At 47.7% G+C, this 144,179-nt stretch overlaps 4 protein-coding genes across 5 annotated transcripts in view; 3 read left to right on the plus strand and 1 right to left on the minus strand.

Annotated features, from left to right (window-relative positions):
• The first annotated feature begins 2,668 nt into the window (after window positions 1–2,668).
• Window positions 2,669–4,545, plus strand: LOC146196020 (solute carrier family 22 member 7-like). Its single transcript, XM_084596908.1, has 2 exons — window positions 2,669–3,827; window positions 4,146–4,545. The coding sequence occupies exons 1-2, from the start codon at window positions 2,794–2,796 to the stop codon at window positions 4,543–4,545; spliced, it is 1,434 nt and encodes a 477-aa protein (XP_084453034.1). The 5' UTR covers window positions 2,669–2,793.
• Window positions 4,546–31,682: 27,137 nt separating this feature from the next.
• Window positions 31,683–87,769, plus strand: LOC146196021 (myeloid leukemia factor-like). The gene is made up of 6 exons (XM_084598018.1): window positions 31,683–31,887; window positions 58,566–58,710; window positions 59,032–59,160; window positions 62,713–62,872; window positions 68,146–68,287; window positions 86,435–87,769. The coding sequence occupies exons 1-6, from the start codon at window positions 31,835–31,837 to the stop codon at window positions 86,559–86,561; spliced, it is 756 nt and encodes a 251-aa protein (XP_084454144.1). The 5' UTR covers window positions 31,683–31,834; the 3' UTR covers window positions 86,562–87,769.
• A 7,047-nt stretch (window positions 87,770–94,816) lies between these two features.
• Window positions 94,817–101,515, minus strand: LOC146196022 (uncharacterized). 2 transcript variants are annotated; one of them, XM_084598019.1, is made up of 4 exons: window positions 101,324–101,515; window positions 97,090–97,201; window positions 96,526–96,619; window positions 94,817–96,056 (listed from the first exon to the last, which is right to left on the minus strand). In XM_084598019.1, exon 4 carries the CDS (start codon window positions 95,667–95,669, stop codon window positions 94,905–94,907), a length of 765 nt encoding a protein of 254 aa, XP_084454145.1. In that variant the 5' UTR covers window positions 95,670–96,056; window positions 96,526–96,619; window positions 97,090–97,201; window positions 101,324–101,515; the 3' UTR covers window positions 94,817–94,904. The 2 variants fall into 2 exon arrangements, with proteins under 2 accessions (XP_084454145.1, XP_084454146.1); XM_084598020.1 differs by lacking the exon at window positions 101,324–101,515 and adding an exon at window positions 100,355–100,930.
• Window positions 101,516–125,183: 23,668 nt separating this feature from the next.
• Window positions 125,184–144,179, plus strand: part of LOC146196023 (uncharacterized) — a 29,760-nt gene continuing 10,764 nt past the window's right edge. Inside the window, exons 1-2 of the mRNA XM_084598022.1 lie at window positions 125,184–125,357; window positions 140,778–140,953. Coding sequence (XP_084454148.1) covers window positions 140,888–140,953 — 66 coding nt within the window. The 5' untranslated portion in view covers window positions 125,184–125,357; window positions 140,778–140,887. The remainder of the gene's footprint in view (window positions 125,358–140,777; window positions 140,954–144,179) is intronic.

Raw genomic sequence — 144,179 nt, forward strand, 5'->3', positions numbered from 1 at the left:
CCGCGGTGGTTGGTGGCCTATGTCCACGTGGAAACCACGACTTGGGCGCCAGTTGTGGTTTCCTACGTGGACATAAGCCACCAACCACCGCGGGTTCGAGCGTCGCGCGAGCCGAAACCCCGATCAGCCGTTACCACGCGCACCCTGAAACACCGCAGCGCGCATTCAACCTCCACCGGGAGGAGAGCACTTCGCTGCAAGGACATTAACCTCCAAGTTCACGAAGGAGACGTTTATTGAAACGCCATCCTCCAGCGGCACATACACACACACACACGCACACACATACAAAATATACAAAACGCACAAGTGACACGGAGTGCGCCGCAAGCACGCAAGGGCGTGCTGTGATCTCTCTCTCGCAGTGACCAGAGGGTTCCTTTGAGAGAAAGTGGGCAACCACCGCAAGGTACGCCTGTCGCGGATCGTTGGATCACGATCGACAGGCCCGAGTTTCGCTCTCAGGTACGACCCGGAGCAGACGAACTCGAGTACACACTGGTCTGCGCGGACAAAGGCCGGCAGACAAGAACAGTAGCGTACGCATCTTACGATGTCTCGGAGGGGTCTCTCTCTGGGCTCCGCTCGGACAGTCGCGCGAGCGCGGCTGTCGAAGCGGTGCCGTGTTCCCGCCAAAAGGCGCCAATGAGAACAGCCACTGGGACGCCAGGGTTGCCCCGCCGGGGTGGTGCAGTGGTAAGACGCCCGACTACTGTGCCGGAGTTCCCGGGATCGAATCCCGGCCTCGGCGGCTGCGTTTCGATGGAGGCGAAACGAAGTGGCGTCCGTGTGCTGTGCGATGTCAGTGCACGTTAAAGATCCCCAGGTGGTCGAAATTACTCCGTAGCCCTCCACTACGGCCCCCTTTCTCTCTATCCACTTTCACTCCCACCTTCATCCCTTCCCTTACGGCGCGGTTCAGGTGTCCACAGAGCAAGTGTGACAGATACTGCGCCTTTCCCTTCCTATGAACCAACCAACCAACCAACCAACCAACGCCAGGGCGGAGCTGTGGCCCGAACGACAGTGAAAAGTCGTTCGAGCCCCTCTCCGCCGCCTCAGGCGGGAGAAAGGAAACGGGGAGAACAACTGGGAAGCGGGCGGCGGCCGCGCAAAGGGCAGCCGCAGCAAGCCCGAATCCCACAATACAAAGAATGGGAGAGGTTTGGGATCTGTGACAGTTTTAGAGCCATTGGGATGAGTGTGATGTTAAATAAAAAGAGGAAAGAGGGGTTCCCTATTACCAAATGTTAAGGGGGGGGGGGGGGGGATTTTAGGGGACCGAACTGAATTTCTGTTGTGCGATCCTGGCGAAATGCTGGAATGTAAGCGAGGGTTCGGTTTCTCACATCCACATTGGATAATGCATCCAATATAGCGGTGTGATAGTCATTGTCAAATGCCTTCTGCTAGTCTAGAGCCAGCAATGCTCTTGTGCGTTTGCAGCGTCGGGGATGTCTTCGCATATCTTTAGCATGACCTCTTGGGTGCATAAGTGGCGGAGGAAACCTAGTATTGTGTGTGTGGAAAAAGGCCGCGGGTTTGCATGTGTGTATGTAGCCGATTCAAGACAACGTGTTCAAAAAGTTTCCCAAGAAATGAAGTTAGCGAGATAGGCCTAAGCTTCGATAGAGTAAGCAGTTTGCCGCGTTCAGGAATAAAGGTAACTTGAGCGTGAGTTCACTCTGGGGGAAGCGTTCCCTCTTTCCAGTGTTTGTTGAATAGTTCAGTTATTTCTTGGATGGAGTTCTCATGAAGGTTTCTGAGTATTTTGCTCGTGATCTGATCAGCTCCTGGAGCAGACGTTATGCGGAGTCAAAGCATGGCTCCTCTGACTTCCCACTTTTTGATGTCTTCGTCTAGTTCAGGATTGTGGCCTCCTAGGTACTGCGATAGGGGTGTCTTTTATGTGGCTATGAGGTACGTATCTTTTAAGGGCCTGATAATTTTGTCGTTGTCCACGTCTAAGACGTGGATGAGACGAGTCACATTGCGCTGCTGTACATTTTGGCGTGATCAGGTTCAAGAAGGCATCGTAAAAATCGCCACAAGTCATAGATTTCCAGCAAGACGGTTGCATACTTGACCCCATGCTGGTGAGTGAGCTGTGCTGCGTGCGTCTCCATTTCTTTTATGAGAGCGGAGATGCGTAGCGTCAGGGTGCGGTTGTGTTTTTTTTTAAGTCATCGCTTCTGTAAACTTGAGTGGGCTTCCCACATGTGGAGTAAGCTGCTATCAATCACCTCCGAGTTTTGCATGCATGGCATTTGCATCTGTAGCATTTCCAGAGAAAACGTGCATGGAGGTTCCTCTATCCATGTTAGGCCTCCCCTTGTTTTTACCATTGCTACTATCGATGGCTGCGAGCACCAAAGGATTTGAATTCAGTTCAGTATGCGGGAATTTCTATAATTACATAATTTCAACTGATAGATTTAATTGATAACTACTTTAAATTTTTCCAAGCTCTTCTTTTTCCACGAAATATTCTGTTTGTTATTTTACTTTAAATGCTGTTTGGTCGTTTTTCATGAATACAGTTTTCAAAATTCCCGCTTGGCTCTATAATGTTTGTTGTAATCGTTGTAACGTGTTGTAATTTTTGTTGTAATTTTTTTTTCATGTTTTCCAGTAGATGCCACTACACTTTGGCCAATCCCTGATGTGGGTATGTCCCATGTTTCAAAAGGCGAAGAAGAAGAAGCAGAAAGAAGGAGAGCGAAGACATCTGCCGCGTCAGGAATGCAAAAGCAGTGAACTGCATCAACTTTCTAGCCACATTGCAACCAAGACATGAACCTTTTCATTTCCACCCGAGTAGAAAATCAGTACCATGTACTGGGCGAAGACTTCGACTGTTACGACGGCTTCGGACATGGCATCTTCCAGAGGCGCTGGCTATTTATCTTCACCCTTGCGATCTTTGTCAGGAGCTGTCATTCCTCCGTCTTCTTCTTTATGATGGATAATATCGATCACTGGTGCAAGAAACCACAGCACTGGAATGTCTCCACGCAGGAATGGAAGAACGTGGCGATTCCACTGGATGCAGACGGGCAATACAGCAGGTGTCGCCAGTACGCAAGCCCTTACAACGACAGTGATACCAGGACAGAACCGTGCAGCGCTTGGGAGTACGACGAAGAGCAGGCGGAGACTTCAGTGGTAAGCCAATGGGACATGGTGTGCGACCGGCGGTTCTTGCAGACTGCACTTGTTACACTTCATTCTGCTGGCTTAACTATTGCCGGTATCGTCGCTGGATCTGTCGCCGACGTCATAGGCCGTAGACCTGTACTTCTGGCAGCTACTGTAGGCTTGTTGGTGTCGACGCTTGGCCTTTGCGTTGGAAGTACCTATCCTGTGCACGCCGTAGCCAAATTCATCGCGTCCGGAAGCGTAGCTGCCCAGTTGAGCGCCGCCGGGCTAATCTTCTTCGAGGTCACGACGCACGAAAACCGGCCATTGCACATTGTGATGGCCGGTGCTACGGCAGTCGTCGTTTCTCACCTGTGGCTCGCAGTCCTGAGACTGCAGTGGTTCGTGCGAATGCGCTGGACGTTGAAGCAGGCAGTGATTTTGGCGCCAACTCTCCTGCTGGCAGCAAATATATTTGCAGCTGTGGAGTCTCCCCGCTGGCTGATTGCGAAGGCCCGATTCGCAGAGGCGGAAGATGTAATGCTCATTGCAGCCGAAACCAACTTGTTTCCGTTGTACAACACAGCATACCTCCTAGACAAGCTAAGGAGTAAAGCCGCAGCCAGCTCTCGTCCAGACCAGCGTAGCGCCGCCATAGATGCTCTACAAGGAGTGTCAATTCGCAAGCGGTTTGTGGCTTTGCTATTCACATATTTCTCTGTGCGTTTCGTTCTGCATATGGTGAAATTCTCTTCGATAGTTGTGCAGGATCTGGTGTTTCACTGGATCTCGCTTGCGCTTGCTGTATTAGGTTTTGCCGGGACATTGTTCGTTGTCACTAGAGTCACCTTATTGCGGTTTATAAGCGCGTGCCTCACATTACTTGGCGTCTTCCAGTGCATGACAAGCCTGACAATTAATTTAGATTCCCTGTTCTTGAAGCAGGTCCTCTCCGTCTCCAACATGACTTTGCTCCACATTGTACACATTGTCATCCTCTCATACAGTCTCGAGCTCTTCCCAACGACCGTTCGCGGCACTACTGGAGGGTGGATATACGGGTTCGGTGGTCTGGGATCCGTCGTGGCATCTTCCAGCAATCTTTTGGAAGACATTGGCCGCGAGGACGTGTCTTTCGCCATCGGAGGATCTCTAATATTTGCCTCTCTCCTCTTTCTGCGAACACTTCCGTGCAACACCACGGTCGAATGCGCCAAGATGGCTGTGAAGAGCCCATCCATATTCAAGGAAGAAAACTTCGATCGCATGAAGAGGACTCTGGAACGACAAGAATGCAGGGACGTCCAGGAGACCACCAATATAAGCAGACAATCTAAGTCCAGTGCCGATTCGCAGAGATCGGCGTCGAGGGCTCACATTCGACAGCGCAATCCGGATGTTAAGTAACCCTTCAGCTTTGCAACGAGTCTCTTCGGGTGGCCTGTGGTTTTGTAGAATGTGTGTCTGTGGACAGTGTCATTAGAGAGACGAATGCGCACGTTTTTTCTCACTTGATGCTGACTTTCGCGTAGTGTTGAGAACGACTGGTTCTTGAGATGATACGTTACGGGGTCTCAAACGTGACTGAGAGTTGGCTCCTATCGACGATGTGGATTACCGAAACGTGCATAGGACCTTTGAGCTCATTAAATGATGTGCATATAATCATGAAATTCTTACTACCACGGTACAACGCGTACAGCTCAATAGATTGCGAAGAACGTATTATCTTATTTGTGTTCATACCAAGAAGAAGCAAACCAATATAGCTATGTTACGTAATCCCTAAATCTTGCCTTTCCGTTATTCTTTAAGTGCCGCGCTACTGAAGTTCTTTTTGAGCTCTTGATTCCTATGCCGCGATACATTTCACTTCGAGTTAGAGTGCAATGTGGTGTATGTGTAAGTTCTGTCTGGATCTGTCAAATTCTTATATATTATTAACAGAATATAGAGGCGCAAGTAGCATATTACTACTCGAGGGTTGTGCAGTCAGTGTCACCATTGAGTAGTAGCTCGAGCAGAACCTATCGGGCTACAGAAGCCGAAATCAAACTACAGACCCCCTCCATCCATTTTTTTTTTTACTTTTTTTTGGCATGGTGATCGTGTTTATACAGTGTTTCAGTGTGTCTGTGGTGCTACTTCCGTTTCAGTGTTGCTTGTACAACCTATGAACTTTTGTCAGGTCAGGCTATGCTTGCAAGGCAGTGCATCTCTCAAGCGCTTTACGCAAGGGTGACGCCAACTGTACATCAGGCACAATATTGCCACAGGACAAGAAGACGAAGCAGGCAGTGGCGAAGGGCAGAGTGCTCTCAATATACCGGCGCCTAATAAACAATTCCATAGCCTCTGTCAATGTTGCATGTTCTTCGGCTTTCCTCCTCGTTACATTTTTGATGTGATTTTCATACAATGTTCGCTCATAGACCGTTTCGCGGTGAGGTGGGAAATAGCCTCGAACTCTAGCGTGCAGCGTCACTCCTGCCCTCTGGTATGTGGGGACGCGGTAATTGCAGCGGGGACGCCAGTGCATTGTACGAAGAAAACGCACGCGTTGTTGTTGTGGCTGTAGGAAGAAGGAAAAGAAAATGCACAGGCCTACTGGCTCTGTTGCTGAGCCACCTCCGTTGCCTCGTGCAGATAGAACAAAAAATAGAGAAGAAAGAAAAAGAAGAGGGGGAGTAAGACTCGCGCCACGACAACAGCCGTCGTCCACCACCAAAACGATGGCGGGTGCAATGACGGCCTACAACAGATAAAAGTTCTGTGGCAGGCTAGCCCCTGTCGCAAGCGGTGGTGACCTACCTGTCCCAGTCTCATCAGGTGAGATCAGGACGGTTTCGCACTCTTTTCCGTACAAAGCAGCTTGAACAGCCGGAAAGCTTCTGTGCTGCTCAGTTAACACGAGGGATGCTCTATGTTTACAATCGTTTATATTTTGTAAGCTTTTCAAAGCCTTAATAGCGTCAAGTCCCAGAAGTATAGACCCGCGCTCCGTGGCATAGAATTTCACCGTAGCCAATTTTTCTTGATACTTTACGGTGGCGGAGAAAAAGCCCAAGGTCTTCACCACTTGCTCCGAGCAATTCTGGATGATTAGGTGCGATTGAAGCAGGCGGATATGTGAAAAGTATGTCTGGTAGTCCCGAAGATTCATGAGAGAGACAACCACCCCGGTGTCGATCATCAAGGGGAGGGTAACGCTGTTAACCTGCATGGGAAGGCGCATAAGTGACAGGCTACTGCCACTATATTCGATGTTGAGCACAGTTAATGTATTTGTTTTAGTAGTATACCTTGTGGCGTTTCCGTCTCATTGACTATTCCCGCAGTCTCTTGTGATGATCGGCACAGCTGGTAGAAATGCCCCTTCTTTCCGCATGTCTGGCAGTATTTATGGCGATCGGGACAAGCTGGAAAATTCGCCCAGTGATCCGGCAAGCCTCAGATAAAACAGCCGCCCGGTGGACACAACGACGCGGAGACGCCCGGTTGCCTCCTTTCCTGCTGGGGAGCCTGGCCTCCGGTCTCTCGGCGTCCGCCATTGCTGCCTGATCGGGGAGAGAGAGAGAGAGAGAAAACATTTATTGCTCTAAAACGTTTCTGGCTTTAGCGGCGGGCCGATGTCTTCGTATCTTCGGCCTCTTCACAAGGTCGGCGCCCCTATTCCAGGGCACCGCTGAGTCTTGCTGCTTCGCAGGCGTGCCGCACCAGTGCCCTTTGGGCCGTGAGCTCGCTGCTGGTCAGCAGACCCTCCCATTGTTCCGCACTCGGGTTATTTAGTTTGTGGAAGGCTCTGTTTCGTTCGCATTCCCATGTGATGTGGTATAGTGGGGGGGTTGCCCCGCACCACGGACATGTGTTCCTGTATTGTGTAGGGAACATCTTGTGTAGTATGTATAGATTGTGGAAAGTCCCTGCTTGCAGTCTCCGCCAGCAGACCGCCTCGTGCTGTGTTAATGATGTGTGGGGTGGTGGGTATTTGAATCCCCTCCCTCTGTGGCAGTTTAGTATTTCTGTATACGTTGGTTCCACCGTTATGGGGTCCTCCAGGGCTTCTGACTGCACAGCTCGGTTCGTGATCTCGCGAACTAGGCTGTCTACCCTCGAGTTACCCTCTATCCCGGTGTGTGCCGGTATCCAAAAAGTCCTGTGTCTTAAGGTCTTATTTGGAAGCCTTGCTTCGAGGAGGATGCTCAGCGCTTCCTTGCTTATTTTGCCCCGTGTTTAGTTCCTGCATGCTGCTTTGGAGTCTGTTAGAATTATGAGAGACTTGTTCCTACGGTAACCTTCGGCCGCCGCTAGAGCTACGGCAGCCTCCTCCCCCTCCGTTACCGTACAGTTTCTTAACGTCGTACTACTGATTGGTTCCCCCATGTGGTCTACCACTGCTGCTGCGACTCTGAACTTTCTGGTCCTGCGGTCCCATGGGTATAGGACCGCGTCTGTGTATACTGTATTTTTCATTGTGGCTAGGTTCCGCTGCACATAGTCTGCCCTGGCCTGCCTTTTAGCGGCGTGGAGGTTGGGATCCATGTTTCTCGGCAGGGGGCTGACATCCAGTGTTTGACGGACCTCGTCTGCAATGGTGGCTGTTCTATCTACGATCCCTTCTACGTCGTGTCCTAATCTCTCTAGGAGCTTGCGGCCAGTGACTGTCTGTTGGAGCCTGACTATTTGCGCACTTAGCTGGGCGTCCGTTAGTTCTTCGAATGTGTTGTTTAGGCCCATTTGTAGCAGCTTTTCATTTGATGTGTTTTTTGGTAGGTGGAGTGCCGTCTTGTACGCTATTCTTAGCAGCGTCTCCGTCTGTTCTTTGTCTTTCTTGGTCATGCGGTGAGAACGCTGGTCCGTCGATCGCCATCTTGAAGGGAAGTTGAGTCTGGGAGGAAACCGCCATCTTGCAGCTGCCGACGCTGAGTAACGGCGTCTACTTGCAGAAAGCCTAGGTGCTGCATAACTTTATCGGTGCGTTCCTCCTCCGCTGCTATTTCGAGCGCCTTTTTGATGGTAAACTGCTCGCCCGGTTGGATGTACCCGGGCCGAATTTCGTAGGACTGCAAGCCGCAAAAGATCTGGTCTTGTACCAAGCTTGAAAAACAAGTCGCTATTTACGCCATGGTATACCGGTACGCCGGGGTACGCCAAGAAGGGTGGTGGAGGGATCGCAACGTTCATGTTGGAGACGCCGCTGAATCACCGAAAGTAGGTTGGCAGAAAAAAAAACTTGGACGCTTAAGCTTCGCCTTTAAGAGTGGAACGCGATAGCGTTATCGCGCCCCGTTCGCACCGTCTACTCATTTGCTTGTCGCGGTTTTGAGTGACACAAAGACGTAGTTCCCATGATAAAACACTCATTAACTTGTCCAAAGCATGACTGTTTGGAAATTACTTGTTCTGAAACGTGATTCTGACATTATACAATTTTGTATTGTGTTCTGCGTACTGCAGATTTTCTTGCTCCCCTGTTTGTTTAGTAGTAGAAACTTTTCGCTACAGTTCGCGCGCACAAGAGGTACCGTAGTGCGCCCGGCACTGGTAGACTCAACCGCTTTCATTACACGTCTCTCAAGAGCAAGCTCATGTTCCGACGATTGCTTCATGCCCTAGCGGTGACGTCATCGCTTCCCCTAGTGGCCTCTGCGAGAGAAACTTTCGGCTCCAGTTCGCGTCACAGCCGGTCTCGAGGGAGAGCGCGCGCTCCCTCGAGACCGGCCGTGTTCGCGCATACAAGCGTTCCTTCGCTTACAATGCGGCTGAGACGTGCACTGAGAAGGGAGGCTCTGTTTCGAATTCCTACATAGAGCAACTTGCTATACTCATTTTTATTTATTAATCCTTCCTGGACGTAGAAGCGCTGCCAGCCACCTTGCCGAAACGCGCGGGCCTCAATTCGCAGTCGTAGTTCGTCGGCCACATCGTTGCCGATCCGAGCACGCGCGATGAAATTCTCGGAGGCCATCCAAGATACTTTGTTGGGCGAGTTGGTGCTTATTCATTATTAATTTAAACAGCGCGAACACGAAGACATAGGACAAGATAAAAGAAAGCCACAGTACAAGCGGAGGCCATGCCCTGTCTATCTTATTCCGTGCGCTACACGCATGATGGCGCTACGTGCACGCCAAGCGAAGAGCAAGTACAGCGGAAAAGTAATTTGCCACTCGCTTAACTGCGTGTTCTGTAATTCTGTTATTTACATGCTCATATTAATATTATACGCCACTATACACTTCTTTAAGGGACATTTCTGAGACAACACCGCAATCAATAGACGCGCCTTTGTCCGTTAGTAGTTAGCGTGCTCTTCTCGCACCATGGAGGCCCACGTTCGATTCCTCAGGTCGGCAATTTTTCCTACTCGTTTTTATTCGTTAATGCTTCTGGGATTTTTTCGCTCACGGCCAACGCGGGACGGCGGCCGCCGACGACGGCCGCCGACGACGACACCGACGTTTCTGCGACACGGGGCCCTTAACGCTCTCGCGTTAAATACTGCTGGAATGCAGGGCGGCACAAGTAGTAGAAGAACGACAGTACTTGAGTGGAAGGTCGTCCCTCGCGCATAGGTCCGACTACTTCGGATTGTCGACTGCGCCGGCGTGGCTGCCATGGACGCCACGTGGCCCACCGAACGGCGGCGTGCAGGAAGAAACAGACAGCCGTACTTCGCGACAGCCAAACGCACTCAGACTAATTCATGAGAGAGGGGTGTAGGACGGGAGAAAGAGTTCTGTGGCGCCGCCACTGCGCAACCCTTGGTTTTTAAACCGAAACCAAGAGGACGATACCACACAAGCCTTCCACGGAATATTTATTGCAGAATCATAAAACCGTAAGATCTAGCTAACACAGTGGGGGCAAGCGTGGGCCGCTGAAAGAACACGGATGCAGGGTCTGCGCAATACTTCTCAAAACAGTCTTCTGTTTTTTACGCCATGTGATTTAACTAAACAAAATAGTAAAAGGTCTTTATTCTTCAACCATTATAAGTCGGCTCTACAGCGAAGTTGTGCAGGGGCAGCAGTGTCAAAGTTGCAAAAACCAATTTTGCAAAGTGGTCAAGTTAACGGCGACGAGATGTGGATGGATGTGTAAGAATCATCGGCCATGATATCCCGTTCACGTGTTGATGTGCATATAAATATTAATGGAAACTAATGACTGTTGGTTCCAGGTACTGCGAGAAATCGCCGTCAGGAGAATGAGGAATTCTGGGCGAAGAAGAGAACATTGTACTGAACCAGAGAAGAAGCTTCTTGCAACGCTTAGCATATGATTGGAACGTCCGGTCATGTAAAACAAAATGTGCGCGGTATTAACGACGTTGTTGCGGTGAAGAATTCCCAGCTTCAATTTATATCTGCAGATGTGCGAGGACCCTAAAAAAGATATGCAACTCATGCGAGGAATTTGAACCGATAGAGCATTTATTCCTCTCCTGCCGGAAGTTCGCATTTCATAGAGAGAGTTATATGGAGGTCCCTCTCTCCAGGTTAGGCCCTCCTCTTCTCTCTACCGGTATTGCTATCCTTCGGTGTGAGCGCCAAAGGATTTGCATTGGGTTCAAAATGCGGGATTTTCCATGATTACATAATTCCAGCTGATAGGTTGAATTGATAACTCCTTTAAATTTCTTCAAGGTATTCTTTTTCCACCAAATATTCAGTTGGTTATTTTACCTTAAATGCTTTCCTCTCATTTTTCCTCATTACAGTCTTCAAAATGCCCGCTTGGCGCTATTATTTTTGTTGTCATCCCCTATGGGGGGGGGGGGGGACATTTTTCTGTATATGCCACTACACCTTGGTCAATATCCGTCACGTGGGTGTGTGCAATCTTTCAAAAAGGCCAGTACGTAGAAGAAGAAGCAAAGGAAGAAGAGCGAAGCCATTTGCGACGCCAGGAATGCAACTTCAGTTGACTGCATGAATATTCTGGGGATTTCGCATCCCAAAAGGCATGCACCTTTTCATTTCCGCTGGAGTACAAAATCAGTACCTTCTACTGAGCGAAGAATTCGACTGTTACGACGGCTTCGGACATGGTACCTTCCAGAGGCACTGGCTATTTAGCTTCATCCTTGCAATCTTTATCAGGAACTGTCATTCCTCCGTCATCCCCTTTATTACGGGGGATATTGACCACTGGTGCAAGAAGCCGCAGCAATGGAACGTCTCCACAGAGGAATGGAAGAACATGGCCATACCGCTTGAAGCAGGCGGGCAATATAGCAGGTGTCGCCAGTACGCAAACCCTTACAATGGCAGTGACACCAGGACAGAACCGTGCACCGCTTGGGAATACGACGAACAGGTGACGAATTCAATGGTAAGCCAATGGGACATGGTGTGCGACCGGCGAATCCTGCAGACTGCACTTGTTAGTCTTCATGCTGCTGGCCTTACCATTGCCGGTATCGTCGCTGGATTTGTCGCTGACACCATAGGCCGTAGACCTGTCCTTCTGGCAGCCACAGTAAGCTTGCTGGTGTCGACACTTGGCCTCTGCCTTGGAAGTACCTATTTTGGCCACGCCGTAGCCAAAGTGATCGCGTCCGGAAGCGTGGCGGCCCAGTTGACCGCCGCCGGCCTAATCTTCTTCGAAGTCACGACGCACGAAAACCGGCCGTTGCACCTAGTGATGGCCGGCGCTACAGCAGCCGTCGTTTCTCACCTGTGGCTCGCAGTCCTGAGACTGCGGTGGTTGGTGGGAATGCACTGGACGTTTAAGCAGGCAGTCTTTGTGGCGCCAACCATCCTGCTGGCCGCAAATATATTTGCGGCTGTGGAGTCTCCCCGCTGGCTGGTTGCGAAGGCCCGATTCATGGAGGCGGAAGATGTAATGCTCGCCGCTGCCAAGACGAACCTGTTTCCGTTGTACAACACGGCATGCCTCCTAGACAAGCTCAGGAGTAAAGCCGCAGCTAGCGCTCGTCAATATCAGCACACCGCCGCAGCAGACATTCTCCAAGGAGCCTCAGTTCGAAAGCGGTTCATGGCCTTATTATTCACCTCTTTCTCTGTGCACTTCGTTCGACGGACGGTGATATACTCTTCGATAATTGTGCAGGATCTGACATTTCACTGGATCTCGCTTGCGCTTGCTGTATTCGGATTTGCCGGGACATTGTTCGTTGTTACGAGAGTCACCTTATTGCAGTTTATAAGCGCGTGCCTCACGTTACTTGGAGTTCTCCAGTGCATGTCGAGCCTGACCATCAACTTAGATTTACTATTCATGAAGCAGGTTCTCTTCGTCTCCACCATGGCTTTACTCAATGTTGTATACGTTGTCATCGCCTCATACAGCCTCGAACTCTTCCCAACGACCATTCGCGGCGCCACTAGAGGGTGGATAATCGGGTTCGGTGGCCTGGGATCCATCGTGGCATCTTTGAGCAAGCTGTTGGAAGTCGTTGGCCGCGACGACGTGTCTTTTGCCATCGGAGGATCACTGATATTTGTCTGTCTCCTCTTTCTGCGAACACTTCCGCGCAACACGACGGTCGAATGCGCCAAGATGGCTGTGAAGAGCCCATCCACATTCCAGGAAGAAAACTTCGATCGCATGAAGAGAACTCTGGAACGACGAGAATGCAGGGACGTCCAGGAGACCGGCAATATAAGCAGACAATCCAAGTCCAGCGCCGGTTCGCAGAGGTCGGCATCGAGCGCTCGCACTCGAGAGCGCAAGCTGGATGTTAACCCTTCGGCTGTGCAACGAGTGTTTTCTACGGGCTTGTAATTTGTTACTAGGTGTATGTTTGGAAAATCTGAATAGAGAGACGTATGCTCACGTTATTCTAACTTGATGCTCACTGGCGTGGTGTTGAGTACGATTGGTTCTTTAGGTGACACATTACTGGGCGTCAATGCAACTGTGAGTTGGCTCAAATCGGTGGTCGGAGTACCGAAACGTGAGCTCGGTAAATTATGTATATCTAATAACGACATTCTTACTCCCACGGTAGAAACAAGGTCAGCTCAATAGATCCCGAAGAGGTCATTAATGTACTAGTTTGTATACCAAGTAGAATCGAATTGCTATATAAGTATAAGTAAAGGGGACTCTAAGGACCTTAAAAATTACAGACCAATCAGCTTACTGTCTGTTACGTATAAGGTATTTACTAAGGTAATCGCTAATAGAATCAGGACAACCTTAGACTGCAATCAAGCAAAGAATCAAGCAGGTTTTCGGAAACGGTACTCTACTATCGATCATATCCATACCTGCATCAATCAGGTGATAGAAAAATGCTCGGATTATAACCAGCCTTTATATATAGTATTCATTGATTACGAAAAAGCATTAGGCTCAGTTGAAACCTCGGCGGTGATGCAGGCATTGCGAAATCAGGGGGTAGACGAGCCAAACGTGAAAGTGCTGGAAGATATATATAGGGATGCACAGTAACCATAGTTCTGCATAAGGAAAGCAACAAAATTCCCATAAAGAAAGGTGTTAGGCAAGGAGACACAATCTCCCCAGTACTATTCGCAGCTTTCTTAGAGGAAGTATTCAGAGACTTGGAATGGGTGCAGTTAGTGATAAGGGTAGACGGAGAATACCTCAGTAATCTGCGATTTGCTGATGACATTGCCGTGCTAAGCAACTCGGGGGATGAACTGCAAATAATGATTGATGACCTAGACAGGAAAAGTAGAAAGGTAGGCTTGAAAATCAATATGCAGAAGACTAAGCTAATGTTCAACAGCCTCAGGAAGGAACAGCAGTCTACATTAGGTAGCGAAGTACTGGAAGTAGTAGGCGAATATGTCTACTTAGGACAGGTAGTAACCGCAGATTCAGACCATGAAAAGGAAATAACAAGAAGAATAAGATTGGGATGGAGCGCATTTGACAAGCACTCGCAGATTATGACTAGCAGCTTACCGGTATCGCTCAAGAGGAAAGTGTACAACAGTTGCATCTTACCAGTACTCACCTAGGGGCTGAAACGTGGAGGCTAACCAAGAGGGTTCTACTTAAGTTGAGGACAACTCAGAGGGCTATGGAGCGAAAAATGGTAGGGGTAACATTAAGAGATAGGAAGCGTGCAGAGTGGGTCAGAGAGATAACTCAAGTTACTGCCATTCTAGTGGAAATCAAGAAGAAGAAATGGGAATGGGCAGGACATGTAGTGCGAAGAGAGGATAACCGATGGTCGCTTAGGGTAACAAACTGGATTCCAGGGAAGTAAAGCGTAGCAGGAAGCGGCAGAAAGTTAGGTGGGCGGATGAGGTTAAGAAGTTCGCAGGCGTCAAGTGGATACAGCTAGCACAGAACCGGGTTAAGTGGAGAAATATGGGAGAGGCCTTCGCCCTGCAGTGGGTATAGTCAGGCTGATGATGATGATGATGATGCGCAATCCCTTAAATTCTGCATTTCTGTTAGGCTTTATGTTCCAGTGTACTGAAGCTTCTTTTGAGCTCTTTATTCCTATGTTACGATACATTTCACTTCGAATGATATTGTATTGCGGTGTATGAAGGTTTTGTTTGATGCTGTCGAATTCTTATATATTATTCGTGCTTTGTCACAAGCTTAACAGACGATGGAGGTAAAAGTATATTATTACTGGAGGTGAGCAATCTCAGCGTTACACTTGCGGAGAGTGCCCGAGCAGGACATATCAGGCTCATCATCATCATCATCATCATCATCATCGTCAGCCTGAGTATACCCACTGCATATCAGGCTACTGAATCACTGCATATCAGGCTACCATACAGGCTGCTGAAGCCCAAATCAGACTCCAGCACCCCCCCCCCCCCCCTTTTGGCAAGGTGATCGTATCCATCTTGTTTCTGTGCCTCTGTGGCACTACTTCTGTTCAAGTGTTGCTTGTACAACATAATAGCTGCGGCGAGACCTGGCTTTGCTTGCAGGAAAGTGAATCCCTCAAGCGGTCTACGCAATGGTGACGCCGACTGTACGAAGGTAGAATATTGGCACAGAAGACGAAACCGGCAGTGGCGCGGAGCGGAGCTCTGACAATGTGCCCGGCGCCAATACACTCCTTTCCTTCAGTCGAGACTGCGTGTTCTTCGACTTTCCGCTCTATTACATTTTTTTAGGTAATTTGGATGCACTGTCGCCTACGTACACTGTTTTCTCTGCGGGGCTGAAAATTTCCTCGAATCGTAGCGCGCAGCATCGCTCCTGCTCTCTAGTATGAGGGGACGCAATGATAGCAGCGGGCCCGGGGCGTCACGGCAAATTCTATGCAAAAATTGTGCACGCGATATGGAGTCTTCTCCACACAAAGCGTCTTGAGGTTGGGAACAGGCGACACTTCCACCAAGTGTAATGAAGCGGTTCAGACGGTTTGCACAGCAATATATTTATCTTTTCGCAGCAGCTACGAAAGCCCGCGTACACGACGACAGCCCGAGCTTCGTCCGCTTTGTCGTCTTCACAACTTCATCGCGTTCGGCGCGCGGCGTCTCTGTCATCATCTTCTTTCTTCTTTGTCACAGGTCAGGCATCTCTCTTACATTTTATAGAAATTTTGTTACTTTCGTTATGCAGAACTATAGTTGCTGTGCAGCCACTATATATATATATATATATATATATATATATATATATATATATATATATATATATATATATCTTCCAGCACTTTCACGTACGGCTCGTCTACCCAACGATTTCGCAATGGCTGCATGGCCTCCGAGGTTTCTACTGAGTCAAATGCTTTTTCGTAATGAATGAATGCTATGTTTAAGGGCTGGTTATATTCTGAGCATTTTCCTATCACTTGGTTGATGCTATGGATATGATCGAAAATCTTTCCGAAAACCTGCTTGGTATTTTGCTTGGTTGCAGTCTGAAGTTGTCCTGACTACCTTGGTAAATACCTTATGCGTACCAGACAGTAAGCTGACTGGTCTGTAATAACACCAGGCAGTGCGTGTACGAAGTAGCCAGTTTTTCTAGCAAAATAATCCCCTCCCCCCCCCCCCCCCCTCATCGTCCTTCAACAAATTTATGGTTACCTGATTCTCTCCAGCTGATTTGCCCCTTTCATAGTTTCTAATGCTTTCTTAACTTCTTCCTTCGTCACTGGCGGAACGTCTGACTGCATTTCCCTACCGCCAATCTCATTATTATCCTGACTTCTTTGGCTACTGTAGAGATCAGTATAGAATTCCTCAGCTACTTTGACTATCTGGGCTATATTCGTGATGACGTTGCAAGCCTTGTCCCTTAGCGCATACATCTGATTTTTGCCTATGCCAAATTGCTTCTTCATCGCTTTCAGGCTTCCCCCGTTCTTTACAGTATGCTCAATTTTCTCTATCTTATACTTCCTTGTATCGGCCACTTTGCGCTTATTGATTAGCTTCGATATCTTTGCCAATTCTATCTGGTCTGTTAGACTGGAAGCTTTCATACTTTGGCGTTTTTTAAACAAATATTTCGTCTCCTTGGAAACGCAAAATGTCCCACTTCGTCGCAGCTGGCTGGGCACAGTTGCAAATCGCAGGTGTCGAACAAGATCAGCCGAAGACGCAGACTTTCGGTCGACCATGGTCAGGCACATACCGTTTGACGGAAGTCCATCGAGGTGAGCTGTCTGGGGAATATTCGTCGGAAGACCCAGCTTGAGGAGTAGAAAACTTGTAAAGTTCCCTGCCATCTCGCCGGCTCCACGCCCCGTTTGCCGTTTCCAACAAACAACGTGGATCTGCCTACACGTGCTGAAATTTTCATGCTTCAACACTCATACTCAGGACTGCTGTTACCTGCTGTTGTGGCACAGGCTACACAAAATGATCCACCCCTGAGTCATGTAGTTCTTCCCTAGTGACCTGCCAAATTACATAACATCTAACATACGGCCATTTACTGACGACTGTGTAATATGCCACCCCATAAATAATCAACTGACATTACTATCCTACAGAAGGATCTGCATGAAGTGCAAGAATGGTGCGATACCTGGCTCATGAAATTAAATGTTAATAAAACAGTTCATGTCTCTTTACACCGTCGACGTAACTACTTACCTTCTACCTACCATCTTCACGAATCCCCTATAGCTCAAACCGACACTATCAAATATCAAGGTATTTATATCTCCAGTGACCTATCCTGGTTTAGTCATATTTCTCATATAACCAACTCTGCCAATCGCGTTCTTGGCTACTTACGCCGTAACATTGCATTGGCTCCCCTTCCAGTCAAACTAATTGCTTACACATCGCTTGTTAGACCTAAACTAGAGTACACTCATTCTATATTCGATCCTCACCAAACTAATCTGATCAATTTGCTGGAATCTATTCAAAATCGAGCTTCATGTTTCATTGTTTCAGAATACTCTTATCGCACCAGTGTTACCCCCCTAAAATCCAAATTCGAACTTAACAATCTAGCCTTGCGCTGGAAACTAGCTCGTCTTTCTCTTTATCATAAGTTTTATCACAGCTTACCACCTGACAACGTGTTCATCCGTCCAGCCCATCGGTCATCTCGTCATACCCACTCCAATGCCATCTACCCGCAGCGCGCCCATAGAACAACAATCCAAAAATATTTTTTTTTCTCCGCACTGCTCTGGATTGGAACGACCTTCCCGACAACATCGCCTCACTAACCGACATTCATCATTTCAAGACTGCCATCGAAAGTAATTTTTTATTGTAGCTGCCGTACTAAAAGCCCACACCTCATGTAATACACCTCAAATGGGGCCTTTGAGGATTCAATAAATAAATCAAAATAGTGCATCAGGGTCGTTTCGAGCCCACATCTCACGGCTGTATTTTATTACAGAACCACACCAAATGAAGTCGCAGGCAGAGCACCATGTGAAATGCTAGCTCATGGAAGGATGTTCAAGACAAATTGGGTGTTTATCGCCCAAATCTGCATACTTCCGTGCTGCAGATACAGCTTAGGCAGAAGCTATAGGCCGATAAATGGTGCCGTTCTTATCCATTACCGAACGTAGGATATGACGTATTCGCAAAGAACTTTCGGCAGGGGCCACCGTGGGGTACCTGCACGTGTCATAAGCACCACAGGTCAGTCAACAGCTACAAGGCCGCCTTGGAGCCCGTAACTATTTCATGCTGAATCTGTTCTCGATTACGGGAGAGGCAGTAATGTTTTCAACCACTATCCATGTTGAAAGTCGGCAAATGAGATATATATATATATATATATATATATATATATATATATATATATATATATATATATATATATATATATATATATATATATATATATATATATATATATATATATATATATATATATATATTCATTAAATATGACTTTAAATAAAACTGGATGCTTTAAGCGTAATTTGGTAACTTCAAACGGGGACTATGTTCTGCTGCGTAGAGGGGCAGGGTTTCTTTCGGTTGTGTAGCTTCGCCACACTGTCAAGAAAAGATGTCCCACCATCTTTCGGGCTTCCTAAGGATTTTCTCTCAGAGTTATGTCGATTATATTTTCTTATCTGCATACACACTTTATTTAAGATAACAGCCTAAGGGCTTGTGAGTAACGAAATGCAACCTATATGGTTTCGTCGAGCGCAAGTTTATACTGGAGAGAGGCACTTCTCATCATCTTGCAGAGAATTGTTGCCTAGTGGCGCATTTTTCAGATAGTGCTCAAACTCCTGTAGCGTTATTAGCGAACTTTAATGTAGCACTTCGGAGCTGGCATTCTGATACAGCGTGTGCGGATGTGCCGGTGCTTTGAAACAAGCACAGGTAGCCGAGGTGCGATGTCATCTGCCTTCATGCAGGAAAGAATTTTTCAGGCGAAAGCCTTACTTGGTTCCTGCGTAGCGCGGCCACTAAATCGAGAGTTGAGCGGCCGAGTGCGTGGTGTGTGCAAAAAGATCGACCGACGAGTGACCAAAAAACAATATGCATCTTTGTATAAGACTTGGGCCTTAACTGTTCGTCGTGCAGCGCTTAGGGTGTGATATTAGTTCACTACAGAGATTCGAAATAACGTGTACCTCCAATTGTGAGTACCCGATGGGGTTGGGACAGGTAGGTCACCGCCGCTTGCGGCGGGGGCTAGCCTGCCACTGATTTTTATCTGTTGTAGGCCGTCATTGCACCCGCCACCGTTTCGGTGGTGGCGGACGACGACTGTTAATTTTTGCGGCGCGCGTCTTTCTCTCTTCTGTTTTCTTTATTGTCTATTTTCTCTTCTGTCCGCATGAGGCAGCGGAGATGGCTCAGCTACAGAGCCAGTAGCAGGCCCGTGCATTTTCTTTTCCTTCTTTCTACAGCCACAACAACAGCATCCACCAAGAAGAGAGACGCATATTGCGTCTTTCCAAATTTCCACGAAAGCGAAAGTAATTTAAGACATGTGCCAGTTTGCCAATCTCTGTGCCGGTCTTTAAATGCTAGACAACCACGTCAAACAATGCTTCCGAAAGTTTTAAGCGGAGCTAAACCCATGCTAGGTTTCTTTCGTTCGTTCGTTTGTTTGTTTGTTTGTTTGTTTGTTTGTTTGTTTGTTTGTTTGTTTGTTTGTTTGTTTGTTTGTTTGTTTGTTTGTTTTTAATATTTCCGCACACGCCTTTAAACACCGTTTCAACATGTGTGCCGTTGCCGTTGATTTGTTCGGAATAGCATGCTGGTGAGCAAGCTTCTTCGTATACGATGCTTTAATTTGACCGCGTGCTGGCGTTCGAGTGCATTTTCAAGGCGCTTCTAATCGCATTAAGTTATGTCTGCAGTCTACGTCGGACAATGGCATTCCTTTTTAACATACCAACGCAATTTTTAACATACCAACGCCGATGGCGGTAGTGAAAAACATTTATATAGTCATATACAGATGAGGCTGTTCAATGAGCCTCGCCATGGGTGCAGTACTGATTCTAGACTCCATGTGTTGAAGGCGCCAGCTTGGCCCTATTTACCAAGGTCTTTTAGGGCCTGAAGGTCCTAGCGACAAGACATGGCTGTAATTGTATAGTACGGTAATGAAATTACTGCAGGTTAATTACTTTTTGCTAGTTGGTAAAGTAATGAATTACCTTTCTAGTCTCGTAATTTAGTAATGTATTGCATTACTCTTAAGCAGTACTTTCGCAGCAAAAGTAATTAATTTCTTTCGAAATTGCTTTTACTAAAATTCATCTTCGCTCTTGCATGTAGGCAGAACAATGCCAGGTAGGGTGCCTCGAAAGAGAGAAAGAGGCGCAGCAGGCTTGGGCCAAGGTAAAGGAACATCGAGAGAGAGAGGGGGGGGGGGGGGGGGGTGGAATGAGCAGAACTGCGCATCTGAGACCGCCGAAGAGCTTGTGACAGAGTTTGAAGCTAGTCGGGAGCGCTCGGCGACACTGCCTAGGCTGTGTTGGCGAAGGGCAGAGTGATTCCTGGTTACACTTGCCCCACGAGACAAACAGGGGAGGAAAGAGGCAAAAGCGGGCATGGCGCGAACAATGCCGGGCGGATATATATATATATATATATATATATATATATATATATATATATATATATATATATATATATTGGTTTTGAAACTCCATTGTCGTACTATTGACCAGCTTTTGAATATACTCAATTTCGATAGACTTTCAACCCCAGTTCAGTATAGTCTTCACGGGGCCAACAAAATGTTTATTGTGTTCTACCTCACATAATTTCTCTCGCTTTTTCCCGTATGCTTTCCGTTGTCATTTTTCAACGTTCGCGAAGAAATAAGCGTATACTGTTCGTGCTGACCCATGTTTTGAAGTGGTATTAGGCGCCAATGATAAGAACATGTAGTGATTTCGTTATGATTCTTTGATCTCACTTTAACGATTGACCAGATTCTGCAACGTAATACAAGAGCAGCATGCAATTGCGTGCACGCCCGTGTTTTATAAAAGTACATGGACAGTTTTTAGCATTAACTGTGCACGCTTAGCTCATGCTTCGCAGCAATGCAGTGAAAATATGGCCCTGAAAACTTCATGATAGCAAAGGCTCTACTCTATATTAATGCAAACACATCGCCGAATGCTAATCAACCCTCGTAATACATCATCCTCTGTATGTCGCACGAGGTAAAAGTAATGCTAAGGACATATATATTTTATGTTATCACAAAACAAGTTTAGTGAGTTATACTAAAGAACATAATCAAATTTAACCTACTATGTAGGGTAAGGCAGAGCTTAATTAAACCAGTTGCAAAGTTCACTATATGCTTCAGTGTCTGACATTCTGCAGAAGCCTAGGTGTTTTTGCCCCTAGCCTATTGCCGCAAAATGAGGTGCAGTCTGAATTGGAATCCTCCACCCCTGTGTGCCTTTCGAAAGTTCTCTCTCTCGTTTTTTTTTTTTTTTTTTTTTCTTTCTTGAAGTGGCCACCACGCTAAAATTAAGTCGCTTTAAGTACTGGGGCGATTCGATAATCACGGTTTGATCACACCGAAACTTGAGTGAACAAGAGTAACAAAAACATTCGCTGTACTAAAAAAAAAAAAAAAGAAAAAAAAGAAAAAAAAAAGAAGAAAAAAGGTTACGCGCGTTTTCTTCCGGTGACTCTTTTTATCAAACACGCATTCGGTCGCCATGCTCTCGGACGGCGCCAATAACGGGGTCGCTTCCTGTTATTCAGAGGGGGGGGGGGGAGGGGGGGGGGGGGCTTCAACATGGCTGGATTCGCGCTGCGGCGGCGACTTCCCCTTTGCCCCGAACTGCGCCCCGTTTCTGCGTGTGTTTTCTTTGCACGGCAACGCGGGTATGCGTGAGTGCGGCGGTGGGTCAGTTGGCGCTTTCCCGCCACCGTGGTCGCATGTTGCATTATGAGCGAAGCACCGTGTTTAGGTTCTTTGATGGTGATTATCACGTAGTTGGTTTTGTTCAAATAGGAGCGCGAAGTGAAGTGAGACCCGTGCGCATTGAACTCTTATGAGGACTGCTTTGTTGGGATACAGCTTCTGCGCGAAGAGACCGTGTTTATAAGAAGTTGAACAGTAGCAGGGGTTTGGATTCGAGGCGAAAAGCGGCGCGGGCTGAGCGTCTGCATTTTGGTGAGTGCTTTGTTTTTCCTTTTCTTGTTTATGCCAATCTTTTACAGTATGTGCTACAAGATAATGAAGCGCATATGTGCACGTTTCTGGCAGGCAAGCCAGCCTCGTCGGGAAGAAAAAAAAAAGGGGGGGGGGGGGGAGATCTAGGCTTGTCGCCGCGAATGCTGTAAACGGTGGAACGTCAGTCGAGGGGACGACATTTTCTTTTAAACGGTGACCGTTCTTGACGGGCTGTTCGGCACAGTGTTTCACTCTTTCGATACGGTACTTGTGCTGAGACGGACACATAATCGAGATCATAATACGCCTTTGTCACACATCGCGGATTATTTGAATCTGCGCAGCTCCACCATGTTGCAGTACATTTTTGTGTCCACTGGTTTCAGTGCCTATAGTTGGTAATTTTGCTTGACGTTTTCTGAGCAGTAAGGCTTGTGACCTGCTTTGCCATTTGCATTCACAATTCGAACTTTGGCGGCAGCATACATTGTTTATCAGGGAGAAATGAACCGTGAGTAATGCTGCCAAGTTGTGGAGGCAGCGGCGATGCCATTTAAGCAGTGAAAGACACTGCCAACTCATTTTAGACAAAAAATTAAATTTATTGACCTATGGCGTGGGGCAGTGCACAGATGACTTTGCTTTATTTTTCGGTTGGTACATATCACCACTTAATTATGATTCCCATTGTTTATTTCAATACACACGCAAGGAGTTCCTGGATGTATAAGCCTTTTACACAAAGAACAGCCTGGCGTCATACCTTGCGCATGAATTGAAATAAAGCGAATAAACAACCCAGCAATGGGTTCAACAACAATGCAATCTTTATATCTTTTCTCATTAACGCGCATTTTAATTATGTATTCCCTTTCTACTGCGGAACAACAGAAAATGATGTATGATCAACGGTTAGCCAGGAGCAGACACATGCTAGTTTGCATTGATGCAAAAGTAGCACAGTAGATATCCTGGCTGCTGCGTTCAGTAAACACATTCTATGTCTTGATCGACCAATATCAACAATCTAACCCGCTCAGAATAGGTTAATAAGTAAGGACAATGAGGCTTAAAGGAAAAAGGTATCTTTTTGTTATTCTTTTAAGCCTCGCTATACTTATCATTAACCAGCACTGATCTGACAGGATTTTTGAATGTTCGGGCAGAACATAGAATGTGGTGACTTATCGCAGCTAGTACTACTTTTGCATTAATGCAAACCACCTCGCGTCTGCTCCTGGCAAACCGATGGTTGTGCACTATTTTTTGTTGCTCGGGAGTAGAAAGGTAACATAAAATCAAAATGGGTCACTTGCAGAGTTTCCGAAGCATTTGATCCTGAAATCAACAGAATTTCAGTGCTGCGGAATCGGTAGGCGCTCTTAAGAAACACAAGGGCCAATATTCCAAAAAAGCTCAACACTGCACCTACAAAGATGTCGGCGGTTATCGACAGAGTTTCAACAGCGTATGTTGACACATCTGGTCCGAATTTCTATAGAGATCCAACATGCATTTTTGTAAGAGGAAGCTGTTGAGATCGATTCCTGGAAGCAAGGAAATAATAAATAACCTGCCTTAGCGGCTTCAATCTGTGGATATAGCTCTCGCCAGCAAAGGCCTCGGTTCGCCGCTTGGTTCTGCCTTGAAGCGCAATTAAAGTGACCAGCGTTCGACCATAATTGCCACTGTGCTATCTTTCAAATGATGCATGTTATAGAAGAAAAAAAAGGAGGAAGAAATAGTTGCCTTGGACGGAATTTGGCAGGAAGACGAAAGAATGCGCTTTATGGCATCTAGAGTGTGTTGCAGTTTCGGTCACTCAGTTTTAAGACGAAAGCCTTACTCGGAAATTTTTCTGTGCGCATACTGCAGGCAATCAAGAACGACGATGGCAGCAGACAAGTGAGAATCAAGTGGTTCCCGGCGCACGCGGACGAGGCGTCAGACCGCAACGCCAACCACAACGAGACGGCACGCCGAGGCGCGCGCGCTAACGGACCGCGCCTCGGTCGACTGGCCGCTGTGGTTCAGCACCAAAGACCGAATGACCAACTACAACGAAATAACCAAGGTGTTCCGCCTAGCTCTCAGAACTCTTCCACCCCCTTGCTCGGGGCTCAGTCGAGAGCAAGCCGTTTTATTCAGACAGTTACAGACGGGCTCACTCCCCAGTCCGTCGCTGATGCATAGAATGTATCCCGAGACGCACCCGACGGACAAATGCAGAGTCTGCCGAACGGAGACGGCCGGCTTCGCACACATGCTGTGGAATTGTAGCAAGTACCAGGAAGAAGCTAAGTCTAGGAGGATCCCGCCGCGACTGGAAGCAGCCGCAGGGAGCAACAACTCTGGGCCGTCCAGCAGGTCATCAAGGCGCTGGCCCGGCAGGGAACCAGCGAGCCGCGGCCACGGCGAGCGGGGACCCAGGCCGCGCGGCCGGTGCCCAGAGGACGACGTAGGCCCCGTCCGGAGCGCGCGCGCGCGAGCGCGCGTTCTACTGCAGGCCCCGAATAAACGTTTTACCAATCCAATCCAATTGCGAATACGTGTTGCAAAACATGGAAGCAAAACGTAACGTGTGATATGCCGTCACATTCATTTGGGACTGGTAGTCATGAATGTGTATGTAATGACAAGTGGTATATAGATGTCATGTCCTGTTATGCGGATCATTATAGTTAGTCATGAGTAAGTCAGACCAGATATGCAATGTGCATGCCTATAGAGCCCATGACTTGTGCAAGCGTTAGCCATGACTACTGTCTAGTGTCTAGTCATTACTTTCAAAGGTGCTAAGTCATGACACTATAGGAGCTACTAAAGAGCAGCCATCGCACATCTGTTTGTTGTTGTTTTTTTTTTTACGCAAGCTTGCCATAAGGCATATTATAGAAACGCATGTAAATTATTTTCCGAAAGGAACCGGAGCAGGCTCCCGCTCTTATCGTTGTCGGTGAGCCATTTAGAGAAGTCCTCTTCCCTTGTGTTTAGTCCCACTTCCCGCAGAATCTGTGTCCTTGACCCCCTTGTCCCTGCACAAGTCCACAGCAGGTGGCGAACATCCCCTTCTTCAGCTGGTGTGGAACACTTAGGGCATGTGATGGGTCCGATGTCTGCTTGAGATCGCACATGCTTCCGCATTTCTCCAATGCAGATCTCAGCAGCGCTCTCAGTTTTATTTCCGTTTCGTTATGCATGAAAACTGGAACGTAATTTAAGAGTACAGTACTTTTCGTAGTAATTTTAATCTAATGCCATGATTTGAAGGTCGCTATTTGGCAATGTAATTTAGTTATAATTTTGCTAGATTTTTGAAGAGTGATGTAGTTCAATTCCTTTTCAAATGTAGTTTTGCCATGTATGCTAGCGACCAAGCAGGGCTCTCTGGTACAGGGTTGAAGTGAAGGGAGAGAGCTGAGTTGCGCTGACAAGCTTCCACCCTTTCATCTTTCTTGTGGCGTTTCTTTGCACGTTCTATATAGTCACTCTTCTTTATTTACAGCACCAGCTGTAAAGCTCTCGTTTGGCATGAAAGCATGGCATGGCCGCTTTGTCGCAAAGGCAACAATGCCACGGCATTGTGGAGATCGAGAAGCCCATGCACATCATGGCGACATTGCCGAAACCGGCAACACGCTCGGATGTCTGGAATGAAAATAACTGAAACGAGGTCATGTACTGTCTTTTCAAAATCGGTATATTCTTCAAATGACTTCACTCTATCAAGTAATTGGTTTTATCATTCATATATAATCCATATCATTCATACTGCGAAGTTTGTTCCAAGAGGAAATTGTACAGGTTGACGCAGGAAATTAAACGCCACGCACTCCTCGGCGCCCTCGCCGCACACCACAGTGCCTTGAAAATTGCCACCTTTTAAACGTCTTTCATTATAAGGTGCGCAATGGACTGATGTGCGTTGGCGGTGACTTGGCATCAGTGGTGAAAAGAAAGTAAAGCACATTCAGCGGTTAGATAGCGTCAGAACATTTGAGCTTTTCTCCAGCGGCTGCGTGTAATCATGAAGGACGACCCAAGAAGTCAATGTGGGCCATTGGAAGTGAGCTCCAAATCGCTGAGTTGGCTGTCAGGCTCGCTGTGCACGAATACTTGAGGTATCGTTCTTATGCAATGACAAGGGGACACCTCACATCCGTTAAAACTTGGAAGAATTGTCTGCTCCGGTCCAAGCGCTTGCGAAGCAAGCTGAGGTAGTCTGAAGAGCCCGAAATGTGTATTTTTTTCTTTTTTTTTTTCCCGTATGAAAAAAAAATTAACAAATGTTAACAATTAACGATAGGTTGCTTTGCACTGATGAGGGGCCTACAATGTTGCATACAAAATTTCCTTCATTGGAGATGATGTACAACATCTCCAATGAAGGAAATCATGACGTCACCCTCGTTGCCGGAGACGGACAACGTTGTCCGTCTCCGGCAACAAGGGTGACGTCATGATGCCACACTTTTTCGCAGGAATCCGCGTCAATACTGCCGCGTACGTAGAGTTACTTATCATGATTGTAAAGCAGTGGATAGAGACTATGTATCCAAAGGGTGATCTTATGTCATTCAGGTGATTCGGCTCCAGCCCACACCACCTGCGTCACCCGGGATTGGCTGGCTGACTACTTTGTGTAGGGCGTCGTTGCGAGAGAGGTCAACAAAAAGTCACGTGACAGGAAACACTCGCTAAAGACCACCATAGCTGACTCAATGGCCAACATCTCGATGTACCACCTAATTCGACCATGCAACCGTTTCCGAAGCCGAATTTAATTGATTGCTGCGAATGGCGGTTTTATTAAATAATTGTGGAAATAAACACTACGGGAAATAGTTGCCAAAGTTTGGCGAAAATATGTCTATTTTTGCTGGAGATATGCGTTTCTCCCTGAAGTCACCATTGTGTACTAAATACCTCGCGCACATGCATATATAGACCACGAAGGCGCGCTTGAATGGGTTCGATCAAGCGTGGATTGTATCGTAAATGGCAACATGGCTGTAGGGGTGGGAAGGGTAAGTTGTCATCGCACACAAATTTCGTTGTTGCTGCTCTCTCTCTCTCTCTTTTTTTTTTTTTTTTTTTTTTTTTTTACTGTGCGGATCTTTTAATGTTTGTGGGGTTCTCTTAGGAGAGGCAGTGAGACCAGTGGAAATGATGGAATGAAGGTTCGGCCCACGAGGCCCTAACGCCAACCCAAAGGGAATGCGGGAGCGCACACGCTTACAAGTCACATCTAAGTCCGTTTTTTTTTTTTTTGTTGTGTGTGTGTGTGTGTGTGTGTGTGTGTGTGTGTGTGTGTGTGTGTGTGTGTGTGTGTGTGTGTGTGTGTGTGTGTGTGTGTGTGTGTGTGTGTGTGTGTGTGTGTGTGTGTGTGTGTGTGTGTGTGTGTGTGTGTGTGTGTGTGTGTGTGTGTGTGTGTGTGTGTGTGTGTGTGTGTGTGTGTGTGTGTGTGTGTGTGTGTGTGTGTGTGTGTGTGTGTGTGTGTGTGTGTGTGTGTGTGTGTGTGTGTGTGTGTGTGTGTGTGTGTGTGTGTGTGCGTGCGTGCGCGCGCGCGTGTGTGTGTGTGTGACTAGGAAGAGCTGAAAAAAAAAATGAAGGGGTTCTCGCGGTCAAATGTAGTTTATCGAATGTATGCGTTGTTTTGCATACGTCGGCCGTGACTAGGCAATAGTAGAGAGTTTTAGTACTGCGTAATGAGCGCTACGTACGCACAGCCCACGTACTTTGCGGAGCGCTACGCCACGGTCGCGTACATGCCACAGAAAGACTTTTAGTAGGGCGGAAGCGCGTACGTACGCAGGGGTCTGAAAGCTAACGCGGCAAGCGCAGTGGCTTGTGCAGTGCCATTTCGCAGCCATTCAAAAACTGAATTTTCCAGCGCAGGAACTCCTGCTTCTTTGTTTTTCCGACAGGCGAGAGATGGAACCCATGCTGCAAAGGTGCTGATTTGGTTCGTCGTTGTTACAGAGGACGAGGATATAATTAATAACTTTAACCGAATCGGAGCACTACCCCCAGCAAACGTAGTAGAAAACGAAAATTAACTATAACCCCGTGCAAATTTTAAATCCGAAGGAGCAAACCGATTTTCCGAAAGAAACAATGTCATGTCAAAGCAGTTTTCCGAGTTCACAGTGCGCCTATGATGTCATCATTCAATGCAAAGTAACTATGAACCTCGGAGAATAAACTGCAAAACTATACGAAGTCTCATTACAGAGGCGGAGTATATTTAAAATGCCATGAAACGTATGCCGTAAAAGTCAGCACCATGGCCCATAGGCAAAGAAAACTTACCAAAATAATTTTCTGGTTTAGGCCAGCCCCAATGAACACGGCAGATGGTTAAAAGTTAGCGAATGTTTTGAAGAAAAAGTATGACAAAATATGCTACGGCTTTTTTGGAGCCAAACAATATTTAATGCGCCTCGAATAATCTGCGTTGTAAAAATCTACATACGCATGAAATCTAGCTGTCTGCTCTTCCGAAAGTTTCAGCGTTCCCTCTTAAAGGCGGCCGCTCATGTGATACGAGCTTTTAAGCTAAAAGTAGTCATCACTCGGCACGAAAAACGAACCGTGCACAACAGCAGACGACCAACAGTCCGTCTACTCACACGAATGTCATTCGCGGTCGCCGGCGTCGTCTGCGATCGAATAGAGCGTCGGCTGCGCCGCCGTCTGCTACGATGGACCGTTCCCTTCCGAAGTTTAAAAATGCCTTTTGAATGTACATTTGTCTATGGGCTGCCTACTTTGAATGAAAGGTATCAAGAAAAATTAGTACATACGGAAGCTGTATACGAGAAGCTTCCGCGATTGGGAGAAGCCCCCAGCACATAGCGAGCGTGTGTGCGGTATGTACGGCTTCACAACACATGTTTTAGCGGTGTTTATAAATAGATTACCCGTGGAATGACTTAGCATACTTTGTCACACATTCATTCAAAGCACTCGCCAACATTTAATGATAAGCAGTCTCCATTGATACTGTACTAAACAAGAAAGATACTGCGGTAAGTTGTGTTTACATGTTTTCTAAGGTCCCTACCAGCTCGTACCCCTAAAAGTCACGTAATGTTATATAGATACTCCGCCTTTGAAATGGCATTTCATATTTTCACAGTCTGTTCTAGGATGTTTGTAGTTGCTCTATACCAAAAACAAAATCATAGGTGCTCCGTGAAGACATAAAATGGCTTTGAAATCTTTCGCTTCCACATATTCTCGTGTTAAGCCTATACATTTCACCCCCAGTCTGCGGCGGGGTCGTGAGCGCTCCATTCGTTTGTAAACACGGCGTTTGTCCATAGGTGTAAAGCCCACGGGAAACTTGGTACTTACTGCTTCAAGTTTCAAAGATCCTGGCGACGAAATACACCAGCTAGAAGTTGGAGCGTTCGCGCAGCGCATTCATAGAAAACAATTTGTGCGTCGCATAAGGCAATCCGCGCCCTGTACTGCGGAGCAACAAATGGATTAGAAGTTTTTACTTCTTGCGAAACGCCAAATCACCTGCAATGAAAAGAAAAGAAACGAGCAAGCGCTGCGTGTTTGCTGCTTATCATGCGCGGCCATATAGCCAAACGTGTCTGTCGAGCTTTCTCATACGCGAGAGCAACACGCAGGCGGTTCAGCGAACGCACGCAGAGGTAGGGATTTCTGCGTACGCGAGCAACGTATACGCAGTACGCAAGGACCGTGCTGCGTATGACGCATGCGCAGTAAGCAGCACGCAGGCCGCCTACGTACGCAAGGGTTCTGCGTATGCCTACGTACGCAGTACTAAAACTCTCTAGTGTAACGACAATTAACGTGCTCGTCAGCTGTTATCGAACGATATATTGTACAATGTACTATTTTAATGCCACTTAACTGCAGTAATTAATGTCGCTAATTACTTAGTTAAACTATCAGATTATACTTGCTGTAGACAGTAGATATCCGGTGATAGCCTAAACTATACATGTTAGACTTGCTCATTTACTGAACAGGAGTAGACGGGTTGGAGCCCGGCCATCACTGCCCCGTTTCGATAGAGGCGAAACGCAAAGGCGTCTGAGTGCTTCGCGATGACACTGCACGTGAAAGGTCCCCATGTGGTCGAAATTATTCCGTAGCGCTCCAGTTTAAGTCCTTGCGCAAACGCTAAAGAAAATGGAAGCTGCAGCACACGCAGCAATCCCTGTCCTTGGCGTAAATGTTTGTATTCTGAGGGTGAAGAAGAGCAGCGCCTGCTCGTCCAACAGGCCATCGAATGTATTAGGCGCCTAAGTGTTGCGTTTCAATAAAGTCTTGTACTACTACTACAACTACTTTGGTCCAGGTACTTAACGAGCCTGTTATTGCTACAGCTGATCTCACGCCTAAATAACATAAGCAATTAGAAGCATGAGTGCCGAAGGAGCTATCCGACGCCCAACACAAGTCTCTCCTAAGTCTGAAGCCATGCTCGCAAAAAGCCCCACCGCGGTGACGCAGTGGTTAAGATGCCCGACTACTGTGTCGGAGTACCCGGGTTCGATCCCAACCGCCGGCGGCTGCGCTTCGATAGAGGCTAAACGAAGTGGTGTCCGTGTGCTGTGCGATTAAGTGCACGTAAAGATCTCCAGGTGGTCGACATCACTCCGTAGCCCGCCACTACGGCTCCTCTTTCTTTCTCCCTTTCCACTTTCACTCCCACCTTCCTCCCTACCCTTGGAGCGCGATTTAGGTGCCCACAGCACCTGAATCACGCAACTAATTAAACCAATTCAGGTTCCCACAAAACCTGAATCAAGCGACCAATTAAAAAAAAAAAAAGAAATCCTGGCAAAAGGTGTGCGCCGGAGAGCCTTGACAAGTTCCAAGGCTCGAGTTTGGCGGTGCGCTGAAGGCCAAGGCCGGAGGAATATCCGTGGTTGCATTCTGATGCCGCATTCGAGAGCGGGGACGAGCCGCTTTCCTACCACGGGTTCCCGGACTGGTACTGCACCGCAGCATCTCCCAATTGGTATGCGACAGCGCACGCCTTTGTCGCCCGGCTGCCTCACGAGGAGAGCTCCAGCTACAACGGGCGTCCAGCAGCGGGGCAAGTGAACCTTGCTTGACTGTTAATTACCGTTTCTTCCCTACTTGCTGCCGTTCTGAGTTAAGCAACTCCTCGGAGAACTGGAGCACGCTGCACAGCACAGTGCTTCTCTGACTGTACGCTGCGCCAGACGGCTTGTTGCAGCAGCCGTGGTCGTGATCAGAAAGTTGTGGCGCGCCGCTTTCACACCTGTCAGCAGAGCGGGACAGCCCGCACCTGGCCTGTTCGTTTGCAGGTTCCCACTGACCCACCAGACGGCGGCGAGAAGTAAGCAAGCGCTCACCCACCAGTGAAAAGAGAAAAAAAAGCGCAGCACGCGATCGAAAGAAGAGGAGAAGCGTGCCAGCTGTCGTCATCAGGCTGCTCCGGGCGCAGCCGCGAGAGAGAGAGGCGAAGCTTCCCCTCTTGGGATGTGGGTCAGCCGCAGCGGCAGCGTCGCCATCGCATCGTCACTTTTCCACTCGGCGGCTGCCGTGCGTCAGTCTGCGTTAGGCCTACGCGCTTGGTTCTTGGTTCGGTCGTCGTGCTTTGGATTACGGGGCGTCGTCGCTCGGTTCTTTGATCAAGCGAGCCCCAAGGATGGCCCTCTTCGGATCGCTCATGAGGGACCTGGACAGCGACCCATTCTTCGGGTAAGTGATGCGAGCTGCCGCCCTTTCGGCCACCTCCCACCCGCGAATCTCACGCATTGTTGTTGTCCGAGCGCAGCGCGCGCCGCAGTCGTCACGGTCGGCGTTATTTCGAGTCCGCCTTCGCTCACCGCGTGACGAGAGACGGTCGAAGCGACGCGGCGAGGTGTGAGCTCTCTGCCAGCGGCGAAGCTTCTCGAATCCCTCGGCGCCGCATCTGTTCGCGCTTCGCGTTCCCAACCTTGGCGTCATCTTGGCACGAGCGCACGGGCTTCGACCCTGAACGCCGGAGTTTCGTGATCGCGTCCTCGCAGGACCTGTGCCGGCTGTTCGCTTTGTTTACGTTGTGCAAGTGGGCTGCAGCAAATGACACTCGGTTCTTTTCACTTGCTGCCCGTGCGAACCTTTCCACTTTGTTTTCCTACTCTCTAGCTGGCATTTATGTGAGCGATGCCGAAGTCGATCGCCGGCGTCGAACTCTCGATGCGGGTGTATGTGCTTTCGGGAGTCGGTTGCATCCTGGAATGAGTCCGAACAGCAGCCTCTTCCTAAGCTCCGGGTTTGGGGTTAGACTCCATATGAGTAGGCGTCTTTGCGTGTCCCAGCTTAAATTGAGCGTGGTTTGACGCATCATCGGTACGAATTCATTGAATTTGGACCAACAATTCTACAAATATCGCGCGACTGCAACGCTTGCCAAAACACAGCCCGGTAGATCGTTTTTTCTTTTTTTTTTCTTTCTGTTCGTTTTCTAGCGTCATATGCGATGCGCAAGCTGCTGGCGCCACGTCTGCGTATCTCCCAGCTGAGCGATGTTCGTCGATCTCGACACTGGCTGCTGCTCCGCGCACGGTGACCCTTCGCTCCCCGTCGCGCAACCAGCTCTGGAGCTGCAGCATGTTTAACGGCGGATTAACGCCTGGCTACGGCACCGTTACCTTCACATCTTCGCAAGTGTGAAGCGAGTCGCTCGCTTCGACCGCCAACTGTTAGCGCACATTGTATCTGCAAGAAGTAGCGCGTCGCATGATTTAAGGCCCCGCCGGACGGTTATCTCTCAACTTTTATTTTTGTGCGTTCACTGAAGCTGCCTCGAGGCTGCGACGGCCTTTTCACTCCAGACTGCACGTCTCGGTTGCGCGGCCGTGATGCCCTGAGGCTGGTCTTGAACTTGGGCGACGGAGGTCTCGCGCGTGGTGAGAATCTGCAATCGGGACATCGCGTGTCGTGGATATTGCGCGCGCAGCAGACGGTAGGGGTCTCCCCTCAAGTAGCCCACGTTGGACAGGATACGATGTCGACACGGCTGTCCGTGCGTAACCTAAGGGCGCGCTTCTGTCGGCTCTTTGATCAGCACATGTCATCAGGGACAGCTTTCCCGGATGCTAGAAGTCCCGTTATGTGACTGCTGTAATGGTCCCGCGCACAACATGGCACGAAGTAACAAGTCACGCAGGCTGTCTTCCCCCTGAAGTCCAGTAGGCTATTTCTCAAACGGGACGGCTTTGACCTCAGAGAAACTGTCAGCTAGATTTGTTTGTGAGTACCTCATGCTGACTGTATGTATATAACCTTATGTTAGGTGGTCTATTACATGCTTTAACTTGGCTTCTTTGCAGTGCTATATTCTATATTAAAAAAAAAAATCTCATTCACAGGCTGCATTTGAAGGACAAACTGATGGCAGGTCATCTAGGTCTTAAGTACAAACTTTAGGACACAAGACGTAAGAATGGACTGCACAAGCACTGAATCGCAGCTAGTGCTTTGAAACTAGCTGATCTCGAGGCTTGCACCTTGACAGAGGTGAAGCGCCACTGCCCGTACGTATTCCACAGTGGCCGTGCTGTTAGGCCGCAGCTTCTCATCATTTCTTTTCTGCCAGAGCTGTCTTCTCCAGCAAGTAAATTTGGCCGCCGGTATGCCACTTTGGACTCCAACAAAGTCATTAACCTCTCTTTTTCTTTATTGTGAAATCGCTATGTTTATGAACAAAAGGTGGCTGACTTTCTTCCTCACACAAAAGGTGGCTGGTGCAAATGTCATTGTGTTTAAGCTTCATGGTTTCTTCTGCTATCTCATATTTGCGATATCCGCCGACCAGCACATTCCCCTATTTAGTATGCATTTTAGCACGTAAGAGTGTATCTGCAACCTTGAGATTTTGTCTTGAACTGCATGCAACCTTTGCAGTCATGCGCTTGATTTGGCAATACCGCACCAAACAAATCCTGCGGACATAAAAAGAGAAAGAGGGTTCAGGAGCTTCAACCAGTAGCTGGCTTGCTTTTTGTCGCACACTGCTGACACGTGCACAACAGCATGTCACAGTGGCAATCCGAAAGAAAAAGATGGGGGACACTCCGCCGTCAAGGGTCGAATGCGATAGCGTAGGCTACCACCCGACATATGAAGCCCCACATAAACCAGCTTGTATGAATGTGTCTGCGTGGCCAAGGGGTAATGTGGATGCAATGGTCCTGGCAGGCTGATTCTGATATCACCCTGCCATATAAAAGGAGAGGCCCTAGTTGGTTGCTTTTGCCAAACGTAACATCAGGCTGCCCTACGTTCACTCAATGTATGGCCGTGTCACCTGCCAGTGCCATGCTCGTGAATTTTCACTCACAATGCCAGACGCTGACCTCGGATTTTCAGTGCATGGGGCATTTAACGTTATTGTGTTAAAACTCGACAGCTTAGGCCATGTCTTTTTTATCTAGCTACTGTTTGTCTTCTTTCTGCATATATTGATGCATCCGAGTTTCAGAAAGTGATGTCATAGAGGAAATGGTGCTACTGTGAAAGTTGATATTCAAAGCTGGGCATGATTTAACCATCTATGCCTAAAGCACTATTCTTTATCATATGATGCAGAAAGACCTCCCACACACCAGTCCAGTCCTTGAACCTTGGTGTTTTGCCAATCTCACCTGCCTTGTAGTTCATCAGCAGTTGCTTACAAATGTGGTTTTCTTTTTGTAATGGATAGCATCAACCTGGACAGGAAAACCAGCAACAAAGAGACAACAAACTGGATGAATGCTTCCTTATAGTTGTGGTTTCCTAGCAGGGAGGTCAACCACAGTCGTGGTAGTGCACGTCGAGGCTTCTAAATGTGGGCACCTTTCAGCTGCTTAAGGGGAGATGCAGGACTAAAATCGCAATTTTCACCAAAAAAGTGTGTTTTAAATTTTTAAGTTTCATCATTTATTAAAGAAACGTCGCCAAATTTAGTTGCTATCTGTAGGGTAGAACGCAAATTTTTTTCTGTGTGAGATATTGAATGCATTCAATGCCAGAAGCACTTGTGATTGAACGCTTTGTTCAAGACACAGCTTCAGGCAGAGTGGGCAAGATACTGAATGCATAGGAAATACCCAAGTTAGATTGTTTGTTTTTCGCGTTTTCCAAAGACCTGCTGTTGAGAGAACAGCAGACAGAAGAAGAAAAGTCATATTTTAGGCTGTGGCGCCAGCGAATTGCCTGGTAAACCGAAACAGAAGCTGTGTTCGCACCACCAGGAGCCTGGTTTCTTTTGCGCTGTTTTAGAATGTATTTGCACAGTTGATTTCATTGCCACCTGTACTTGCATTTGTCTTGTAGGAATTGATGTTGAAATAAAATTTGTAATTCTTCTAAACTGATTCCTTTTGCTTTTGTGCCATAAAGATTAATATAACTGACTGACCACATCCTTCAACAGCGGTCTGGCAAAAGTGAGAAGTATACAAATGTTTTATTGATGCTAGCCAGTTTTACTCTGCACTCTTCCTTTGTGTGAGGAGCTTGTTTTGAAAGGTTCCTATTCCTTTTGGTTGAAAATAGGCCTAATAAATTATTTAGGCCACATGTTTTTCCAAGTTCGCTACTGAAGGTAGCTCCACTCGTGTTCTGTGTTTGGAAAGGTCATGACGCAGGGTGTGGTAGAAGACTCAGATGATTAATGAGCCTTTTGAACAAATACTGGCTCGAGTCTGCGCTTCCTGCCATATGCTCTGTTTTCCCACAGCTAGCATTGTTAAATGGCATTGTTAAGTATTTGCTCAGGCGAACAAAAATGGGAATGTGTCCCGATTGTTTCAGTTCAGGCGTTCAGTCGTATCCGACTCTTCGTGACCCTATGGACCATGTCACGCCACGCTTTCCGGTCTCTCACTATCTTCTTAACATCACATAGCTTCATCTGCAATGCCTCGAGAATGCCATCTAACCATCGCGTTCGCTGCCTACCCCTTCTCCGGCGACCCTCAACTTTTCCCAACATCAAATCTTTCTCCAGCGACTCCTCTCTTCTCGACTGATTTGATCTTCTGGCAGTCCAAGGAACTCTTAAGAGTCTTTGCCAGCACCACAATTCAAACGCGTCAATTCTTCGGCGGTCAGCCTTTTTCACAGTCCAACTCTCGCATCCATACATCACAACTGGAAAGACCATAGCACGGGTTATACGGATCTTGGTTGGCAGACTAATGTCTCTGCTCTTTACTAGGCGGTCAAGGCTACCTTCAAAACCACATCTCATAACAACCACATCAGATGCAGTGGCCACATCAAGTGACCAAACCATGGTCAGAATTAATGTCCTGCAGCATTCTCGATAATGTTCCAAGGCATTTAGATGATCTTGCTGTAAAATGTTGAGATATTACTCTATGAGATGGATCGTGGTTGAAAGTATTCGCTTGAAGTGCACAACAGCTCAGAAAAGAGGCCATAGGAAGCAAGTAATAGTAATAAACCATCAAGGCATAACTATAGTCCTGACTAGCTAGTGGCTGAAAAAAAATGTTGGTGAACATTGTTGTTTCTGCTGTGGAACTAAAGTAATTACCTGTTATATCCTCAATCTCAGAAAATACAGGATGTCATTTTGTAGTTTGACCCATTGTTGGACAATGCTGAAAAGTCCCGATTGTTGCCTACCTTCAAAACCACATCTCATAACAACCACATCAGATGCAGTGGCCACATCAAGTGACCAAACCATGGTCAGAATTAATGTCCTGCAGTATTCTCGATGATGTTCCAAGGCATTTAGATGATCTTGCTGTAAAATGTTGAGATATTACTATATGAGATGGATCGTGGTTGAAAGTATTCGCTTGAAGTGCACAACAGCTCAGAAAAGAGGCCATAGGAAGCAAGTAATAGTAATAAACCATCAAGGCATAACTATAGTCCTGACTAACTAGTGGCTGAAAAAAAATGTTAATGAACATTGTTTCTGCTGTGGAACTAAAGTAATTGCCTGTTTTATCCTCAATCTCAGAAAATACAGGATGTCATTTTGTAGTTTGACCCATTGTTGGACAATGCTGAAAAGTGGAAGGGCTATCTTTTCCATCTTTATCTTCATGAAGGTGCGACTAAAGTAGATATAATGGTGCACATCTACAAGTAGGCTTTCTTTTTTATTTAGTTTTTTGTCTCATGAAAATGGTGGAAAAGTATTGTTTCAGGTGAAAATTAAGTTGTATGCAAAATAATTTCATTCAGTTGAGAGAAGAGAGCACAAAACCCTGACTTAGGTGCAGTATGAAGGTACAGGGAAGCACAGGTCCTACCATCTGCCCTAAATGAACATGAGCTTGCTACAATAGTCTCTGGACATCCATGTGTAAACTGCAGTATCTGTGACCTTTTTCCTTTTGTGCTAGCAAGCCACGGTTACATGCAAGGGCTGTGAACCAGGTAGAAGTTAGGTTAAGCTACTCGCGACACACCGTTCAAAGCCTATGTGAATGCATTTCCTATTTGTGAAATGACATAAATTTGTCATTTAGGTGTTGGTGGTTGATCATCACTTCCAACAAGGCTGCTTATAGCTCAGTGGAGGCAAACTATGGTGTCCGGATGGGCAGATGTGGCATGGACTTTCTTTTTCAGGTGTTTTACTTTGCTGGCGTGTATGCACAGTCTGTGGCAGCGAAGTCGGTTGGCGGTCATGTTGTCGCGTTTTGCTCGCGCGTTTCATGGGTAGAACTCAGCGCGTTGCACCATCGCACACCGCAGTTGGCCGCCTTTGATATGCGCACTGAACAATGGCACTATGCAAAGAGATAACCAGGCATAGCGCCCGTTTGGCTGCCCTGAGAGAGATATTGCTAACCGTCATGCCTCCATTCACTTGTCTGCCTTTCGGAGAAAGCCCACATGCGCTGCCCAGATAGCTATCGGCGGACCTTCACGAGGGGGGCCTTCGCCCTAATGCCCGACCCCGTTAGCCGTGGGCGTTGATGGGCATCGGGACTGCGCTGTCATGGACGCTGTACTTTCTTTTTCTTAGTGCGTTGTTGCAGCCGCGAGGTCCAGGGAGTCGCGTCCTTTTTGCTTGCGTCGCCGAGTTGATGAACTGTTTACGCACAACTTTCACTGTGCGTGAGGTCGCTGGAGAGTGCCAGGCTGATTGTTCGCGTTCGTGCGCCCGCAGCAGTGTCCGACGCATGCGTTGAGCGCGGCGTATTGTGCAGAAACCTTTTTCATAAAGCGGATGTTTTCTCCGATGTACGCGTTGCGGTTGCGTTGACCCAAACTTCTCGGGGCTAAACGCGCGCTGCGCTCTTTCGGTCAGCGGGACATGCCTGCCTACAGGCGTATTTTTTTAAACGAGCAGTCATTGCAGTACAATTCGAGAGCCCTTTACTGATCTGCTCTGTAGCGGCTCAGTTCAGTATGCTCACTTTTTATTTTATTTTTTTAAGCATTGCTTCCCGCACGTTTCGTACATAAGTGTAACGTAAGTAGTAGTAGGGGCCTGTGTGTGCTTGAACGCACACATTTGCGTGCGGATTGCACTCGCCAGACTAATTATCGGCTCGATCATTTGTTCAAAAAAGCAAGTTAGTATGATAAAAAAAAATGAATGATTTGATAGTCCTTTTTAGGAATAAGTTCCTTGCAAAATTCCGCGACGAGTTCCAATATAATTGTTGCCATCGGACATTTGCTGGGCAGAAATAAAGAAGAAACGGTATGTCATGGGAAACGGCTGTTGTATCCTTAAGTCGAGAACTTGACTTTTCATCAAGTTGGGCCCCAGTCCTTGCTCCAACTTCACGCAGAATTTTTCCTGGTTTTGGAAAGTGATATGACGCGGAAGAAAAGAAAACGCTGGCGACCGCAGATGTGTAAGTTTTTTGTGTGTGTGTGTGAAGTAGGTTTCAGCGATTTCGCACTTTTCTCACGCCTCGTGGCTTTCTGATCTCCCGGATATCTAACCTCGGTTTTTCTGAACTGCTGGCGCTGCATAGTTCATCGCACGAATAATAGTGAACTCATACATAAAAAGACATCCACATCAGTCAAGCGCGCGCAAGTTTTTCTGAGCGCGTGGCCTCGGTGTAACCTAACCTTACGTTCGTTGCAATGGCTTTAACTATTAGCATTTTGCATATTTTTCATATTCTACAGTTCATGATTCCTCGCATTTTAGCGAATCGGTGCAACACAGTGTTTGCATATTTTGGCCTTTGCGCTATTTGAATATACTAATCGTCCCTTTGCATCTGTACTTGGGAGGAGAAAACGCGAGCTCCTGCTCTCACAGCTTCGGGAGCCCCTCTCGGATGATTCCCGCAGTGGTTACGGCGCTCGACTACTGTTCCCAAGGATGCGGGATCGAATCCCTGCCTCGGCGACCGCTTTTCCATGGAGGTGAAAAGCAAGGCGCCCGTGTGCTGTGCGATGTCAGTGCACGTTAAAGAACTCCAGGTGGACCAAACTTCCGGGGCCTCCTACTACGGCGTCTCATAGTTTAAGTCGCTTTGGGACATTAAACCCCCGCAAACCAAACTAACCATCTCGGATGATTCCAGCGCGTATTTATCTGTCGTACTGACTTTTCTTTTTTTTTTTTTTCCTCTCATGGTGCGCGTCCGCCCGCGACCGCTTCTGTTCTCGGAGGGGACTAAATACATGTAAACGGCGGCTACTTCATGTGCTGAAAACAGCTGATTTGCAATGCCGAGTCCGTTTTCTGTGTGCTCTGCCTCTCTCCAGCAATTGCAGGAGGCCCGTTTCGTTCGTGCTCGGGTATAACGGCAGCGTGTTTCACCGGAGGGGGGGGGGGGGGGGGGGGGGGTTACACGGCTGGCGAAGTCCTGCGTGGCGCAGCCCCGTGGTAGAGTGTTCGTGGTGTGTGTGCGAGGAAGACCTCTCGATGCAGAAACGTACGTCGCATGCGTCCCTAACGAGGGCGCCTTTCCACGGGCCGTGCAACTCCGGCGTCACGGCGAAGACGGCCCTCGCTACGGTGGTGGAGGACGCGAGCGCGCTTCTTTGTCGGTGGCTCTGTGCAGGAACACCTTGCACACTGCGTGGAGGGCGTGCGATAAGGAAATCTTGTGCCCTCCGGGCTTCGCGTTTTCGCGGTCGACTTATTTTTTTTGCGTCCTCTGCCACCGTATACACACGTCGTGGCTTTCGTTGTTCTCCTCCGCGGTTCGCATTTGCAGCGCAGGATTCGGCGCTTGCTCGCCAAAGTAGGCTGCGCCGTTCCTCGGGCCGCAGCGTCGACCAGTGCACAGGCTTGCGACTGTTTTTTTTTTTTTTTTTTTGGATACCGTTGGGGACCGTCACTTGCACGCATTGTATATCGCGCGCGCGCCAAGGAAGCAAGGACGGAGCAGACTGCTCTCCGCCGCTCGTCCTTTCTCGTGCATCGTCCTTGGCCCGTAATCGGCCGACACCAATTAGCTAGAAAACGCGTGTCCAGAACGCGGTCGAGCCGCTGCTTGCGGGGCCTCCTTCGGCCCGGAAACATCGTCGCCTCTCACCCGTCGGGCACCGATGGATGAACTGTGCGAGGGCACTGCTCTTGGCTCGTTCTGCAGTTTTGGGCGTTGTGCGTGGGCGTCCAACGTGGCCGCGCCCTGCATGGCGACCTCTCTCTCTCCCGTGACATTCGGCCCTACTCGTCCTGTTCCCAGGCCAGACCCCGCCAGTGTCGCGGGAGAACTGCTGTGTTTTTTGTGCGCTGCCGAGACATCTCGACTAGTACAGGAACACTAATCTCGACCGGCGTCCTTTCCGCTATGCGGGTCGTCGTGCGCGAGGAAGCCAGCGCGCATTGCATAATGGCGCCCTTATCTTGCTCCGTGGGCCATCCCAGCGGGCGTTGTCCCTCGAGTGTGCGAGAGTCTCCTGCTTCCCACTGCGCGGTCCAAGCTTGTGCAGAATCGCAGTCGTTGATACCTAGCAGGACGTTTCGTGCCTTGTATCGAATGGATTCGGGGCCGGCAATCTGTCATGCCGGTCTGTGTTCCGTTCCTGAAGCGGAACTCCCTGGACATGCGGTGCTGGCAAGAAGGGCATATCTGTTTGGCCATCGCGCAGGACCAGATTTATGGGCCATTCTTAGGGGGTCGTATCTTGAGGAGCTTTGTTTTAACCGAAAAACTGAAGGTCGGTATGCTTTCTCGATGTGGGGAAAGACGAGATGCCCATTATTTATGTTCCTTCCGTCGCGTCCAACGTGACTGCGCAGTGGGCGTGACACAAAGTGTCACCAAAGTGTCATCACTTAGGTGTTGACCCTCGTTATGTACAGGAGAAAAAAGGTTTCGGCGACTGACGCTTTAAACTCCTTTCCGGAATTCCAAAACGTATTGAAAGCTGCAGTTACCAAACCCGGGGCACGCGGTAGTCTACCTGCAACTGGCGCCACCGTTGGAGTGCTTGCGGATTCGAGTCTCCCGCGTCAGTCCCTCCGAGTAGCCAGGAACCTGCATGCCACTTAGGCTGAGGCCTGGAGGCCCACGGCACAGCTTCGGAACCTGGAATAATTGATGTCGTCAGTTGGCCTCTAGCTCCCCCGCTTGCCGATCGACTGTGTGTTCGTTCCATTTCACCATCGGCCACCAGTATACTGCTTGGGGAGTCGTGGTTTGCAGCCCGAGCCGCTCCTCTCTCTACCCGTGATGTTTCGTTGCGTAATTGCTCGAGACGGAGGTTGCCTACGGTGCCGCTTCGTCGAAGCAGCCACGAAGTGATTTCTCGTGTGTGGTTTTTCGTCGTGTGCAATGCTACCCGGGGAACGTCCGATTTTCGCGCGCAATTCCCTGGTTGCGGTGGCCCGATGGCTTAGTGGATGGGGCGCTCTGCTCCTGGTCTGAACCCAGGATTCGTTCATTCCCTGCTGCGGCGGCCGCGTTTCGCTCGAGAGCAAACTCAAAAGACACCCAATCGCTGCGCAATGTAAAGACACTTTGAAGCCCAGCTTCCTTATGCGACGTCCGTCTATGTGTGTCGCTTCGAAACGTTAAAAAAACCGGACATTGCACTTTTGTTCTTGTTTTTTACTTTTTCATTTGCCTGAACTTCGTTATTCCGTGTCCATTCCCGATCGGCTCTCTGTTCACTGATCCGTGTTCGACGTTTCCGGCGGTTGTCTTGTGCGGTGCACAAACAGCGGAGAAAACATGCGCGCGCGCAGGAATACTCCTCCAGGAATACTGACCTCGGGTATGTTCCGCGAGCGTGTTATTTTTATCCCCTTTGTGTATCTGCCGTGTGGCAATGGTGTAACCGCATCGGCTTCGCCCCAAGAACCCGTGATTGGTGCCGGCGGCCGATTTGTGGCGCCCCACGAATGCGCGCGCAATCCATTGTTCCGCCACCGAGCGGCGGGAGGGGTGAGGAAAAGGGGGGGGGGGGGGGGGGGACGTCCGAAGCTCGCGTGCCCTTGCCTCTCTTCCGTCTTTCGTATTTTCATTGTCCATCGTCGATCATTGAGGCTCCCGCGTGGCGCAGTTCTGTTGCCCAACGCCCGCCGGCGTACGCTGCTCTCGTGTCGGACGTCTTTGCATCGTGTCGGGGCCGCGATTGCCGTTCGCATTTTGAATGCGGCAGGAATTGGGCGCGCGTGTCTGCGTCGTTTATTATTATTTCTTTTCGTCGCCTCCGGCGCTGGACGTTGTCGAGGAGGAGGATTGGTCGTTTTCTCGTGATCGCTGACGCGGCTGAGACGCGCGCCGGTGGCGTCACACGTGTTGCGTTGGACGATTCAGGCCGCCCAACGGTGCCGAACACGGAGACGTGTTGTGTATTGCCGCACAAAACCAGGTTAGTGGCGTCGTCCGGCGCATTCTCCTCAAGCAAGCGCGCTACCCTACTGGGGGCTGGCGCTGACGCGGGGCCTTCGGCGAAATGTGCGCCGTCGGAAGCGTGACCCCCCTCCGACGAGAATGGTGGGCGAAATGTGTTCGTCTCGCAAGTGGTGGTGTTGCGCGAATTTTTCGTGGACCATCGGCACCAGAGGAGATGATGGACTTCCATTCGAGAACCGCTCCCCCCCCCCCCCCCAACACACACACACACACACAGTTCTTCGCGGTCTTCGTTTTTTTCCCCTTGCGACGTGGTAGGGTGGGGTGATTTTGGCGCTTAAATTGTGAAGGAAGAAGTTTCCTCGCATTGTTAACGGCTTCTGAGCTAATCGCTGCGGCCTCGTTGGAGGAGCTGGCAGTGTGGAGACTGTTGCGGAAAGTGTCGTTGCGGTGACGCGGTGTGCAGGCTGAACGTTGTCTCGGCCATGTCCCGCTTTTCTTGGGAGCTTGTAGTCACGCACGGATTACGTACGACCGCGCTAGAGGTACGAGAGGGACCTTCCGGTCGTCCCCTGGGAGCGCCCAAATGCTCTGGCCGGCTCCAACCGCGGCGCGCGTGCTCCGGCAGCCAGCGTCACCGTCTGCTTCGATCCGTATACGAAAGTCGTCGCAGCGACAGAAAGTGTCGTGGGGATAGTCTTTGCCACTGCACACCCACCCCTTTTGTTGTCTGACGCAACGGCACGGCCCGTCCGGTGTCAGTCGGTCTGATCTCCGAGGCCGCCGTGTCCGGCGTCCCCTGCAGGAGCGGCCTTGGGGACGTGCGGCCGAGCGTGGGCCTCCCCAAAGGTGCCCTGACTCACATTGCATTTGGCTCGCCAGTTGGGCAACCCGCGGCCCACCCAGCTGGCAGAGAGCCCTACCTGCCTGCCCCTCGGAATGTAGCCGTGGCACCGTGCTGCTGCCGGAACGGCGTGCGGTGCGAGCTGGCCACTTTCTCCGCGCCGCCGGTGCTGTACAAAATAGTAGTCTCTTCCTACTACCGCACGTGGGCGATCGGAGGATGCGCCCTTGCGACGGCTCGGCAGCTCTGTACGACTGTCTGGAATGCTATCGCAATTAAAAAAAAAAAAAATGATGGTCTTCACCGAGTTGGCGCATATGTGATTCATGTTGGCCCGCGTTGTCCTAGGAGCGAGCCGTTTTCTTGCGCGGGACTGTGTATAACGTACAGTGTCGGCCTCCTCTTCGGCTGCTCCGTCACGTGGCAGTAGCAGCGTAGGAGCATTTTCCGATATTAACGACGTGATATGCTGTGACAGACAACTGCGGTGTTCGCCTCTCGGCGTTGAAGAAGCAGCGGGCCCGGAGAGTGTGATAGTCGGCGAGAAAACTATTTTCTTTTTGTTTTCTTTTTTTCACGAAGGAAATTCAAGAAATGCATTGTTTACACGGGACCGCGCCATGCGCATATATGTACACCCCTGGCAACCAAATTATGACTTCATCCACGTTGTGCTATTGGCACCCCGGTATGTTTACAGTGTAGTGAAGCCGTCCGTTATTAATATATATGCTAATACAACGAAGAAAGCTGGTGTCCCGATTTAATTCGTAGCACGTGCATTTGTTTGTGTGCGATGAATGGTGAGCCAGTATAAGAAAGTCAATATATATATATGGTAGCGCCATCTTGCATCGTAATTCTCGCCGTATACATGTCATGATCGGATTAAACTGGTTCAGTGGGCAGCTAGCCGTTCCCTCGTTTTTCTTATAGGTCGCGATCGTTCTCATTCGAGTTACACAATGTATAGTTTTTAACGCACAACAAAAAATTCACCTCGAAGCCTTCTTGATCGCCAAAAGAAGTTCGAAACCCACCGTCAGACACCCAACTGTAAAAATGGGTACAAGCGTCCCTAGGCCTGGCGCTCGGCTTTCCTAGGGGTATTCGCTTGGGAGAAGCTCCGTAAACCCCGCTGCGCCCCTGGTGGGCCAAACCTAGTTTCGAACAACTTCGCAACCTGCAAAGGTGGTTCATGTTCGTCTTGGCTCTCCTCTGAGCCTTGGCGCAACCAACATACGACGGCGTTTGTTCACAGTCAATATCACTATCGTGACAGGAAATTGTGCATCTAGAAGGACATGTTGGGGTTTCACAGCCGCTTTGATTCTGCTATAAAGTGCTGGTTGTCACTATGTCGAGTGTTTTACGCGAAAGCGTCTTTCTTGCTTTGCGAAGAGGCTTTATAAGCCGCCTGTTTCGCACATATAGTTGAAAGTCCGCGTCTTGTTTGTGCCTGTGTCTTCCTTCGGTCCCGTCTTTTTACTCGTTCGCTGCGAATACTTTGTTCTGATGCGAAGACGGAGTGACAGAGCCTTCGCATCCACGTTTCTCTTTGTTCTTCGAGGAAGTCTTCAATGGCGAGTCGTATAGCGTGTCCCGTCCGCTCAATTCGTCCGTCGCCTTCCGCGCTCTTCAAGAGTATCGCGACGCTTCTGTCGTGGTGGTGGTGAAAGAGCATTTATTAGGTTGTACATGGGAACAGGAGGTATGCTTGGATCAGACCATAGAGGACCAGTCCTTACAAGTACTAGGTGGAAGTTCCTAGTTCGGGACCCCAGTGGCGATGGTATCCGCCCGGACACGCCCGACACTAAGGCTTGTTAAGTCGTGGCAGCCGAGCAGGGTCGCCTCCCAGTCCTGCCGGGTTGGAGAGGCAGGCCCACGCCATGTGATAGGTTTGCTTTGGTTTGGTTTGTGGCGTTTATCGTCCCAAAGCGACTAAGGCTATGAGAGACGCCGTAGTGGAGGACTCCGGAAATTTCGGCCACCTGGGGTTCTTTGACGTGCACTGACATCGCACAGCACACGGACGCCACTTCGTTTCGCCTCCATCGAAACGCAGCCGCCGAGATCGGGTTCGAACCCGGGTACTGCGGCACAGTAGTCGGACGTCTTACCACTGCACCACCCCGGCGGGGCCCATGTGATAGTTGTCCGAAGACGCCGCTCCACAGTGCGGGCAGCTGCCGCTGAAGAAAGGGTCAAAATGCCTTAGGGCTGCCGGGCACATCAGTGTATCGGTGAGAATGCGGAGAAGGAGCCGCTCATCCGCCTTCTTGAGGCCTTTACATGGGCGGGAATCTTGATAGCGTGTTGTGATATCTTTGAAGGTATAGATCGGATTAAAATCGAGTTCCCGATCGGGTGGGGAGGAGGGAACAGCCCGTTGAGAGAGAGCGCGTGCTGCTGCCTCGTTTCCTGCCAACCCCTGATGAGCAGGGACCCATGGACTTCAGTGATTGCGCAGCGGTATTAACGCGTAAGCATTGTATACGGCTATGTAGGCGGGTTTCGCGTGGGCATGTCATTGTCGGTGCTGTAAAAGAGAAGTGGTTGGTATATACCAACCCAGAACTGGTTGTTATATACCAGCCAGTTCTGGGGCAAAAATTCTACCGTAGGATAGAGCGTCAAGGAAAGGTGCTAAAGTGACAAAATGGTTGACGCGGTTTAATTAGGTAATTAGAGCCAATGACAATAATAATTGGTTCACAGAAAAGGATAGGCGCAATGTCTGTCACACTTGCTCTGTGGACACCTTAGCTGTTGTTGTTGTTGTGGCTGTAGGAGGAAGGAAAAGAAAATGCCTGGGCCTGCTACTCGCTCTGTAGCTGAGCCACCTCCGCTGTCTCGTGCAGACCTGCCCAAGCCCCTGATGGGGCTTGGGCAGGTAGGTCATCGCCGCTTGCGGCGGGGGCTAGTCTGCCACTTTTATCTGTAGTAGGCCGTCATTGCACCCGCCATCGCTTCGCTTCGGTGGTGGACGATGGCTGTGGTTGCGGCGCGTCTTTTTCTCCCTCTTCCCTTTCCTTCTTTTCTATTTTCTCTTCTGTCTGCACGAGGCAGCGGAGGTGGCTCAGCTACAGAGCCAGTAGCAGGCCCGTGCATTTTCTTTTCCTTCCTACAGCCACAACAACAACAGAAGAAAAATAAAAGAGAAGAAGAAAAAAAGAAGAGGGGAGAAAGACACGCGCCGCAACAGCCGTCGTCCACCTCCGAAGCGGTGGCGGATGTAATGACGGCCTACAACAGATAAAAAAATTTGGTGGTAGGCTAGCCCCCGCCGCAAGCGCCGTAAGGAAAGGAAGGTGGAAGTGAAAATGGTGCCGTAGTGGAGGGCTCCGGAGTAATTTCAACCAGCTGGGGTTTCTTTAACGTGCACTGACATCGCATAGCACACGGACGCCTCTCCATTTCGCTTGCATCGAAACTTTTACAGGAAAGGAAAGGCCAGTATCTGTAAACAGCGCTTACAGTGAAAAACGAATGTGCAAAGCACGATATATGTTAACAAAAGAAGCGGAAAAAATGGTGCCTTACATAATCTGCGCACCACAATTACCCGTTATTGTCCATGTTTATTTCACGTCTGCACTTTGAACTGAATCAACGGTAACGGTCTCTACTATGGAAAGGTCGCCGGAATGCAATTCTATCCGGTTTGGCTATCTCTTCCTCTTTTGCCCGGACACGATCGGACCTAGCCGCACTGCTCTCCTGCGGTGTAGCGCGCGTGATTCACGAGTGACAGGACACGGCACGCGCGCATGTTATATGTATAGTGTCGCTCGTGGCGCAACGTACGGAACCGAACGTGTCTCTCCTTGCTCTTACGGCGCTATGATCCGCGCGGTTATTGTTTTTATGCAGTTGTAAGGCTGTACAGTCAGATACTATCCTTGTCCTTTCTCGCTATCGTTTCTCTCTGCACTTTCCCTCCGTCTGTCTTCTCACTGCTTTTGACGCAGGCAGTAGCTGGGATTACCGCTGTCGAGAGCGTCGTTTTCCTTCCTTTATGTGTTATTAGACCACTATAAGTATATAGCGAGAACCCTTAATGAGAGCAACAAAGGAAAAGGACGGGTGCTGGTGTAAGGTGACTCTCAGGGGTCGCAAAAAGACCCGCGGACTGGCCAGTATCCCACTGTGAGTATGTGTCATATGCCCCGAGGAGAGAAGACCCGCGGAGAAGCGATCCAAAGTTGTAAAGCTGGTGATGCTTGTGCATCGAAGCTCTTTCGTTCGGGCCAATTTCATCGATCTGCCCGTTTAGCGTTGTGCTCTGAAAGCATCTCAGCGTGGACAAATGCGGATTGGCGTTATTGTTCCGAAATCCTTCCGCGTCGTTGCGTTGCTGCCAGTACTACTGAACAAAGATGACGGTCAGTAGTGACCGCGAAGGGGTGGCTTATTGCTCTGCGGTGTAAACGGGGCCCGAGTACGCACTGATCCGAAGTCCGTGGCCACGCAGTGATGGTGGCCAGGCGCCCTGTGACCGCGAGTGCCTCGCACGAGATGATGGCGTGAAATGGGGCGCGGCTCTGCTAGCACCGTCCGCCGTCAGGTTCGCCGTCCTCGCCTCGCCGCTAGCGTGGGAGAGCCAGGCACGTGTGCGCGCGAATGGGCGGAGGAGGCGGCGCGCGCCTTTGTTTCCACTTTCGATCGGGCGCTTGGCGAGCAGCGTGTGTGCAGTTGGTCGTCACGAACGACTTGCGCATCGGGGGCCAGCTCGGTTCACTTCAGGCCCATCGCCATCGATCGCCTCGGTCGTGAGAACTTCGGAAATGCCTCTCGAAGTAAATCCGTGGTGCCAGTGAGCGGCATCTGAAAGAGAGGGCGCATAGTGGTCGCCCGATTGAGCGCCGCCGCAATGTATAGACAATGCTGTGCGTCCAGGAAAATAACTTGCATTTCATTCCTGCTGGCTTTTGCTTACCGCCGACTTGAATATAATCGTTACTCAGGCACACCTCGTCTGAAAAAGTTAATTGCGCACATCCCTCGCCTGGCTCTGTTGCTGTTTAGGACGCGTTCCGGCTCTCCCCTGTCAATAGGGCGCCCACCCGCCATGCGCTAAAAACTGGAACATTGCCTGTACTGCTTCCCCGTTGAACTGCCATTCCCGACCGCCACTCTCCAATGACGGTCGTGTCGCCTACGCGCATGACCCTGCCGCGGTGGCTCATTGGTAAGGGTGCTTGACTACAGATCCCGGTGACGTGGGTTGATCCCTGGCTGCTTTTCGACGGAAGGGAAAAATCCTTCCGTGGTTCAACTCGGGTAAACAAAATCTCGAGCATCAGGTGCTTGGGCGCTGGTTTGAGCGACTGCTTCTGTAGCGTGCCTCTTCGTTTTTGTGTTCTTTCCTAGATAGCTGTGAATCGGGCTTGTGGAGTTTCTCTCTCTGTGTTTGTTGTTGGCTTGCTTTCGCTCTCTTTGATTCGCCATTCCGCCATTAGTTGGCGACGCTGACGTTTAGCAGCATAGCGATATCCGCCGTGTTCGTAGTGCCCGGCACTACATGAACATCGCCTTTTACGTTGAGTATAGAGCTATCGCTCTAAAAGCGTCCATGTGCTGCACGGCGTCAGGGCACGCTAAAGGACCCCTAGTGATGGAAATTACCGGATACCCTCAATGTCATCCCTCATAGCTTGTTTCACTTTAGGAAGTTAAACTTCATAAACCAAGCCAAAGGTACAGCCGCCCAAATCTTTAACTGGCGTGCGTGACGGCCGCATTTTCTGTGATCCTGAGCGTTACAGAGGAGCTAACCTGCGATAAGTTCCAGTATAAGCTAGGGCTGACTGAGCATTTCCTTAATCTTGACCTTCCGGCAAGTTGTATCCTCCGTAATGTGCAGGAGCAAAGGAAATGCGGTCATCCTGCACGCTAGTCGACGAATAACGAATTAATGATCGGCCCACGTCAGAGTTGGCAGTTCAAAACGGAGGAGCCAGCTTGGTGGCTAAGCCTTCTAGCGGAGTCGAAAGCCGAATGCTTTTTGTGGCGAAATTCTTACTTGCCTCATGAGTGGCGCGAGCAAAAGGGGGTACCAAAATACGCACATGATTTGATATCCAGATGCTGGCGCAATTGTTTTTTACGCAGCGATCTGGGTGACGTCATACAATTTCGCTTCCCATTTGGCTTCCATCTGCTAGTCAAGCTGGGGACTATTTTGCAATAGGATGTGACAGAGACCGACGGCAGGTTGGAGGACAAAACTCACGGTGAGACAGTGCATTCGCCTCTACAGCACAAGGAGGAGTACGCTCCGAAAGTTATTAGCGCGCGCGCTGTTCGAGCACCCCTGCCACCCGTCCAGGTGGGCGGCACCAGTCCCCTCGAAGGGGTCGTCCACGGGGGCATACTGCGATGTGACATCGCCCTTCCGGGAGGCATTCCCGGCGCGGGCGTTGCCCGGACACCCTTTGTCTCCTCCCGACGGCTCCGAAGTGGGGCACGCGCACCAGCGCGCAGCGAAACGCGGCCCCGTAATCTGCCCCGATGACAGGCCGCGCTCGGGCGACGCGCGGCGTTCGGTGACGCCGTCGCCGCTCCGCAATGTTGGCGCACGCGCTTGGCTTTTGCAGCTCGCCGGGAAAACTGAGTGCCTGTCGATGGGCGCGGAATTCGCCGCAGTCAGTGACAGTTACCGGTCAGCCCCCCCCCCCCCCCTTCCCCCCCCACAATGAGTGCGACCTTGGCGCCCGCCGGCTTTCCAGTTCGCGCATTGTCTTCGAGGCTGCGCCGGCCTTCGGAGTGCCTTGAAGTGCCGCCAGCGCCGAAAGCCGGGCACCGGAGGTTCCGCGGGAAGAGAACAAAAACCACGAGGCGGACGCGACGTCGTTACTGAATAGTGTAGGCGCGGGCCGCTGCTCTCAAGCAGTTTCTTCTGCTGATCAGATGTGACCTCCCGTGTTCGAATGTCAGTACTGTCGAGCGTGAGCATCAATTCGTTTTCCCGCGGCTTCATGACCGAAAGTTTTGTTTTTGACCGCGCAAAAATGGCCTTTCAAGTTAGTAACTTACATCGCGGTGTGGTGTATATTCAGGCGAAGCCATCTGGGATGGTCATAGGTGGTACCCCTAGAGCGGTCGAATTTGACCGACATGGGAAAACGACGCCGCTACACTCGAAAAAAAAAATTCATTATTGTCTTCATGGCACTATTCACACCGACCTGTTTTATTACTACCTCCCGTGTGTAGTGGCACGTACGAATTTACCTCGGATTCCGCTCCTCAGTTGCACCACCTGCGATCTGTCGCAGTGGCACGGAATGCTTAGTTGCACTTTAGCAAAGTATTGTTGCGAAATAATTTCTTGTCTCATGAGTGAGGTGGACAGGCATTGTGCACAGAGCGTATCTGCACGAACTTTGAATAAAAAGAAAAAAACATTGCCGCCACCGGGTCTCGAACCTGCGACAAAACGAACAGAACAGCTTCCCTGGCCCAGGCACGAGAACACTATCGCCGCACCCGATCACGTCTCGTGTGAAACTGCAACTCACACTCGTACTGCGCAGTGCTCATCGTCGTCTTAATGAAGTCCCAACTGCGACACACACTGGCGCTGTGCAGTGAACAAATTTCCGGAGTCCTCCACTACGGCGTCTCTCATAGCCTGAGTTGATTTGGGACGTTAAACCCCACAAACCAAACCATAGTTGTCTTCATGAAGTTCCATCTGCGCCGCTCCTTCATTTAACATAGGTAAATGCTCCATATACATCCGCCATTGGCCGAGTGCGGCTGAAGTCCGCTAGCGTAGTTTCGGGCACATCCACTAGGCGGCGTCACAAACTCAGTGCTTTTAAAGTCCCTTAATAATACGAAAGTAGCGACTTTCTGTGAACTTTGCCGCCGCTCCGCGCCCCCTCGCAGACCCTCCTCTCTCAACTCTCCCATCGGCGCTCTTCTCAAAGGTGATTGGCTCCGCGGGCCATCGCCGGGAAAAGCGCGCGAAAAGTTCGCTCTTTTTGTGTTTTCATTTTTAGCCGGCGCCATTTTTTAGGCAGCCGCTGTTTGTAGGAGCGAGCTCCCTAGCATTCCGCGCTTGCACTTTGCGCTATTCGCGCTGTTTTAATGCAGCGCTATACCGAGCTGCGGCATATTTATTTGCACAAGCTGTCGTGAAAAAGGTTTCATTTTTTTCGCAATTCCGAGCGGAAAGAAGGCCACCATTCGAATAAAAAAGTGGTTCAATAACATCGGCCGCAAGCACTTCACCCCGACGAAGACTAGTCACCTCTGCTGCTTCTGCGACGTACTGTGCATTTGTTCCAAGCGACATGAAACTGCTTGCAAGCGCATCACAAAGCTGATAATCTCACTTAATTCACTGATCATTTTGCGCCGTTATGCGCGTTATTGTTTTGACTTCGTGGTTCTGCTCAACGTGCTATATAATAGCGAAAGCTGATGCATACAATGCGCATACAATAGCCGCTTTAATGTCCGAACTAAAGGTCTCGCTTTTCGGCGCTAACGCGTGCAATGAAGGAGATTGTTAATTCATTAATAGGTTTATGTCGCAGGAGAGTGTAGAGGACTCTTTCGCAGAACTTGTCCACATAGTGTATATATATCCGCACATCAAAATTTTGTCTCTTTAGACCCTCGAAATTAGACCTCATCCTAATCTGGCGAAAATTGATGTCCTACCTAATTTGAATATTTACTGGTTACGTCCAAATTTCGGTGGGCTCCCTCAGAATGTAGCCCCAGAAACCCCTTACATTTGACCACTTCAATAGGTGGCAAAATTAATTACCAACCTCATTTGCGTAGTGCGAATTCAGGGATTACCTCCAAACTTAGGTGGGCCATTGCCAAAATTTAGCTCTCTGGACCCCCAAAGTTTGACCTCGTCCAATTTGACCAAAATTGGTGTCCAACCTAATTTGCGTACGACGAATTGAGTGGTGGCCTCCAAACCTAGGTGGCCTATTCCCAAAATTAGCTCTCTAGACCCCCGAAATTTGTCCTCCCCTGAATTGGACCAAAATTGGTGTCCGACCTATTTGAGTATGGGAAATTCAGTGGTAATCTACCAATCTATGAGGGCCACCCTCGAAATGTGGCCCTCTGAATCCCCAAAATTTGATCTGGTCCGAGTCTGACCGGAGATTGGTGTCTATAACCTAATTTGCGTATGGCCAACTCAGTCTTGACTTCCAAATTTAGGTGGGCCTCCTTAATTATTTGCCTAGTTAACGGGCGTCATGTCCATTTTCGTAGCGTAGGGTAGCCGTCGGCCTTGGACCCGAGAGGTCTAGTGTGTACAAAGAAAACAATGCTGTTTGGTCTCATAGCAGTATTTTGTACGTGCGCACCCTGTCGCAGTTATCGACATAAGGCCTGTACTTCTTCCACATTTTGCCACTAAAGAGTCGAAAGCGTTGTGGGTCACGTTTCTTTAGTCTAGTCAAAGCAAAAGAAAAAGAAAATATTGGTCATACTAAAATTAGAGTTGACACCAATGTGGATGAACTTCTGACAAGGTGATGTATCGGTGGTCGACAGGGCCAAATTTTGGGGTACGGATGACGGGAAATCGGTGCCTGATCTTGACTCTCGGTTTCGGCTCGACGTCACTTCAAGGCTGCCGACAGCAGGAGCTAGATCCGTTTCATTCTTAACAGAAAAAAGTTGATATTCGATCGTTTTCAAGCAGCCGCGGAAATTTTTAACTACGAAAACAACTAAGCAGCTGCATGTGCACTGCGCGGTACCAACCTCAGTCTAAACCTTATTGAAAAATTTTAGGATGACCATCAAAGCATTTGTTCCAGCCTCTTGCTAGCAACTATCGCATTAATAAAACTCCGCTCGTTAACAACTGCATAAACTTTACTTCCGCTAAAATTAGTTTGAATTTAAAATACATATAACTCAGCATCGGTATGCTGAGAATATTCAGGAATGTTCAAATATATAGTAAATATTATGCTTATTATATTTAGCCGTGTTGAGGCACATGGAAATGAAAAGTCAAAAGTAATGTGATGTGTATTAAGCAAGCGGTTTTTGTTCATGCGGCAAGCGCTCGTAATTTGCACTTTCATTGCGCGTACGAGACGCTAATTTATGTGGCTCGCGGTACAGTCAAGCAAGCCGCATGTCTTATTCGTGTCTTTATTCGATAACAGAGCGTGAAAAAAGCGCAAACTTAAGAGCGCGCGCGCGTGCCAGCCAGTTTCCCGGATGGCGAAGGAGCGCTGCCCAAAAAAGCGTGCCGTGTGCAGCGCGCGCAGGCGGCGGGCGAGGATATTCGAGGAGGAAAGTGACGGAGTGGAGGAGAGTGTCGCTACTTTCAAATTATCGAGGGACTTTAAGTGCTTTCGTATTACTGCACCTGAGCAGACTTAAGTGCATCCTTGGAGTTTTTAGTCCCTTCGTCCGTGCTTGGTGGCTTGAAAATTAGCAGGTCTCACCGTACGCTGCCCCACCTGCAGAGACCGCTTCTCCCGGCCAGTGAACGGTCGTGGCGTCGTCGTCAGCTGCGGTACGACAGAAGATCGCTGTGCGCACCCGTTGAACGGGGCATCACTTTTCGTATCAGCGCTGTCGCCCTTACTGAAAGGCGGAGGGGAGGGCCTTTTGAACGCGGCCATCTTGGTGCGCTTTGGGTCCTCGAGCAGCGCGGGCGTGCCGGCTGTCGAGGCGACGTTCACTCATCCTGACAGCGAGGAACGGTGATCAAGCGGAGCGTGGTTCCGCCTTCCTCGTACGCGTCGCCGAGCAGCACTGCGAAGGCCCGCCCGCTGCCCCCGCTCACCTGAGCTTGCGCGCGTTCCAGCAGGGAACAGAGACGGGTGTGCGCGCATCCCAAGTCGCCAGCGCGCCAGGAGCGCTGCTTCGTGAGCGGCAGGAAATGCGCGAAAGTAGAATATGTTGGTGTTGCTGAGAGGAACCGAGTATGCAGTAGACAATAGATCAATCTTATTTTTGTAGAGGGCATCCTCGAAGATGTTGGCTGGCCGGCAGAGTCCGATCTACGCGGCGTTTGGTTTTTCGACGTCGTGGCCAACGTCGTCGAGCAGCGTCCAGAGACCGCGGTTCTGTCCCCGAGTGACACACTATCGCACATTGCCGTAACCATGCTTGTGGGTTGTGCCTGATGTCATGTATGAGGGCGCTTTGAGGGGCGATGTCCGGAAAAGGGGCGCGTCATAGCGCGGAGCATCCCGATCGATGAGCTTCCCGCTTTCGGCCTCGCCTGAGCGATGCACCATGGGGCCTCTGCTCGTGAGGGTCACGGCTCCTGCCTCTGCGTTCTCCATCGCTGTCGTGTGACTTTCGGTCTGTGTCGTCGCCCTGAGGGTGCACGGAAGCACTCGCTTAATTTGGCTTCACTTTTTCGTACGGCGTGGAAGAGAAGCTTGTTGGTCATAAAATATACTGGTCTGGGTCGATGGACTTAAACATATATACATTGCTCAGTTCGTTTAATCGCCGTAGCTTAGCGTTCGCCGGCCACCTCACTTTTCACGGAGAAGCCGTGCCGACGGTCGGGGTCGAGTTGCAGCTCGTGCTCCGATCCTTGTATGCGTGTAAATGTGAATTTTGACGTCAGAGCAACTCATACTGCATCTGCTTGCTGGCTGCCTTTCACGCCCCCGGCTGGACTGGAGGTGAGTGACGCGCGCACCGCTGCCTCCAGTCCGGCTATGCCGCAGCGTCGCTGTAGTCGAATAAAACTTAGAAGAGGCAGATTCCTCTCAAATCATGAGGTCCCCATCAGCCCCTGTCGTCGACCGAGCCTCGGAACCTGCGATTAATTCGACGAAGGCCTTGTGAACCTCTTTTATCTGCCACACCCTGCGTTGTTCCTGGGTTTGTTTAGCGCACTGACATCGCACTGCACTCGGTCGCCTTTTGCGGTCTGTTTCACCGGCATTCAATCCGGTGGCCTAGCATTCAGCATCCACCACCCGAAGTTACGAACGCCACACCACGCTCGGCGGGTGCAGTCGTTTCTGCCCACGGCGTACACGCGGCAGCCGCATCAGCACGTCTTCAGCGGGCGAAGCGAAGCGTCCCCCCGTGGCGATAAGGCGGCCACCTAATGGTTTCTCTCGCGAAACGGGCAATCAGTGGGAGCCCATCTCGGCGACGAGAGGTGGCGGCCGCGAATGAATGCGGGCGCGCCGGCCGTGCAAATGAAGCGTCGCGCCGCCGGGCAGGCATCGCCTCGGGCCACCAACCGTCAGCCGGCCCGTTTCTGGGGCGCCCCTCGTTGCCGCTGACGCCGCGCGCGCCCCAAATGTCGCGAGAGTCTTCGCAAGCTTGCTGCCATGCGGGTGACACGCGTGACGCCCACTCGAGAGCGACCGAATAATGGTAAAAAGAACCGGCAGCTGTTGTGGGCCCCGCACCTGAAGAAAATGAGGCAGAGGACAGTGGTGGGAAAGACGTTGCTTTGGCATCACTGACCTGAAAGAACTCGTCTATTAGAAAGAAGTTATAATGCAAGTCATGACAGTCTCCAAACAGTTGCACCCTTGACATTCATTTTATAACAAGAGATTGGGCAAGTTTGTGACGATTCATGATAGTTCAGCTGCGCAAACTTCCAGTAATATTCACTTATAAGTGCAACGCTGTTCTACGTGCCCCCTTGCCTACTGTGTCCTATTTTTCGGAGTTGTGAACTATAATGATTCATTTTGGGTAAAGGTTTCTGTTTTCGGTTGACTGTGTCAATGGAGCAGATTTGTACATAAAAGCCTTCAGCTCTACTCTTGCTACTTGAAAGCTCTGAAGCGGTGATGAGTGACGTCTGCCTACTCTGCTTTGATTAATCACTGTAGTTGCTTTCTGTGCCTTTGACGAAACTTGTATTTGCCATAGTTAGGAAAAGACGTGGCAGCCACATAGCTTTTGTAGGGCATATATTTTGCTTGTCCTTGCAAACCACATTTACCAGAGTGTGTCTGCACTTGGTCCTTCACACTGTTCCTCTTCAGTATATATCAGCCTTTCCACCTTGCCGTCATGTTCTACTTACTGCAGTAGGAAAGCAAAATTTGTATTGTAAATTTGTGGTTTGTGCAATTTTATGTTCTGAAGCAGCAAATAGGCCGTGAGGGAAACCATCATGTCAGTGCTTAGGATTAATTGATGGCAAACGCCACTGGCCGATCTGGAGCAGTGGGTTTTGCTGCACAGCGAGGAGCGTGAATTCGACTCATTTCAAAGTAACTAGGTCAGTGCTCAGATTTCGGGGCTACCTCACCCCTTCCTTGCTACACCCTCGGTAACTGTGGCAATGCAGGGGAAAAAAAAGGCATAATATACAGGAAAACTTATTATGCGAACTGCCTGATTTGGAAAACAAAGTAACTGTTGAATAAGGTACAAAGGCATTACAATTAAGTCATTCACTGCATAAAAGGGTAGATTAGCATTTTTAGAACATCAAGTATGAACAGCTTTTTCTAGCTCTCGCAGAATTCAGTTCGTATTTGCGCTGTCTTAAGCAAAGAGACTTAATTTTTAATTCCGGTTCGTAGAAGGCCACGACAAGCCGGGGTCGTTTCCTTGGTTGCTTCCGGATGCTTCTCCCCCATGCGCCTATGACATGTGGACAAACCATCGCGATGGCTTACAGCTGCCGTGTTATTGCTCATGCTGCGCCCCACAAACCCAGTCCGCTCATTTACAAGCAAATGTTCTCAAATTGTTTATCCCTACGTTCCTAAGACACTGCAAAGAAGCCACTAAGTTTCTCATCAAGTCATGTTTCCGCGGGAACAGGGGCCTTGCATGTTGGCTCGTTGGTTTTGATGCTTTGTACCTAGGCATTGCAGGAAAGCAACCCGGGCTGGTGAGCGCCGCTGTTTATCATGTCGCAAGCGCTCGTTAGCACATGTCCGGTTGATATCAAAATATATTATACAACCACAATTTCATGTCTAGTTAAAGCGTTCGGGTTGGTGTGAAGTGATAAGGCATAGAAGACTTGTGGTGGCCTTGTGGTAGAGCATCTGCTTCACATTCAGGAGGTGCCAGGTTTGATCCCTGGTTCTGCCGGGTGCTCATCGGCATGTCAATGGGTACAAGATTTTCCCCTGCCTGGTACTCAGCTCTTCTGGAGTTAAAATGCTTAGGAATAGGGTCATCGACCAAAATGGTTCACATACAGGCTTCTGCTGCACGAGAGATGGTTGTCTGATGGAGGAACGAATCACTGACCCATCAGCACAACTTTTCCAGGGACTTCTTAATCATGTGAAATGCAAACGCAATCAGTAACAACCACCATCAATTAACCAACCAGGTAGTGCCTTCCGTCGTGGTTCACTTCGCAATCAAATTCGTTCATATGCCTTGAGTGTTGGCCGCAGTCGTCCCTGTGGCATTTCTCTCTCTTGCCTCTAAGTAGCGCCAGCATTCTTTTGCCCCCCTTGCAAATTGCAGTTCTATGATTTTTTCATCCTTATTCTGGTGCACTATCACTGCTTGTTCCTGTTCTGTGGCAAAGTGCACCAGCTGCAGTTCTCATGCAGAGTCACACTGGTTGAAGAAATGACAAACTGCCATATCGTGGCTTCAGAACTCAGTTGTGTTCAAAACTGAACACCTCTTAGAGCCAAGTCTCCGAACGCAATCTATTTTAATTGTGTGTCATATAACTAATAACGTTATTGACTATTTTTGCAATTTTTTCAAAAAGCACGAGGTTGTGATGCTCGTCAACTGTCTGCTGTTTCCTTTGCTTTTTTCTTTAACTGGAGTCCTTAGTTTCCTCTTTCTGCGCGTATATGCAGTGGGGGTCCGTTCGAGGGCATGAGGCAAATGGAAGCCATGATGGACAGCATGCTGGGACCCATGCTGGGCGCATTCCCAGGACTCGGAGGAACGCGACGCTCAGCCAGCCTCGGCCTGTTCCCCACGGACATGTTCTCCACAATTGTGAGTACTGGGAGCAGGAGAGACTTATACAGAGGGTTGCCACTGTCTCTGTTGATGCTATCAACTCTTGCAGTGTTTTTTGTCAGGAAAATGCAATTTAATATGCTGCTGCCACATTTCCTTGGTACATTTTGTTATTAGTGGCTCTAATTTCTGCATGCGGCTGATCAGCGTACTTGTTAAGTACAATTGTGCCACACTGATGGAGTTTTATTGTTCAGCTTTTTGTTTTGTGGCTGACACTTTGCTTTGGTTGTTTCTGCCACTGCGATGCCATCATTTGCAGTGTGTACAAAAAAGGTCGATGTTTGGCTGTTTTAGGGTCGGCTCACGCAGGACCCGAACTGCCACAGCTTCTCGTCATCCTCGGTGATGACGATGACGACTGATGAGCGTGGGCAACCACAGGTCTACCAGGCATCCCAGTCAACTCGCGTGGCCCCAGGAGGGGTGAGTCACGCTCCACTGCTTCGGGTAGCTTGCTGAACTGCTGTGCTATTTGCATTCCTTGAAAGTGAGCCGTTGCAAATGCCACGTTGCACCTACAGCTCAGCAACTGCAGCCAAGGCTTGTAGGTTGTGAGTGTACTTGAGCATTGGTGTGTTGAATTTTGAGATGCCTGCACACTGTGGCTTGTTCAAAAGAATCTGCCTTTGTATAGCTAACCTCTTCGCATTATGGAAACTTGTGGCAGGTAGAGCCTATCCTGAGTGAATGGAAATCATCTCAGCACCAAGAACACTTTATTAAATCTACCTTATGTTAACTTTGTATTGGACAACACACCTTACACATAACTTCATTGTCATGAAACTAGGAAAGCCTCTTGGTTAATTGTGTGGGGAGGCAGTCGCTTTAAACCAAATTTTATTTTCATGCTTAATACCTGCGAAACTAGCCAGAAACCATTTTAGAGTGTTTTACAACAAACACAATCCTTCCCCCCCTCCTGTGTTAGGAGAGAATGCAGTAGTAGATTTATCATGAGTTCTTAGATGCCTAAATGAAGAAAATAATAAACAGACTGGCTGTCTGCCAGATCAACAGCACTGTTTTCATTACAGTGAATGGTAGCAGAGCCTCTCTAATAAATTATGCTGCAAATAAAGCTGTAATTTAGCACTATATACTTATTTTGTGTATCCATGCTTTTATGTGTCACGAATCAGCCATTCTAGCAGTCCTGCATGAGGCTGAAGCTTGCTGTTGTTCACACATTGCTTCTTTAATTCTCTTGAACGTCTTGAGTGGCTATATAGCATTTTGCTTGACCATTTGGTTTGAACATTGTCTTCTGAAACAATACAGCATTTGTGTGCACTCCCCGCCGGGGTGGCACAGTAATTACGGCACTCGACTACGATTCCCAGCCTCGGCGGCTGCTTTACGATAAAGGCGAACAGCAACGTGCCCGTGTGCTGTGCAATTTCAGTGCATATTAAAGAACCACAGGTGGTCAGCATTTCCGGAGTCCTCCACTACAGCGTCTCTCATAGCCTGAGTAGCTTTGGGATGTTAAACCCCACAAACCAAACCAAATCGAACCATTTGTGTGCACTCTCCAGCAGCGGACACTTGCTAAAGAACTGACTGCATGGATTGGCATTGGCTAGCGGTGACCTCAGCAGGTGGTTTACTGGATAAACTAGGTTCAACGGGTGGCCAACCTGCATCTAATATTTTATTGTCAGTACGTGTTAATGTCAGTACATTAAGATGTACTGACGTACAGCATGCAGTCGTTTTTGTACTGTTGAGCTATCATGAAATGTTACCGACTTGCCCAATCTGCTGTAAGATGTTTTAGGTTGCCAAATGTTCTGATTAATTGGTGAAGATTCTATGAGGAAGGAGTTGCACTTGGCCCTTATGGTGAAGCTTGTATGTGTGCTTATGCTTTGAAGCTTGTATATGTGCTTGTACACAGAGACTCAGCTTATTTTAACTCCCAGGGAGTCACTCCTATAAGGTACTTCATTCTACAGAGTAAAAGTTTGTTCCTACAAATGACTCTTGGGCATACGGCAAAGAGAGAAAAGTACCCAATGAGGAGAGTGGTGGGGTTTCCTCAGTTCATTTGTCTGTTTTTTTGTGAACAGTCGGAATGCATAGAGAGACATTGAGAAAGCTGTATAGACGAGCGTCAGCCCGTGCCGTCAGTTGAGATGCGGCGGCGCTGGCAACAGTGATTTTCGAGGTGTAGGCAAAAGCCCGAGCCGTCTGCATTGGATGCGCTGCGCTTGCTGTGTTTTCGAGCATAATTCCTGATATTCTTGCAAGCTGTGGTGCGGTTGGTTGCGGAAAAAAAAAAAAAATGGCACCCATTTTCACATGTTTCTTGCGGTCGAATTAAGATGAGAACGAAGGGCAGCGGCTTTGAGTGCAACAATTAGACCCTTCGGCAATGGGCTGCGTTTGCGGTTAACATGCGATTTGATGCAATATTCCTTGTGCGTATAATGATCCTAATCAAAGGCAGGAAAGCCGCGCTGTGACATCCCATTCACGTGCAGTACTGTCCGCATATATGTTTGTACAGAAAAAGACTCAAAAGCTGCTGTGAAGGTAACTGCAGTTACTTTGAGCGGTCACTCGATCCCTGCACAATATTGCTGAGACAGGCCCAGTCTAGCTTTCCTCTGTTTTCACTTTCGAGAGTTTCAACTAATGGCTCTTCATCACGAGCCCTAGAAAACTGGTAAACATCGTTAGGATCCCGGCAAAGCCACGGAGCATCATTCCTCAGATTATTAAATCTTCTTTTGAAAGTCATTGTGAACCTGACAAACGAATTATATCTCCACATACAACCTAGCTACGATTAAGTAAGTACGGTATATATGGTATATAGAGTTTAAAGTTCCAAAGTGTATTCGACTGTGAGGGGTGCAATATAAGCAAAATAAGATGACGCCCATTTGAATAAAAATGTTCTAAGTGTATAAAAAAAAAGCTCAGCCGATCGCTTAAATTTCGTGGCGAGTTATCGTCGAGAACGCTGCATTTGCGCTTATGCACCTCTCCAGTAGAGCAAAGAGAACAAAATGAGAGCAGTCGTAAAAGCATTCATGTATATATTAGCCTGAGAATGGCCTCGACGCGTCTATACAATGTAGCATACATGAAAAAAATTTTTTTTTATCGACCAGGATAAAACAAGCTGGCAGCGCACTATAGGCTAATGTTACAAAGAACTAAAAGGTTGAGTTCTTCTTATTCGATGAAATTCTGTGACTTAAGTTGCAGCTACAGTGAGCTAGAAATATGATTTCTAGTTCCCTATAGTTCTTAAGAGTGAAAGCGCTTGGTGCAGCGGGAAGCCCATCAAAAGTCGTCATATGAAAAACGCACTTCCAGTCATTCCAATATTGTCCTCCTTTCATGCCTAACAATAAGCCCGGGAGTTGAACAGTGTTAACAAAATTTTTCTTGTACAGCCACCCACTGCAGCCGCACGCTGTTGAAGCCACGGTGAAGGTAGCCAACGCAGCTTTTTGCCGGGTAATTCCAGCAGTAATCGGCTCCGAAAGGGCTGAACTACTCTCTAGGCATAAACCAAAGCATTTCTACGTAAAAGTGAAGCTTATGCTTCAAAATATTCGCCCACACGAAAGCAGCGTCACTTGCCGCTGTGTAGACACGCTGCGTTTTCGCCTACACCCCATGTCGCTGCCGATCGCACCGCCACCTTTGTTCACAAACATGACACTTGTCTATAGCTCTCTTTTGTGGCCCTGTGTCTGCACTTAGGTGGATGCCATTGATTGATCACCGCCTTATTACAGTGCAGCACAAGTGGGGCTGCTTGTATTATGTGGTTCCTTGCTGTGTGTTTGGCGTACTTTGAGCAAAAATACATCTGGCAGGAGATCAACTGCACGAGCAACAAGTTCTTTCCGAGGTACCTCGTTTCGCGTGCCTGTGTTTGTTGCTGACATGTTGTCAAAGAGTGCGCAGTGCCCCTGCTCCCCTTGAACGCACACAACCTGCCTTGTGCCACAGGTGAAGGAGACCCGCCGGTCGCTGCAGGACAGTCGATCGGGACTCCAGGAGCTGACCATCGGCCACCACCTGGATGACAGGGCGCATATTGTGGGTCGCAAGCGCAATCGTCGCACGGGAGAGGAGGACGAGACTGTCGAATACGTCAACCTCGATGAAGGTGAGCCCATATTCCGTGTTCGGCACATGTGTGGTAACCGCAGATATTAATGCACACCACAACCTCATAACCATACCATAACCACACCATAACCATAACATCATGGTGCCAGAAATGGAAAATGTCCAAATGAATTTGTATTCAGCTCAGTGGAAGGTCCATAAATAAACTTCTTCCTTTGACACAGAAAGCATGAGAGTTACAGCAAGTGTAATCCGGCTTATACTGGTAGGTTTATTGGTGGTATTCTTTCTTCAGACTTCAAGTGGAATTGGGACATAAAATATGGATATAAAATATCAGGCAAAATTTTTGGGGTCTGCTGTTGGTGATGTTGAGGAAACTTGCAATGCAGTTGAACCTCATTATAACAAACATGAATATACAGTAGAACCCGGTGGAATTGAACGGCGGCGCAACACGGAAACGGACACAGACAAGAAGGGGACACCACATGTGCGCATGTGGTGTCCCCTTCTTGTCTGTGTCCGTTTCAGTGTTGCGCCGCCGTTCAATTCCATCATGCACCAACTTGCCCCCCAGGCTGTTATTCTGACAGTAGAACTCCGTTGTTACGTTCCTCACTGCTGCGTTTTCCCGGCTGTTACGTCGCTTTCATCCGGTCCCGGCATTGCTCTTGTAGAATACAATGTATTGGGATACTTGTTGTTACGTTGGAGCTGTGAAAACGTTCCCACATGATACGTCTCAACTGGTCACCGCGAACCCGCCTGAGGCAACGCGCGCCGACCACCATTTTGACTTTTAAAGAATCGTGGCTAGGCTTAGCTATGGAACTAACTTCATGAAGCCACACTCGAGTTGGAGAGGCCGCCACTAGATGGCCATCTGCCTCGTGAACGTCAGCTAGGTGGCGTGCACTGCCACCGCCCGATTCAAAGGGTTCAGCTTCATCCATCCATCCATCCATCCGTCGAACCAGTCCACGACAAAGTCGGTCGTGAACCAGTCGAACTAACCCTCGTCCTTTGTACCCGACGGTCGTGATCTGACGTTCTTCGATGGCGTCGCGCAAGCGGAAGTCGCTTTCCCTCCAGAAAAAGCTGGATGCACTCAACGCTGTCGACCGGCAGCCAGCGCGGAAAAGAATTGATACTGCCAAAGACCTTGGTCTGCCACCATCGAAGCTTAACAGCATCATCTCAAAGCATGCCGAGATTGAAGGCAATGCAGCGCTTTTCAGCCTGAAAGCTAAGCAGGCTCGTGGGGCCAAGTATGGAAACCTAGACGAGGCTCTTCTGACCTGGTTCAAGCAAGCTCGTGCTGCCGGCGTCAACTTTGATGGCAGCATTTTGCGCGAGAAGGCAGTGGACATCGCCAACAGACAGGGCATCACGGACTTTGCGGCGTCGAATGGCTGGATCGACCGTTTCCGGAAGAGGCGCAGCATCGCGTACAAGACAGCAGTGAATCAGCAAGTGTGAACTTGGTAACAGTCGACGATTAGAAAGCCACACTACCTGCTATACTAATTGAGGGCTATGCGCCTCGTGACATCTACAACGCCGATGAAACGGCTTTTTTTTTTTTCCGGGTGCAGCCGTCGAAGTCCCTAGCCTGAAAGGAGAAGAATGTCATGGAGGCAAAAACAGCAAAGAGCGATTGACGGTGCTCCTTTGCTGCAACATGGATGGTTAAAGCCATGGGCAATCGGCAAATATTGCAACCCGCGGTGCTTGAAGAACACTTGCCTGCTGCCATGTCACCACAGAAGTAGCAGTCGTACGTGGATGACATGTTCGTTGTTCGAAGGATTTCTTCGCTACTTCGACAACGAGATGGGATCCCAATGCAGGAGTGTTTGTTCTCCTTTTTCTAGACAATTATGCTGCCCACCCAAGAGACCCGTAGTTTCTTCGGAACGTCAAGCTTGTGTTCTTCCCACCGAACACTACAAGCCATCTGCAGCCGCTGGATGCCGGCGTCATAAAGAACCTGAAGCATTTCTACCGGAAGTGTGTTGTGAAGCGCTGTCTTGCGCATATTGATCGGGGACAGCAGCCTACGACCATTTCAATGCTTGACGCTATGCACTATGTCGCTTCAGGGTGGGCTGCAGTGGCTGCATCAACTGCACAGTACTGCTTCGCGTAGTGTGGCTTTCGCGCGGACGGCGAAGGGGAACTTCCTGGCACAGATGCTGGGGAGTCGGAAGCAGCCTCTTGCGATCAAGAGCTCACTGAGGCGATGGATGCGCTGGGTGCCACGGGACTCGCATACGACTACGTCGCAGTGGATGCTGCCGTTGTGACATCGGAGTGCCAGAGTATCGGTGGTATTGTTGCGAGCTCGGTCACGAGTGAAGCCGCAGATTGTGATGACGAGCTCGAGCCACACGATTCCGAGGATTTGTCAGATCCGAGCTTTGGAGAAGTAGTCGCGGCTCTGGACCTCCTCCGTGCGTATGTCGCACCTCAAAGTGACGTGGACAGCAATGCGGCTTTTCAGGCTATTGAGAGGCGCCTGGTGTTTCCTAGCGAGTGAAAGAAACGGCAGTCCACTATTCTTGATTTTTTAAAGTCCTAACATCACTTTGTGGAAATAAATTGTTTGAAGTGAAAGCTGCACCGTTCTCGTTCCTTTTCGGAGCCTTCCTCACTGTTGCGTTTTCCCGGATGTTACATATTTTTTTTCTCGGACTGGTGAAAAACGTATGAACGGGGTTCTACTGTAGCGAGTTACTGAACAAAACATTATGCTCATCATGCCAGGCACCCATGCTGGACTCCACAAGTTTGTGGGCTTCGTCGTGCAAAGTGGCAATGCAGATGCATAAAGCAGTTTAGGACGGTCGAGAGCAGGGGCAGAAAGCTGACATTGTCGCTAATTTCATTGCTGTACATAGCGTGCCGACAATCTTGAACGCAAGGCAGGAGATTGAAGTGCCGATTGAAGACATCCGCTCCAAATGCTTCTGGAAGAAAAGAACGATCAGAAGTGTGTTAAAGGGTCACCACGTCAGCTGGCACTTCTTAATGTTGCGTTTGAGGACTTCATCACTGTATTGACAACTTGGTTGTGGCACTGTGGCATCTGAACTAACTGACCAAAAAATCGTCGATCAGCTAATTCCTGCAGGTGATGCAAGTAATAACGATGACCAAGAACTGGAAAGAGAAGAGCGGGTTCTGAACAGTGCAAAGATCGCTGACATGCCTGTTATTGCGCCATTTTTCAAATTTATTCATTTGTGTGTGGGGACAACATGCTTAACAGAGTGTTCATTTTCGCTCTCCAGTAAGGAATAGAAGGCAAGATTTCGTGTTTATGTTAAGCATAGTTAAACACTTTTGTGCTTTTGCACCTTTCTGTTGTCTGTATTAGAGCGCAAATTTCTTGGTTTTATTAGCAGACTTGTTTGTAGGAATCTATACTTGTACTTTTAAAATGAATATCAGATATGACATATTTTCATGCCCAATATTGCTCTCTTATGACAAGGTTCCACTATATCAATAACATTCTAATAACTATATCAATAACTCCACCTTTTAAGGATATGATATGGCAGCGTTAAAAGCTCCAGTCTGCCAACTCTCCTTGTGAATGCTCGTTTGCGCATCTGCATTTTTCTACTCGCCTTATTGCCAACTTTTTAATTTGTTCCTCTATTATCTCGCTCGTACTCGTTAGCATAGTCGGTAAACTATCACATTATATGGGAGACCACTTGAAATAAATATAAATTCCTGCTTTATCCAAGCTGCGATGTTCCTGTGTGGCCTAGGGGCTGCATGCCAGACTCGGGACCCAAAGCTACCAGAGAGTTTAATTCCTATCTCACCATCCCATCTAAAAGGCAAAGCCCGAGGGGTGCATAGTGCTTGCCGTCCCAGCCATGCTGTGGTCTTGTGATTACATGTAAACAGGCAACCAGTCAGTGCCAGACTTTGCCGACTACCACTTACCAGAGGAGTGCCCGTGATTTTTTTTCTCAGCACCTGCGCTGGATTGTCTCAAGAAGGTAGCCTTTAATGTTGTTGTTATATAAAAAAAAAAAAAAACTGCTTTTTGAACCACTTAAAAATGAAAAGTTCTGTTTTCAAAATTAGAATGTCCAATCGTGTGACTCATTTTGTTTGCTGTCACGGGGTTTCCTTGTGGAAATCACTTTGAAAGTACTCCAAAAAAAAAAGTGTTACCTGGTGTCCCTTTACGATGAACTTGAAGAGGCCAGAAAGATTTGTTTCTCTTATAGACCGTTGCATCAGGCGAGGATGTCAGAACGCCTCCTCTCTGGACTGTTGCAAACCGGTTCCGCTGCCGCTTCCACCACGTTGACATCAGGTGAATGCAACAGCCCAGCGAGCAGTATGAGCAAAGGGGGCCCTCGTTGCAAAGGTCTATAAGCAGTTAATCATAAGTGCCTCTAAAATGATATGTGAGCATGCTATGTGTGTGCAGATATGTTACACCAGAAAATAAGAAAACTGCCTTTCAGAGAGGGAATAATTTAAAATGCAGATTTTATTGCAGTGTGCGCGAAACCAGCACAGAGGTTAACATGAAACCAGCCCAGGCCATGCTGCTTGCAAATGGCATTGGTCTAGTTTCATTCCTTCACTGCGTCATCTTTCTCACTGCACCCTGTAGCAACTGCTATTTTTGTATTTCGATGAAACACCATTACAAGCATGTTCTCCAGAAAATCTATTGTCAGCATTGGCGTTGTGAATGGTGGCTGTTGGCAGATGGCCAGGCACCGGTTGATTGGCGGGTTGTGTGATATGAGACCAACTGACATGGCTGTGTGGGCAGCTCCGAGTTGTCAGCTTGTTTGAGATGGAAGGGTTAAGTGTGAGAGCAGAACTCTTGGATCTCGAGTTAAACATGCTACTCCTAAGCTATACAGGTACTATGGTGCAGATAAACGACCACCCTGCATTAACATAAATGTGAACGTTGGGTGGTCTTTCACATGATGTGGCAGCCTATGACTTTATGCAAATAAATATGTGTGAGGTGACAGAGGCACACATGTAGAAATTAGTGCTAAGCGAGCACCAAAGTGACTGGATATTTTGGGGATGTTGGATTCCATGTACCTTATCTTTTAAGCTGGGTTTGGTAACTCACCTGCTGACAACGTGTTGTCAGAGCTAATTAATATTTGTAGTTTGAATACTTTTGTATAACTCTGAAGCCATCTGCTGGCAGCTTAGGCTCATGGTGTGGCCAAGGCACGGGTGTGGCCAAGGCACGGGTGTAATGGAAGAAACGCTGATAAGCAGATGGCATGCTTTGCCTTACAGAGGAGGCTGAGGGCTTCGGTCGCGAGTGGCAACAGCGGGCGCAGTGCATGACACGGCCACGCTCCATGTATGCTGCTCTTCCTAGCCGAGCAGGAGTGGACCCCTTGCCGGCAATCATGGCGCCACCCATTGCCACCACCAGGTGAGCCTTCCAATGCTTTCCTCTCTCTAATAGCCTGAGTCGCTTTGGGACGTTAAACCCCACAAACTAAACCAACCAGCTTTCCCCCCAAAAGACCTGCACATGGATTACAGCAAACACTGATTGCCCCAAGGATGAACGCTGGCACATCTGTGATTGCCAGAGTGGAACATCATGGCCAGGGCTGTCTGGCATTGCCCCAAAAGTATTTTACGCCTCTCAGTTGCAAAGCTGTTGCAGGGAGATTTGCGCGGCTTGTTTTTCTGGAACAGCAGCACTGTTATGGCTGTGACATAGCACGCAGAAGCGAACAGTGCCAGAAAGGTTGATCCTCTAGTAACATTCGTAACCCTTGCGGTTGTTGAAAGGCAAAACATGATAATGTGTGCATGTTGCCTTCTTAAATTGAAACCTATTTGTGTAGTGAAAGTTTAGAACAAAAACCTTCTCTCAATGAAACCCCGCGTAGCAGGTGTCAGAGCACCATACACAGATAAGGCCAAGTGCTCACAGCAATGCAGTTTATTACTTGAGGACTGTGCACAGGCGTGAAGCACACTGTAAAAATGGACCCTGGAGAGGGATGTTGTACCTAGCATAACATCATACAGACTGTGTCATCTTCAAGGCCTGGTGTAACTGAAGGGCTCTGCAGGAGCGCCCATGCACTCACCACAACTTGGTTGCTTTTTTATGCTTTGAAAGTGGCAGTGATCATTGTTCAATACAGTTATGCTCAACTGAAATTTTATCGCTACTGTCTTCGGTATTAATCTAACACTAATGCAATAAAAAAACCACACGGCGAGATAAAGGAGCCTTAGATCTTAGTGAGGCATGACGTCATGTCGCATAGTTGTGAACGGTCACCACTGAAACTTCTTGGGTTAGTAGCACTGTTTACTCTGGAAAAAAAAAAAAAAAAAAAATCTTTTTCGTGCGTTATGTGTCGTTACAGACAAACCCACTTATAACGACCCCACTTAAGACGAACATTCGCTTATCACGAACGGCGAGATAAAGGAGCCTTAGATCTTAGTGAGGCATGACGTCATGTCGCATAGTTGTGAACGGTCACCACTGAAACTTCTTGGGTTAGTAGCACTGTTTACTCTGGAAAAAAAAAAAAAAAAAAAACTTTTTCGTGCGTTATGTGTCGTTACAGACAAACCCACTTATAACGACCCCACTTAAGACGAACATTCGCTTATCACGAACAAATCCGGTGCAACCATCAAAATATACATTAGGGCTATGGCGCTCTGTCTCTGCTACAACGAACATCTGTGAGACAAGCCGATCGGCTACAGCAAACACCTTGGTGCCGCGGACCACTTTCCACATGCTCGTCGATCCTGTGCTCTGCAAGCCGCGACAATCGGCATTCCCGATTCCCCCACGGCATCTCGCCCGAGGCATGAGGGGTGGCGCAGACGCAGCAAGCAGCTTCCCGGTTTATTTCTCATGGCATCTCACCAGAGAAACGGGGAGCGGCCCAAACGCGGCAAGCGCCGAAATGAAAAAAAGGGAAAAAGGTAGCTAGCCGAGCCCAGCACGCGTGAGCCACGTGAGCACGCAGGTCGAAGGAAAGAACTGAGAGTACCGTAAAAACCCGCGTATAATACGAACCCGAATATAATACGAGGTGAAATTCTGGAGACGCGAAATGGAAAAAAAAAGTTTTTACCGCATATAATACGAGAGAGAAAAAACAAGACATTTATTGAAATCGGACCTCACACTTCAATCACTTTCATCTTCAGCAGCGCTTTCCTCGGAAATTTCTTTGTCGGACAAATCATCCCACAGGTACTCATCTTCTGTGCCATCGAGGGCGTTTGAGATGCCGCACTTCTTAAACGAACGGCGCACAAGCTCCTCTGGGATGCTTGCCCACGCGTCCACAATCCATTTGCACAGCGTGGCTGGCGATGCTCGCTTCAGCCGCCCGGCCGGCGTCACTGCAGGCTCACCTGACCGCATCCATTCCGCGTAGCATCGCTTGACTGCGTCCTTGAAGGGTTTGTTGACACAAACGTCGAGAGGCTGAAGTTGTGAGGTCATCCCACCCGGAATCACAACAAGTTCTGTGCGGCAGTCGCTTAGCAGCCTTTTCACCGAGTCGGCCAAATGGCAACGAAACGCGTCCAGCACGAGGATGGATGGAAAGGACAACAGTGCACCGGGCCGTTTGCACCACACTGACTTCACCCAGTCGAGGACAAGATCCTCGTTCATCCAACCTTTTTCGTGGCATCTCACGATGACATTCTTCGGCAGCTCCTCACCTTTCGGCATTGTCTTGCGCTTGAAGATGACATAGGGCGGGAGCTTGCGGCCGTCTGCCGTGCACGATAGCATGACTGTAACCCGCGTCTTCTCGTTTCCAGTAGACCGGATACAAACTTGTTTAGAGCCTTTCTCATGGACGGTGAGGGGCGATGGCATTTCCAGGTAAACCGGCGTCTGGTCAGCATTGCCTATTTGCCCCAGCTGAAAGTTTTTGGTCTTTCGCAAAGAAATCACGTGGCGCTGAAAAGCCACCAGCAGCTCTTCGAAGGATTCGGGCAGCTTTTGTGAAATCGAGGTTCGCCGGCGTAGCGAGAATCCAGCACGGCACATATAGCGATGTATCCAGTGCTTGCTTGCTTTGAAGGCGGAGCTCGGAATTCCCTTTTCCCTTGCAAGCTCCCTAGCTTTTGCTTGCATAAGCTCTACGCTCACAGCTAGATGCGATGCTCGCTGTTCTCGTACGAACTCCGTCAGAGCGAGTTCAATTTCCGGGAATGCGCCATTCTTTGGCCCGCGAAAGCTTCTTCGCATTCCCTTGCACGCGAAAAGGGCTTCTTTCTGTCGTCGCCATCCGCGAATGCTTCCCTCGGTGACGCCAAACTGCCTCCCGGCCGCACTGTTGCCGATGTTTTCAGCAACTAAAATCACCTTTCTCTTAAAAGCAGCCGAGTACTGTTTCCGAGACCCTGGCATCCTGCTCGTTCACTTAAAGAAAAAAGCGTGCACTTTTTCGCGAACCGTGGTTTGCACGAGAGCACATGCGCTGATGCTGTGCGCACTCGACGACTCAACAACAAAGAGACGACACCTCGACGTCGTGGCCACTGCGGGGTGCGGCCACGTTAGGGCAACGAAGCCAAGCCGTAGCCGCACATCGATAACAAAGCCAAGCCGTAGCCACGCGGCAACAACGAAACCAAAACTTCTCGCAAAACTTTGACATTTTGGTTGGGATCCGCAAATAATACGAGGCGGAAATTTGGAACGCTGAAAGTTGGAAAAAAAACGTATTATACGCGGGTTTTTACGGTAACATCTCATTTGCCACTGGCAACATCAGAGCAACAATCAAGTTTGCTACCAATCGACAACGTAGCATGCAATCACTTGCTGTTGAACCTGCCTTCCCTTTCCCTTCGCCCCTTCCCTCTATCCCCACATCTGATATGACTGATAGTGGCAAGTGTGCAGTCGTTTACTTGTTTCTCTTGCTTGCAGTTGTGCTGGTGCGTTGTTTGTTTCCTAGTGGTTTGAAGCCTATATTTAAGATGGTGGTTTCGCCAGCGTCTACTTCGACAGCGAAGTGTAAAGCTTTGGGTTTGGCCATAAACCTTTCGATATTGGTTTTTCTCAAGGTACGAAGAATCATGAACTGGTTAAAAAGTACGGTTTGTCAAAATCGACAATATCCGCAATACTGAAAGAGAAAGATAAAATCTACAAGAGTGGCACCACAGACACCGCGACGAGGAAGCGCCTACAGAAGGCCGCATATGCAGACATTCAAGACGCGCTCCTTCAGTGGTTCCTTGACGCTCAGGCATGCAATGTGCCTATCAGCGGGCCACTGCTGTTGTCCAAGGCAAAAGACCTTGCATTCCTCCTGGACTTCCCAGATTTTTTTCCTGGAAACGGCTGGCCACATCGCCTCAAGCTCCGCCACGGGATAATTTTCAAGTGCATCAACGGCGAATCGGCAGCAGTAAATAATGAAGACGTCAGTATGTGGCTGTCAACAAACTTGGCCCATGTATCAAGGTATGTGAAAGAGGCGTATATAATGCCAATGAAATGACCCTGTTCTACCAAATGCTGCCTGGCAAAACGCACGCTATGAAGGGCAACAAGTGTGTGCCGATAAGCAGAGCAAAGTGCGGATAACATGGACGGACGCGATCAGTTCCTGTCATCGGCAAGTCAAAGAGGCTACGTTGCTTCCGTACTTACTTACCTGTGCAGTACAAACACAACTCAAAATCGTGGATGACGCGCGAGTTGTTCATGGAATGGCTCATCGATTTTGACAGCAGCATGGCAAAAAAAGGGCGCAAAGTTGTTCTCATTCTTGACAACTGTACTGCCCACCATGTGCAGGCTCCATTAACGGCAGTTGAGGTACTTTTTCTGCCCCCAAATGCGACATGAAAAGCTCAAGCACTGGACATGGGCATAATACGGTCGTTTAAAGCGGCCTACCGGCGCCGTGGTGTGCAGCGGATGCCGATTGCAGTTGATCGTCCCGCTGCCGATGTGCGTCTCCTAACCTCGCTGTACTTGGCGGTGGAAATGATCAAAGCAGCATGGATGGAAGTGACGCCCGATTCCATCTGGAATTATTTTCGAAAGGCCAGCTTCACTGACGCGACTGAAGCGGCCATTGAAGGCACTCAACAAAGCCAGCTTGATGATGACTTGTGCCGACACGACACATTGTTGACGCTGACCCGGCCGGTCACGATATCGATTGGCAAGATTTTGTTGATGTGGACGACGCTGCTAAAGGTGTGGAGTCTTTTTGCGATAAGACTGTCATCCAGGAAGTGCGGGCATCAAGCGACGCCGAAGCATCGGACGATGATAACAGCGAGCCATCGGAGCCAGCGCCCGTGGGCCGTGAGCGTGAGCACAGCAATGAACCATATTGAAGCACTTAAAAATTTTGTATATTTTAAGGCCTTGAGGGACGAACAAGCTTGAAACCGTCGTCATCAGATGCGCACCCAAGATGTAGACAACGATCACCGACTTTTTTTCTGAATAATTTTTTTTTTTCATTGATGTCAATGTTTTTGTGAGCGGCCCATATAGCACGAACTTTTGCATACAACGAACAAATTTTGCGTGACGCTTAGGTTCTTTATAAGCAGGCTCGACTGTATAAAGTCAAATCTTGATATAGTAAATCGCGTGGCACCGCCAAAAATTGGTTGTTTTTTGAATTATCGTTGTAATGAAAAACTTCCCGTTATTAGCCTGTGGTCATACCAAGGTATGAAAAGGACGTACCTTGGTAGTGTACATGTGTGCAGACAAGCAAAATTTCAAATAAAAATGTCGCACTAACTTCAAACTGCTTTATTTGAAGAAATCAGTTATTTTCTTCTTTCACGTTTAGCACCCAGGACCGATCTACGCCTTCCACTTTGCGCAACACTTCATCGAGCTCATAATTTCACCAAGCGATGAAATTGCAGATTTTGTTCATGCGCAGTAAGCACAAAATTTGATACGACCTCATCTTCAGTGTTCCCTGAAGTATAACAATCAAAATGATAGCGATGGTCGATGGGGCAATTCCAAGCTCTCTGCAGAGGCTGATTTGCTTTTTCTCTGTGTCAGTTTCCTGCAGTATGGCTACTCTTTCCTACATTGAAACTGCTTTATCTCCTTCAAGGTGCCATCGCTGGCTGCATTCATCATCGGATCTAGCAAAAATTCTTGCTTGCCGACTATGGCGGCTACTGTAGTTGTTGATGTCGATACCTACTACTCACTTTCTTCTGCGGCATGCTTAGAGAATATCTTGTTTACTTGCTGAATGAGTGCTTGAAGATAATACTATTACAAAGCTTGGCGTTTACCGTGTGAGAGCAAAATTTGCACACAAATGCGCCGATGACGATTGCACTTCAGTAGGCCTGTTTACATCAGCTATGTACAGACAACAAGTGGTCGTTTACCTGACATAAACCTTTTTATCTGACATTGCTTGTTTACACAGTGCTACAACTGTAGGAAGCGCTTATGTAATTGCCCGCCTTGGAAACACATTACAGCTGGGTTGGTGACATTGTGTATGACTGGCGCTTCTTGCTGATTGTTCCTGCTTTCTGCAATGTGACCAATATTTTATATGAATTGATTTAATCAGAAGTATGTGCACTGTCTTTTCGCATTCACATAACTGGCCTAATTCCTTATTCGCAAGCGGCGTCTACGACTACTGCTGGCTGCCTAGCTAAAGCAGATTGAATCAGCAGTCAGGGTCACACCGACGCTTCCCGATCACTGTATCCGCGTCCTGCAACGTAAGCAGTTGTCAATTTCAGAACGCTATTGCCAGAACTATACCATAACTACACGCGATGGTCATTTGCATTCACTAAAACTTGTGAATTGGCTTCAGAGAATTGCCAAAAGCTCGAGCTAGTCACGCAGAAGGGGGTCGCTGGCTGAGTGTTCAAGTGCGCAAATGTGGAATGTATGTATTTGTTTCCAATATATTTAATATGAATAATGTTGATACAAGCTTTGACATTGTCGTGCCATTTCCTCGTTAACCTAGAGTTTTTGTGAAGCACCCGATCTGTCAGTGATATGAAGGGCTAACATCCCAGTGTTGTTTGCCTGAAAAACATGTCACAATGTATTGATATGCAGCTCTGGACATGCTCGTGTTGTCTATATAATTTGAACATGGGAACTACAGTCATTGCGCTGTTGTAAGTTGTACAGACAAAGTGACTCAACTCATGCACCAACGCCATTGCAATACCACGGGTCATTGCTGGAGCTTTCCAATGTGTTTGGAAGCTCTCATGTAGCACAATGGGAGTTCGTCGGATCCGAATGTCATTCGAAGTCTCTCATGTCCTTTGAAGATACCGTGTAGCACGGGTATTATTATGGTGGCTATAAGATTTGCAGCTCACTTACTTTCAGCCGAATTTGTAATACTGATGTTTTTTGATTGTAGAAGGAAAAATAAAGTACGCACATTATTCTGAAAAATGTGGTATATTCAGATTTGTAGTTCTGAAATATATTTACATTGAAAATATTTGAAATCAGTTGGGGATTTTCAAAAAGGTAATTAATTTGAAGAATTGTTAATTTGGTGTTCATAGTAACGAGGTTTGACTAGTCAGCAAGTAAGAGGCTGAAGTAAGGAATCCAAGCCCATTATCAAATTACAGTGAAACTTCACTTGAACAAAATTCAAGAGGCCTTAGTTTTTGAAAATGTTCGTTAGCTGAACTGAAATAAGTGCGTGGAAGCTTGTTTCCATTAGCTCCAAGAAACATCAGGTGTTGAAATCATATCTCAACCCACTTATTTGTCACTGCACTTATTTTCAAGCGAAGAATGCAGTAATCTTTTGCAGCATTTTTGAGCTTAGGACTGCAATGGCCTTGAGCTCAGTCACTGTGTGCAAGCACCCGTGAACCTTGCCCACACAACAGTGTGCTGGGGGGGAGCAAAGCCTTCACTTTCTCCAAGCAGATCATTGCTTCAGCAGGTCACGATTAACCAGCATACACATGTACGCTATGCTTGGAGCTAAAAGACCTAGTACTAGTATACAGTCGAACCTCGATATATCGAACACGGATATATCGAATTATTGATTATATCGAACACTTTCTATATCACGCGGAAAATCGCATGCATTTTTTATTTTTTATTTCGAACGGCGTCGGTTGCCAAATGGATAAATGGAACTCCGCCACCCCAAACCATGTGCACTCTGTTGACAGGAGGCGAGCTTTCCCTCAACGCCCTCGAAGGTAGCGGCGGCGCGATGGGCGTTCCCGACTGCTGCGCACGATCGCGGCATACATCGGTCGCGCCGATGGCGCCATTTGAACGTAGCGGCGTATGCACGCGGCGGCTTGGCCGGACTAGGGTGGCTAGCCTGATTTAGTTTGTCAACGACTAACCGCGTCTCGGCGCTGCCACTTGTGCTGCGCCAGTCGTTGTTATCGTGTGTGGCCTAGGCAGCCTAGGTGGCCTAGGCCTGTCATGGCGTGGTCGGTGTTGTGATGGCTGCAAACGCAAAGAAGCGGACGACCCTGACATTTGCTGCGAAATTGGAAGTGATCCGCCGCGTTGAAAATGGTGAAAAAAAGTCGAGCGTCGCCGAAGCTTTCAGCATAGGGACCGGACAGCTGAATGGGTGGCGCCGCCTCTCGGCGCATCGCTCAATCACAGGAATGCGCCGGCCCGGCCGGCGCATTGCCAGCACATTGGAGGGTACTGTTTGTCGTTGGTTTGTGTGGAAATTGGAAATCCTAAGGTCTAGATGACATTGTGCCTGAATATATCCTGAAGAGAACAGAAAGTTGGGCTAGTTAATTGTGTGAATATGTCCAGTGAAATGAAGTCTGGTCGAACAAGGCTGGAGAAACGCGGTGCGTTGTTGGCTCCACAAACTCGTCGGACGTTTTTAAGTCGATTCATTTCTACGGGTTTCCACAGAAGCGTGAGTGGCGGGTGACCTAAGCATGGTTCTTTGAAAGGCAAAGGCACGAATCTACGTATTTGGTTACTGTGTGGTCATGGAAAGCTCCGAATTTTTAAAATTCCGCTTGCTACCGGATGCTCTGTGCCTTCTGTTCCCCACGAGTGACGGCACAAGAGTCTCGGAGCCGAAGCCGCACTCCTTCATCTGTAGTCACTTTATTGACAATTGGAAATCGAAGTAACCCAACTGCGTAAGTTACAACGCTAGCATTTCCCCGCCTGTGTACAAGAAAGCCCCAGCACGGAAAAAGAAAAGGCAGCTCCACCATCGTCGTTCGGGCTGCGTTACGACCTTCAGTGATGGGTAGAGACAATGTTTGTGCGCATACTTACGCTGACATAGTCAATTTACTTTTTTCTCTTAACAGAAAGAGCAGATGGGAGACTTGGACAATCCCTATTGCCATGATCTTGTCATTTTTCCTCTTTTCGTTTGTCAACCAATGAAAATGCGCTGAGAGCTAGCTTTGCGTTGATACTCTTGGAATTTGTTAACATTTGTTTGTGGCATGTCCATTTCACCTAATAAAATCACTCATTTCACAGCTCAGTCAATACCGCATGGTCACAAAATCTGCTATCGGCTTCATATAAAAGTCGAACAAGAAAAAAAAAATACAATTTAATTTGTGGAAACGAGCATAAACATAGCATTTTTTTTTAATTTTGAAGGCCATGTAGCAGTTGTTTTTTTTTTTCGCATTCACGTTGCATCTGACACGGCCTTACGTATTTTCTCAGCAGTGTCCATTTCCTGGCCCGCCTAAATACATGTGTTTCTCATCGGCATTTTAGTGAACGTGAGATTTCCTGATTCTGGCGTAGTATGACAAGACCGTTTTACCTCTCTCAGAAATTGATTCTAGGTATGGCCAATGTAAACAGATTTAGCAGCAGTCCGGCAAGCTGCAGTGACAGAGTTGTAAAAGGAATGGCTTTCAGTTATCCGGATCCCTTTACGTGCAAATAGAAAACTACATACATGGTCGTGTCCCCTCACACTCATCAGGTATCGAGGTCAGCTAGGTATCGGCCCCGCAAGTTCGTGGTACGCTGAGAAAGTAGACCACCTTAGCGAACGAGCCATCAGAGGGATTCATTTAACAATAGAACACTTTCTTATTTATCGGTGGCTTATCTTACAACACATCACACTGTGTTTTTTTTTTTCGATTGTATTTAACAGTTTGACAGTATTGGACTATTGCCTTCAGATGTTCAAGGGAAGTGCGGTCAATCGCATTGAACTTCCTGCGCTGAGAGAACGCTAGCAGGAAATTTATTTTTTTTTTTTCTTTTCACAACCTCCGCAGCATGTCGGGAGAAAGGCATGCATAGTATAATATTTTCTAAGTCAATTATATGTATCAGCTCCGACGTATTCAACAAGAGTATTGCCGTATATGTGAAAATGATGCTGAGGTGGTATTACTCATTTGGCTTATATTATGATTAAGTTTGATGGTCTCAAGGCCGGGTTCAGTGAGCTATTGTAGCGTAATTGTGCAGGAAGTCCTGGAAGTATATGTGTGTTTGCCATTCCAACCATAAATAGGATCCTACTTTTGTCTTGCTTGTTTATTTTTCTCCTTTTACAGCTCTCGTTGCAAGGTTAAAACTGGAATGTCTCTGAATCGTTTGAGCCTAGCTATTACCAAAAAAAAAGACAGGTGCAGAATCTTTTTCATTTTACGTGAACGCTGACCATTGCAACTACCACGCTACACGGCTCGGCGGTATTTGATCTTCAGGCAGATTCAGACTAGACCTAATATAAGATAGACACGCAGTGCAGGCGCAATTCCCGTCTTCGAAGTCGCCTTAACAAGTGCCTAACGAAGGTTTCCTAGCGCATGGCGAAATCACGCGCTTGGCATTTTCGAGTATATATAACAGAAATACCATGCGCCGGGCGGTTTCAAAAAAATCAAAAATAAAAACACGCACACCCTGCCGAGAACGGCCCTTTTCTTTTTCAAGATTTCCCGTCAAAAAAGACTCCTTGCGATTACTCAAAGCAGCTCAAAGCTCTCAAAGCCACACCGCAAAACGACGGGTATGGACAGGCTCAAAAACGCCTCGCAGAACAGAAACGACTGCGCCGCTCAGCTGGCTCGCCATTCCGCTGTTTCGGCACTCCGCCGCGGGCGGCGCTGTTCCACCGAGGCGACGGTGGCGCCATACAACGGGCGCCCGGTCCCTATACCGAGGAGCACTTTGAGCACTCTGCTGAAAAACAAGAGTGACATAAAGGCCAAGGCGGAACAAAACCAGCACTCAGGCGCGCGGCGGGTGCGCAAAGCTGCCTTTGAAGACGTTGAGAAGGTGCTGCACAAATGGTTCATCGACGCAAGGGCCCGGAATATTCCTGTATCGGGACCGATGATACAACAGAAGGTCAAGAACTTTGCGTTCATTCTCGGTGCCGGAACTTCAATGCCAGCAGCGGTTGGCTGCAACGTTTTAAGGCCCACTTTAACATTGTCGGGAAAGCTGTCTCGGGGGAAGTGAGGACGCGGCAGCTTTTCGATGGAGGCGAAAAGCAAGGCGCCCGTGTGCTGTGCGATGTCAGTGCATGTTAAAGAACCCCAGGTGGTCGAAATTTCCGGAGTCCTCCACTACGGCGTCTCTCATGGCCTGAGTTGCTTTGGGACGTTAAACCCCACAAACCAACCAACCAACCAACCAACCAGCCAATGAAGGCGAGATCAAGAAGTGGCTTGAAGAAGAGTGGCCTAAGATTCTCGTCAAGTATGAGCCCAATCAGATATTCAATGCTGACAAGACGGGCCTGTTCTGGCAAATGCTTCCGCGACAAACGCTCGACACGCGCGGAGACAAGTGCCACGGCGTTAAGCAAGGCAAGGCTCGTATTACAGTTCTGTTGGCTGCGAATATGGACGGCAGCACGAAGCTGCGGCCACTTGTCATAGGCAAGTTCCAAACCCCGAGATGCATGCGCAACTGCCCCAGTGTTCCGGTGACATACGCATGGAACAAGAAATCGTGGATGACTCGGGAGATATTCCAAAAATGGTTGAAGGCATGGGACTCGGAGCTGGCGCGTCAAGGCCGGACGGTTTGCCTCATCGTTGACAATTGCACAGCACACCACACTGATGTCCAGCTGAGCAACATTGAAATTAAGTTTTTGCCGCCGAACACGACATCGAAGCTGCAACCATTGGACCAGGGCATTATTCGCGCTTTCAAATCCATTTATAAACGTCGGCTGATCGACATTTTGCTTCTCAAGCTGCAGATGGGCCAAGAGCTAAAGATAGACCTTTTGGGTGCCATTCAAATGCTGAAAGCCTCGTGGGACAGCGTCAAGCAGTCGACAGTAGTTCACTGCTTTCGGCATGCGGGTTTTGTAAGCCGCATTGAAGAAGCTTCCGAGCAAGCAACTGAAGAATCAGCGTTGGACGACGGCACAGAGGAAGAATGCCAGCTCGAAGAAACCTGGAGCCAGTTGGAGCGCTTTGTCGGTGCTGAGCCACACAGTATGTGCATTGATGACTTCGTTGGTGGTGATGACAGCACCGGAACAGTGGCGGAGTTGACAGATGTAGAGATTGCGGCGGAAGTTACTGCTGAGCGGCCAAACGAAGATGCTGCCCCGCTCCCGACTGCAACTGAGGCTGTAGCTGCTTTGGACCTTGTACGCCGCTACTGCGGCGCAATAGAAGGCGCTGGACTATCGCTTGTGGACCGTTTAGACTACGTTGAGGACGCCGTGGTTAAGCACGCGGTTGCCAATTTGAAGCAAGCTACGCTGCTACAGTACTTTAAGCCAAAGGAATAAATACTTTGTTTGAAGTGAGTATTTATTGCGCCACTGTGCCACGATTGGTTCATTGATTGATTTGTACTAGTTTGTGACGCGTTTTCTACGTGATTTTGTATACCGAATTCCGGCTATATCGAACTATTTTGCAATCACCGCGCTGTTCGATATATCGAGGTTCGACTGTAGCTGGTTATGTCTGGGGAGCCAACTGAGCGTGCAAAGGCGGCTATGGATTCGGCTGTTTAAAAGCTTGATTAGATAGCAAATTCAGTTCAGAGCTAAATGAAGGCCACTTTTCATCACGCGGTAATGAAATGTGGTTCTCAACATAAAGATACGCAAAAAAAAAGTTCGGGTCGTGCTTGTTGAAGTGCTCAATATAGTGTGGGAGACACAGGATGGCACTGAGGAAAATGTATGTAGAACTGAATTGAGCAGTAACTGAATTTCTTTAAAATGATCATTTGCACAGAGTTCAATGGAGCTTTGGTGAGGAGATTTAATAAAGTTCATACAATTGAGTACTTAGATTAAGTGACATTCATTCGAGTGGTATTCTACTGTAGCAAATTTTGCGCTCGGGACAGGTTCGAGAATGCGCTCAAAGAAAGCACTTACCTCATTAGTATGTTGTCAGGGTTCAAATGGAATTCTTTATTTTAATGGGGCTTTATTGTCAGCTCCAGTGGGGAAATGTGTCAGATTTAGGCCTCTGCGAAAAGTGGCGTAATGGTGCGCACTGGCACGCCCTTACATTGTGCTCCATGGGTCAGAGTAAAGAGTTAAACTTCGCAGTGCTAATGTCTCGTGCCATGTGACGCACATGCCGTTGGGAGTTGTCGCTTGCATCAAAGCTGCAGTAGACAGTGCTTTCGGAAAAGCTTCCGCCGACCACAAGAGGTCTACTTCCGTTACTGGTACGCTATAAACGCAAGAATGTGTCTGTGAAAATCGGGTACCGTCGACTTCTGCATCACCTTCAGAACTGAAGCAGGACATGCGAGAGCTGCTGCAAGCCTTCAGTCCGCAAGTCTGGCTTCTCCACACGACAGCCGCTGCACCAAGCACCAGCTTTATCACGTGGCAGCAGTGTCACATTGGAAACAAGCACGCTAGACTGAAGAGCGAACTCGGCGTCCACTTCGTCACCCAGTTTTACTGCTTTAGCCCTCTGCCAGCGAATGCCCCAGGATCCTCAGCCGACCTGGCTCCACGCTGATGAAGTGTGCGTGGAAGTGTCGTTAGAAAAAAGCGCCTCTTGCATGGAGCACAGGGCGCAATTCGATATATTGAATGCTCCATTGAATGGGAGTTTGACACACGTGAACAACACTGCTGCACTTTTGCATGCCATTTTCATGGGGATATTCGGGTAGTTCAGTATAAGCTTTAACTCGATATATGTGGGTTCAATATATTCAGGATTGACTATACACACATAATTGCCTCTTCAAGAAGGCAAGAAAATAGCTATCAAAGGCTATCATTGCTGGGAAATTTACTTGAAAACTGATTGATGATTTATAGAAAAGGAAAGGTACGGTAACTGTCTCAAATGTTTTTCTGCAAACACCTCAATCGTGCCGTAAGGGAAGGGAGGAAGATGGTAGTGAAAGTGGAAAGAGAGAAAGAGGAGCCGTAGTGGAAGGCTACGAAGTAATTTCGACCACCTGGGGATCTTTAACGTGCGCTGACATTGCACAGCACACGGACGCCTCTTCATTTCGCCTCCATCGAAACGAAAGAATGTTTATGCTGGCAACACTATGTGGCAAGGCCCATGTCCAATCAATGCAGCAGTGGCACTTCTCTGCAAAGAGCAAAGAAAAACAGCGCTGGCAGACGAAGGACAAGAAGGAGGACACACTGCACTTCTCGTCTCGAGGACACTTCTCGTCCTTCGTCTACCAGTGCTGTTTTCCCATGATGATCAACCAACTCACCTAGCAACAAACTCGGGGCCAGGCCTGCATCAGAATACCTTTAGAGGCCATGAACACGTGGAAAAGGAATGGAGTGCAAGTGACTTCTTGATGTAGATAAACATCTTTTTTTTTTTCTTTTTTTGGCTTGTTGATTTGACACACACGCTTTACATATGATTTATGATACTGTTACACTCTGTTACATCTAATGAAATATGGCAATGTGTATTCTAGGATGAATGCATAATACACATCTAAGCTCTCATACAGTTGCAGCTGGGCACATTTCACTCACCCCAAAGTTTGTAACAAACAAATGCCACCGCAGGTATGCCGGTAACATATGAATGCGCATTTCTTCTTCCACTGTGGAATGCCTTCCAGTATTCTTAGTGGCAACTTTTCATGTTCTTTGACCATATTACCATAGTTATCCAGATATGGTTGTCCAAAGGGCCTCATGGTTTCAACCTTTCCTTGGCACAAAGGACTGAACTCTAGCTTGTTAAAGATTTAAATTTTCTACGAAATAGCAGTGCTCCTGCCTGAGCTTTCCAGTGCCGAGTAATTCCATGGAAATTAAGGCACTAAAGGACATTTGGGAGTTACCCGCTGTATTAAACTGAATGAGAATATATAGTACTGGCAGATTTATTCCATTAGCTTGTATGTGCGTGCTCATTGTTCATCGAGTGATTGGGAACTGTTGTATCTGAGCTTGCTGCTTCATGTACTATATGTGGTGCTAACTCGGCACGTGATTTTGAGCGTAAATTTCAGTCGTGCAGAGGAATTAGCAGCCATACAGGAGTGCCTAGGTGAAGGGGACTGAACCTGAGCACTGACGTCATAGCTGTGATCACTATGAGGGCCTCTCTCAGGCTAACTGCACAGATAGTGTTGAGTTGCCAGTTCTGGATCAACATACCTAGATCATACGATTTCCCGTTTCAGATGCTCAAAATCGCGGGCAGTAAAAAATCTCCCACTGACTTACACTATCTTTCTCTTGGTTAATATGTTCCCGGGTAACACAATTTCCCGGTTGCTTCGTTCGAAAGTTCGACAAAGTATGGTCGTATAGTATATTTTGCGATCCACCAGACACAGGCTAACGATTGCTCGTGACATAAAAAACTGATTAGCGGCGTTCACCCCCTGCCAAAGTAGGTTTCCTGCAGTGCTTAGGTGGAAAGGGGTGAAGCATCAAAGAAAGCCAATAAGCCAGCATACGAGACGCCCGTTAACGCGGAACCATGACTTCATGAGGAGAAACGAGGTGGCTTCTTCGCGGCATAGGGGTGAAGCATTTGAAAACTAGAACTTGCATATTAGCAGGCCAGATCAGTGGGACGCAGTATGAGAAAAAGCATAGTGACTGTACGCCATCACGATGGCTTCTCTGCATGTCACTGGCGTAAGGTGTCAAAACATTCGAAAGCTACCAAGGAAGCGATCCCGGCTGGTCATTGCCTTCTACGAACCGGATTTATTGCTAAATCTCTTCCACACCTAGGACAACACAAATACGGAACGGATTCTGGGGGAGCTAAAAAAGAAGCTGTTCATATTTGACGTCTATGAATGCTAATCTACACTCTTATGCACTGAAAGTCCCAATATTAAATGCCTTGTATCTCATTCCACAGTTAAATTATTCAAAACCAGACATTTCAGATCATGCGTTTTCCTGGATAATACTTCTTTTTTTTCTCACATTTTTTTCAACACGTATCAACGAGATTTTACTGTAGATTGTTAATGTAGCCTGTGCAGCATCAGCTAGTCGTCTACTTCAGAAGGGCCAGAGGCAGACATCCTGAACTTGTGGTAGCTCCAGGCAAACCTGCTTGGGGAGCTTCCTGTATACTGGGCATGGTGTTGGTGGGTATGACCGGGGCGCAGCCAGCATCGCAAGATTGCAGGGGGCTACCGGGAGGTTTACATGGCTACTGTCATATTTGTGGCATCTGCTTGCATGCTGCCGAGATGGTACTTGAATTGGGTCTTGCAAGGTTTAGTGATGCGTCGGGACTGGAGTTAGGCCCTGTGGATGGAAAGAGGGATGCCTTTGTTTCTCCACAATTCCCATAACTGCAGCATGCATTGTGCACTGCAGCCATTTGACTGCTTTGTGTAATCAAAGGGAGGGATGCGTGTGAACTAAATTTCTTTTTAAGATCATTACCCATCTTCAGCACATCCCTCAGTTTCCTGTCTTCTCTGTTGGAGTTCTGCAGTGCAGGCCTTGGTAACACAAAGGTGCCGCACTCCGATTAAGTTCGAGCGGCAAGATGTTGTGTGCCCTTCACAGGGGCACCCGTTTTACCAGTAGCAATTGCTCAGTGCTCTGCTGTGCGCCTGCCTATGCCAAGTGCTTGCTTTGTTAGTTTATAAAGCCTGGTGATCAGCATATTTGCTTTATCTTGACACCCTAGCACTACGAGAGAAGTATATGAACTTCACAGAATTTTTCACAGATGGATCAAAAACAGCAAATTATGTTGGATGTGCTGTCGTGCAAGGCAACAGAGAAAAAGTTGTAAGGCTACCTAACAGTGCCTCAATATTTACTGCAGAATGTTACGCTGTCTATGTAGCTGTAAATAAAATTATGCAACAGAACTGTGAAAAGAGCATAATCTATACCGATTCTTTAAGTGTGCTTACGGCATTACATTCCAAAAATGCAGTTGAGCCTATAGTAGGGAACATCATTCACGGCATAGAAAAAATCACAACACAAGGCCAAACCATAATCTTTAGCCATGTTGGGATAGATGGTAACGAAGTAGCCGACTCATGTGCTGCACAAGCTCGAACTAAGAAAATAAAGAAAATACCAATTCCCTACAAGGATTGTATTAAGTTAGTAAAAAGAAGCCTGATAGATAAATGGCAGAAAAAATGGAATAACGAAGGGCAAAATAAACTACACACAGTAAAACCCATAGTAGGAGAATGGAAATCATGTACACAGAACAAACGCTTCAGTGAGGTGATTTTGTGCCGTCTTCGAATCGGACATACACACTTGACACACAATTTCTTACTGAGAAAAGAGCAAAAACCATTATGCGAACAATGTGGAGGTGAGTTCACCGTGAACCACATTTTGATCTCCTGCACAGAACTTCAACAGTTAAGGAAAAAAATATTTTACTCCATTCTATAATGAACGCATCCCATTCCACCCCTGTTTACTATTAGGAGACAACCCGCTTGTTGAAATTTCATCTGTTTTTAGTTTTCTTAAAGAGTTAGGGATTCTAAATCAGCTGTAATTTTCTAAACTTTTCATTTTCACTCATAAAGAAGCTCAGCAATCTAGTGTTTGGCGCATGATGGCCATAGTTGCCTATGTGCCAAAAAACCCAACCCAACCTACCAACCAACAATTGGCCGACACTGTCCACTGTTATAAAATTACCGGATTCTGATTTGATAGCAGCAAACATCTTTTGAACCATCCGATGCTAAAAGCCAGTGATGGGATTGCAGCTTAGTACTACATGCTTTTGGTAATGATAAACGGATAGACATACGGCAGGCTTCTGTATTAACAGGGTCATGCTTGTGGTAACCGCTCTGCTGTGAGCATTCTGTTTGTAGCGCGTTTTTGTTGGTTTTGTTTTGTTTTATGTTGGTGATGACCGGCAATAAAGAAAAAAAATACACTTTTCTCTAAAAAAAAATGTCAACCTTTTTCAATACTTAGTGGACCGGCTGTTCGAACTGTTGTCAACTTTTCTTGAAAAAAAGTGGGTTCATTGCACGAGTAAACAAACTGTATGTGCTGCCTTGTGGGCAAGTTGACTGCTGGGTGCAGCTTGCGGTTTTCCTGGTCGATCCTTCCGATCTCATAACTGCTGGTGCTTCCTTCCGTGTTCTTTGCAGTGGCGAGACACCATTTGCCCCCACCTACCAGCAGCAGCAGCCGCAGGGGCAGCCACAGCGCGTTGAGCACCGGTCCAAGCGGAGGGCCAAGTCTAAGCAGCGGACGCGCCACGAGACCAGCATGTAGAGCGGCCATGGCCCTCTTCCCTGTTCTCTCGGGCTCAGCAGCCCTGCACATGGGAGGCAGCTGCTTGACATTGCACCCCAATTTTATTGTTTCTCTTTTTCTTCATTGCCAAGATGCTTGACGTAGGACAGAGATTCAGGAGCACGGGGGCAAAAAGGCATCCTCAGCACTGCCTGTTACTGAAGACTTTTTGGATTTAAGACTTTGAGTGGCGCCTCATTGCTGCTTCCCCTGTGCCTGCCATGCCTTTAGCTTAGTGCAGCAGCTATCGCATCAAGCTTTACATCTACTCAGATAGGCTCATGCACATCGAAAAGTCACGACTAGCACAATCTGTCAGTCACTGATAGTTGCAACATCATCTCCAAATTCATATTATCACCTATTATCTGCTTGGAAGTCGCAGCTTCAGTCACCATTGTTATGCTCGATTGCAGAATGGTCCTTTTACATGCTTTTGAGCTCGTGCTTATGTATTTGGCGCCGTCATGTAGACGTTGTTACCTTAAAAACCTCGCCTATTCTTCTGATGTTGCAAGCTCACTGTTTCCGAGTTCCACTCTGCTGCACACGATTTGATTGTGGACAGGTTGAGAGCATATTTTGGAATCAAAATTGGAATCAATCTTGCAAAGGCTGCCCTCTCTGTACATGGCTGCTGTCCCGTGTCTTATTATTTTTTTTTTCTATCTCTCTCTTTGTGAGGAGATATGTACGGATGTTGTACGATGCTTGGTTTGAAGGAGTTAGTTTACTCCCATGTGGCAAGTTACTGCATCCCTTGCCCACCGTTATTATGGCATACCACGCGTCAGGGTCTCCTTGACGTTGCAGTTCATGCAAACACTTTAACATGGGCATTCAAGAACTTGAAGGAAGTCTAGTGCTTCTGACCTGCTTTTTTTTATTTTTTATTTTTCGGGTGGCATTGCTTCACAGTGATGGGCCGAATGAAAGCAAGTCCAAATGCTTGCTTCTTTTGGCTCAATGTTCCTCTCAAACAATAGTGAATGGCACCAGTGATGTTTTTATTTTATATTATATTCTGTTTTGTTTTACGCGGCCACCTGTAGAATGTACTACTCTCGTAACTTACAGTGGGGAGTCAGTTGTCATAATTAGCCGGATGGTCAGCAGTTTGCTGACTACAGTTTGCACTGGTTTGTAAAGAGGCATGGGAGCTAATAAAGTTGTGGTGTTTTATTTTATCTGAGCATTTTTGGTGTTTCGTCTGACGGAAAGAGCCTGAAAGCTTTGCATGCTTTAGGCACACTTTAAATGAAACCAGAAACCAAAGCATATAGATGGAGGTTCTCTTGCGATGTGTGCGTTGTTCTGCACTCCAGTAAAACCTCGTTTCCACAGAACTGGGAAGCAACGTAAAACTGTATCACTGTTCTAACGTCGTAGCAGCACATTATTGCCAGAGTTCTTGCTGCAATGAGCTGGGCCGAGTTTGCATTTTAAGAACGCGAAAATTATATGCATTAAGTGTGTTCCAAATAAACATCGCAAGGCAAGGAACTCTTTTATAACATGGTATGAATGCAGTGAGTAAACCTTGGCATAAGTACACCACCTGTAAATGTTCTCAAGTTGGGAATCCCTACAAGGGCTGACTCTTAGAGAGTCATGACAGCTTATGAACAAACTGCCCCTTACAGCAGTACTTGCAGTTTTATTCTTGTGCAGCAACCCTTTTCCAATTGGGCTTGCTACTTGCCTAGCATTCGAAGCTTGAAGCTCTTTCATGCACAGACTGCATGTGAGTAATGTGGGGACGCGAACTACCGTATGTAGTGGTATGTTTGAACGAGGTTTTACTGTGTAAGGAACAGAGTGAATCGTGAATCATTCAACTCAACTATATTTATGCTGGTATAAGTTTAGTGTTGTACACTGCCTGTGTTCAGGGAACAGGTCACCTGTCATCCTGTTAACAAGCACTTGATATTCAATAGTTGCATTGCTATGTAGTAGCGCCCTAAGTGGACGTAGTGACGAATGACATTTCTGGCATCTATAGGGCCCGCTGAAAAGGAGAGGAAAGTAAGGGCATATCCTGGCTTAAATGCGAGAAAAGATTCTGGTGAGCTGTTGGCCACAGCCAGCCTTGCTGGCAGCAGCAGGCTTTTGGTGCTTGCTAAACAACATGAAAACACTGCCAGAAGCTACAACAGCTTTATGTCCAGAAGGCTTTGTGCGTGGTCTCAAACTTTGCTATGAAGGCGCACAAAGTACTCTGGGTTCCCAGTTACGAGCTAACTGCTGTATAAGTCAGTGAGCTATAAAGGACGTTTCTGGAGTTCTTGTTAATGTATTTCAATCTCTCTGTTCCTGTTTCTTCGTGCGTGTCGTGAACACTGCTCTTTGTGTGTGGGATGAATGAGTCTGCTTGTGGCTACGATGCAGAACCAGTTCGTATGGTAAGTGCATTGAGAGTCAGTGTAATACTGTAGCATTTAAGTGAATAACCTGCTCGTTAAGGATGGAAGCCTTCACTTCATTTGTGAGCTTGATGGCTAGTATGTGCTGGTGTGTGGCCAAAGATTGCTTTCAGATACATTTTCGAAAGAGTAAAATATCTTTCTGTTTTGAGGAATCATCTACAATATGGTCTATTACAGGGCAGCAAGTGGTATGAGACTTTGTAAAAGCCTCACTGCAATTTAAAGGCTAGGGCACACTTTAATGTTCTGAAAAGGCTTAGAACGCATCCACGGACTTGCACACACCCTACGTTACAAGCGAAGGGACCACTTCGGGCATAATCTAATCTCTGCAATTATGTGCCCAGTGATGTAGTTGTTGAGTAATACAAAGCTCTCGCACATTTGGAAGCTTAGATTTACAAACAAAGGTGCTTTCCAATGGAGTTGCTTTGTTTTTGCTCCTTTAACCAATCTTTACAAGTACATATTAGGAGCAGTTGTGGTATTGTTGGTTTGGAGTCCATTTCCAATATTTTCTACTGGAAAGAGCATATACAAGAAATGGATGTGCTGTGGTTCCTTCAAGCATAATTACCCCATTTGGGCCACACCCAGGGTCTCGAGCAGTGCAGTAATGCTTTTATCATAGCAGGTGTTGGCTAAGGTGCATGGTGTTGGAACAGCTCTAGTACGGCACTAGTGCGAGAAACTGATCACACGAGCATCTATCCTAGTCCCATATCCGCGCTTCCCATGGGGCAATTTCTGCACTGTCCTGCAAAGGACAGACAGACGTCTGCGAGCACTGTCCTGTCCTCCAAAAATATTGTACACAGAAAAATGATAGGAAGTAGAGAATCGAGTCGGGACTTTGAAATAGTTCTTGTATAATGCCTCGAATATTTAGTGTAATGAATCAAGTTTAAATATGAAAAAGATGGATAACAGTATCGGTTCAAAGATGGTTAAGCATTGTGAGGCCCACAAGTTCCTTCGCTTGATAAGTCAAGTCTACAAGGTCACTGGATGCCAGAGTGCTTGCATCTCCGCTGTTTCATTTTGCCTATGTTGCGTTGCATTGTATATAATCACTTGTAATGTCTGTTGACTCTGAAAGTATGAAAATAAATCGGATGTGTTTGGGGAGCAGAATAGTGCATAAAAATGTGACAAGTGCGCCCCTGCAGCACGTGTGTACTCTCCCCGACTGTGTGCATTCATTATGCTGACCAACCTAAACTTTGCTGTGGCACCAGTTTTCTTTGCAACCGTGCCAGCTAGCTCATTCAGGCTTCTTTGGCTTTTCCTCCTATTTTTTCTTATTTCAGCTGAACTGGAAGTGCGAGGTTTAACATGCCTAACCGATGCATAGGGCTAAAATGAATTAGAACAAGTCCAACAAAATCTTCTACAGTTGCGTTTACATAGCCACACATTTCTTGGCTTTCATTCATGTTGCAGAAGTGTGCCATTCCAATAAAACTGCTTTGAATGTGTGACGAGAAATCTTTGAGTATAAATAAATAAGGCAGGGACCTGTTTTTTTTCTGTTTTTCTAATAACTGATCAAATGCAACAAAAAATGCAGTCTTGAGATATAACTTCAAACACTAAACTTTTTTTCGCACGAAGTCTTTGTACCAATGGGAGATCGTACTACTTGGCTCTGATCCGTGCAGAGATTCAACCAAAGATAGTCGTGACTGGCTGAAGCCGCTGCTAGGGTCCAAGTCGCCCTGCTTCTCACCATCCAATCCAATCCAATCCTGAAGCAGCATACTACACTAAATTTAGTTTCTGTAGCCTGTCCCTGTATGTCATCTTGAGAGTGGGCTCGAAGCTTTTCAAGTGAACAGCCAGTTTTTCTTCGAGCCCTCTTATTTTGTATCAGCATTTGAAGGAAGCCATGCTTTGGCACGTGTTTAGGCAATGTTGTCAAATGACTTGCTGTTATTTTGGGTTTGCCCCAGGATATAAGTTTCAAAAGCTGTGTACGACATATATGTTAAAGAATGTCTACTTTGACAGGCAGGGATGTCTTGCTGAAATGTATTGGAGGGCCTTGTTCGATCTTGTCTGCACAGTAAGCATTGCAGTGTTTCAAACACACCTCGTGATGTGCCACTGTCGGTAGCAAACATCTGGAAACAGGCCAAACAACCTCTCATGTTTTAATTTACTTCATTAGTAGCAAAAGTCCGTTGGGTGGAAATGACAGCATGTGCCTCTGAGTAGTCAATTCTTGCCAAGATTTTAATAACCAAAGGAAGCTGTTTAAAAAAACACAACAGTGAGGAAATATACAAGCAGCATGGAAGCACCTGTTATCAGCTGGGCCCAGGAAAGTTCCTAATTTTGGCTTTGACAATTACACACAACTACATAGAAGCCACGAAGAGATTTTTTTGGCTCCCTTCCTTATGATGCGGCTTGAAAAGCCAAACTGTTCTGACCCTACTAAAGGGTGCAGAAGCATCCTAGTTGAATAATCACAAAATCTTAAGCATTTGAACTGGTAGAAAATTTTTAAGAAACTTTTTGCTATTTTAGTTTACCTTATGCCTCTAATTTACACTAAAAAATGGGAATGGACTCTCACTGCCAAGGTTGCACTATTATTACTCGTGAAGGACTACTAATCTGGTTTAAAAGTCGAAGAGGCATTCTCGAGAGGACAACAGCTCTATGCCATTGGCACATGACTACTCATAGAAGCCCATGGCTCGGATACTGCTCTCAAGTTTTCTTTTTCCAAAGGTTCAAGTTTTCAAGTCGTTTTTGTATCAAAGCATCCAGTTTTGTGACAAGCATTTCTCGTCAGTTTCGTTGGGGCCGTTTCCAACTGATCGTGAATATTCCATTCAAAAATTGTTAAAATAGGCGTTAAGCTCACCACTGATGAGCTTGCAGTGCAAAAGTATTTAGCCTAGAATAAAGTCATTCGGACAGTCAGACATGAGGAAGATTAAGCAAACACCTTTGGCTGTGCCAAGCATAGCATCTGCATATAAGTTCGGGTTTTCCTGCAAATCGAGATGATGGACTTTTGCACAGTTGTGCTCGAATGGAAAGTGTTCACGGTAACTAGCCGTACGTAAGGATGATTTTTCAGTGCTGTGGAGAATAAATAGTATGGAGGCACTTTATAGGAAAGTTTACTATCTCTCTCTTGCATTCAGGGCAGTGTGCTACTTCTCCAACCCTGAAATAGTACATCTAGTGATGAAGTCATTGAGGTGCAACTTTCTACATTAATGGGCAGTCCACTGATGAAATATTTTTTTCTAACATCAATCCCCCTTTTTCACACAATGTGGCACCCTCTGTGAGTCGTTTAAAATTAGTCTGCTAATGGTTGAAAACCTCCCCGGGAGACGCAGCCCTCAGCAGAATGTGTTCTTGACAGCTACCGCCATCTGTCGCATGTGCCTGACAACAATATTAACTGCATATGGCCTCCAGGATCAGCTCCGGCTGCGCTGATCGCAGAGGCCAATAACAGCATGCGCAGCGGGGTTGGTGGTTTGTTTTCAACTAGGGGATAAGTGCGCATGCGCAGCACAGAGGGTAGTGTGAAAAAGGCGGATTGTGAAGGTGTTCCTCCGAATGTTTGCAGTGCTGTTCATGTCTAAGAATGTGTATTTTTTCAGTAATTTTTCCGCGATTTATTTTGGACAGTTTCACATTGGTGCTGAGGGAATGCTCTTATAACAGGTAGTGCATAAAGGTTAAATACAAAAGTCTATTAATGAAGTTAGATGTGCTTTTTTTAGCAAATCCTTGCATAGTACAAAGCGTTGCTGCACTTTTTTTTTGCAACCATGGCGGTATTACGGTGAAAACAGGTCTGCTATACATCGCAGCACATAAGCTACCAAGAAACTGCTACAGCATGTACTGATACAAGCATGCATCATGCGACATGTGGCCGGTTAACCAGCTCTGCGACCTCACTAAAGTAGAGGATTCTTGTTTGCTTTTCATAGCTGTAGCAGTGGGCACAGAGGCATTTCTCATGCAAAGCAGCTGAGGTAGTTAAGCTTTATTATAGTTCAGATGTGCATGTAATCTTGCTCTGAACCAAGAATGCCAAAGCTGAGTTGTAAATAAAATTATGCACCCAATTCTAAATACATTTGAGATGCTGTCTTCACCCAGTAAAAAAAAAACCATTGGAAACAATTGGAATCTCAATGGATACCAATTGAACTCGGTGGGTTCCTATTGGAGTTTTCTTTCCAAATGATCAGTCCTTGGACTTTCCAATGGGTTCCAATTGGAATTCCCATTCCATTTGGAACCCATTGCAATGTCCATTTGGAAGTCGCATTCCAAATGGATAGTTCAGTTAGTTTCATTTGAATTCTATAGAACTCCTATGGATTCTAGTTGGATAGGCCAATTGGATCTGCTACTTGTCCAAACTATAGAATGCCATTTATACATTACAACAGTACTATAATAAGTTCATTTTCGACTAATCTTTCCAACTGCATAGCCCAATTGGTCAAACCCATTGCATCCAATGGGTCTTACTAATTGAGTCAAATTGGTCTGCCCAACTGCACAGAGTGCATCCATGGGAACATTTGCATATTTCACAAAGCAAGCACCATATTCTGTTCATAACAACTATCAGCAACTTAACCTGTTTAACTAAATTCATCATCTGCACTATTGCTGCAAACAAAAATAACAGAACTCAAATGGTAAGAGTCACTGGCCCCAGGATGAGTGGTGTATAAAAGCAGGAGCAGAAGTGTGCTTGCTGGGTGTGTGTAGTGATCTCCTGTCATATTTGTTACTGTGCAACTGTATATTGTTCTTGTGAGATGTATGCTTCCCTGTACTTCATTTCAGTCACATCAGTCTTGCTTTTGCCAGTCAGTCTTCCTTTTGTCCCAATTGGTATGCCCAACTGGACCCATTGTATGCAATAGGTGTGGCCCATTGGTATATGCTGTCGGACTCATTGGATCCAATTGAGTGCAGTCGGTCTCACCCATTGGCTGTGATGGGTTGTGTCTGAGAAAACAATCAGTTCTAGTTGGAAAACCAAATAGTTTCAATTGGAAATTTCAAATTGGTTCCAATGGTCGTTTTTGACTGGGAATACAAACTATCCATTGCTCATTACGGTAGTGAAGTTCAGTGAAATTCTTAAGTTCACCATCCAGCTCTGCTTTTCATAAATCTGGGCTTACAAAGCACTACTTTCATTAGCAGACTGCACTTTCTACACCTAACCTATGACATCAGCCAGTTGTCCCTTGTAGAGTGTAGACTCGTGGTGTGTGCTGCAATATTTGATGTCTGTCACTACAGGGCTATTTGAGCACTTTAGAGGAAGCTGGACGCAAAATTTGTTGCATGAATATGACGGATAGAAGACGACCTAACCATTATTTCTAATGTTTGAAGAAAAGAATATAACTCTTACCAAAACAAGTAAACATTCTTCGCATTATCTGGAGTGTTCAAGTAGTTCTCACTGGAACCAACAGATTGGCAGAAGCTGTCTGTAATGGGCGACTGAAAAGTACATCATGCACGCTGATAGAAGTCGGAATAAGGGAAGATGAAAAGTGAAGTTAATTGTCTTGTAATTTCTACGAGTTAAACCTCATGTGGCCGAAATTACCAAACCCACCACTACGGTACCCCTCATAGCCAATGTCACTTAGAGGCCTCAAATTAACATCTGGTATACCAGGCAATAAATACCACGGGACACCTATATCCAACATTTTTTTTTTCTTTCAAATATCAGCTGCAGATACAGAACCTTAGATGCACAAGAATAAAGACAAGTCGTACAACATGTGCATGGTATAGCATAGCCAAGAAGGGCATTTATTTCGGTTTGGAAAGCCCCAGAGAGAAGGGGGCATAAGAGCAGATGCGATGGTGTCTAGCCTTCAAAGGGGTCCACTTTGCGGTTTAGGTCCAGAAGCTGGTTGACAAAGTCGACATCTTCGTAGAGGTCAGCGATACCACTGAGGAGTTGCAGCAGCTCTTTGGGGGCCATACCAACTTCTTCGGCACACTCGGCGACCTCCACAGGTGGGATTGTGCTGGCAGCGTTGTGGCCGAATGAGGCAAAAGGCAACTTGGCCTCTGTCCTCTGGCCGTTCTTGGTGTAGAAGAGCGTGAAGACTGGGTTACGGTTCATCTCATCCAGCTTGCAGTAAACGCCCGCCGTGGGGCCGCGACCATCGCGGCGCGCCACGAGCGTGCGGAAGTCGTACAGCAGGTTCCGCTTCTCAGAGTAGGCGAGCGCGCTCTGGAAGGCGCCTCCCACGTACAGGACATTGTCCCAGGTCTTGCTGCAGCCCAATCGGGTCTCGGTGACGCGCCAGAGCACGTAGCCTTCACCCACAGCCTCGTAGCAGTACTCCTTGGTGGACTTAGACGTGTGCGATTGGATGAAGTGGCCGCTGTGTGGTGCGCAGCCATCATCCATGACTATGACAGGAAAGCCCACGTGGTAGCCCGGGTCCATTAGAACCAGGCCCCGGCGGCTCCCGTCACGCACCAGCACGCGTAACGCTACCAGCACATGCTCCTTGACACTGGACGCATCTGGAGGGTCGTGACTGCAGTAAGATGCCACGTCTGGGATCCACTCCTCGCATGAGACCAAGAAAGGTCGTGCCCGGGGAAAGCGCCGCTTCATGGTGCCGCACAGGTGTAGACTGAGGCCGACGCACGAGAGGCCCTCCTCGACCACCTCAGCTGGGTAGTCACGGAGGAAGCTCGCCAGGCTGCCGCTGCCCCGGCATTTGTAGTCACCGTAGAAGCGCAGCAGGTTGCCCAGGGTGTTGTACCGCCTGGCGCGCAGTTCCTCGCCCAAGAGCTGTTCTAGTTGTGCAAGGAAAGCCTCCAGGTCAGCCGTGGTGTCAAAGGCAAGTGGGGCACCCTGGATGGGTGTCCAGCGAGGCCGCGGCAGGAGTCGTGGCTGCTGGGTTTCGGATCGCCGGTTGGCTGCCGCGGGGGTTCCACCCCCTACAGGTGTCCGTTTCACATTCTGGTCCAAGGGCTGCTCTGGCGGGTCGTCGTTCACCTACGATGGCATGTGCGAAAGTAGTTAAATCTCACAAAATAACTGCACCTGCCCTATGCAAGCAATATGCACAACAGATAAGCGCAACACTACCTATGCGGCTGCTCTTTCACAAGGAATAGCAAGCCTCCACAGAGTAAAGGTTGCCGCAATGCTCTACATACAAGCTTGAAGGTTAGTGCGAACACATTCTGATGCATTACTGTTACTTTTACCTTCATTACCTACGTCAATTTCTTAGATTGGTCAAACGTTTGCTTTGACAAAATTGCGCTTCACCTACAACGAATATCCTGAATTATATCCTATACCAGCTAATTGAAAAGCATAATAGAAACTTTCACTACACACAATGTTGAACTTTCTAAATAAAAGCACTGAAATCTGGCCACAGATGCAGCCTGGTCAGAAGAGGAGCTAAAAAAAAAAAAAAAAAAAAAAAAGCCGTCAAAGCGCATGAATTACTCACCGTTTGGGCCGCTTCATGGTTGACAGCAGAGTAGTCATCCCAGGGAAGGAAGAGGAGTGTCCCACACCGAAAAATGTCCACAAGGCCAACCAACCTGAAAGAAAATACCAAAGTCAATTTGCTGCACTAAATGGTGGAACTGGAGTGCTGCCATCATGGGGCACAATACAGATTTAGTGGTGGCAACAACATCCATCATCCAAGATAAGCAGATGCGAAAAAGAAAATGTAGCATAAACAAGTACAGCCAGAATTGAGCCAGTAAAAGAATAGTTCACACTCATCAAATGGTAATGAAATTTAACAAAACATTACTAGCACCCATTTCAGCCCCTAAAGCAACTTGAGAAAATTGTATGCAATGAGACAGTCCACAAATATTGAATGGAAGTTTAATGAGTCGCGGGCCAAGGTGCAAATAAGCTGAAGCTAAATGTTATTGAAACGCCAACTGCAACTTTATTTTTTTTTCATGATGAACAACTGCAGAGCAGAGCGAAAAAACTGCAGAAAGCCAGCAAAAAAACAATCTACTCTTACAAGCAAAACACTTTGCACACTCACCATGATGAGAACTGGAGCCATACTCCGAGTCAAGATGGCCATTCCGACACAAACAGGGAAACCAGGGACACCAATGGAGCCAGGTAGTTGCCTTTTAGTTTTAGCTCCTGATCTGCAAGAAAGAAGTGAGTGCATGATTGACATCACCAAAAACACAAAGCAGTATATGAATATGAAATGCCAACTTTTAGGTTAATTTGTTCATAAAGGTCTTGCAGAGTACAAAGCACATTCAGCTACTATGCACAAACACACACACCTGTCTCAAGAACAGAGGCACAAAGTGTAGGCATGTCAGTGAGCCATTATGTGCCCTGTACACAATAATCCCCCACCCATGAAAAGCATAGCACAAAAGTGTAGCACAGCCCTATGATGAAGTTTGTCACAAAATGAAATTGAACAGATTGCACCATCATGCAATGTACATCTTAATGATTTCATGACAGAAGAAAAGAACCTTCACTTAAACCAAGCCCCAATTTGACTGCAGTGCATTATGCAGGACAGTGACTGAAGATTCCCAATGTTGAAAAATAAATTACAACCACATAAAAATACTGCTGCTAGACAGAAAACTGTATGTGCCTGTGGCATGAAAATACTGCAATGAAAAAAGATCACTGCCCAAAGAACAAGATAACAAGGATTGGAAGGCTACCTACAAGTCCATGTCCATGAAAAAAAAAAGTAAAAAGAAAGAAATGGACTGAATAAAAAGCTTGGTGCAAAAGAATACAATGCCACCACTGGTAATCAAGGATGGGAACTTACAGCACCTTCCAACCAGCCTCATGCCTCGACTCAAAAGAAACGGCATGCAGCAGACCTCTGCCCTAGACTACTGTACACCTGACAAAGCATGTACAATTTGGGAGAGAGCTTGCCCCCACAGGTTTATACGTGCCAATCAGCGCCACCCAAGTTCTGCTGATGTCACCCTTTCCGTTATCACACCACCACTCTAAGATGGCTGAAGACCTGCCCTTCCTGTGCCCTAGAAATAGGCCTTATCAGTGCAGACTCCACTCAGGATAGAGGGCATATTTATCAGGACGAGAGAGGTCCTGTGCATCACGCAGCAGCAGCTCCTAAAGAGCTGCCCAGGTGGCATCACACAGACACGTGGACAGTTTCAACAGCTCAGCTGATGGGAAGTGTGAGTTGCACCGAATGGGTGTAGGTATGTGGGCCTTATCAGAAGTGTTCTATCTTGATACAAAGAGCCCGCATGCAATCCACATGCAGAGGAGCTTAAACTAGAAGCAGATGAAAGTACTGATGCACAATGAAATGAAACTGATGCACTGCCATGCATACTGGACAAAAAAAAAAAAAATCAGTCTAGTGAACAGACAACTATTACAGAACGTCCCAAGCGTTAGACCCACAAGACTTAACTGGTTGGAGGAAACATCTGCCCAATTTAGAAGACATTTAAGAACATACTACTAGTTGTAGCAAAGTAAAAAATATATTTTGTGATGCAAAACACTATTCTGAATTAGTCTGGCATGCAATATAGTGGCGCACAGACTTTTGCAATGGACCAGCCCTAGAGAAGAAACAAATGTTGATACGAAATCAAATTGTGCATTACTTAATATGGACTGCGATGAAAACATGTTAAGAGCAATTACCTTCCGAGAAGACAAATACTAACTGGACACAAGAGCATACTGGCAGGCTAGTTGGTGCACGAAGTTCACTGACGAGAAGCAATGTTAAAGACATCCTCGTGAAAAGACAACACAGGCATTCAACTAACAATTGTGTTCCCCTTTAACGTTCATGTCTTTACCACTCTTTCTCAGCCACTGAAATGCCAAATGATACTGCGATGAGCCAAATGAATGTATACCGTAAGAGGCATACAATGTGCCAACAAAGGTCTAGAGACTTCCAAATTCACAACAATGGGGGCAACGGAAATAGATCTGCCATAATAGCTAATGCCAGTGTGACAGCCACAGGGAGGCCTGCAGAGAGCTGGCATGAAGCCAGGGTTTTCTGCTCCCAAGGAACCGGTTCCGTCCAGATTTCCCCCCTGTTGCTATCCGGGGCTGGGCACAGCTTCCAATATGGAGACAGCGTGGCACTGTGGCAGCACCACGTGGCAAGTGACAGCTGGGGCCAAGCATCAGGTGGCCTCCAGGGCTGATAAATACAGCTAAAATTTCCCTTTAAGACAGAAGTAGCAAGGGAGGATGGCAGACTCCTAGAGGACTTGCAGCAGCATGCAAGTACAAGAGGGACCAGATATGCCTCCAAATAGCATGCATTACAGCTGTTGGAATGTCTAGAATCGTGCACGTAGGCAAAGTTAGTCCATGTCGATTTGTCGGCTAATAGGAAACGTTGAAGTAGCATAACTAGGCACCTCGAGTAGTCTCTTGTGCACAATAGTGCTTCAAAAAGCAGCAGGACAGCCAAGAGAATTAAGGATTCAGCAGAACAATTTGAATAAATCAATAGATTGCACTGGCACACAGGCAGCCTGGCCTTGGTAATGGCACAGTGCAAAGCTAATATGGTTGAAGCCTGAATGCAGTGCAGCAAAGCACAGCCTGTAATGAAATTTCAGCAAAGCTGCACAGGAGCATAATGTAGTACATTACATGCAACAAAGAACAGGAAGAGCTATGGTCGCAAGGTTGCATATTACGAAAAGACCTAGTGCGTATGGTCTTGAGATGGTTTATGAAAATCGGAGACTTCTAAAACCAACTTGTCTTGTCCCAACATTAAATGCAAATGCCACTGAACTATGCGCCATATTACCATGGGCTTACCAAACAGCACTACCTATCCAACGCAGACAAATCCTGTACAGAAATTGTGAGCAGTGTGTTAACGGCCGGCCAGCAGGCGTAAAAAGCAAGCTGCAAGAACCCTGGAGTGCGTCCCCGGCAACCATATGTGCTAACCTGCTGAGTCGAACAAATGGCAACCTTTCATGCGAACAAACGAACCGAACAAGGAGTCCCTCTCACTCGCCCGCTAGGCAAACGTGCCTCGACTGCACGTCGCTGATCAGAGTTGTAGCGAGCAACTGACACACTGCACATGCGCCCCATGATTTCGGAAAAGGAAATCCGCTTGCGCGATACAACTGAAGCGAAGAAGCCATTCTACCAGGGTTTTGTGATGCGAAAAGGCAGCTAGCGACTCCAGATGCAGGAGCGCCTAGTTGAGAGTCCTGGAACTAGCGACTTGGACGGTGCTGAATGACAAACGAAACTGGGAAGCATCTGGCCATACTCACTTTTAATTTCCACTTTTCAGTTTCTTGCACCGGGCAACCAATTTGTCGGAACTGTAAGTTATTAGTTAATTGTCCCAAATAAAGATTAGTAAATCTTTAGCGCGAAGATTCTACCCCGCTGCCGAAAGTGGCGCGGATACATGCTAGCCACTGAAAGGCAGCGAAAAGTTCTGCCAGCTAAAGGCTCCTCCGGACTCGCTGGGCGAACACTGCAGTCTCGGCTACAAAACACGCAAAATTGAGGCACACACTGCGCGTGTACCAGTGGTAGACTTGATGCGGCCATCCTAGCCAGGTCCGCGAGCAAGCTGAGAGTACGCCGTCGTCAGCTCACGTCATTCCGGATGGAGAGCGGAATGGAGGCACGTCCACACGCAACGAGATAGCTGTCGGGCGTTGCCGCACGATGCTATCGCAGCAACAAGGCCAGTTACCAATTTGGCACGCGCCTACCCAGTCATATGAACAAGGCCTCTACGAGGCCGCGGTGAGATCCGGGATAGGGCGTGACAGCCAGGAATTGCAAGTTCCAACGCACGGATAAGAACACCTCTATCGTTGCCAGTAAGTCAGCAGGACTGCTACCGTCGATGCCGAAAAATTACCATAGCTTGATGCAGGCTCCCCGGCCCCGCGTCACTGCGCCATGCGCTCACGACGTCACCACGGCTGTGCACGGCACGTGCCATCCGACAAAGCCACCGCGTGATCAAAAAGCAAAACAAACAAGCTCCGCTCGCTGCAGTACCGGTAGTAGCTGCGCAGGAGACCGCCGTACATTTTGGGGCCGGGGTGGGCCCCAGCGGGGGCTTTTCCCGGACCGGAAAAATCCGGAAGACGGTTGATTCAATGTCAGTGACCCTCTAAAGCCAACCCCTACGCTGCGCCTGACATAAGCTTCACCTCACCACCCCAAGCAAGCAGCGAGGCTGACGAGGCCATGACCGTAAGAAGCCCCAGCACACTTACCCATACAACGGTGTGCTTCGACAGAAGAACCAAATAAAGAAAGGGGGGATTCTTTCAAGACTGGCACCCCACCAACACCTCACACTTCGACGTTTTCTTCCAACTCACACGAATTGAGCAGTCTTTTATATAAAGCGGGTCAGCACACGTGACCCGCGGCCAACCTCTGCGGCTTCTGGCCGATAACACGCCGCCGCCGCCGCTGCTGCTCCTCGTACCGCTCGCCTGCCGATGACATCACGCAGATGACGTCATAAAGACACAACTGCGCTTGCGCGTGCGAACGCGCATGCGCCTAAAGAGCGAACACGTTGCACTCGAGGGCAGTGACAACGAGACCGGGTAATAGGGAGAGAAGAAATGGAGTAGCGTGTTGTGTTGTGATGCGCGCCCGGCTGCGCCAATGACAAGTCGCCTTGTAAGTCTAAGAGAATTAAAGTTGTTCGTTCTCTCTCCATATGCAGATAAAAATGCGCAGCTAGCGCAAAACCGAAAGGGTGGGTGCGCGGAAAAAGCGCGTGCCGCGAGTACAGTGGGTACCGCGGGCGGCTCGACTGCGGTAATGCAGCAGCGTAGAAGCTGTAGAGGCGCAGCCAGCTGCTAACCGAGATGGCCTTGAAACAGTGCCCACTTAATCGGCGCCGCACAACAGTGCGGCACTTAAAGAGGAAGCATTTATATAGCGTGCGCGAGATAGCGAGAATGGCACTGGCGAGCATATACCCAGTGTTTTTACACATCACTCTGTGTTCAAAAAAGCGTGAAGCCAGCAAACACAGTGAGAGCTAAGATTATGGTGTCAAAAGCTTCAAAATAGCACGTGAAACTGATGAAAAAAAAAATGATGTCGATCTACTATATTCATTGCAAGCGGGCGGCAAATACGACGAACGCTGAAGCGAATGAACTCGAGATTCGGACGCAACCATTTTCAAATATATTCCAATTTGCGACGGAGTGCAAACGCCCCATAGTTCGTAGGTAGGCTGCCGATGGAAAACCGGCACTTATATACTGGAGAACATCTGCATAAAGCGATTTTCTGGCAGAACGAAGTAGAAACACAGCTGTGCTCACTTCTGAGACAATCGGTTTAATACCTCTGTCTCTTCACGGTTTTCTTTATTTCTTGCTCTGAAATAATTTGTTTGGAAAGACAGCTTGGGCAGGGTCAGATCACTGGTTGAGACAAAAAAGAGGCGCGCATGTAGGCGCCCAGATTTGTATCGTGATAACCTTTCCCCTCGTCATTTTCGGCCAAAATATATCAAATGATTGAAGTCCTTTCTGTGACATGAGGGCTAATCAACAACAACAACAACAAACAAATGTTAGGTTACTATAAGACATCATCCACCTCTAAACTGCCAAAAATTTTAATCAGAAAAATACGCAGCTGTATGCGAGGCACGCCACGAGATATTATTCAGGAAATATTTCGCCGTAGCTTTCGCGCTGTCTCGTGTCAAGCGGCCCGGAGAATCCAGGCAGCGATGTTAATTTCAGCTCGTGCTGGATAATGAAGAAGACGGCGACTGACTGAAACCTATTTCTACATGCTCCCAGCCTTCTTCTGAAGGAAACTTATCTACAGGAAAGTCGTGAAGCATAAGTAATTATCAAATTAAATTTCATTTCCCCTTAAATTAGATGGGAAGGGGTGGGAAAGAACAGCACGGAGCAGCTAGGCGAGCACATTTCCCCGACTAGGCATGGTGTCATTGACAAGCATGCATGAACTCTTTGTCGTACAAATGTACTAGAAATTACTAAAACAAAATAATAACAAACAGCTTTTTTACCGCATACAAAGGAAAAAAGGCTCAGTGAGAGTCATCAGGAAGTGGAAACAATTCTGCGGTTGCTAAGCACTTCCGTTACAGGACCTCAATATTAATAGCAAACTAAAATCATTTTGCGCACTGTATGTTTACAGCCGCAACCAGCTGCCGCAAAAACGCGCGAAAAAAAAAACAAAAAAAAAAAAGAATTCGCGTGATTCCCAGGTTATAAAGAAGCAATTGTGTGTTTATTTCGGTTTTTTTTTTTAATTCTTACACCAGCGGATCACTACCGTGACAGGACCGCATATCGTGCATGTTCAGAATTGGCACGGTAATGTAGTTGGTATGCTTACATGAACGGAGAGAGAAAAAGTTAAAACCATGTACTTCACACACTGGATGGAGCTAGCATGTTACTTGTCTAGGGCTCTGGATGTGACAGCAATATGTTTGTGCCCGTGCAGGAGAATCTGACGCCACCGCTTGACGGTCAACACAATCAGGAGACGGTATAATTCGTCCCAGATTGCAACGCTCTTTACTTCAGGCTTTATTAGTGCTAAGAAAGTTACACGCAAGATCTCCCAAACATATTTACGTCGTATAATTAATTTATTATTGGTACGTTATGTTTCCAACCGCATGAAGCTTGTGAGCATTAAAATCAAATTTAAATCTACCGTACTTGCAATTCCTTCTAAGCAAAACACTCTTTTCTGTCGGTGTATTAAGCAATCGTCAACTGCGCGGGTTATGACGAAGTTTACGGTAGCATACTAAATTTAACAGGGTTAAATGTATATTGTAGCCTGCTCATAACCGCTGCTTAATTGCGATAAAGAAATTGTTGCTGAGGCCATATCCACAGTTAGATCAATTTGGTGATTAATGAAAATTATCTCTTACACCTTTGCACTTTCGAAACTGTCTCTCTTCTGCCTTAAACTGGCTGCAGGTCGGGCACGAACTTTATACTTCCATTTGGAGAATAAGTTAAGTATACTTCAGTTTATTGACATGGATATTCACTTGCATATTAAGTGCCCACGAAGGAACTGACATTTCTAAGTAGCAACCGCTTGTTGAGCAAGGAGAGGGCAGCGTTGTAATATTAGTATACATTTAAATTAAGGATGGATAGGTGAATGCACATTGCTGTTCATATGGAAGTTAAACAGAAGAGGTCTCAATATAGAGTGGTACGGTACACCCGCAGTTATCTGTCTAACAGATATTTTTTCATACTAATGCGCCTCGTTCACGGCACGAAGTATAATTCAGTGAGTATAGCTAGTTTTACCATAAACATTATGAGATAACACGGTCATGTCCTCTGTGAAGGCAATAAATACGAACACTTTCCTGGTTTCTGGGCTCTATATTTAGAAGGTACTGGTTGTTGCAAATCATGCAATGCAGATTTTTCTTTCAGAAGGCATGGAAAATACGGAGGTTTGGTCTTTGCAGAAAGATTGTATGCGGAAAGAATATTTGTGTGGTGGAGTGCAGCAAAAGGACGGTTAATTAGCAGCATTGTATTACGAAATCGAAGGTTGTCAAAATCAGAGGTGAGCAACTTTTTTTTTTTTCTTAGAATCGGCACTGTGGTTCGTGGTATCGAACGTTCAAAATTACTTTTTAGAACTATTCAATTCGGATTTCCCACGCTACCAATTGATAGAATAGCGAAACTTGAATAAAGTGCAGACACAGTCTACGTAATTTATGGCGTATAAGACGTTAACATTATTCACGTCTACTTCTCACGTGCATGCGGAGATGTCACTTCAGGCATCCGCACTACGGCAAAGAGAATTTACCGTGCGGTCGGAAGTATATTTTTTCGCGTTGTATATCTTAAACGACGTCGTCAATTCAAATATTTTATAAACTGAGCCCACCTTCAATGTTGAAAGTCTTTAATTTCGTAATATAAGGTTCTACCATAAAAACCAAAAATTAGACAGCTGATCAATTTTTTTTTCGTACAGTAGTGATAAGCAAATCACAGTTAATTCACTGGCATGACTCACTGCTATCGCAGTAACAAAAGTACAGGTAAAAAATTAAGTCGACGAAACTATGATACTCGGTAATGCTAAATCTGAGCGAAGCTCTTCAAGTATCTTAGTTTTGCGATATGCTGAGGTAAAGAATTTGAGGGAGACACGTGCAGTCAGGGCATCTGTACTTTCGCACATAGCCGTTCTTGTACAGGCATTCAATCCTTTCCCACTTCCTGAATGTCAAAGAGGAGGCACCGACATGCCATCTTACGGCGGCCGGAGGCGCCGTTGTTCGTTGGCATCGCGTCTCAAGCATCTCGTGGGTGACGTGAGTGCGTCTCTCTTCTCTGTAAACGTATTCCACCACGAGCAATTTGCGCATTCCTTAAGGCCTGTCTTTAAGCGGAACGAGACCGCGTTAATAGCCTCCATGTGCGACACATCTTTGTTATTTACGTTCGTGTTCACGCACTATGCTACACGCTAAGTTGCTACTCTCCTAGCTTAATATGCGTTCCTATAATTTCACACATACTAATCTCACACGCTATCTTGCAATACATTGTATACAGTCGTAACCTAAAAACATTATCTAAAACACCGCCCGAAAAAATTATAAAGCACCAGCTTCGTATGCCGTCCGAATGTCCTGGCGTGGCCTAAGGGCTGCATATCAAACTAAGAATCCAAGGCTCCAGTGCTCTATTTCCATCTCACGCTCCCATTTGGCAGCTGCCAATGCGAGTGGCATTTTATGCCACCTCTGTGCCCGCAATCCACGTGACCTGCCAAATCCTACATGCCGGAGGCATGACCGCCATTTTTCGCCCACAATATGCACTGCTACCGCCGCGCCACCATCTTCAACTTTTCACTTTACACATCCTCCTTTTCTTCTTCCGCCGCTGCCCTCCTAACACTCCAAGAGCACTCCGCCTTTCATTTTACTCCTTCGGAGTGCATTCCTGCGCTCTCGCAATAACCTTCTCCTTTCAGAGAAATCCATCTCCAAGGAAACATTCTTTTATTGCCGTACTCATCTCCCCTCAGCTGCTTTTGTCCTTCGGAAGCAAAAACGTACGTAAACCCTGCCAGTGATGATCGCCCTGCCCAGGCGGAGACAAGTCTTCTTGTCGAAACGTTGTTTTGTGAGCTGAGGCTCCCCGCTAAACCTTTGTTCGGTTTTCTTTGATATTGTTTAGACATTTTTTTTTTTCCACTGTAGTCATCCTTTGTTAATTTCTGGCAGCACCAACTTCAGGTTGCACATCCTTCGGCCCTCGTCATGATCCCCTCCTATCACGGTAACCGCCCCGCTGGATGTTTCTGTCGTTGCTACGTTCCGGTTGCGCACTCCGCTCTCACCATATGGCCCAAGCCATTAGTATACGTCATCCGTTGATTCTCATCTCCTCTCGCAGCTTTTGTCGTTTATAAATGCGAGGCAGGAATTCCCATTTCTCCACGTAAAACCTGCTTGCGGAGACAGTTGGTGTTTCACTCTGCTTCTGTCCGAGACGTCAGCGTTCTCCATGCAAGGTTTCTCGAATCTGAGCAGAATCTTTGGCCCCCTGCAGGTTGGCCAGTGCCAGCTGTGACCATACATGGCAGTAATTGAATTACAGTAATGAAATTACTGTAATTTAATAACTTCTTTTAGTGATTTGTAGTGTAATATTAATTTTTGGCAGTAATTTCGCAGCAGAAGTAATTAATTCCTTTCGAAATTACTTTTATTTAAATGTACCACTACTTCTTTAATAGACAACAAAGTAGAGTGCTGCGAAAGTAGGAACGACGTGCCACAAGCCAAAGCCAGCGTAACGGATCGGCAAAACGAGACAAAATCGAGCAAAACAGTGCGCCTGAGACCTCCTGTGTAGCAGTTCACAGTGCGGCTCTCCCATGGCAACCTTTCTCCAAGCAACAGGAAACAAGGCATCAAGGGTATGCCGAAGGGCCAGATGGTGTAAGAAGGCCGGAGTTGAAAACTAGTTGGAAGCGCACCGTGTTGCGCTGGCTAGGGCACAGTGGTGCCTGGTATACACTCGTCACCACGGGGTGAGGGAGGGTTGAGCCGGAGTAGACAGGCAGAAGGGTTCATGCCATGAGCCGCCGTGGCGTGAGCATTACTGAGCGCAAGGTGCCGAGGACGATTCTTGGGACTACGGAAGCAATAAATAGCCTAGCTTCTTCGGGACCTTCAAATGGCGGAGACAGCTCCGGACCAGCAAGACGCTGGGTTCGCCGCTCATTTCACGACCGTTCGACCATGCTTCTGCTTTTGTTGTTTTTCGTTTTGCGGTTGTCTTATTTTTTCAACGTCAGGTGCTGTAGGAAAGAGGGAAGGAATAGTTCTCTGGGATGAAATTTGGCGGGAAGATGAAAGAATGTGCGTGCTTCGTGTCTGGAGAACAAGTTGTTTTGTTTAGTAGCTTTACTTACAGTTTTTGCATGGATGAAAACTAGAAAGTAATTTAAAAGTAATTGGATTACTCAGTCGAAGTAATTGCAATGTAATATCATTACTTTTTAGGAGCAGTAATGAGTAATTTAATTTAAATACTTTTCTGCGAAATCGAGCCACGTAATTAGTAATTAATTTAATTCTTTTTCAAAAGTAATTTTGTCATGTATGTCTGCGAGGCAGACAAGGTGATGAAAGGACATTATTCAAGGGATGCAAAATAGACGTACTGCACGCGCAACTATTTTGTATTGTGGTTGATAGCGTGCGTTCGATTAAAGTACGGCGACTGGAGAGGTTCTAGAAGGATCCTCAAATGGTCGGTAGCGGTCTCCAAGCGCATCCAATTCCCCTGGGTAAATGAATTCCGACAAGGTTGTCTTACACGTTCAGCTCATCCCACCGCCATATATGGCACTGTGCACAGCTTTCGTCGATGAAGTCATGATAGAAGAGGGGGCCCAGGCACTGCCTCTTCTAGGGTGTACCTGCAGCGTGAGGGGTCTGCACGGCCGCCTAACCTTTCTTTCCCAATATGGCTAAATAATAGGGCTTAACGTGACGCCCCTTGCGTCCACGACGCCAAATTACTCGCTAACAGACACATTTATATAGATATTCGTACTTCCCAATAATGGCACTTTTTTTGCCAATCATAAAATATTGTCTGCTTTATTAATACTTACAAATAGAAAGCCTAAAAGAAAGAAAACTCATGAGGGTGGGCGTTAGACTGGCGCCACCACACAGTCGCTCAGTGAAGCAGATGGACAATCTCAAAACTGCTCGAACGGGCTCGACGCTGCAGGCCCTGTACTACAGGAGACACTAGTCCAGGCCCAAGTTCTGCCCAGAGCCGGAAAGTGAGCAAACGTCCTTTATTTTTTATTAATGTTGTAAGCCTTCTTCAGGCTCATACAGGAGTGCACGGGTCAAGTCACTCGTAAGTCAAGTCACTCAACAGTGCAAACAAAACGGAACACAGTGGAACTGGAAATCACCGACAGTCAAATAGCATCATTTTCATTGGCAAAAAGCGTTCAACTTTTTGGAAAAGGACATCAGGGTTAAAAGCATCTGGGGTATTCATTCCGGAAAGAGCGCTGGTCCATTTCAGGAAGCACTGGACTATATACTCCGTTTTAGATGCTGTTTGCGGCCCTACGAAAGGTGGGAACAGCCTGCACCATATCAGGATGTAGCTCTAAAGGTGATTGTGTTCGTATACCACTTTCTCCCCCACTGATGCCTTGTCTGTAAGGTCTCTATGCTTGGTGCAGAATCTACACAGCAGTGGCTTTACTTAAAATTTCCAATGGGTGCCCTCGCACATATATGTCTTGACGTAGGGTTTTTTTTTTGCGCGAACAGACAAGGACAAAGAAAGTGAGACGTACACACAGAAGCGCTTGTGTGTGTACGTCTCGCCTTTCTTGTCCTTGCCTTTGTTCGCGCTAAAAAAAACCTACGTCAAGATGAACTACCAACTCGCCCAAGAGGAAGTTTTGATGCACGTATATGTGTCAGAGGCAACGAGGTGGCAGACCGAGTCTCGCCCATAAAGCACTGTCAGGTACTTCCTCAAAAAAGTGCCTCAAGATAAAAAAGACTCTTCAGAGAAATTGTACTCAACCATTTAGTACCCTGTGTAGTGAACCCCACAAGCCATGTGTGACCAAGGAACTGAGAAGACATCAGGCCACTTTACTACATCGAATTCACTCTGGCTCTGCTCGTACTCCTGCTTGGATGCATAAGACGGGCCTGGCATCGTCATCGCTATATTCTATATGTGGTGTGTGCGGGGATATAGAGCATTATATTATGTGCTGTCCAAAGTACTACGCGGAAAGGTGTGTGATGCTCGCTTCCTTTAAGAAGATAGGAGCCCTTCATAGTGCACTTCAGGACATTGTCTGCCCAAGTGGAAACCAGACGTGCAGAAGGGAGGCTTCGCGCCTTCTTTTACAATTTCTGCAGGACACTGACCTTGACTCTAGATGGTGACAGCTGGAATGGACTATGTTCTACTGTGAGTGAATGTGCGCGTAGATGGTGACTTCTGAAGTGGACTTTTATAGTGTGAGTGAATGTATGTATAGATGGGCAGCTGGAATGGACTGTATTTTATTGTGAGTGAACGTGTGCATAAATGAGTTCTAGAGTGGATTATGTTATTTTGCGAGCGAATAGGTGCATAGATGGTGACCGCTGGAGTGGAATATGCACTATTACAAGTGACTATGCGCATATAGTGAGACAGATTTCACAGATATTAGGACTTAAAAAAAAAGCAAGTAACGCTACAGGGGAGTAATTGCCGGCAGAATAAGCAAGGCTAATCCCACCTGTAGCATACAACAACTCAACTCAACTCAACTCAACTACCATGTTCTCTAACTGTGGCCGACGGGTGCACAGGAGTGCAATCATGATGCACCGCCCTGATCGGCCCAGGTCACCCCCACCTGTCGTGTTGTAAACATCCTCCGAAACGGAGTATAATCCTTTCGTTGACAGACAAAGCTACTTTTGTGGCAAGGTCGTGGTTCCAGGAAGCAATGGCGTCGATCAAAGAAGAGTGGGAAGTCCTGTGTTGCCACTGTCCTTGAAAGTCGCATCTGTAAGGCTCTCGAAGGCCGGTTAGGCGGAGTCGCCTCCCGGCTTAGGGAGGAAACGAACCATTTCCTAGACAGGATGCGGCGACTTGATATGCAGAGCTTCTTGCAGCGATAGATGACTTTCCTGTTTATGAAGAAACGCCGGCAATGTCGCCACAGGTTGGTTCGAAGATGGCTGATCATAACAGGGAAAGTAGACTTGGATCGCTATTGCATCTCACATGCTTAATTTTCAATAATAGCATGCGTTTATTTCTATGCATGAAAACATTCGCTACAGGGAGAGCGGGTCAGCCCGAGACAAAATAGGCCTGTCGGCCTTCACCGCACAGTCGTATGATAGGCGACATAAAAAGAAATACCAGTAAAAAAAAAAAAACGCACAGCATTCTGCGTAAAATTAACCAATTGTCGAAACATTCACTCGGGAATACATTTTCCATGACATAGAGAGGGCAGCACAAACAATAATAAAAAAATAAGAAAGAATAGAGCACCATAAATGAATAAATTTAGTGGAAAGTGACCCTAACCTATCTAAACTCTCGAAGTTTTAAACTTGATGAGCTGATGTCGGAATGAGTAGAGGAACCAAAGACCTGAACAACTATGTAAAAAAAAAAAAAAAAAACAGCGATACAAGGGCATAAAATGTAGTTTATGGAAGGGAGCTGAAATAATCCGTACCTGATGGTAGATTTACACTGTACAATAGAGGATTTGCTTGATATAGAATTCATATGGAACTCCAGGCAAGGGAACAATGGTAAAATAATGCAATGTCATACTAAAGAACTGTACGAGAAAGAGCATGAAACGCTACCTTGAAAATAAAAAGCGGGAGCGAAAATGGAGAATTAAGAAGGAACACCACGAAATTTATTACAAAAGGCACTTAAATGGCTATTCCAAGTAAGCTAACTATTAAAGCTTAATTCCCTAGTTTAACGCGACAGCGTTAAAGATGCTGTTCCCCAGAAAATTCGTCATCGGCTTTATGGGCGAGCATTCACGGGTCTGTCTCGGGCAGTTGCTGTCTGATAACTGACATGACCGGGCCCGGACCCCCATTACGCGCCGTCACATGACCACATGGCATGGCCGCGGCGGCAGGAGCTGCCAACTCAGCTGTCTCCTTTGTCATGGGAGGATGAGGGTAATCGAACCCTCTGAAACCCTTCCATCCCGAGTTTGACGCGTTCATACGGCTTGGTTAGACGGAACTTTATATTAGTGTTGGGGGGTATTTCATATAATATGTTTTACCTTAGGCACTCATTTAGGGATGAGTTAAGTAGGGATAATAGGGATCAGTTAATAAGCGAGTTGCAAAGTATGCTTTTGCGCAAACAAGTGTCATACGGGAGATCGACGCTGTTACGTCATGCCTTAAAGGAGTAGACATCAAATTTTGGTGGCATTTTTCTTTTTTCCAATGGTGCGTAAGACATTCCTGTACGCGGATCACTACGCAGGTGGTTTTCGCCTACGACCGCTAATATCCCGGTTCGATCCCGACCGCCGGCGGCTGCGTTTAGATGGAGGCGAAACGGAGAGGCGTCGGTATGCTGTGCGATTTCAGTGCACGTTAAAGTTCCCCAGGTGGTCGAAATTACTCCGGAGCCCTCTACTACGGCACATCTTTCTCTTTTCGCACTTTCATTCTCATGCTCCTCCTCTCCCTTACGGCGCTGTTCAGGTTTCCACGGAAAAAGTATGACGGATACTGACCCCCCCCCCCCCCCCCCAAAAAAAAAAAAAAAGAAGTGCCCGTCACCAACTTGCCTCCCCTGACCTCGCCCTCTTTCACGCTTCCACACTTCTCTTCTGGAACTATGCACAGGAAATTTCGCCGGACACCCGCTTTTGAAAACGTTACACTTCATTCAAGCACACCAACCGCCTGGAACCAGTTCCGGAAAGTTTTCGCCGATAAAATCGTTCCATTGAATCATACGATGGCTACAGGCTCACTCGGTAACGGGAGGAGGGAGGAGATAAAAGCCACTTAAGAAGTCACCCCGGTCCTGCCTCGCAGCCCAATACTTATGTGGCCCTTTTTTAGAAGCGCCGATAACACAGACAGATCAGAGAACAATCCAAAAAATTACCATCTGAGGAAGTGGTTAGAGCCTTTAGATCTTCTTCAGCACTGCAGTTCTGTGGAGAGCTCAAACTGAACCAAAATTTGAACGGCAGTAAAGTTCGCATTGAGTATCGCGCGACGGTGTTAACTCCCCTCTGCGGCTCCACTTACGGAGCCTATTTAGCGCACAGTCATCAGCAATAAGTCAGAGAACAAACTTTTTGCACACAACTGCGAATATTATCTGTATTCATTCCTCTGCTATATATGAGGATGACCTTTGGATATTATGCATCCAGATGAAAACTAGTTACAAAACTGAAAAATAAAAAAAAAAGAAGAAACGCCGTTGTCATGCATATAATTACGGAGTAATCCATAACTGAATGCTGAAACTTTGTTCCGTCTCATATTGTTCAAGACTGTACATGCACTTTGCTGCTCGCTTAATCTCTGATTGTTGTCTGTATTATCTTGTGCCTGCATTATCGAATACGCAGTACTCATTAGCACAAAGCCGAAACGATCACATTATGTGCGAGACCACCTGACATAGATCCAAAGCTCCGTTTCAGTCAAGACGTGTGAACGTGTCTGCTTCGCTGAGCTGTTCAGCGTGTTCGGCTCGAGATCAAAAATACTCAGGTTCATTTCTCATCGCCATAGCAGGCGAAAATAATTAGGGGGTCTCTTAGATGTCTCTTTTAAGAGGAGAATGGCGAAAGCCTACCCTTCCTATCCAATAATTTGCCTCCCATCATTAGCCTGTTGCCGGTATTCGTTGCAGTGCTGCATGTAATTATAATTTGTATACAGGAAAAGAGAGGCGCGGTATCACACTTTCTCCGGCAAGTGTGAGTTTGAACGGTACACCATCGCTCCTATCGCGTGGCGTTCCTTGGTGCGCGTTCAACATATGGCATTGCAGATGGCAGAAATGCATCCCGCCTCAGCCAATCAGAACGCCGCAAAAGCGGGACACACTTTGTCCACGACAGCCTGAGCCATTAAAGGCTTTCGCCTTAATTCTCCCTTTGCCCTCATACCGAGCACCCATCAAGATGCTGTTCTTTCATTTTTTTTCTTTAGATATTAGCACCGGTTCAACTTGGTTAATTATACAAAATGTCGAATGATAGTCCTTCGTGTTTATGCGGACGTTCTTTGGCTACAATAGGTGCTTGGAAGCTCGAAATTGCCGCCCAAATAGATACGAACAGGCTTGCATGGCCTAGGAGTAGCGAGCCTTAAACGGCAGCCAAGAGCATTGGAAGGTTGATTCCTATCCCATCATCCAACCTCAAATTAGCAACCCGAGCTGGCAACTCCTCCAAGCTTTGTGACAGCACGGCGTATCGCTACGTCACACAACCCATCCACTAATCAGTGTTCGATCATGTCAACTGCCAACTGCTATCTGCCATGATCCTTCACGATCCGACGCGCACGGCTCTTATGGATCTATGACTGTCGAGGCAGAGGACAGGCGTAGCCTTTTAGTACGAAAACGGTAGCGCGATCTCGTGACGTCATGAATCACGCGATTCTTTGCCATAGTGTTTATCTAGATGGTTAAACATTGAAGGTCAAGGTCGTAGGTAAACGCTGACCTTCTGTGGTTTGGCTTTGAAGATTGGACCTTTAGGCTGGCTGGAGATCAAATGTCCAACGCGACACGAAACAGGGCTCTTGTGTTAAGTAGAGCTATTGCAATAAAATTAGTATGGATTTTATTGACGCCAACTTCAAGAAATTCCCCGGCTGTCTCATTTCTTTGTGATTCTTGACGTCACGAAATCACGTGATTCCTTTGGCTAAAGGCTACCCGGGCCCCTGCTCCGTCGACAATCATGGATCTAGGAGCTGAACACGTCGGATCGTGAAGGATTCGTGGCAGATAGCAGTTGGCAGCCAAACAGATTCGTAGTGGTAAATGGGAACTCACAGCTCGAACTCGTCACACAAGCCTCAGTTTGTGCGAATCACCCACAGAAATCAGAAATCACAGCAGTGGCCCTGGCTGTCAGGTGCAGCGAGAAGGCAGTAATTTCACCCACCATATATAGTCCCCGACCCTTCGGCAGCTTGTCGCTGTCTCACACAAAGTCGAAGGCCGGCGCTCTTCTCAACGCCCGAACACAAACAATATCATTATATCGTATGGATCCCTGGACACGAAGGGCTCGAAGGAAAGGAGGCGACGCATAACCTAGCCCGTGAATTAATAAGCCGGGTGGAACACCAGCCCCACACATACTCCATTCTTCTATCGGCAGCGGACACTTTTCGATGGAGGCGAAAAGCAAGGCGCCCCTGCGCTCTGTGATTTCAGTGCACGTTAAAGCACCCCAGACGGTGGAAATTTCCGAGGCCCTCCACTAAGGCGTCTCTCATAGCCTGAGTCGCTTTGGGACGTTAAACCCGATAAGCCAAACCAAGAAATGAAGGTTTATTCGATTCTCTATAAAACACCCCTTAACCTCTTGTCCATATTTCATACCCAGAGGTTCTACGACCCGGCTCTCTTCCTTTCCCTGTCCACATTAGTCACTCAGCACTTTGTATTCTACCAGTCTAAATCTTTACGAGCCTTCTGGATGCATTCTCGTCAACATGGCTATCGCCCCTTTACACCGTTATATGGGCCCTGATATAGAAAGATTAGTTACGTGATGTGAACGCGAAAGCATTAATGTCTCATCGTCAGTTGTCCTGCCAAGGTTCAGTGACCGTACGACATGTAAACGTCCACTTGTTTTAAGCAAAACAGACATGCATTGCGTGACCTTGTCGTATATAATGAGCCCAACTAAGAATCTATAGGTCATGGGTTCGAATCTTTTCTATAAATTAATATTTCTTTTAAAGAGAAATCAGTCACCTTGTAAAACTAAGCAGCGGCCTTTATTCTGCATTGCATGTCATGTTTTAATCGCTTTTTTATTCCACGACTGACTTCAGGTTGAAGGGGAGTGTTGCGGTGTGTTTGAAACTTTCGAGGTCATGCGGCTGTAACATCATAAGGCTTTCACTGCCGCTTTTTTCCAGGACGCCGGCCTTTTTGACCGATGGTGTATTTATGTCATCATCATCATCATTCCACTGCAAGGCGGAGGCCTCTCCCTAATTTCTCCAATTAACCCGGTTCTGTGCTAGCTGCATCTACTTGACCCTTGCGAACTCTTAACCTCATCCGCCCACCTAACTTTCTGCCGCCCCCTGCTACGCTTTCCTGCCCTTGGAATCCAGTTTGTTACCCTAAGCGACCATCGGTTATCCTCTCCTCGCTACTACATGTCCTGCCCATGCCCATTTCTTCTACTTGATTTCCACTGTACTAATGTATCGCATCAACAATAGGCGAAGGGAGGCACAGGCAGCCCTCCTCCATTATTCTACGCAGACAACAGCATACATCGTTACCACAATCTGGGATGGGCATATGTGATACACCTTTGCAGCAGGACCCATATTCTTTCGTACTTGTGGACCATACAGGAATGCTCTGCTTTGGTTTATATGGCTAGTATTTGGGGGACGCTGTAGCAGAGAGTTCCCAAAATTTTGACCTTCTAGAACTTCCGCCATAAGCTGACGTCGCGCAGTGCGGGAGCTCATCTGGTTTTTGCCTCCGCCAGACCGCGGCGGCTGGAATTGAACCTGTGTCCTCGGATCACGAGCCCGGACCCTTAACCACTGAGCCACCGCAGCGGGGCAGCAATGCTCCTCTCATTGTTACACTTGAAAAATTTCCTATGCCATGTCCTCCTCTGAGCTTCTTCGCACTCTTTCGTCACGTTATATACCTCGATTTCGTAGTGGCTATTCGCCCGTCCCAGGACCGGGTAATTCACTTTGACCTAAAACAGAACTATACATATTGCCCTAAACAATTCCTGGCTCCATCTGCTGTTATCATATGGTACGTATTTAGCCATGCAGGAATTAGAGAGAATGAGAAACCTTTCGACGGGGTATGAGACAGACAAATATAGTGTGTGCACATCTAAACGTTCCCCAAGCATGTATACTTAGTAGAATTAAAACAAACACTCTCATGGCCGCATCTTGTCTACCCCACTTTCGTCTTCTTTCTGACCCTTCTTGTTCCGACTGTCTGCTACCCAAAGCGCTGCTTCTTCCAGCTTTTCGTAGCTCTACAGAGGAAGCTAGGCAGGGAAGGGAAGGAGACGGGCCTTTGTTACTATGATGTGGTGTATACCTTACGGAGTAGCAGTGAGGTGCGGTAAAGGGGGAGTCGGGGAGACGATGTGGGGTCAGTAGGTTTGAGGCTGCCCATTCTCCGTAAAAGCCCGTCACCTTTACTTTCCTGTATAGCCTTCGCTACAGAGCCAGGAAAAGTTCTTGTTCCAACATCTCATTCCCTTAAACCCCTCATGGAATGTCTAGCACATGTTCAGCTAAGCGCTGCACATGCTGAACGCTTACTCTGCGTTCTTTAAAAAAGTGTCTCTGTAAACTTTTTGTCTCACTCTATACTCTCTCTCTTTCTCTCTCTTTGAACAGATTTTTAACTCGTACTCAAGTGTTCTTTGAAACTCCGCGTCAGCAGCCTGAACTGTCGCAAACTGTTCCATTTGTGTGTTGAAATCTAAGGCAGCAGCCGTCATCTTTATTTGCACTTGGGTCATGAAGAAATTCTTTTCTCTGGGTCGCTAGTTGTTTCCTTTTTTTTCTTCTTCTTCTTGCAAGTTGATTAATCTGCGTACGCGACATCTACCGCTTAATCGGTAAAGTTTCCTTGTTCTTGTTGAAAAGACGGGTTTCATACCTGGCTATGTCTCGGTTCGCTGTGCCAGGTGAACCCTGAACATGGTCAGTCACTTCGATCCAGTAACTCAGCTGCCGCCGCACTCTGCTATGCAGCTCTGGGGCATATAGGGTCCTGAACTGGCCGGCTCGAATGTGGTCACGGCGTCATTCTGTAAGAACGAGTGAGACTGGCACTGCTTAATTCGCAGTTTTGGAGTTTTTAATCGATGTCTTCATTTTCTCCTTCTTTTCGGAATCTTTTATATTTTCCAGGGCCAATCCAGATACAGTGCGTGCACGTTCCTCCGAGCAAACTATGTAAGGAGCGAACTTTGGGCAGTGCCTGCCATCGAAGCGACCGCTGAGATGCGCGTTACATGTGGTAAACATCTTGAAGAATGTTCTCGTCGGCGAGGCATCGTTACGCCATCATGACCTCGTTTGTGTGAAGCCGATAGTAAACTGCCACATTGTCGTGCATGCTCTGTATATACTATTTCCAGAGATGTTCATAATGTTAACCGACACTGATGATCTTAAAGCAATCAACCTAGATCAATCGCATCGCATCGTGCAATCGCACAGAGAAGCTGTAACAGTGTGCGATCTGCTTGGAGTAAGGCTCACCAGACCGGTCCACTCTACTTCTAGAGCTGGCTCGGCGCCGTTTACCTCATTCAAAACAAAACGCCGTCGCCGTAACTTAATCTGATACGAAGATTTGAGGGGAGGAGTTGGTAAGTGCTGGAAAACATATATGCATGGGATTCGGTATCAAAAGTTTGGACGCAACCATTCTTTTGGTAGCGTTCAGGATGGTGTGCTCATATTTCGCTTACAACTTAGCATCTGTCCGCTAAAGTCACGTTGGAGACTAGCTGGCGATCCTGATTGGAACCGACGACATATGTATACCTCCAGTTGTAGGTCGGTAATTGTGAGTGTCTGCCGAGAAGTGAGACAGATAGCGCGTCTTCATTTCCCCCAAAACCAACTTAAATGCCGCGGTTTCTCAGTGATTAAGATGCCCGACTACTTATCCGGAGTACCCGGTTTCGAACTCAACTGCCGCCGGCTACGTTTCAATAGAGGGGAAACGGAGATTCTTCTGTGTGCTGTGCGATGTCAGTGCACTTTAAAGATCCGCAGATGGTCGAAATTACTCCGTAGCCCTTCACCACCTGTTTCTTTCTTTACGCTTTCACTCACACCTTCATCCCTTTCCTCATGGCTCGTGTAAAGTGTGGACGAAAAAAGTTTGACAGATATTGCGGCTTTCCATGCCTGTAATTCAACTATTATTGTTGTTATTGTTATTTTTATTAATATTTTAAAAAGATCGAGCAATGAAAAGGCGGTATTCAAGGTGCTATCGAGTCTTCAGCTTGAGCGTCCCCGTATTTCTTTTTTTTTTCCCATAGAGAGAGATGGAAAAACTCTATTTTTCAGTAATTCCGACTGACAGCCGCTCACGCGGCACGTTGAATAGGTCTACGAAGTGGAGCCGAAGGGTGGTTGGTGTTGGTGGTGAAAAACTTTATTTGGTGGTGCCGCGAAATGCTTGTTAAAAGGGCTGGGCCGTCTCCTGATCACGGGTAGGGGCCGGCAGGCCGTGCCTGACGGCGACCGCTTCAGCCCAGTCGACCAGTCTCCTTTGTGAAGCCGGTTCTGAACTGGGAGGGACCGCGATCTCCCAAGCCTCGTTTTCGTTGTCCGTAAAGCGCCATTCGACCTGTGGTTGAAACTGGACATCTGAACATATGTTCGAATGTAGCTCTCGGGGCCTCACAGAGGGAACATTCAGATTGATGAGTATAGGAGGAGAAGAGTGCCAGCAGTGCTGGGGAGGGAAAGGTGCGCGGGCTTGGAGGTGTCTCCATGTTATTTGTTGTGGTTTAGTTAAGGAGGTGTGTGGGGGAGGGTAGTGAAGTCTTTCAGACCGGTAGTGTAGTGTAATGTCGTTGTAGGTGATCAGCCGATCTCTGGCGCTGCCTAAGTCCTCGGTATCTGTTGCTCGGTCGACGTATGCTCGAGCAGCAGAATGGGCCGCTTCGTTACCGGGGTTGCTCGAATGGGCTGGTACCCAGACAAGTTCTATGGGTCGGGATGTTTGAACGTTGGTAGTTATGATTTAGTGAGAAGCAGCATGGTAGCTGGCCTATTTGTATGGCAGTCTTAGAATCGCTGAGGATAAGGGTGGCTGTGGAAGAGACTATCGCGACAGCTATAGCGGATTCTATTGCTTCTACGGACGTTCGGGCAATGATAGAGGCTGATGGGATGTGTTCGAAGCGGCTAGATACCGCGCATATCGCATAAGTTGAGCGGTGTGGATATTCTGTGGCGTCCACGTAAACCTTACTGGGTTCGTTCGCATGTGCTCTGTGTAGGGCACGTGCTCTCGCTTTCCGTCTGGCCTGGTTATGAAAGGGATGCATCTTTTTGGAAGTGGGTGGACAGTGAGGTGATCGCGGACTACTGTCTTTGGAACTGCATAAGTTTCTACTGGAGGGGCGCCTGACGGCCTAAGTTGGAGATAGGAAAGAATGTGGCGACCACTTGGGGTAGTCGAGAGCCGTCCTAATTGGGCGATGCTGTGGGCTTCCACCAGTTCAGTGAGGGTGTTGTGAGCTCCCATGCTTAAGAGTCGAGAGTTTTTGGTGCGTTTAGGTAAGCCGTGGGCTGCCTTAAACGCCTGTCTGATGAGAGCATCCACCTTGTCTGTCTCTGTTTTTGTTAGATATAAGTACGGAAGCGAGTAGCGACTTATAATAAATGCTTGTACTAAGCGTCTGACGTCATGCTCGCGCATTCCACGGTGTTTGTTGGCTATATGTTTGGTTAGGCGGGTAATCTGATGTGCTGTGTTAGTGAGTCTGGAGAGTATATCCGTGTTAAGGCCGATGTCTTGTATGAACATGCCTAGTATTCTAAGTTTGTGAACTTGGGGTACTGGCTGCCTATCTATGGTGATGAGCATAGGGGGGTGGTGGTGCTTCCGCGGACTCGGGTGGAGTATCAGAAGCTCGGCTTTGGTGGAGGAACATACAAGGCCTATTGAAGCTGCGCATCTCGACACCATGTCCGCCCCCTCCTGAAGAGTTTCTTCCATGCTACATATATTCCCAATGGTGGTCCACAGGGTGATATCATCTGCATATAAAGAATTGGAGAGGTTTAGGATCTGTGACAGTTTTCGAGCCATTGGGATGAGTGTGATGTTAAATAAAAAAGGGTCTGATCCCTGCGGGATGCCTCTATTACTGAGGGTAAAAGTGCGGGATTTTAGGGGACCGAACCGAATTTCTGCTGTGCGATCCCGAAGAAATGGTGAAGTGTAAGCATGTTTTCGGTTTCCCACATTCAGAGGGGATAATGCATTCAATATAGAGGAGTGATAGACATTGTCAAATGCCTTTTGCAAGTCTAGAGCCAACAATGCTCTTGTGCGTTTGTAGTGTCTGGGATGGAGAATTTCTTCGGATATCTGTAGCATCATCTGTTTCATCAAAGCGGTCGCATACTTGACCCCATTGCTGGTGACTGGGCTGTGCCGCGTGCGTCTCCATTTCTCTTATGAGAGCGGAGATGCGTACTTCAGGGTGCGATTGTGTTTGTTTTTAAGCAATCGCTTCTGTAAGCTCTAGTGGGCTTTCCACATGTGGAGTAATCGGCTGTCAATCACCTCTGAGTTTTGTGTGCACGGCATTTCTGAAGTGGCCATGTTCACGTCCTTGTTGAGGTTAGCCAGCCAATTTGTAAGGTGGTCGAGGCCGTGGTACGAAGATCGCGAAAGCGATCCCAATTGGTGATTTTGAGTTTCCGCTTTACACGGCGAGTTATGGAGGCTAGTGAGAAAGAGGTCTCAATTATATAGTGATCGCTACCAAGAGAGGTTTGCGTGTTTGTCCAATAGCATTGTGATGTTTTTCTCGAGTGTGAGATCAGGGGTGTTGTTTATACACTGTTTCCGATGCTCGTGTACTGTTGTGTATAATTGAAAAGGGTTATGCCTTCATTTTGGATAAGTGTTCAGAGTCGGGCGCCTTTAGTGCAGGTCGTTTTGTATCCCCATCTAATATGGCGGGCATTAAAGTCTTCTGCGGATATCAACGGTTGGTTAGCGCTGATTTGAAGGGTTATTTTCATGGCCGTCATTAGAGGAGCAGTTTTCCCTTTCGGGGGGCTGTAGATTTAGAATGAATAGACTCGTTCCTTTCCGCTCTTTGGGAAGCAACTCTATCAAATGGAAGTTGATATCGGCAACGTCCATGTTGTGATCAGTTGCTGTGTAGCTGCGATGAACCAGTGTCGCCACTCTGTACTGAAGACTGTTTGTTGGTGTATGAGGAGTGTAATTGAGCAGTTTTACAGGGGAGTTTGTTTCCTGCAATACGATTACCGTTGGTGTCTCATCGGCCGGGAGGGAATGAATGTAGAGCTGCAGATTACTACGCTTGGAACGAAAGCCTCTGCAGTTCCACTGCCACACTTTAATGTCCTGTCGACGTCCTCCCATCTTGGGGCTGGGATACGGGTGGGATCATCTGAGATACTGTGGTAGAGAGTAGCTTTTCTAGAGCAGCTTGAATCTGGATCTGTTGCTGCTGCACCTGCTGCACGAGCACCGCTGTACGCTCGTCTACTTCTGCTATCCATGCGTTTGTGCTGGCGGTCATAAATTCAAATTGTTCCGCATAAAGCTTAGAGGCGACCAGATCAGGATTTTGGGAATCGACCACTGTAGGAATGTCTTGGTGAGTTGCCTTCCGTTTGGCGGGTGTATGAGTTTTAGCGGTAGATGTTGTGTTGGTGCATGTGGGAGGAGGAGGTGTAAGTGGGGTGGGACGACTTGGGAGGGAGGGGGGGGGGACTTTCCATTCCCTCTGCGGAGGAGAGCCTGTGAATTAGCGTTTGCATTTGCTGAGTGAGCTCTGTAATATGGTCATTCAGTTTTTTATTTGATCATTCTATTGCTAAATTTGCTTGCCCTGAGTTTCTAGCTTTTCTTTAAGTTGCTTATTTTCTTGGACAAGATAAGAAGATCGTGGGCCCCAGCTCACCTTATTTTCCGGCGGAGGCTGGTCGGTCAGGGGCGGGAAGGACGGCGAGTGGTTCCTGGCGTAGGTCGAAGAGGCGAACGCGGTTAGTGGAACTCTTCCGGTGCTTGCTTTGCGATGTCCCGGACGGCGGCATTTGAAGAACGCTTCTGCTTTGGCGATGAATGGATGGCAGTGGTAGACCGCTCCATAGAAGCGCAGCTGTTTAGGTACCGATTTGGCATTTATGAAGGTGGCCAGAATTGATTTGGTGCGCCCGAGTTGGCGTGCACCGGTGATGAGATAGGAGGGGCTTTGGTTGAACGTTTTAAGCTCTGAAACTTTCTTCAGATGTCTGGTCGTAGATAGCATTATAAATGATGCCGCGAATGGCGTTGTCCGGCGGAGCGATATACGTTTTCATTGGGTAGACGTGGCCGATTACCTTTATAGATTTAAGTTGTACATATCTGCGGGCGCGGTCTACGACTGGCGTGCTGATGGTGAATGAACTGTGCCTGGGGTTGATTCGGATGGCGTCCTGTGGTCGCACTGCGTCTATCGGTAGCTGCAGCGCGCTGGTGACTGGAGACAGTATATAGCCCCTGTTGTGTTTACTTACACTGCATGGAGAGCTGGTTAGAGCGATACTCAGTCACTTGGTGCTCAGTCATCGCCTACCATACTGGTGTTCCAATCAACGTCTTACAATTTATATGAAATAATTGTTCGTCCAAGTCTGGGAAACCATTGTCGAATACAACTCTCCAGGCCTGACCGATCAGCTGGCGCTGAAGGGGGAGATCTGTGGGAGCCATAGCTTCTCCTCCCACTGCCATTGGCTACGTTTTGCGTCGTTCGGGGCAGTTCTAGACCATGTGGAGAACGTCAGAAATCTCTCCGCAGGTCGGAACCAACAGATCATATCTTGACGTTGAGCTCGTGTGACCTCTTGTGCGTTCTTTCACGTGAGTTACCACGTGCAACATCCGCGCGAGCGCCTGACGTGTAGCTAGAAAAGCGTAATGAATCACGTTGCGGGCTTTGTTTCAGTTTAAACTTTCTGGTCATTTTTTTTCCAAAGTTCATGCCATGACTCCCATCTGTTGAATTTCTTCGTTGGACAGTTGTAGCCCCAGCAGGCTGTCGTGTAAAGCCTTTCTTCTGTCGCGACGGCCTGCACCAGTTTCGTGCGACCCGTTTCGCTTATGCAACGTCAGGTGCCTGGAAGGTTTCGATGTTTTCATTTCGGATCACATGCAGGAGAATAATACGCGCCTGTTCACCTCTCTCACTTCTTCGTTTTCAAGGGAAAAAGAACAACACGCAGCTGTTGACGATGGAGCGCTGCGCAGAGAGAGAGAGAGAGAAGGGATTTGGGGGGGCGTCAGCGAACGCCAGCGCACGTGGCTCGGATTTCCGCGCCGGTTGACGTCACAGTGCTGCGGCTTGTGCAGCTGGCCACCGCCTTGTAGTCACGTTACCGCCTGCGAGATGTTATTGATCGGTTCACGTACCGGCTCATCTACCCGTATCCTAGCAAACAGCTCTGCCTCTCTGCTTCTGCTTTCTCGTCGCTTTCAAAGCTGGGATCACGTTCGCTGTTACCTAACGACATTGCGAATGCCCTTGAAAAAGGGATTTCATGGATTAGTGTCTGTGTACAGTACCATGCGACGTCTCCTAATTAATATGCTCGATCCCACTTAAGCTTCTTGTCAAAGTGCAAAAACAGGCTAAACGACTTCCATCAGACAAGGCAACAAAAAGCAAGACGATGCAGCTTTTCAAGGTAGAGAGGAATGCGACCGCTGTGACTATATCCTAACCCTAGCACATGCTTTCATATCTCGAAGCACTCGTGCTATTCGGGACAACGTCCCGACCGATCGTTGTACACAGGTCAATTTCCAAAATCCGAACTCCAACTGAAATATTCCGTCCGCCGCAAATGTCGGCCGGGCAGCCTTTACGTAGACGGAGTGGTGAAAGGTGCACACTTTTGTGCTTTCCCGCTGAAACTGCGGGGACAACTTCGGTGGCTTGATAATGCGCGAAAAAGGGACGCTCAGCAGAGCATCACGACAGCTGTCCAGGAAATCTGCATGTGGACAAAGCTTTCCGTCGTTTCCGGCTTTGCCTCCTTGTAGGACGCCAGCTTGTTTTGTTTGTGTCGACCGCTCATGAGGGGAGGAGTTGACGGCCTGGCGGCAGTTCGCAAATATCCCGTGTCGCTCTCATAGCACCGTCGCTAAACATGGAAGTTGGTCACGTGAAGAACCTTGCTCACGATGACGTAACATCACATAGTGAGCGCGGCGAGCGCTGTGCCGCAGATAGTTAACGTGCCTGCGATGATTGGTAGGTGAACAATGGCGGAAAGGCTGAGTCCGATTGCCAGCAGTCATCGCGGGGTGCTCTGAGACGATGGCAAGCAGCCATCACTGTTGCCTTTTCGCTCAGTCTGGCGAAAAAAAAAAAAAAAAAAACTGGGGCGTTGTTATTGCGGTCAAGCTCGACAAGACAAATCTTCTCTAAAATCATGTCCCTGCTTCATATCTCGATCCAGAAATGCAGGCGGTAATGGCTGTCACGAAGCTTCTACGTGCTACCTCTCGCACCACACACACCACTCATCCGTAGAACTTTGCCGACCTTGCTTTGTTTCAAAACCACCGTCTCAGTTTATCCGGCAATGGAGCCGCTCGGGCATATTGCAGCAACGGCGTCGTTGCGTGGCTTAAGTCCCGTCATTGCAATCTCAACCACTACTATAGTAATAAAAAAAAAGTAAGGGGGGGGGGGGGGGGGGGGTTCGTCGCCAGGGATGCATTCAAGCGACACACAGCTATGAATATGGCTTGGTGCTTTGCGCAAAAACAGCTATTCTGCTACGACGTGATCTCGCGACTCTTCCCGAGCTTGTAGAGAAACGAAAACAAAGTTAGAAAAGAAACAGCGGATTGAAAATGCTGTCGTGTCGTCTCTTCGGCCATCTGCGCCTATGCAGGCTAAGCGCACGTGCGCACATCTGGCTCCGTAGGAGAGGCGTCATCGCGTTATCCCTGCCTCTTCGCAGCCATGGAGGAAGCAGCGTCTGCTTGAGCGCAAGCGATGCGCTCGGCTCATGCGAAAGCACGGCCCCACTTTCGTTACCTTCAGGCCGGCGTAGAAAATACCTGAGAGGCTTCAATTTCATCGGGAACGGCAATGAATCTAGACGTCAGAGGCTCTTTACTCGAATTCAAGAGCAAGAAGGTGAGCACAGACGGTGGCAAGAGAAAGCAATTTCGTGAGCTCTGCGTACAGTCAGTCTCAAACTCCAAGCGCAATGTTCATAGCCGAAGGAGTGTGGCCCTAGATAGCGCTCACGGAGCAGATCGGTGGCCTTCCGACGAAATTTGAAGGGGATTTCCCGAAGCCCGACTCCTTTTGTTACAATTGCCCATGCCCCTGACCTCCAATCATGCTGCTTCTCTGCATGGCGTCCGGTGCTCGCTCACTTAAGTCGCATCACACGACGACTCGTGGGCGTCGCGCGACCTGGTTTGTTGCTTGCGGAGGGGAAGATCCGAGTAATTGCCGGGGAATTGTTCGGGTCTCCCCCTCTGTGACCAATCGAGTCACGCGACCTCCGCGAGTTGCCGGTGTGAATGCGGCTTTAGTGCTCGCGCTCTTGCCTTGCTATTTTTCTCACCACTACCGTCATTAAACCAATCAGCGTTTCGTGAATTAAGGAAGACACGTTAAAGAACCCCAGGTGGTCGAAATTTCCGGAGTCCTCCACTACGACGTCTCTCATAGCCAGAGTCGCTTTGGGACGTTAAACCCCACAAACAAACTAACAAGCTCACTGTTGGCAGCACTGTCGTCTATAGGGGTTACTTGGCGCCAAATTGGCTACTTTAACACGCTGTCTGGCGATGAAAATTTAAGTTTGGCTCCTTGGCGTATACGTTTGGCTACTTCGAATGTTCTGAGAACATTGTTCTGCTCCGCTGTTTAGTGCAAGGAATGCAGCAGCCATTGCTAATTAATGATAGTTATTTCTGGTAGCGATGAAGCGAAATAAAATGCCTTGCGTTGAACAGTTCAATGATATTCTCCTGAGTTGCTATGGTAATAACATTCTATCCATGGAGGCCCAAAACACCGGTGCGCCTTACTGCTTAGCGGATGAATACTATCTTTATCCAAATGAAGCGTGCGTGCGAAGACGGACAAAACTGCGCGGCCCGAAGAGAGTTAATATGTAGACCAGTGATGCACTCCTGAATTCACGCCCTTCAAACGCAAGTGTACTTTCACCAATCCCTCTGCCAACGACTTTCGAAGTGAAAGGCTGAAACGAGCAGTGATTTACAGGAATAACTTGAGCGAAGTGCTGCGTCCCGCGAGCATGAGCTGAAGTTTCTATCAAGGACCGTCGAATATGACCGCTTGACAGTGGCACACTTTGACAGAGCTGAGAAAGATCCGGCTCTGAATGGTCAGCTATTGTGGGGTCACCATTCAAAGCCTACAAATAAATCACAAAAGCCGTGACCCCACGCGGGGTGCTCATATAGCACAGCGCGTGGGATTTTTTCGCAGCACCGCCTTTTCCGCGACAGACTCGATCACCGCATATGCTTATTACGAGCGCCATGCATAATCACTGAGCCACCGCGGCAGCTAAATGTCAGTGGTCAAATGAGCGCTGACACCGCCTCTTGACACCGGTCTATGCTGATTCACGTGTCAGCTCTTTGACCATGTGCTTGCGGCTAGGGATGATGGGAGTTCAACGTACCACGCCCCCCAATCAACCAGCGCAATCAGACCGAAGAGCTGCTGGAACATGGCTGGCTGCGGATCCTATGGAGAGCTGTGAGAATTTTTTTTTGTATGTGCATTGCACACACCGCGAGTTGGGAAGATTGCCGAATATCAGCGCAATCGAACTGGTTTGGTTGCGCAAGTTGCGTGGCCAGAGCGGGCAGGCAGTAGCGGCTCGGCCTCGCCGGAAGCGTTGTCATATCAGACGCCCCGGTCGTCCCAAGGGACGCCGCGGTCATTGCGCAGCTTTATCGTAGGAAACTGAGTGCTCCGATATCCCCTGTGCTACAGCTCAGACCACTGATAACGCTCGTTCGCGCAAGTACCATCCAGTCTGTGAGCGATAGCACCCGCTCGTGTAGTACGCTATAGCGTGGGTGATAAATATAGCGGGCATGCACGTGTCTCATGCAGTCGCAGGCCGCAAAGTTAAACAGTGATAAAGAAGGTAAGTGGATGCTTGCGGTCATAGACTGCTGCCTACTACCTGCTACTCTATATCCCCTTTCTTCTTTTCGGTCGCCCGCAGACCTTGGACCAACGCCCCCGGAAAGTCCCGCCAATGTGCAGAGCTAGCATTTACAATGAACAAGCGAGCGCGCGTCTGGCACCTTTTAGGGAGCGCTAGTGCGCCTACCAGATCGCACATCGAAGCAAAGTAGCTCATGCGCACAGGGACATGGAAGCAGTGAGGGCAGCAATTTCGCAACGCCCGAACGAATATCAATTCTATCTAACTTGCTGCACTACTTAAATTAGTTTCCTGAGCCTAGTTTCTTGCTCTCCTTTCGAGTCCAACTACCGATAGCTAGCGCTACTGCAAAATGGACAACGTGAGAAAGCTAAACTAAATCGCTGAGAACTTCTGGATACAAACTCATTAGGCAGGTTGAAAAGCGTAAGAAGGAAAAAAAAAAAGGATGTTGCAGCGTGTCACGCCCCATGGGCAAGCCCTGGAGCAGGTTTACCTTTATTGCAGATGTTGAGTGCCAATAAAAACTATATTCAGGGTCTCCTCGCTAAACGCAACTAAGGCTTATAAATATGGCGCGTCCTATACACGACTATAGACCAGGCCTTTGGCCTAGTCGGCAGGATATTTTCGGCGCTCTAAATTTTATTGTATAGTACGGGCTAATTAGTTATCACCTTAAGGAAGAAAGTGTGTATATGAAAGTTGTAGGGGACCTTAAGAAACTGGCCGAAATGTTTGCACTAAATCGCCTGTCAAGTGACTTTTCGCGGCCTTAACTTGCCACCCCCCCCGACGGAGATTCAGCCCCGCGCCATTGCGTTCCCGCGTTGATGTTTAAATATGAAATGGATAGCATGGTCTATATTAAGTATGTCAGGGACGACAGATGTATCTAAACTAATAATTCCTTCAAGTCCGAGTATAATGTATGATATATGGGCCGTGTTTAACATGACAAAATAGCATCAGCTATCAGGAACGCAGTAGTAGAGGGCTCCTATAATTTCGACCACCTGCAATTCTGTAAAGTGCTGTAATTGCACAAATCACCCCCCCCCTTCAAGATAAAAGAATTTATGTATGTATGTATGTATGTATGTATGTATGTATGTATGTATGTATGTATGTATGTATGTATGTATGTATGTATGTATGTATGTATGTATGTATGTATGTATGTATGTATGTATGTATGTATGTATGTATGTATGTATGTATGTATGTATGTATGTATGTATGTATGTATGACTTTATTAAGGAGCCGGCAAACGACGGTTTAAAGCGTCGTGACGCTGTCTAAGCGTCGACCCGGGGTTATGCCCTACTCTGCATTACCTCATTTGGCCCGTTTGTGGGAGGTTGTGAGGCTTGTGTTTTTCGAGCGCACCCCGGGCCTGCTGGACGGCCCATAGTTGAATGTCCTCGTCTGTAGTTTGCACAGCACTTTGAAGTTTCGGCGGGTATGTCTTGGATGCAGCTTCGGTCGGGAACCTGGCACAGTCCCACGTGTTGTGCCATTTGTCCGCCGGACCCACTTGAAATGCACTGCACATATCACTCGTGTAGATGTCTGAGTGGAGGACGTGTAGCACTGCTGGGGCGAGGAGTGACACGGTTTGCATTTGCCTTAGGATGACCGCCTCCTCCCGACTAAGTGCCGTATGAGGTGGCGGCATTGTCCGTCGAGCTAGGCGGTAACATTTAGTCACTTCTTCGTAACTGGTCATTCGGTCTTTCGTTTCGAACCGCCACTCGGAACGGTCCCTCTCGGGGGCGCGGAAGGTAAGCGCTCGCGCCGCCGAATGGCCCGTCTCGTTGTGATTCGGTGAGGATGCACAATTTCCCGCGTACGCCGGGAACCACTTGATGTGGATAGTGTCGCCGCGGTCTTGGAGCTGGAGCTTACTGATGATGGCGGCCGCCGGCGCGCCCCTTGGCAAAGTTGCGCACAGCGTTCCTCGAGTCGCTCAGCACGGTGCGACACTCGGCCTCCGAAATCGCCAGAGCGATGGCAACCTCCTCGGCGTCTGTGGAGTCCCTGCACCGCACGCTCACTGCCGTTGTCTTGATGTCGGTAGCCGCCGCAACGGCCACTGCCACGAATCCTTCTCACTTGTATTCCGCTGCGTCCACGTACCGGGCGTACGGGTCCTGGGCGTGTCGCTCGACGAGGACTTTGGCCCGCGCCTGCCGCCGTTCTTGGTTGTAGTCGGGGTGCATGTTCTTTGGGATGGGATGGGAAGAAGGCTTTCTCATGAAAGTGGTGTCAGTTCAGTGCTCCGAGAAGTGCCTCAGAAAACAGTATACCCTATCCCATGTTGCTTCGAGCGCAAAATTGGCGAAAAATACTTGTTCACGGCCGTATACGCTATGGCTCTCTGCTACGTATACCATGCCTTGATGAAAACACCGCAGCTAGCCGCTTACCAAGACGATCTACAATTTCTGATTAACACTTCGTTCCTAATGCCAATGAAAACTTGGATAATGAGTGGCTAATAATTAAATAATTTTTGGTAAACGAAGAAAATTATGCAGACTACGAGCCAGGCGGCTATCAACAGTTGTTAATTGGTTCTGTTGGGCTAAGAGACTCCACGTTTTTAAAAAGTCTGGTAATAATAAGCTGGGAGCATGTTATTTCGGCACCACGCTTTCGTTCTGAAAGATGAGCTAGATGGGAGGGGGGGCACGATTGTAGAAGGAGAAATCTTCATTTAAAAGCGGGCTTACCCTCTCTTTGCAGTGAATAAAGTTCAGAAATACATACCGCTCTAAGCCTAAGGGAATGAGAGGCTAAACAATAACCATTGTTATATATACAAAGCTGACAGGCTCAAAACGCCGCCTCCCGCTAGAATCGACACAGTGCGCGCAGGAATTCAGGGTTTGCACAATCCTTCACAGAGAAATGTTGGTTTGCGAAATAACTAGAGCCGCTGAAATTTCACGGAACAATAATCACTGCGTTATCCCACTCCGATCGCACTCACAAAGGAAGCGGTTGTGCTTTCAAACAGCTCATAGTGCGTTCTTGTATTCTTTGATTTTGATTCTTTGAACTTTCACATGTTTTTGTCATCGCTATAATAAAGCAATTTTTTTTTTTATTAGGCTGCGCATGGATGGCTGACGTGGTTTCCAGTAAGCATTGTTTAAAATCGGCCGTTGTTTTTTTGTTTTGTTTTGTTTTGTTTTTGCTGGCGCCTTTGCTGCACAGCTTCGTCGACCGTGAACTACCAAGAAGCCCGGATATCTGTAACAATAATTATAACGAATTGTCGCGACCGAAGCGCTGTATACATAGAACTTCGCGGAGAAAAGACCATCGACATGTGCGCCAGGTGTGTTAGATTCTCACCTGTGTTTTGAAAACTGGATATATTATAGAATGACCTTGTTAGCTGCGAAGGACACCAACAAATGTCGCGCTACTCGGCAAAGGAGCACAAAAAAAAAAAAAAAAAAAAAAAAAAAGACTCGATTGACTGGCACTCAGTGATTTCCCTACAGACCTCCTTGTTTTTCTGAAGGCGCCCTATTTATTCAGTTGCCTCAGTGACCTCTGTTTTCCCATTGCACGATGTGGTGGCACACTGACGATAAGCTACCGATATCCCCACTTCTAATCTGCAACCGAGTGCAATTAAAGATGGCTTGCGCGGCGAGGCTGGAGGGACGTCTCCGGTGGAGATCAAGTACACTAGCTGGCTGCACGACATTTAATTCGGCACATAATTATATGTCGAGCGCCAGATAAACATAAATTTAAGAAAATTAAAAGTATTTCCTACTACCTGCTTAATTTTTGACGCGAATCAGTCGCTTAATTCCACTATGCGTACTTTTCATCGAAAAGCAGCCGATGAAAAAACAACTAATGACTTAGTACAGAAAGTAATTTCAGCCAAAAAGAGACAGTAATTGCAACCACCCGAATACGTAAACTATACGTAAATAAAATTCGAGTGCAACTTCATCGGCAAAAGAAGAAGCGATATCAGTATACCGCTGGGACTGGACTGTCGAGTCACGGCCGCAGCTAATTTTGTTCACTCAAACCACGATTGAGAGCACCACAAGCGTGACGCACGAATACGTTAATTACGTGATATTTTTTGTATTTCGCGTGCTTTCTTTAGAGCTTGGAAAATGGATACACGCGAGCCTTTCTTTATCGGAAATAAATGCGATGGGTGTTTCAGAAGGTGCTCTCCAATTTTGCGAATCACATTTATTGTCTAAAGGCATACTTAGCAAATTAGAAAAATGATTTTAATTACTAATTAGTTAATTGCAAAATAAATAAAAAATCATGTGTTGCGTCTAATGACTGGCAGCTGTAAACAAGTGGTTTCTCTGGCCTATCTCAAATGTTTTATTTTTTTAAGCCTTGACTTAAAGGGAAGCTGAAGCACTTTTCGAAAAAATTGAGTTTTCGGCAGCATTTAGTTGTTTTTGGTCCACTGAACAAGAATATCGCATGAAAAAAGCTTAAATAAACGCAAACAGCTGTTTTTTTTTAGAAGAAAACGCGCGCCAGCGCCTCAGGGCGCCGAGCGAACGCCACTGTCGCCTGTGAGTGGTCGGGACCGTCGTGACGTCATCTACGGGCGTCCCGCGGGTCTCCGGCCTGCACCGACGGCGTTGCTGCGTAGTGCGTTGCTAGCGCGTTGCTTCAGTTGGCTGGAAAGCCTAGTCTTGAAAATTATGGATAGTGCGGGCAGTAGTGAACAGTTTGGACTCTCGCCATATATGTTCGAGATATCAGCGGCTGCAGAAAACGGCGGAACCAACGACGCCGCGGAGTGCGCCGATGGAGAAAGTGACGCCGCGACATTTTCACGGGTTGGAAATCTCCTCTGCTACGTATGTTTAGCGTAGGTGCTTGTTTTTACATATCTTTGCGATGTAGATGTGCAAGTGGTAATAAAGTAAATCACGTCGAAACGCTGTTGCTTACTGGCTGCTGCATAACAGCCGGAACACCTGACACCTGTAATATCGAATTCAAAACGCCGGCATGCTTACACGAGTCACGCGAGGTAAAGCATTTATTTTTCATTGATTTAGAGCACGGTGCCTACTTACATCCGAAGGCCTTTTATTACTACGAAAAAGCGCCAAACCTGTTTAGCGAGTTCACTGCTGGACTGCAATGTAACGAGATGACAGAGGAAGCTATTCGTGTGTGCTATTAAGTGCGCCCCTGTATTTTTTTTTCTTTTGTCGGCCTACGAGATGTAGTAGAGTGGAGAGCTAGGTGAATTGGCACATTTTAAAGAAGTAAAGCCAGCTAGAAAACGAGGCAGATCTTTGCCGCGTCGTCCTGTGCACCTCTTTTTGTCTGCGGCTTTCCGTTGGTCTTGTTTCGGCAGGATGTAGTTGGTGGTGTTGCGCAGCGAGATAGCCAGCAGAATGACTTACAACAGATATATGCATACCGCGGCTCGACGAGTTTGCCATTTTTACTCGAGGAAAAATTTGCACGAACGCTATACTATTGTCGATCATCAGCCTTGTCAAGCGTTCACGAATGCAAATTGTTTGCATTGCTCAAATATTTATAAGTTCAAATAATCGGATTTTGTTCAATTAGGTGCAGCTGCATGTGCTGCGCGCTGATGAATAATGAAGAGGACTGCTTGTGCTGCCAGGAGGCCGCTCTTGGAGGTGGCGAGGCGTTATTGTTGTGCGGGAACACTGACGGAACGACTCCGGGCTTCAGTTGCGCTGATTTAATTGGAATTCCGAGTGCCCGCATCGTTCCCAAGCTCCGATAATAGTCACTGTCACGAAAATGGTTCGAGCACAACACAGTTGATTTCGTAGGTACGAATTTTTTCCTCTTCACGGCAGAGACCCACCGCGCTGAAAGTTTCTTGTCCTTTGGAAACGTGTGAAACACCACATCGTCCCGGCCGTCAGTGTTCGCGCAGCCGAATGCTGCGCAGAACGACGGCATGATGGCCACTTGTCGCTACACCCACTCCACACAGAACGCTCGAACTAGAAAAACCAAACAGCACTAGCAAAGGATTACGTTGAATCGTCGTTCGCCACGCCAAAGCGCGAGACGCAGCGGAGCAAGCAATGCGGGACGGCCAGGATGGCTGGCCGGCTCCCCGTGAATGGCGTCACTTCCGCCAGCTCTCCAATTTTGCCATCCCCCAACCCGGCGCTTCCTGAGGCGACGGGGGCGTGTCCGCGGCGGGTTTTTAAAAGGCGATTGCGGCTGTTCTAACGGACAGACTCGAGAAAAAATTTACACATATGATTTTCGAGGTCTTTTCCCAACCACGGCATTTCATGCAATTTGAAAACCGCTTCAGCTTCCCTTTAAGTCAGCTTGGACATCAGGTATATATATATATATATATATATATATATATATATATATATATATATATATATATATATATATATATATATATACATATACATATACATAGTTTGCAACTGCAATACTACAAACGAAAATCTTCTCTGAAGAATAAACACACTGCACGCATTTTACAGGGTGTGTCCTGAAAGTATTAAAAATTTATCGAAAGAAAAAATTCATTGAAAATATCGTTGGAAGCGTTTTAAAATTCTGTGAAGTAGTCCCCTTTGGCATGTACACATTTTTGTCGCCGGCTCTGCCATGCACTGTACGCGTCCTGAAAAGCGTCGACAGGAACCTCGTTTAGATCCTTTGTCACAGTGGTTTGGATCCCTGGATGTTGCCAAAACTGGGGTTCACTTGATTCTCAGGAATAGGAAGAAGTCTGCCTGAGCCACGCCAAGTTGTGCTTGGCCGGAAACTCCCATACGCGCCTTCAAGTGCGGCAGGGAGCATTACCGTGATGCAACTGCCAGGTGTCGGTGATCTCCTGTCGGGGGTGGGAAGTCCGTCACATCTTTCACCCAACGAACTTCCCACCATACTTCACCACATGCAACTCCACCCCACCAATCCTCTACCATTACTTATGGGAATGTCCACATCCGTGTTTTTCGCATTAAAAACCCCACCTCCTCCTCCTGGGAGGCCGCCCTTCTAGCCACGCAACCCGCAGATCAGTTACAGCTAGTCGAGCGGGCTAAGCTAGAAGGAACAACCAGAGGGCTCCTGGAGTAGGGGGTCCTCCTGGGAGTGTCTACATTATTTTAATTAAACAAAGTTTTTTCCTCTTCCTTCTCCTGTCATCCTCGGAAGACCATTTTTGTCAATCTCTCGAGCACATCCATGTCATAAACAGCGTTGATCTTTGCCTATCCTTGGGGTACGAATTCTCTGTGAACCACATCCTTGGCGTCAAAAAAAAAAATCAATTTCCAATATTTTCACTTTCGACTGGCTTGCTCTTGCTTTCGAGGGCACTCTGAGATGTGTCCTTCAGAAGTTTGGCGCTTTGGGTCAGAGTCGTACTCAAACAGCCATCTTTCGTCACCAGTAATGACACTTTCCAATAAATAAGCTTCAATTTCAAGGTTCAAATAAGGTCCAAAAGTTCGCTCGTGATCCGCACTCGGTTGTTCTTGTGGTCGTCAATCAACAATTTGGAAATCAGCTTGGTGCACATACACTTTCCGCATGTTGAAATTGAAGCCTACGATGTCGTGCGCGTGGTTTTCGGAATACTTATAGTCTCTGTTATTATCCGCAACACTAATTCGACGGTCGCTGTTCAAAATGTTGCGAACCCGTAACACAAAATTTTGTCATTTTTGCTCGTTGATGGCAGTCTAGAGCAGGATTCATTGTCGATGTCTTGCAAACCCGCCTTAAAGGCCTTAACCACATTGAAACTGGGAATATGACAAAGCAGAATATCCTTATGCTTGCTGAATCATATGGTATAGGTGTCGGCAAGACACTAATTTTATCCCAGAAATTGATCACGTATCGTTGCTCGGCGTGGATTCCATCACAAGTCATCACAAGGGCACTTTCAGTAGGTGCACGGAAACAGCGCTCCTGACGCTCCCAAAGATTAGAGCAGACCGTTCAAGTTCAAGTTCAAGACTGCGGTAGGCAGTGATGAAAAGTTGAGTGCCCTGCCGCTTGACTGACCCAACCATTCTGAGCAGGGTAGGGCCGACAGCAGTGCCCCCCCCCCCCCCCAAATGAAAGTGTTACTTTCCGGAATCACCCTGTAGTTAGTTTCCTTTTCGTATTTCACCTTAAGTAATACAGTTTTTCATTGCAATCTGCGGCTATAGAAATGCTGTGGTAACAGCTTTAGAGGACGCTTCCTTTCAGCACAAGCCCCGCGATGATTCGAAGAGGAGGAAGAAGTACAAGTTCTGCGAGTGTTAATTCTGGCCATTTTTTTTTTTTTTTTGCAAATTCTAGTTAAACACCCATCTTTATATAAATACTGCACTCCTTGACCGTATAAATTTAGTATTCGAAATGTACCCTGGTCAATCCCCCACTGTGGGTATGTGTAATTTTGGCTGAGGACATCATCATAATCATCAATCCCCCACTGTAGGTATGTGCCATATCAACTGACGGAGAAGAAGAAGAAAAGTGTTGTGTGCTGGACGCCCTTGATCTGGTCTCCGCTGCAGTAATGCTTCACAAGCCTTCCGCCAAGAAGGGGCCCGATGAGGAAGTGACCCAGGAGCAAGGAGCCAGCGCTTCCGGCTCTGGGGCACCGATATCCGCTGAGGGTGCCTCTGGTCCAGGTGTCGCGCCTACGGGTGGGCTGGCCGGATCGACGAACTCAAGCGAAGACCCTAGGGCCCTGGTCGATGTGCGTGGTTCGGGCGCCGAGAAGACGTCTGCGGTCGTCAATGGCTCTGCCGTGGCACAAGTGACCAAAGATGGAGGAGGAGGGAAGAATGTGGAGATCTTAGCCAAAGCTGGTGGCTTATATACCTCGATAGTCAAGGAAGACGCCGCTGGCCGTAATGTCACCAGTTCGGCCACTCCCGGCAACGACAAAAAGAAGGGAAAAAGGAAGTCAATGGTATTGACTGGTGCTTCTGTCTCGGCTCCGTCGCAGCATCCTGTGGATACTATTGGGCTTGATATCGCACATCCGGCCCCGAGCAGAACGTCTAAGACTAAAGCGACCAGAAACCCTCCACGGAGCGTGACAAAAGCGCGTCTGTCGACTGGAAGGATTCCGAAGAAGCCGCCTGAAGAGTCTAATACATTGGGCAATCCGAGTTGCCTGATAGCTGTGGCTAACATTTCTGACCAGGAAGCTCCTAAATCGGTCGCAGTAAGCCCACCAGAGAAGGCGACCATAGACCCCACCGTCTTGGCCAATAGTGGCTCGGGAATGCTGATAAGCCACGAGAAAGCTTCAGGCAGCATCGTCAAAACCAAAGAAAGCCTCCCTGCAGCCACCGCTCTCGAAGACGCAGTTACGCGTAGTGGAATAGCCATTATTACTAGCGAAGACGTTGCAAGCCTAGGCACTTTACATCCCCATATCATCGGTTCTGGTAGAGCCCGCTCTGGAGCGGCCAATCCCGACGCCGGAAATGCCCCCTCAAACACCGAAGCCTGCAGTCCGTTCAGCATCGATACGGCTACCATCGTCTGCTCTGAGTCTATGGGGAACCCTATGGCGCCTCTATCTCTAGTACGTAAACAATTTGTTCTGCCGGTCCCAGCTTCTTTCTCCCATAAACTCTGGCGCTCGCAAACACATGGCTACAGAGGTTGTATCGGCTGCAGTAAGCCTCGTTTTCGTATATAGCTGCCACATGTACCATCTTTCCGGCAAAAACAAAATTGATAATTGCTCGCAAATTTGTTTTCATAGCCTCCTTGCCGCTCGTATAGGGGGCCTCAATAACATCGCCGCCATCCGGAGGGACGCGGCACTACGGAGGCACCCTATCGCTCGGATAGTTTTGAGTGCCACTGATGGCCAGCTTGTTTCCTTGAGAAGACACTCTGGTGTTAAGGCGCTGTGGTAAAAACGCGAAGGCACGCAGGTCTCATTCAAACTTGTGCAGTTCAGCCTTGTGCCTTAATTCACGAGCGGCTGTGCCTCACACAAGGTGGTCGGCTGATATTGTGTGGGATCAAATTACTCCCAAAAACCTGAATAATGGCAGCATTATGTTACCCTAGCATTACAATGCTCATAAAATTCCACCTCAAGCTTCTCCTTAAGCTACGATCCCAGCTCCGGCTACGCTGTGAGCTCAGGGATAGCTTTTTGTGACGGGCTGTGAATGCCATGAGTGCGTCATAAGCTTCAAAGCCTTTGAAGTTCCTTCATGCGCGTGAGAATTCTCGATTTTCGTCAACGGGTCGTGGGTGCCTGATGAGGTAACTATATAGGGTTCTTAGGCGACTATAAAGAGGGGCGCAGTTCGCACTGTAACAAATGCAAAGCTAAGTTTAAACATCACCATTACGCACTCTGTAGATGTCGACACATGTGGTCGTCAATCGCAAGTTGTGCCCGCTGCAGCTATGAATAAACATTTTTTTTTTTGCCTCATTAGTGCCGTAAGCAGGAAGCGATACAAAAAGTGTCACGTGATTTCGTCTGAAAATTGTGACGCAGCCGTTCTTTGCGTTGCATTCAGGGCAGTTGCATAACCGTTCCGCTTTCCATTTAGCATCCATGTGCTAGTCAAGTTGGGGGCTATAGTTTGCGATAGGGATTATAACCGATGATAACGTATCTTCTGTTGCATGTTAATCGTTAAAGGCATCCGCCGAGCACCTGCCTAGCGCTCTGAGTTCCCGGGAAGTAAATACTTCCGAAAGGTGAATTTGGCCAATGCCTGCCTCTCGACCCCTATCTTCGATCAGCGCTATTCAATTATGGTAGAGCAAGAACATGAACCTTTATTCCAGTGGCAAACTGGAAACGTTCGCTGCATGTGAGACTTTTTTTTTTTTTGCTCGTTTGTTTAGCTGCACCTCACGGTTTCACCGTCTTCGTGCGGTTATCATTAGGAGAACCAGCTCCGGTACGATTACAATACTGTGCCATTAAACACGGATGTCGTGGTGTTCTCCACCCGATACAGATTTCGAGAAAGCTTAAAAGCAATGCTAAAGAATTGATTTCACAAAATTGAGGCACGTATAAGCGCGTTTCCACGATGGCCAGTCTACAAGCTTCGTGCGCCTCCCGTTTCGCCACAACAGGCTTCGCCGGAGTCCGTTATCTCGCCGAACGACGACACGTGCCCGTTACCGGTCGGTTCCCCGATGGCCGAGATCTCTGCGCTTCTGCGCACCGGAACCGATTCGGTGGTGGTGTCGATCCAAGGTAAGCATGCAGAGAAGGGGTCGAAAGGACGAGTGGCTCGTTAGTGAGCACATTTGAGAGAATCTACCAGCCGCTAAATCCGAAGAAAGGTGGATCTAGATGCACTGTGTGTGAACTTAAAGGGCCCCTGAAATGATGTATACTTGCGGAATATGCTAATGCATGAAATCCAGAGAACGTCCTTAAGAGTCATATTTGAAAGCTTCGAGTGGAGCGTATAACTTGACAATAGTTTTTAAAAAAGTGCTCTTGACGACCGATTGGTACGGCAAATCTCCGCGCACAACGCGCGCAAACCTCCCATGCGACGTCACTAGGGCTTGTTGGGCGCGCCCGCTCATTGGTCGCTCCCAAGTTACGCTGGCGAGACGGGGCGTAGTGGGGGCCGTTACAACTTGTTTACTTCATTTTTTGTTGCGGAAGCAACACTACGCTAGTCGCTGAACTATTTCGCGGAGCCCCCGATTAATCAAGCTGCGCATGCGCGAGGAGCGAGTGACGTCACACGGAGCACGTCTGGAGAGCCGCGTTGGAGCCGCCGCCGACTCCTCCTCGGCGCGGTGACTCAGAGGTGCCGCCGCCGCCGCCACATTTACCGCAGATATTGCTTCTCGGAATGATCATTGGCCAAACCACAGCCATTTTTTTCTTGAGCGCCGGCGTGGGCTAAGTTGAGGGGAGAGAAGAGGAGCATCATTTTCGATCGCCCGTATCTTCAAGTGTTAATAAAGGTCGCTCAAAGAGCTCAGTTGCGTGGACGATTGATGGTATGCCTACTGCTGATGCCCGTTTTCTAGTTTTCGTAAATAAGTTTTCGCGGGCCATTTAAGTAGGTAATTTACTAGAAAATCTTTTAATGAAAAACAAAACAAAAAATGCAAGATAATGTCACAGGTGGCATCCGAACGTACGACCTTCGCCTGTCGAATACAGCGCTCCGTACTTCAACTGACCTGCGGCGGCTACTGTAGTCGTATGTTGCATGGCACGGGGCACAATTATGCTTATTCCTCGAAAGCTAAGCTTCATCCACGTTTTTGTCGCTGCACTAGCCGAGCCAAATACGAAACCTGAGCTTCTCTGCCTGGCTTTGCTACGCAGTATGAAGTTTCGCGTTTCCTCTAGATAAGTACAAAAAAGCAACTTTATGGCGAGAGTGGCTACTGTCCTGAGCTCATCTTAAGAATCAAGCGCCTCTTTCCAAGTTCATATTAAACATTAAGAAAATGTTCTTTTTTAATCGCTTGAAGCTGGGGAGCTTAAAAATGTTTATGCTTATAACATTCAAGATCAACTTTCTATTTCTCTGTTGGATGAGATTATTGGGAAGCAAAATATTAGCTGTATATTTGGAATCTGCACATATAAGGGCGAAATCTTGCTATTGGACGTCGAATCATGAAAGGCTTGATAAATATTTGGAATACATATTCAAATGAAATGTATATTCCTTACGCATACTGTCCTAATGAGAAAGTCTCGTGCGTCTTTGCATTACTCAAGAAGATTCCCCAATAAAAGTAAATTCTTTTCTACGTAAATTCAGCGAGGCTTCACTAATACATCTGTCTTCTTTTTTCTGTATCCAGAACGCCTCTAATATTTCGCGCGCCATCTTATACCGACTCTTCCCTAAAATATTAAGCGTGCTAAACAACGGCTCACGCTTGCACTTCTGACAGTGCAGGGGTAAATTTGACCCCTTCCCATTTTCTATGGACTTCTCATGTTCCCTTATTCTATCATTGATGCGTCTTCCAGTCTGACCTATATATACTTTACCACACGTCAGTGGAATCCCGTAAATCACTCCCACCACAGATGCAATAAAACTCTTTACATGCTTCTTATCGCATTGTGCTTTCTTTCTCCTCCCTGTTAATGCACACAACCCTCACTGAGTTTACATCGAAATGAATTTACTTTTATTGAGGAATCTTCTTGAGTAATGGAAAGAATCGAGTTTATTATCGGGCCTAAAGCTGATATTCTTAGACACCTCTCGTGCATCTTGTATACTCGTTTTATCTTGGCCTGAAAACAATAGATTTGCATGCCTGACATAGCGAACTAGGACTCTCGGGGGACCAGTCCCTGCTGATGAGCAGGGACGGGACTCACAACTTGTTCTCGTGGGCGCAGGGGTCGTCGACGATCGAACAAGCACGGCGGAGCCGGCTACGACTACCAGCCCGACTCAGCCTTCGACAGCCGGACGCAGGAGTTCGCGACATTCGCGACATTCGCATTTAATGAAATTCGGACTATCCGGGCGGCGCTTAACTGCACAAGAAGCCGCGGAGAAGCTGCAAGAGATGGTAAGTCGCTTTCAATGCAAAAAGAAAGTCATAATTCATTGAGCATTTTCGGAAGACGTGTACCGTACACGAGAGCTGTCTTGAGAAGCGATACGATCGGAATCGAATGCGAACGCTGTATGTGCGGGCCTGCGTCACACCGTAAGAAGATAGCACGAGAGCGCTGTGCGTCTGGTTATGGATCGCGCTAGTTTCCCGCTACACATAACAGCAAAAAGCATAGCGCACAGTTCGTCGGTGACGTTCGATCGTGTTCGATTTCTGCCCATTTACCACGATGACCTTTTCATCTGCCACGGTCATCACTTGAGCAGAAACCACGAAGTGGTCCGTAGAACGCAATACCTAGTGCGCGATAACTTTTCTTGGAAGTGAGCCAACACTGCAGAGTCGAAACATGCCCTCAATTGATATGCAGAGAAATAATCTTTACGGTCACAGTAATAGTTTCTTCCCAATACTCAGTTCCCATTATATCGCTAATAAATGTCATTTAAGACCTATTTTTGGCATTACTGCATATTTTGAACTTCAGAAATTCGCAGCCATCGAAAATAATTTCTCCGATAACACGTAAGCGTAATTCAAGCCATGGCTGGGCTAAATAACCGACGCACTTTATGCGTACCACTGCCTCCAGTCCGGTCGTGCTCAAGCACGTCCGGTTGCAACGAAGCTTGCTTAGACGACGTCACCAACGGCAAAGCGAAGCTAACGGACAACAAAGTGCAGGTTGTCGTTTGTGGTTCTTGTAGGGCATTATTTCTAAAATAATGGCATCTGTCGACAGGTGCAAGGTGAACGAGGGTCGCCATCGGCCTCTATTCCTTCGCCGCCACCTTTATATGCAGCGCCCCAGTAACACTATCTGCGAACCTGGCCCTGTCCACCAGCGTGAGGCCAGGAGTCCGGCTGGCCTTCAGCCCTGCGACTAAAGATTGGCGCAGTTGGATTGGTGGTTTAGTTACAGCTTAGAGAAAAAGAGAAAGAAGTGAGGGTGTGACGACAGCCAAAAGAACGTGAGAGGGATCGCCAACGAAAAGGGCAGGCACGGATGAGGTGTCAGATTGCAACAGAGAAAATCAAAAGAGGAGATAAGATGAGCGCGGTTTGTTGTTTTATTACAGATAGATAGATAGATATATATTTTAATGGCAACAGGAGATGTCTGCCTAGTGGTAAGCCTAGCATGCTACTCCTGATGAGGGTTGAGGGATGAGGGTGACAGATTGTGGGAGGGGAAGGGGAAATAAATGAGAAAAAAAAGAGAATCGGTGTCGCACACTTTCACACGCACATAAGCACACACAGATGAGTTTTAAAGGGTATTGATCAACCCTGTGTCCTTAAGAAAAGTTAACTTTCACACGCACATAATCACACACAGATGAGTTTTAAAGGGTATTAATCAACCCTGTGTCCTTCAGAAAAGTTAGTAAGGCCTTGGTAGCCCTCGCAGCAGACGATCCGTCGCACCAAGGACCCAGGACATGTTCAAGGCGCAAGGTTGTTTCTTTAGGTAAGCTTAAATTATCGCGCAGTGTCCTGCGATGTGCAGTAAACCGTTGACAGGAGGTTACCAAATGTTCAAAATTTTCACACACATCACATGTAGAGCACAGAGGCCTGCTCGCTATGCCTATTTTATGTAGGAAGTAGTTTGTGTATGACACATTTAAGCGGATTCTGTGTAGACAGTTTCGATGCCACCTGTTCAAATTGTGAGGAATTCGAAAGACGCAAGTGGGATCTATTCGGTGTAGAGGTCGATATTGATGGCTCGGGTCACACCACAGAGAGCGTTGCAATCGCCACGATTCAGTTGCTACAAGTCTTGCTGCATCTCTTCGTGAGAATGGTATTGAAATTGTCCTTGTGGAATCTTTTAGTTCTTTTGCAGCGGCGTCTGCGAGGTCGTTGCCCGCGATGCCGCAGTGAGCAGGTAACCACTGTAGCACAATGCTGAGACTCAGGTCATAGGCCTCTGTGTGTAGCTTATTTATGTCAATGACGAGCTCTTCCTGAATTCTTGATGATTTAAGCAATTGTAGTGCAGCGCGACAATCGCTGAAGATAACCCATGCTGCAGGGCGTTGTTGTAGAATATATATAATTGCTTCTCTCAGAGCTGTTAACTCAGTAGTCACAGCTGAAGTGCGATGACTGAGTGTTGCCGAGATTGTGGTGTGCATTGATGGTATCCACACGCCGATGGATGAAGAAATAGCTGTGACAGAGCCATCAGTATAGATGTGGCAATGATGACTGTAGCGTGCACAGATGTGCTCAAGGGTGAAGTATTTAAGTGCGGGTCCTGGGGTGTGGGCTTTTCTTTTGATGCCAGGTATAGTTGTCGAAATTTGCCATGAAGCAAACCTCCATGGTGGGAAAGATGACAGTACTGCACGTTGATATTGCGCAGGCAGTAGATTGGAGAGTGATGTCATGCTTTGCTCTGAAAACGGGTGGGTAGGTTCACGTGCAAAGCGCAGCTGGGCGCGAAGCAGCTCCTGCGGTATCAGCACGGTTACAGATAGACGTCTGCTCTCCGCCAGAGTGCCCACTGTGGAAGTGTTTTTTGGAAGACCAAGGCACACTTTCAAAGCTTTGGCCTGCATGGCTTCAAGTAGTTTAATGCTTGACTGCGAGAGGCCTTGAAGAACAGGGAGGCTATAACGCAGAAGACCTTCACAAAGTGCTCCATAAAGCCGTAATAAGGAATCGGTAGAGCAGCCTCTTCTGGTCGTTGAGAGCATACGGAATATAGATACGTTACAGATACGTTTTATTACAGGTGCCACACTTGTAGAGTAGGACACCCGCCGGCAGGGATTATAGGCTCTCGGGTGTTCGGGATGGCCGTCGTACCCGAGTACGAACCCGGCCGCGTTCCCATGGGGGTGAAACACAAAAGGTGCCCGAGTGCTATGTGATTTCAATCTACGTATCCCTCGCTACAGCCACCTAGCTCTCCCCCCCCCCCCCCCTTTTTTTTTTTTTCTTCACATCCACCTTGCTTCCTTCCTAACGGCGCAGTTGAGGCGTGTACCGAGAGGCACACACGGCGCCGGTCATTTCCTGAAGACAAATTTTCAGTTACTCGTTTTTTAAGCGTTCCTTGACTGGGCACGTGACAGCAATCAATGGGGATGTAGCGCCTACGTCACGGCTGCTTATTTCCGCGCCACCTCCACTAGTTTCAATTGTATATTTATTTTGTTCGTTC

This window comes from Amblyomma maculatum, chromosome 3 (assembly GCF_055883805.1).
Source record: "Amblyomma maculatum isolate TAMU_Amacu chromosome 3, ASM5588380v1, whole genome shotgun sequence".
Lineage (NCBI taxonomy): Eukaryota > Metazoa > Arthropoda > Arachnida > Ixodida > Ixodidae > Amblyomma > Amblyomma maculatum.

Excerpts from the sequence above, each read along its gene's own strand:
- LOC146196020 (XM_084596908.1), top strand. The coding sequence starts at position 2,794 with ATGAACCTTTTCATTTCCACCCGAGTAGAAAATCAGTACCATGTACTG. Across the intron at positions 3,828-4,145 it reads GGAGTGTCAATTCGCAAGCG|TCTCGAGCTCTTCCCAACGA; the intron begins GTTTGTGGCTTT and ends CCTCTCATACAG.
- LOC146196021 (XM_084598018.1), top strand. The coding sequence starts at position 31,835 with ATGGCCCTCTTCGGATCGCTCATGAGGGACCTGGACAGCGACCCATTC. Across the intron at positions 58,711-59,031 it reads CGGACATGTTCTCCACAATT|GGTCGGCTCACGCAGGACCC; the intron begins GTGAGTACTGGG and ends TGGCTGTTTTAG. Across the intron at positions 62,873-68,145 it reads ATACGTCAACCTCGATGAAG|AGGAGGCTGAGGGCTTCGGT; the intron begins GTGAGCCCATAT and ends TTTGCCTTACAG.
- LOC146196022 (XM_084598019.1), bottom strand. The coding sequence starts at position 95,669 with ATGAAGCGGCGCTTTCCCCGGGCACGACCTTTCTTGGTCTCATGCGAG.